General features: G+C 31.3%; 6 protein-coding genes, 1 long non-coding RNA gene and 1 pseudogene across 11 annotated transcripts; 5 read left to right on the plus strand and 3 right to left on the minus strand.

Annotated features, from left to right (window-relative positions):
- Positions 1-8855: 8855 nt before the first annotated feature.
- On the minus strand, positions 8856-9953 carry LOC117933112 (annotated as a pseudogene).
- Positions 9954-38440: 28487 nt separating this feature from the next.
- On the plus strand, positions 38441-39114 carry LOC117934027 (ethylene-responsive transcription factor 5-like). Its single transcript, XM_034855621.1, has one exon. The coding sequence runs from the start codon at positions 38480-38482 to the stop codon at positions 38990-38992; it is 513 nt and encodes a 170-aa protein (XP_034711512.1). The 5' UTR covers positions 38441-38479; the 3' UTR covers positions 38993-39114.
- Positions 39115-55801: 16687 nt separating this feature from the next.
- Positions 55802-80678, minus strand: LOC117933714 (kinetochore protein NDC80 homolog). Of its 3 annotated transcripts, none has more exons than XM_034855217.1 (12): positions 79539-80678; positions 78207-78453; positions 74672-74818; positions 73412-74438; positions 72229-72378; positions 72057-72098; positions 61287-61376; positions 61043-61105; positions 57709-57865; positions 56392-56448; positions 56246-56303; positions 55802-56087 (listed from the first exon to the last, which is right to left on the minus strand). In XM_034855217.1, the coding sequence occupies exons 1-4, from the start codon at positions 80627-80629 to the stop codon at positions 74208-74210; spliced, it is 1716 nt and encodes a 571-aa protein (XP_034711108.1). In that variant the 5' UTR covers positions 80630-80678; the 3' UTR covers positions 55802-56087; positions 56246-56303; positions 56392-56448; positions 57709-57865; positions 61043-61105; positions 61287-61376; positions 72057-72098; positions 72229-72378; positions 73412-74207. The 3 variants fall into 3 exon arrangements, with proteins under 3 accessions (XP_034711108.1, XP_034711107.1, XP_034711106.1); XM_034855216.1 differs by having other exon boundaries at positions 55802-56084; positions 56392-57395; XM_034855215.1 differs by having other exon boundaries at positions 56392-57395.
- On the plus strand, positions 66523-67878 carry LOC117933192. Its single transcript, XM_034854585.1, has 2 exons — positions 66523-66660; positions 66871-67878. Exons 1-2 carry the CDS (start codon positions 66523-66525, stop codon positions 67876-67878), a joined length of 1146 nt encoding a protein of 381 aa, XP_034710476.1.
- LOC117933716 lies at positions 68145-68696 on the plus strand. Its single transcript, XR_004654361.1, has 2 exons — positions 68145-68291; positions 68380-68696. It is a non-coding gene; the product is annotated as an uncharacterized LOC117933716 (long non-coding RNA).
- A 2575-nt stretch (positions 80679-83253) lies between the features above and the next one.
- LOC117933990 (separase-like) lies at positions 83254-85055 on the minus strand. Of its 3 annotated transcripts, XM_034855579.1 has the most exons (4): positions 84973-85055; positions 84616-84859; positions 83876-84284; positions 83254-83479 (listed from the first exon to the last, which is right to left on the minus strand). In XM_034855579.1, the coding sequence occupies exons 1-4, from the start codon at positions 85022-85024 to the stop codon at positions 83441-83443; spliced, it is 744 nt and encodes a 247-aa protein (XP_034711470.1). In that variant the 5' UTR covers positions 85025-85055; the 3' UTR covers positions 83254-83440. The 3 variants fall into 3 exon arrangements, with proteins under 3 accessions (XP_034711470.1, XP_034711468.1, XP_034711469.1); XM_034855577.1 differs by lacking the exon at positions 83254-83479 and having other exon boundaries at positions 83730-84284; XM_034855578.1 differs by lacking the exon at positions 83254-83479 and having other exon boundaries at positions 83730-84284; positions 84616-84856; positions 84973-85050.
- Positions 85056-99768: 14713 nt separating this feature from the next.
- Positions 99769-100781, plus strand: LOC117933145 (ethylene-responsive transcription factor 5-like). The gene has a single exon (XM_034854540.1). It carries the CDS (start codon positions 99860-99862, stop codon positions 100691-100693), a length of 834 nt encoding a protein of 277 aa, XP_034710431.1. The 5' UTR covers positions 99769-99859; the 3' UTR covers positions 100694-100781.
- A 16604-nt stretch (positions 100782-117385) lies between these two features.
- On the plus strand, positions 117386-118395 carry LOC117933113 (ethylene-responsive transcription factor 5-like). The gene has a single exon (XM_034854500.1). It carries the CDS (start codon positions 117477-117479, stop codon positions 118305-118307), a length of 831 nt encoding a protein of 276 aa, XP_034710391.1. The 5' UTR covers positions 117386-117476; the 3' UTR covers positions 118308-118395.
- The last annotated feature ends 25784 nt before the right edge of the window (positions 118396-144179 follow it).

Below are 144179 nucleotides of genomic sequence, written 5' to 3' on the forward strand. Positions count from 1 at the left end.
ATATGTGATCTTAGTGAGGTAAGATCTCTTGGTCATAACAGATATATTTTGACTTTTATATATAATTTTACAAGAAAGACTTGGATTTATTTGTTAAAAGAAAAATATGAGGCTTTTAACAAGTTTAAAGAATTCAAAGTTCTTGTTGAAAGACAAAGTAGTTGCAATATTAAGATATTAAGATCTGATAGAGGAGAGGAGTTCACTTCCAATGAATTTTATAATTATTACTAAGTCAGGGTATTTGACGACAATTGATAGCTAGTTATACCCCTCAACAAAATGGCATAGTTGAAAGGAAGAACAGAACCATTGTTGAAATGGCAAGAAGCATGTTGAAGGTCAAGTCTCTTCCAAAAACTTTTTGGGAAAAAGCTATTACACATGTAGTGTTCTTATTAAATAGGTGTCCTACTAAAGCAATCTTTAGAAGAACACCTAAGGAAGTTTGGAATGGTCATAAGCCAGAATTTTTTTTTTCGAATTTTTGGGTGTATTACATATTCTCATATACCAAAGGAGCATAAAAAAAAAAGTTTGATAATAAAAGTGAGAAGTGTATTTTCATTGGTTATAGTGATGTAACTAAAGTTTACAAATTGTATAATCCAAAAATAGGGAAGTTAATTGTGAGTAGAGATGTTCAATTCTTGGAAAATGAGAGTTAGACACGGACTTAAACACAAAGTGAGGAAAAAGGAGTTGTCATTAAAGAAGACCTTAAGAATTAGAAGTGTGAAACCAAGGTTTGGTTAATCTCGGTTTTGATGATAACAAAACAAGGTTTAGGACTAATGATTATATTTCAAGTGTGATTAGGCAAGACGATTTCCAAAGTGGCAATCACAAAGACAAATCAAGTCAAGGAGAAATCATGAAGAAGAAAACCACCTCAAAGAGAAGTGTTTTTCAAGACCCAAGCTTCATAAGATCTCTTTGTAAGATTGTTGGTGCACTAGGATTTTCATGCATTACATTCTTTACTTATGCACCAAAATCATCCAAGAGTTATTTTGTTTAAATATTTTAAAATTTGATGATTTCTTGTTTTCAACTAAAACCTTGTGTCAAATGTACCTTAGGCAAAAGGTTTCAAAATTGGCATATTAACTTACCTAAAAACCTTGCCTAAGTGCTAGAAGAGAAAATAATAGAAAATGATAGGTTTTTAGGGCCAAAACATTGAATCGATAGAGGCACTGGGCTAACTGGCTCAACCGGCCAGGGTACCAGTCGACCTGTTCCCTTTGCTCGGTCGAGGTCCGGTTGAGGAGTGTTAAAAATGCACTCTCTCTTCCAGTAGCTTTCCCTTCCCAATTGAGGTATCCTCCTTCCCAATCGACCTCCAGTTGAGGTCTGGTCGAGGTCCAACGGTTACCTACCAAGCATTAAATTCTAACGGCTAGTCAACCGATCGACCCCTAACTCAATCGGTCGAACCCCCAACAGCTAGTTTGATTTTTTTCCTCTATAAAAAGGCCCCAGATCTTCATTGGTTATGAACTCAACCTTCCCAAACCTTTCTTGAATATATTTGAGCCTTGGAAGAGTGTTTTTTAGTGCACCATTGTTCTAAAACTTGCATATCATTAGTGCACTATTCAATCTTAGTTTACTTGTATCATTTGAGCCTAAAGTTTTGTACTAAGAGTTTATGAAATTATTTGTATATCTTTGAGAGAAAGAATCTAAGTGTGAGGTATCACTTAGTGATTCTCAAGTATGGGATATCACTTGAGAGGTTGTTCAAGAGTGAGGTATCTCTTGAGGATTGTAAAGGGTGCTTGGAGCCAAAAGTCCAAGATGATGGATTGTAACCATAATCCAATTGTATTGCTTGAAGGCTTGGTTAGAAAGCCTTGAATTAGTGGAACCTCAAGCTTAGGATTGAAGCTAAAGGAGAGTGAATGTAGGTCGGGTTGCGCTAAACCACTATAAAATCTTGTGTTTGCATTATCTCTTCCCTACTCTTTTACTTTATATGCAATTGTCTTTATATTGTTTTATTATATGCTTGCATATATTTGTCTCTTAGGTTCACATAGTTTAAATTTTCAAAAAAAGACCATCACCCTATTCACCACCCTCCCCACCACCCCCCTCCTCCCTCTTTTTAGGGTGATTACCATAGGTTGGATTAGCCTAATTTTTCTAACAAGAAGGATTCTACAACAAATATTTCTACTTCAAATACTTCTCCTATTAGAAGTTCTCCTATGCAAACAGTAATAAGGTAGGAGTCTAAATCACAAGGTTGCCCAAAACGTTATCATATTATGCCTATACATCTAAAGGATTATGAAGTCATGAAAGATACTGAAATTACTAATGAAGGTTTAGTTAACTTTTGTCTATTTGCATATTGTGATCTTATTTTATATGAAGAAGCAGCAAGTGATGAGAAGTGGATTCAAGCAATGAATGAAGAATTCAATCCATAGAGAAGAACAATACATGAGAGCTAACTACTCTTCCACTTGGAAAGAAGTCTATAGGTGTTAAATGGGTTTATAAGACAAAATATAAACTTGATGGTAATGTTGATTGATTTAAGGCAAGATTGGTTGAAAATGCTATAAATAGAAGCTAGGTATTAATTATTTCGAAGTTTTTGCACCAATTGCTAGATTAGATATTGTTCGCATGATAATTGCACTTGTAGCTTAGAAAAGTTGGAAAATTCACCAAAAGGATGTTAGTCATCTTTTCTTAATGGTGTACTTAAAAAAAAAGGTTTTTGTTGAACAACCACCAAGGTATATTAAGAAAGGGCAAGAGAAACAGGTTTACAAACTCAATAAAGCCTTATATGGGTTAAAGTAGACACCACGTGATTGGTACACATGGATTGATACTTATTTATTATAACATAGATTTCAAAAGAGTCCTTTTGAGCACACACTTTACATCAAGTCAAATTCTAATGGTGATGTAATTATTGTATGCCTCTATGTGGATGATTTAATCTTTACAAGAAATTGTCGACAGATGTTTGAAGATTTTAGGGAGACAATGAAACAATAATTTGAAATGACATATTTGGGATTAATGTCCTATTTTCTTGGAATTGAAGTTCAACAAACAGATGATGGTATCTTTATCTCATAAAAGAAGTATGCTTTAAACATTCTAAAGCGATTCAAAATCGAACATCATCAACAATTTGTACTCCTATTGCAGAGCAACTGGAGATGAAAAAGGAAGGCACTAGAGAATTAGTAAGTCCCATATATTTCAAGGGCATAGTAGGAAGTCTTTGTTATTGAAATTCTACTGGACCAGATATTGTTTATGGAGTGAGAATTATTAGTCGGTTTATGGAAAAACCATATCAATCACACTTGCAAGTGGCAAAGCTAATTTTGAAGTATGCAAATGGTACTCGTGATCATGGAATCTTTTACTCCTACTCAAACAACTTCAGTTTAGTGGGCTACATAGATAGTGATTAGGGAGGTGATGTAGAGACTAGAAAGAGTATTGCTAGATATGTTTTTTTTATCTTGGAATAGAAGCATTCTCATGGTCATCAAAGAAGCAACAAGTTGTAACATTATCAACTATAGAAGCTCAAGATATGGCAATAACTTTTGCAGCATGTCAAGCAGTTTGGCTTCACATGATGCTTTGTGAATTGAAGTATGAACAAAAGGGTCCTACAAATATTTTGTGTGATAATAAGTCTACTATTGCATTGACAAAGAATCCGATGTTTCACGGTAGAAGCAAACACATAAGCATCAAATTTTATTATATTAGGGAACTTGCAAAAATCAAGAGATTGAACTTGAGTTTTGTAGATCAGAAGATCAAGTTACAAATATTTTTACCAAGCCACTAAAGACGGACGTGTTTGAGAAATTGAAGATGATGCTTGGGTGATTGACTTTACAATTCATATTAAAGGAGGCTATTGAAATTATAATCTGACTTAAAGTCAAATTAGAATAAGTTTAGGACTTTGATAAATATTAGGAATTGTTATTTATTTAGGCTTCCTATGTTAATTAGGACTTTTTGTCTAATAGGAATTGAAGTCCTATTACAAGTATGATTAATTTGTTGTAAATAGGCTTGCTATTATGTTAAATTTGATAATGCAATAAATTTATTATTTTAGCAAAAATATTATCAATGCCCAATTGTGTGGGTTCCAACAATGTTCATTGTATAAACGATATACACGTCCATGTTATTACAAATGCATAAACTCTTATACAGATCTATTAATAGAAGAACACAAAACCTTTTTGTATCTCACGTTCTTCCTCACATCTACATCATGGTGAAACCTCACTCTACCAAACAATGCTCACAAGTTCATCTCTCTCATAACTTTTTCCTCTCATGAACTCAAAATACTTATTAAGATATTCGTATTAACTTTCCTAAGGGTTGTCTCATAAGGGTTGTTTTAAAAAATAATTATATGAATATGGAAAATTTTTAAAAATAAAGCATTATATGTAAAAATTATTTTAAAATATATATATAAAAAATACAAATGTTTTAAATTTTCAAACATATTTTTATTTTATAAAACCTGGGAAGCAGCTTTTAAAAATTATTTTCAAAATCTTTTTTTTTTAATTATTTTTGAAAACACTATCCAATAAAAACTATTTTTTTATCCTAGGAAGTAACAAAATCCTAGCATACTCCCCAAACTTTTCAAAACATTAGAAACTTAGGAATGGAAAAGGAAGCAATGTAGGTTCCACGATAATGCAATGAAGTGAAAGAAATGACAGAGGACTATGGCCCTGCACAGCGCCCTTGCTTTATGTCTTCCAATGTGTGTAAAACATGTTCAAATAAGTGTTGGTGTGGTGGGTCTGGTCATATTTGTCTCTTAAAACATTGAATATGACAAATCCTACTTCATATTATATTCTCTTGTTTGGTCTTCAAAGGAAAAACTCATTATTTTTCTAATCAATCCTTTCCAACGTATTTTTGGTAGAAAAATATGTTTCTCACGTTTGTTTTTATTTGAAGTTCCAACTGATGTGAATTCGTTTAAAATTAGAAATCAATTTCCAAATTTTAGAACAAATTTAGAATTTTTTTTATTCAAATAAAATTTAAGGGGTTGTTTGGTAAAACTGAATACTTATTACTGAATGTCTTAAATTAACTTTTAAGTTAAATTATACTTGTATTGTTAAGTTAAAACTTATTATTTAATTTGTACTTTAAATATTAAGGTTGTTTAATAAAATTAACTTAAAATGTATTTTAAATCATCAAATTAATATATTTATCCGTATAAATTATAAGTATGGTAAACGAGGTTAAGTAACAATAGAGGTCGTGAAGTAGCAAAGAATATCATAAAAATAATTATGGCAAATGAGGATAAACAAGGAAAAGGAAAATATGGACTTAAAAATAAGTTAATTATTTTTATTTATTACTTGAAATTGTTTTTTATCTTAAGTCATACTATTAAATTATTTTATCAAACATATTTAATTTACTTAATAACTTAAAATAAGTTCTTAAGGATCTATTTGGTAATTGTTTTAAAAAACCATTCTAAAAATTAGTTTTTGAGAACAGTTTTTGAAAACTTTTCTTAATTTGATTTTTGTATAACAAAAGTCAGTTTGGAAACTAAAATGTTTTTAACCTATTTTTAATGTTTTTAAATATTTTTTTAAAATAATTTTTATATGTCGTATTTTATTTTTAACCATTCTACATGTTTGTATAATTACTTCTTAAAATAGTTCTCAAAAAACCAGTGAAAACAATAGAAAACAATTAAAAAATATTTTTTGAAAACATCCTATATTTCTATTTTTAAAAATAAAAAACAAAAAAAAAGTTTTTAGTTGTCAAACATATTTCCTATGCTTTTTGTTCTAGAGAATAAAAAATCATTCTAAAAAACAATTCCAAACAAGTCTAAGTCATTTTAAGTTACTAAGTTGATTTACCAATCATTCACATGTATTTTGTGCTTAATTTTGAGCTATCAAGTTCACCATATGGGAAAGCTCCTTGGCTTTCTTACCCTGGTCCCTTCTTTTATTTGGCTCCTTAGATGTGGATATGTTCTTCAAGTATATTTGCTTCCTCTTAGCTCCATATTATTCTTATAGTCTTTTTAGGAGTTTGGGAGAAGGTTTTTATAGCTACAAAAGTTTCAAAAAGTTGCATATCTTTATTGGTTAGGAAAATAATAAGCATATGGTAATTATGGATGTAAAATTATGCATCTTTATCCTCGGCTATTTGGAAAAATTTTATATTTCTTATTCATCTTCTCCTATATTCCTTTAACATGCTTAAATGGGCAATACTTATCAAATAGTTCATTTGATAAAGTGCTAAGATTGTATGAAAAACGTGCTTATTATCTTTTTCTCTTAGAGATACATCGTTATAACCATCTTCTTGTTTGGGTTCAATTAGAATATGTCCGAGATTCACACCATCTATGGTTGAAAAAAAAAAGAAGAAAAAAACAAAACCCCTTTCTTACTAGCTTTTAAGAAAAGGTCCCATTGAAGGGATTGATTTTGGAGGTGTTAGGTCTGATATGAGCTAGGGATGCCTCCATTTTGGAACTACTCTAACATTATTGGAAAACAATGAAAGTAGAGAGGGATGACCATGAGAATAAATAAGAGATTCTGAAAATAAAAGATAAATGACTTGTCGAACTTGTTACTATCCTTAAAATAGTTTCACCCTTCTATCTCATTGCAGTTGGATGGCAAAGAGTGCTTTACCTCCATGATTCAATAGCCAATACTACTTGCAAAAGTGCACTGACTTGCTTGCACCAATCATGAAAACAAAAAAGAAAAAAGAAAAAAAGGAAGCAATGAAGAAATTAAATGGTTTTTTTGGATTGGATTCTCTAAAATCCCATTGGTTGGTTCTAACCCTAAAAGCAAGCTCATAAGGATTCGTCAATGGATTTCAATATATGTAACATGAAGTTCTCCTCTCTTATTACATACCGTGGAATTATTATGAACACACATGCACTCGCCCAACAATTATAAATTTTAATACCAAAGTCTTTTTACTTAATATTCAATTTTATAAAAGATCATCTTAGTGAGCTCATAAAAATTATTTTTGTTACAATTTAAAACTCTAATATTTAATACTATAACATTTTATAAATATGCCACCTTTTAGCAATTCCTAAAAGTGATGACACTATGACACATTCCTACATAGCATTCATTTGATAAAAATTAGACTATTACAAGCACAATATTTTTTTTTATAAGTTACACAAATTATAATTTATCTCCTTTTACATAAAGTAATAAAATTGTATTATTTATTTAAAGGCATTTAAGTGACTATAGACAAAGTGACATAAAATATAAAATCTTTTAGGTTATGTTTAGTTTCCAAAAAATACTAAGAAAAAAAAAATGGAATGGAAAATGATTTTCGCATGTTTGGTTGTCTATGAAAATATTAAAAAAAATCATATATAATTAAAATTAGTTAAAAATTTATACATTCTTAAATTATTTAATATTTATACCAATGATTTAAAATAAGTAAAATAAGTTTAAAATAGTAAATAAAAATAATTTATTGATTTATAATCTATTTTTTATTTTCCTTTATATATATATATATATATATATATATATATATATATATATATTATATATATTGCATTTTATCTCAAATTTTTCAGAAACCAAATATAATCTTTAAAAAATGAGATTAATTTGGAAGCAAAAGTTTATATACTAGACTAGTGATGAGATGGTGAGAGCCAATTTTAGTGTTTTTCCTCCCTTGGTCTCTAGGCATCGGAAAAAGGTATGGAAAAGAAGAGGGAAAAAAAAAAAACCCTTTAATGTGTTGACTTTTTGAGAAGACCTTGTTGATGAATGTCACTAACCTTACTAGCCTAGATAATGGGCATGCATCAATTATCACAATCAACTTTAGAAATTTCTTTTGAGTGGAGGAGTAGAACAAAGAAATAGTAACTAAAATAGAATAATTTTGACCTTCCACAAGCCATTAAACTCAGCTCAAAATTATTCATCATTGTTTATATAAGGGTTTTTTTTTTTTTTTTTTTTTTTTTTAAGAGTGTTTTAGAGGGGTTGTGAACGAGGTTTAAGTCAAGAATGAGGTCATTAGTGTAACACAATCAAGTGGAGCTTTTTTACAAGGGGCATTTTGGAAAATTCTTGAAAATGAATCATTATAGTCATTATTTTTCCACATTTGTGATGATTTTTATGGCACTCAAACCAATATATTCCCCCCATTTGCGGATATATCACACACGTGTTATTATTTATTTTATTTTTACATGCGTACGTGTTTGTTGAATGGGAAAATGGATTGAACAAAAATTGCACTGAGCACAAAGATGGAAAAATGGTAAGGATAATTTTAAAAATATTCAACAAATGTGAATCCCGAATTGCTTTGTAATCAATTAAAATGTAGAGCACGAATAAAGCATACCAAAAAGTAGTCAATTGGAAATAATGTGATAGAATATGAGAAGATGGGGTGTATGACTTTAGAATATGACAAATACTTGGTATCTAGAGTTTTTTCCTCAAAAAATAACTTAACTCGGGCACGTAAGTGATGATGGTGAGATAACAATCGAACATCTGTATAGAATTTTTGAACGAGTTGTCACAATAATAGTAGTTTTCGTGATTCCATGAACACGACTCATAGAGATGTGATATGTGGACGATTTTGTAAATATATATGCACACGATTGATCCTTAAAGAAATGCATTTTTGAATGATTAAAAAAAATCATGGAAGTAATTATAAATAAGTTTATAAGTTATTTTCGTATTTTCATCCTCTTTTGTATGTTGGAAAAGCTTGAATAAAGTTAATACAAGATATTTCGGATTAAAAAAACAGATATGATCGAGATCTTGGTGATAAGTGTTTGGATAAGTAGCCATATTTTCCAATTTCGTCACTTTTCTATCATTTATTGGATCTGTCGAAGTGGAGTGTGGAAATGCTCCACTTCGGCCTACAGCAGAAATGGAATGATTTCATTTTCCATGAAATTTCCCCGTATCCAAACAGCCCCTTACAGTCTCTCACTTTGGGCAGGCTTCATTTTCCCTGATAGCTAGCGCTGTATTTGGTATTCACATAAAAGCCAAACGAAACCTCCCCACACAGCTCATCGTCACTTCACAATTACACGACCAATAATTGCTCGCCAACTGGCAACGCACCCATCTGATGCCCCACCTGAAACACATTGGATCTCCGCTCCACTTCAACCGCCAAACCATTCTTTAGCCGCTTCGGCGAGCCACTTTCTGACGACGGCTCCGGCTCTGGCGAGCGGCGCTTTGCCGTGATTCTCACCGGATCCGGCTCACCCGACCCGACCCTGTGCGGAAAATTGAGCAACGCTCGCGAGCCGCGCATCCGATAAGCTGCTCGGTCATAAGCCACCGCGGCTTCCTCAGCCGTCTCATAGGTCCCCAGCCACACTCTCGCGCCGTTCTTCGCCGGATCCCTAATCTCCGCGGCGAACTTCCCCCACGGCCGTTGTCGGACTCCTCTGTAATGCCTCCCTCTCGACGGCGCAGCCCTCACCTCGGGCATCGCCGGCGCCGCTACTTCTTCCTAGGCTCCTCCTTCACCTCCGGCGGGGGTGGCAGGCCGAACGGTGTCCATCCGACGCTCACGGCGTCTCGGAGGACACCGTACAGCACCATATCCTCCGAATCGTCAACCTTCAACGGCAAGTCTCCCCAGTTCTCCGTCAAGAACGGCATCAGACTGTTGAAGCTGGGGCTCCGGCCATACACCGGCTTTTCACCGGAGGTACTCGCCGGAAAACAGATAGAGGCCTCTGAATGTTCACGAATGGGAGGAAGACCAATCTCACCCATGGTGGTTTCTTTCATCTCAGGCTCTGGAGAAGAGAAGAGAATTGGAATTTGGAATGGAGGGGTGATGAGGATGTTTTTTTATAGCTGGACAGAGTGAAGAATTTCATGCAGCCGTGGTAAGATTTTTTTTCTCTTTCTTTTTCTTTTCTTTTTTCTTTTTTCTTTTTTCTTTTTTTAATATTTTATTAATTATTAATAATTCATTTTGAGTTGCTTTGAAATTTCTTCTAAGGGAGCAAGTGGGCAAATGGGAGCCGTCTTTTCCACACGTGATTAATATAGTGGGGCCACGCTGACGTCATGTAATGACGTCATCAGTGAGCCATGCCATTTGTGATATTATATATGAGGTAAAGGTCGACATGTCATGAGATGGCATGCCGGTAATTTAAGGAAAAAAAAATTCATATTTATTAGAATTTTTTATATTTAATTATCATTAGACATAAAAGAAAATGATAAATAATTGACAAATAAGTGGAAGCATGTAAAATTATTCATGTTTTTATATCTTCCTTCCTTTTCAGTGTCTTCTTTTTCTTTCTTTTCCTTTTTTTTTTTTATATGGTTATTACTCTTTTAAATTATAACCTTTTCTTGGCCATTTAATTTTAAGAGGTAAACTAAATATTAATTAATTGAATTTCAAAAATAAAATAATTAACTGTAACCATAATATTACTATAAAATTATTCTCCTTTTATATTTTCCTTCCTTTTTAATGTCTTCTTTTCTTTTCTTTTCCTTTTTATTTTTTTTGTGTGGTTATTGCTATTTCTTTATTTTAGGAAAAAGTAAGAGAGCAAAAATTTACAATATCATTTAAATTACATAAATTATTGCCTTTTATTTTTATATGTTTCTTGGCCATTTAATTTTTAGAGTTAAATTAAATATTATTTAATTGAATTACAAAATTTTACAATGATACTAATAATTAATTATCTTTTGCATATTGTGTAAGCATTTATCCTGTAGTTTCTAATTACAATTGCACCAAAAGAGAATGCAATTGAACTTATTGAAAGCAAAATTATAAAATTTATGTCATTTTATTAAGTCAATCAATATTTTTCTTTTTCAATTAATATATATACATATATATATATATAAGGGAAGAAAAATATAAATAAAAATTTATGTTAAATTCTTCTTTTTTTTCTACCACAATCCTCTAATTTTCTTACCCTAAAATGTATGAATTCTCAAAAATTTAATTATATTTCAATTCTCTTTTTATCTTTGTAACCAATTAAATAGAAAATTAAATTACATTTGTATTATTATAATTATTTTTCTTACCATTTCTCAAGGTTAGTATAAAATCTAAGGCTGCAGCTTGAACAGGTTGGTTGTGTTGATGAATAATTTTAGCCTAAGTCAAATTAAGAAGTAATCAACTCAAGTTCAACCAAATTCAATCCAACCTTATTTTTCTAAATTCAGGTTAAACTAGGATTGGTTAGGTTAAATTCAGGTTGATTAGGTTAAACTCAAGTTAGACTCGGATTGATTGGATTGCATGATTCAAAATCCATTAGTTTTTTAAAAACTTTTTTTTCTATATATTTATACCAAAATTTAAATAATAAATAACACAAAATTTAAAGATAATAATAAAAAGGTAAAAATAAGTTTATATATATATATATATATATATATATATATATATATATTAATGAAAAAAGTATAAGATATAATTATAATTTGATATTTTTTTTCTTTAAAATCTAAAAATAAAATTAATATTATCATATAAGATAATAAACATTATAAAAGTATTAAATCAAGTTTGGGTTAGGCTAAGATTGAACTCTGATTGAGAAAGCTTAATCCAAGCTCAACTCGAGTAATAAAAATGTTTGTCCAAGCCCACCCAAACATTATGTTGAGTTCAAGCTAGATAAGGTTAATCAATTCAAATTGCACCCCTAATAAAATCCCACAACAACTATTTTTTTTAATTAAATTTTCTCTTAAATAACCAAGTAATTACCAAAATAAAACTAAAGACTTAATATTGATTAAATTATTTTATCAAATATACTTAATATATTTAATAACTTAAACTAAATCATTAAAATCATATTAAAATGTTAAACTAATTTACAATCAATTTAAATTCAATATATAACATTTTCACTAAAATATTGCCTCATCACATGATGATCATCATAATAGACAACCCAATAAAAGGGACAATTGATTTTTGTTTTTCTATATGATTATTATTTTAGCCCACTAGCTCATATTCCTATCCATTATGGAGATGGTCCCCTTTTCCTAATAGGGACCATAAATAATGGAGACCTATATTGTGCTCTTTCATTGGATGTATGATATAAAACAATCTACAAGCCTAACAACTTTCTATCAACTTGCAAGCCTAAACTTTTATTTTATTCTTGTCTTTGTCCCAATTAATATTAAAAAGCATTTTTTTCTTTTTGTCTTTTAAAAAATAGTTTATTATATTATCTTTATAACATCCAGACATGTTACAGCTATTACAGTCATATTTTTCCTTTTATTTTGATTATATAAAACAAGGGTTAGCATGGTAAAGTTTTTAATATTTAAGTGTAATAGAACTTTAAAGATCATATCAAATTCTTAGTGTAAAACACTAAGTCTCACCCACCATCTCTAAGAAATAAATCTTGATAAATTCAAGTTCTTAGGGTAAAACACAAAATCTCACCCACCATCTCTAAGAAATAAATCTTGACAAATTCAAGATGAACACTTCATGCTATATATGTTGGAAGGTCAAGGGAAAATCTAGGGTTGAACCTAGGTTTATTATTATTATTATTATTATTATTATTAAATCTTGACAAATTCAAGATGAACCCTTCATGCAATATATATTGGAAGGTCAAGGGAAAACCTAGGGTTGAACCTAGCATTGGTTTATTATTCTTGTAGTTTTTTTTTTTGGAGGAAAACTTGATAGATGATTCTTATAAAAACAATTTCAGAAAAAACTTCAATTAAAAGCATTTCGACTAAAAGTACTATCAAATGCATTCTTATAGTATGTTTGATAGTGATTTTACAAAGTGTTTTTAATATTTTTAATATATAAAAAGATAAAGATTTTTAAATATTAAAAATATTAAAAATATTTTTTAAAATCACTGTCCAACACACTCTTAATTTAATTTAGACATTACTTAAAATGCTTCAATTTATAAGAACAACTTGTGGGGTTATTTAGAAGTTAAAAAAATGATCAAACTAAGCATGTTGTAATTTCAAAATAATTCTTAAAACTTGGTAAAAGTCTAGGACCCCCTTTTGATATGTATTAAAGACCTCTGAGAAAGACCTTTGGACTGCCAAAAGAGCATAAAAGTGTATGGTACGGTAGATTGGGTTGATCATGTAGTTGACCATGTGCCTTATTCTCACTTGAATATCATAAATCATAGAAAATGCTATTATATACCACATGGTCTACATGATGATACATGTAATCAATTATATAATCTATTGAATTGATAGTTTTGTCTCAAATGGGTGCTATATAATACTTTAAATGTTCACCCTCTATGTACTATTCTAAATGTTTACTTTTTAAAATACATTATTATTACATTTGATTTACAAGATTTGATTTAATAAGATAAGATAAGATAAGATAATATATATATATATATATATATATATATATATATATATATATATTAAATATTATCTAATTTTAAATAAAAAATACATATCGTTGTATATGATTTTCAATGAAATATAATTTTCATTGAGATGTGATATATTTTCACTAAATATAGGATAAGATTAGTAATAAGATAATTTATCATATCTCATTACCAACCAAATATAGGATATGATATACTATTTTCTCTTTGTATGTTTAGTTCTTGAAAAATATGAGAGAAAATGCAAAAGAAAGAAAAGTAGAGAGTACAAGTATAAGAAAAGAAAAAATTGAAGAATAAAAATATAAATTTAAAATCAATTAATTATTTTTATATTCTTCTATGTAAAATTAAATAATTTAAAAATATATAAATTTTTAACTAATTTTAATTATATATATTATTTATTTTTCATGTTAAAATCAAACATAAAAAAAAAATCTTAGAATATTTTTTCTTTCTTTAATACTTTCTTGAAACCAAACATTGCATAAATATCCTAATCAATAGTGATATCTACAATGGATAAACCAAATTTAAAATAAATATAATTAATGACTAGTTTAGCTTTAAAAATAATAAAAATTGGGCCTTTATTAAGCTCATTTGCATCTAACCTAATAATTACAAAATCATATTTACTCAATTGGCCAAGCTTTCTTTGAAGCTTTAGATGCAATTGGATCCTTACACTTTGCTAATCCAAATCCATTCATAAAACCTCCTATCTTCAACCTTGTACTGTTACGAGATTGTGTAAGTGGTAGTGAGAATAACAATTTAAAAAAATATTGTAAGAACCCATTACAACCTAAGAAGATTAAGAAGACTTTTAGACCTAATTTGTAGACTATCTGCATTCTCTCCTTCATTTTTTAGCCTATGTTCAGTTTTCAAAAAGTTTGAGAGAAAATACGAGGGACAAAAATTAGATATTGAAAAGTAGAATTTAAATGTAATGTGTAGACTATTTGCATTTTCTCCCTCATTTTTTTTACTTGATGTTTGGTTTTCGAAAAGTTCAAATGAAAATACGGGGAGAAAAAAATAGAAAGGAAAAATAAAAGAAAAGAAGTGAAGGAAAATTAAAAATCAAAAAATTAATTTTAATATAATATTTCAAACTTATTTTATTTATTTAACTCTATATAAAAATTAAATTATATATATATAAATTTTAATTATATTTGACTTTCTTCATATTTTTCTTTTTTAGTACTTTTCAAAAACTAAATATATTTTTAATATTTTATAGTGATTTTATTTCTTAATTTACCTCATATTACTTCCTTTGAATTGAGATTTAAAAAAAAAAGGCCAAAAAATTTACCAACACCAAATTCATAGTTCTTCTCTCTATGGTGGTTTTCCCTATCTCTACTTAAATTGACTTTATATCATAAAATTTTAAATACTAAAATAAGTTATAAAATGATTAAAAAAAAAGACGTTCCACATGGCATCACACGTGACATTTTTTGTGTAATATTTTTATTCCATGCCATGACAAATACAATAATTTGAACACATATTATTATTTTATTTATTTACAAACAAGATCAGAAAAATAAAATACATGCAGAAGAGAATATTCCATTCAACATATTATAAAATTCACATCATATGCTAACATACAATTAATTAATTAATTGTCTTTATTAGATATAAAAATAGGTTAAGTTAGAAATATGTCATAATCATTATTTTAATTTTTCATTGAAGAAATAAATAATTACTATTATTTGATATAAAAATTTATGCTCGATTCGAATTGATCAATAAAAATACAAAACAACCCTTCATGAATTAGATCGACATTTGTTTAAGAAGATATATGTCGATTAATAATCTAATCTTTCAATTGAAAAAAAAAAATCTAACTTATGGTGGTATTTGATTTTTTGACTTAATTATAAAAAGAACTTAAAACGTATTAAGTTATTTATTTTTTAATATTTTATTTCTATTAATAATTAAAATATAAAGAAAAACCAATATATTATTTTTAGCATTCAAAAAAAAAAAAAATTATTCAATAAAAAAATTTAAGAAATAAGTAATAAGTCAACAAAAAGTGAGAAAAAAAAAACAATTTGAAATCTAAAAACAAATTTAGTAAAAGGTTAAAAAAACAAACACCATAGAAAATGAAATTGGAAAATTGGAATATAATAGGATTGTCTATGTTACCATTTTTATTATTATTATTATTTTATTTTTATTTCATAAGACTAAGAATAAAAATATTGATTTAAGAAAATCTCATCAAGAGGAAATTAATTTTTCTTTCAATTATGATCCTTTTCATCTGAAAATAAAATATCCATAGATAATTCGACTTCATTTAAATATTTTTTTTTCTTCTTAAAAGAGGAAAAAAAAAAAAGACTTATGTTATTTGAATTTGAAAGAAATTTTTAAATGACAAAATGGATTATCCCAACAAAGTCTCCTTCTAAGTATAGGAAAAAAGTCCTTCCATGTATGGTAAAAAGAAGATATCCTACTCTCCTTTCAAGGCGACAATATATGACAAAATTCACAAATCTCCCATTTGGAAAGATGTCACGATATTTATTTCTTTTGTTTTTATTTTTTTATATTTAATTAATATAATATTGAATTTTTGAAATATTTTTGAAATATAAAATAATAATAATAATTTTTTAATATATACTTATTCAATTTATTACAAAATTGAACTTATTTCATATTAAAATTCAATTTTTAATGGTTAAAACACAAGAGTTTTCTTGGATCAATTAAAAAAAGAATAGATAAATTTATATATCTTTTGGATATTTAATTTATAAATAATTCTATAATTATTTTTTATAAAAATTTACTTATTTTAAAATTAATTTATATATATATATATATATATATATATATATATCTTGACCATGGAAATTAAAAAGAAAAAGGAAAAAGAAACAGGGATAGAGGCATAAAGGTGCATATATTAAAGAATTAAATAATCCTACAAGTTGAAGTCCTTTTCAAACATGATCATTTCATATTTGAAATTGAGAGAATGGAAAACGAACACGCTTTGGTTCTTTTTAGATAAAATTTAGAGTACACCGACCAGCAAAATTAGGACTGAGTGAAATTTTACTGTATGAGTATATGAAAAAGAATGAACTAAACAAAAAAAATAAAAATAAAATAAATTGAAATGAGTTCATTGAGGCAAACAATTTTTTATTATATTTCTATTAAGTGCATTTTTATACTAAATTATTAGAGTTGAGTTTGGGTGTCTAAGTTGACGAACCAGACCCGATACAATAAAATGAGAAATAGGAGAACAATTTCTAGGATCATTCTTAAAATTGCCTAGAAACTGTTACTATTGTTAGTAAACAAGAGGTTCCATGCCTCTAAATGTGGAAAAATGCTCTAATAGTTTGTCTAGCTCTCTAACTTGCTAGGCACGCCTGTTGAAACGGCTAGACGCAGTTGTGTGCTTGGGGTGAGGTTCCCCGTATGGTGGAAGGGGATGTCTCGTAGATTTCATTGTCAAACCATTGACAGATATAGGTAGTGTTTGTTTTTTTACTTAATTCTAAATAGAACTTAAATACTTAATAGTATTAAATATTAGACTATTTGTTTTTATAGTATTTTATTTTTATTAGTATTAAAAAATAAAGAAAATTAATATATTATTTTTTCTATTTAAAAAAAGTTACATATTTTTATTTTTATATTTAGTAAAAAGTTTATAATAAATCATGAAAAGGTAAAAAAATAAATAATCTAAATTCTAAAAATAAATTATTTTCAGTAAAGAGCAAAAAGAAAAACAAATACCATCATAATTTAATACTAAATAACAATGGTAGATTCTCTATTTAGACGGAGTTTTCAGAATATCAGAAGTTGGGATAGGGCTAACAACTATATAATCCTAAAAAAATATCTCTCTTTTACTTTCTTTTCAAAAAAAGTTTGAAAGAACTCACTTTTACAAGAAAATTATTTTTATTGAATTTCTTTTATTTGTTTTTTTATATGAAAAGAGGTTAAGATATTCGTACAGTGAAAAATAATGATTTTTATATTTGTAGTTCTATTCGCGATTTAAGGTATAAAAAAATTGTTCAATAAAATGTCCAATCAAGAATTTTTAGGTATTTCAAAAGTCACTCGAAAAGTATTATTTTACATCATAAATAAAAGAATATGGAAGTATGAATTCTGGAAACATGGATCACGCCCCATTAGAAACTAGAAAGGAGGGAGTTGGTGGCGCATTTTTTCCTCGAAGAGAGAATAAGTGACTGGTCAATTAGGCCATGTATAAGTACACGAAGAAAATAAGGAATAGGGATTCTGACTCTGACATATTTTCCATAGAAAGGTTTTGCAGAAGATGATTATTGTAGGGATAAATAAACTTTCCTCATTTTTAATGGTTGGTGCAGTGAGGAAAAAATGAAGACTTAAAGAATTTTTCCTCTGTTTGGAAGGTTGGTACAGTGAGAAAAAAAAGACTTGAAAAGGGCTTGATGAGGATTTTATACCATGGTGGAGGACATCACCCTGTTGAAAAAAGAAAGGAAAAGAAAATAAAATAAATGATTGGCCAAATCAAAAGGCCTTTTTGACCAATGAAAAATGAATCCATAAATTTCCAAGTCTTCTCAGAAAGGTTGTAAGGTCTTTATGGAATTATAAATTGCCCAAAAAGCTGTCTGAAAAAAAGAAAAAAAAAAAAGACTAGAGAAAAAGTAGTATGAACACCAATAGCTGTCATTGGTTCCAAAGCCAGAGGCATCAAATTTGCTTAAAAAAAACCAAAGTAAAATAAATAAATAAATAAGAGAAAAAAATTCATTATAATTCTTACAAGGTAGGATATTTATAGAGTATTCTTATCAACTATATAATTTTGGGATGATTGTATTTTTTATCTAGTTGGACCCTAAAATTAAGCTTTGATCTATATAAATTTACTATTTAAATCCAGACCTAAAAAAAAGTGTGGAAATTGAGAATAAAGATGTGAATTTTTTATCTTTCCAAAAATGACTTTTATTGACTATGAAAAAAATAGAAAAACATTAATTTAAATTTTATTCCTTTTGTAACCTTAATAAATTTTAATTTAATTTAATGATTTGGAAAAAAAATACACACTTTTACAAAAAAATAAAAATAAATTATTATTATTATTATTTAAAAATCAAACATATTAGAAAATATATATTTTTTAAATTATGTATATAAAAAATAACTAAAATATATTAAAATTATTTTTTTTAAATGATATATTTTCAGAATATATATTTTTTTAAAAAATAGTTTTCTAAAAATAATAAATTTTCATAATAATTATTAGAAAAATTAAAATAAAAAAGTTTGTCAAACATTGTGGTAGAAAATACTCAAAATAATTTTGAAAGGTATATTGATCTCTTCACATTTTATATCCTTCCCATCAATTATACAACTTTCATGAACTAAATCTTAATTTTTGGGTCCAGTTGAGTCCAAAACACAATTGTTCCAATAATTTTACGAGAAAATAACAATATATAAAATACTTTATACATTATTATTTCACCAAAAATATTGGAAACTCACGTAATATCAATAATTAAATTTTATGAAAGAGTATTGAAAACATTAGATGATTTTTTTTTTTCAAAAAAAAGGTTTGAAATTTAAACAAATATGTTTAAGACAGTTTTTGGATTTTTTTAAAAATCTAAAGCGGTTCGAGTATTGTCTTCTCCTATCTTGCCTCGGCAATAATAATAATAAAACAATAATAATAAATACTTTTCAATAAAACAAGTTATAAAAATATAATAATTTAATTATTTATTAAATATATTTATTTTAATATAATTAAAATAATTTAAAAAAAGTTAAAAAAAAAATCTCATATCTGCCCTACGCTATCCCACCTTGTTTAATTTTTTTTAATAGGACGAGTATAATAATTATTTTAAATAAACATGACAGAATTGGGATGGAGATGGCTCATCCGAACCCACCTTATTTCTATCTCTAATTAGATGAAGAAATACAAAAACAAAAAGTGGTTAAAATATTTTATAAATAATTATGTAATTTGTACCATAATCTTGAAACAAGAGCTTCAATTTAGGATTTAAGAAACTATTGAAGGTAAACAAGTAAAACGAGAACCCTCAACATTTATTTTGCCTACAAAGGAATAAACAATGTTATTATAATTGCAACCACAAATACTTGGATTGATATATATATATATATATCCTAGACAAGGTGGGATTGAACCAGGGTTGTTCAAACTTGAATTAAAAACGTGGGAATGATCTCTTATTTTTAAATATTAGACAAGGTGGGATTGGACCAGGGTTGTTCAAACTTGAGTTATTGTAGTTTAATTTGGGAAGCCATTAAAATTAGGAGGTACTGCAACATGAACAATGTGTGAGAAATTGAAAACAAAATATTTTGGTTGTATATTTATGAAAGCAATGCACATGCACACATGGGATAATGTTTTAGTTTTCTTGTTCTTTGTGATCATTCCAAAGGAATTATTTCTTTTACTTGTTTTGGGGTTGGTGTATTTTTCTTTATCAATGTTTGTGCTGCATATGGCTTCTTAGAAAAGAGGTTTATCATCTGCCACTGAGTTTGGTGTAACGAGTGATATATATGTTGGTCAAATCACGTTTTTGTTACTATTTTTTTTTTACAGGTGTTGATGATTGAATGCCAAATAAAATTTTCCATTTAATAAGTAGAAATTTCTCTTTCTCTTTATTGTTTTAATTTAATCACAACTTATCATGTAAGTAGGCAGTATAAGTGATGTTTAATTAAAATGGTGATACATATAGCAATATTCACAATCGAAATATTTAGTTAAAAGGGATGAAATAAACCTCAAATTGTGAATTTAACCCTTCTTATATTTTTTTTTTCTTGAAAAGTAACTCATTTTTATATATATATAAATGTCTTTTACCATTTCAAATATTTATAGTTATATTTTAAAAGAAAAGGTTATTTTTACAATAAAATAATGAGGATATTTTTATCTAAATGAAGTAAAAAAAAAAAAAAAAAAAGGGTAGAAGGTCAAATTCAAAATTTGGATTTTTAGAAACCCTTTTAATCAAATAACTCTTCACATTTTATACTATGAATAAAAAGGTTTTTATGGATAAATAGAAAATTAGAGTAAATTAAAAAGAAAACGGTGCAACCCTAATGCACCAAAAGTATATAAAAATGGAAGAAGATTATTAAAAAACAAAAAACCAAAAAATAAAAATAAAAAATAAAAAATAAAAAATAAAAAATTAGTGTTTATTGTTTAAACTTTAGCGAAACCTTCATTATTTTTTATTCTAGGAAAGTACTAAGGAGAGAAAAAAAAATTATTAAGAAAAATTCTCACATTTGATTTTACTATGATAAATATGAAAAAGAAAACAATATGATTTAAATTAGTTAGAAGTTTATGTATTTTTAAATTATTTAATATAAAACAAGAATTAAAATAAGTGAAGTGGGTTTAAAATAAGAATCAATAATAAATTATATAGGATAAATTTCACTCACCTCCATGAGGTTTGGATTAAATACACTTACTAATCATGAGTTTGAAATTTCATTAAATATTTTTTTTATTTTGAATTAAAAGGGAGATAAGCAAAAATAATAAATGAGAATGATAGGGGAAGCATTTGATAAAATTTAAACTAATGATTACTATATTTATTTAACCTAAATCTCACGGGAGGTAGGTGAATTAACCCTATAATTATTATCATGTTTATTTTTAATATTTGGCTGCTACAACAACAATGTTTAGGATATAATTAATTGTATCATCACTCATAAGTTTAGACATAAAAATATGGAAAATATGGACTATTAACACTTCTTAAAATGTGTCTATTTTTGTTAGGACAATTAATTTGTTTTAATCGTTCAGTCTACAACCACACTTCTTTTGCCAATTTGTTGGTAATCTCACTACTTTATTTCAATTACTGCACCTCATCCACTATGGTTGTTGCAATCCACTAGTTCACCAAAGTTGTAATTTACACCTTACTACAAGTATTTGTTGTTGTTAGGATAGAACCCTTAAAAACATAATATGATTAACAATAAATGGTTTTATTATTTATAACATGATTCTAGTTTGTCATTTTTCTATCCTATTCATGTGTTATCTTTTTTGAACAATTAAGCCTTGCATCACTTGCATCGTACATGACTTAGGTGTATTAGTAGTTGCATGGAAGATCCAAGTCATGGGTTCTTTACAAGTAAATAAGTTGTTTATAGTTGATTCATGTCTTAGGCAAGCATTTGAGGTTGTAGTGTGCTTCCTAATTGTAGGGATGACTTGTCTTGGTCATCGAGATGAGATTCCCATGGTGAATATACTAGTGTGTATGATTGCATATTAGACAAAACCAATGGTGAATCATAATATTGGCCACTAGGTACTCATAACTTTATCAAGTTATTATATTGTCTTAGCTCTTAATCTTAAGAGAATACTGAGCTAGTACTAAGGTCTTTAGTGGATTTGACCTATAGTGAGACCTTGAGGTGGTTATATATTCTCTATGGATTAAGTTAATATTGATTGAGATAGGTAGCAACAAGTATTCTCAAGATTTGCACCATAGTATCTCATAAATTTGAGACAATGTGTCTCATTGGGTGATCTTAAAGACATATGATCAAGAAAACTATGGTTTTAGTATTTCCTTCGATGAAATTTGACATATGCTTTTGGAAAGGTAGTGTATGTCATTTCATCACATAATAAAAGGATTTAAGACTTGAGATTTATAGAGGTAATCTTAAAAGGTTGACAACATTCACCTCATTAGATTTTAGACATCCATTTTTGGGAAGCTTACATACAATGATTGGTAGGTCATGGACTAGATGCTATAGTACCTCAAGTTAATTTCATAATATATTGGGGTGCAATTGAGTCTCTGTGGTTGATTAGAGCCAAAATATGTGCTCTAATGACACATATTCAATATGATTTGTGCATTAAAGGACACTCAAATCACCAAACTTGACCTAAATTGAAGCTAAGGCCTTAGCCATGAGTTTAACTTGTATTTTGGAGATTTATCTCAGGTTCAAGGGAAGAAAAGGGTGCAGTTGAATCACTTTAGATTTTGAAATATCAAGAAAGGGTTAAATGAGGAAACAAATGAGTCAAGACTCATGGACCATGAGAAAAGGTAAGAATTGATATCATGAGCTTGGAAGATAAGAAATGACCATTATGGAGTAAGAAAGAAGGCAAGAAAACATGGGAAATGAGGCATGAAACAAGATTTTGCATGAAAATCTAATGGCAACATATACTCTAACTATGAGGATAAATTTAGAGTACTTTCTAGAGTCCATTTTATACATACTATATACAATTTTGAAGTTCAGGAAGTTACAAGTCCAACACTTTAAACGGCGTACAAATCGAAGTTGAAATGAAGAAGTTATGACCATTTAAAGATAACTGTGCAAAGCTAAAAGACCATTTCAAAATGATTTCAAAATTCAACTTATGAATTTGAAATCCAATTTGAAATAACCCAATTTCGAATTCACACATTGCTACATTGATAGTTCGCCTCCTCTACTTTGGGAATTGCATCTTGGGCACTTCATCCACCTTAAGTGGGCCTCACACAATTAGAAATCACTATTTTATTATTATTTTAGTCATTTTAGGTAATTATTTGTAAAATAAGTGGCCAATAAGAACATGCCACATGTTAGGTTTTTTTGGTGGAAATTATAAAAACTCAATATTTAGGTTTTCTTGGGAGTTCTTGATTTATTTAGGAGTAGGGATCACTTAACGATTCTTGGGGGGAGAGAAGAAGGCCTTGAAGGTTTTTCTTGGTTTGTTTTCTTTCTTCTTTTTATTATTGTTTTTAATTTCTTTGAAATCAAGAATGATTCTTTCTTATTCTTTTAAGGCCTATGTATGTGAGGACATGCCCATAAGAGACTAAAAAGTCATCTTGGGTGAAACATGAAAACCTAGGGTTAAATCCAAAGGAAACAAGGGGTGAAATCGGATTAATAATGGAATGAATGAAAGGTTAGGGTGCTAGTATTGAGATCAAAATACCCTCTAAAGTTAGTTTGACTTAAGAGATGGTACAATCACATATTCCTTAATACTAGGGATTCTTGGTAATTCTTGACCTCTAGTTATCAAAGGTTTTGTCATTGTTATATTCCCTAAGGCAAATCTACACAGAGTGGTAAAAGCTTAAAAACCTTAAAAACCTTAAACCTTAAACCTAAACCTAGATTTCATGTCCATTCATCTATTAGGTAATTCAATGGAATAAAATATTAAAAATTAGGATACGAATCAACTCTGATGTGTGGAACTCAGGTTGATCTTGTTAGACCATACATTTTGATTACCTTAAGACTATTAAATTATATACCCTTGTTTCACCTAAAGGTTTATACTTGAAGTTGGATTGTGGACCCCCATTCTTGATTAATTGAAATTAAAAATCAATAATTACTCTGTAATTTAAATAGGTTTATTTAGGAAATTTTCATCCATATTTTATTCTAATTTATTTGAATTAGATATTTTTTACCTTTAGTAAATAATTAATCCTTTGAATTTATAAACAAATAAACATATTAGAGCTAATCTCATAGGACAACAATCCGAAATACTACAAAGTCATGGTAACTCTATCTCTAGTTTTTTTTTGCCAGAGTTATCGTTTATTTATGCTTTAGTATTTTATTTACAATAGAGATTTATGGTCAATAGTGGGATATTGAGTCAACTTTACAATTGAATTTTGAGGGGGTCAGTATTTTCATATGAGTCCTAGTGGTCCCTCTCAAGCTCATGTTTCTTGATGGTACATTATTTAAGGGATGGTTAGGCTTATAGTTCATGTGTTCATAAAAGCATTTGGTAAATATGAAAAGTTGCACAAGAGCTTATGAATGACCTTTTAGATTGAGCTAATTAATTAATTGGAGCCTAATAGATTTAATTAATTAATTAATTAGGACTTAGTAGGTTAGATTAGTGATCCAAGCTCAAGATGAGCTCAAGTCACTTAGATCAACAAGGAAGCCTATATAAACTCCCGTCAGGGGTTTAGGGCTTATACATTTTTAGTTATTCAGTCTTTTAGAAAGAAAATGTTGTGACTTGAATTTGATTAAGGGTTAAATAAAGTTTGCATAATTCCTTGATGAGGATTAATAACTTGGTTAGTAAAATGATTGTTGAATAAATTAAACGAGTTGGTTAGTTTGTTAAGCTAATCAAAAGATGATTAACAGTAAGTAGTTGTTCTCTGAAAATTTTCATGGTAGTGGTGACCTTATAGCTTAGTCAATAGCTTGTTTGAATGGGTGGTTCAAAATTCAGCAACTACTAACTAATGTTGTAGGTTTTGGAAGAAAACGTACAAGGAAGGCATATGGTGTATGTATGTTGATTGTTGTTATTAAGTTGTATTTGATGAATTGTTTATTTGAGATGCATTAAACATGTTAAATATGCATCTTATAACCATTGGACAAAATTGAATTCTTCCTTATTGAGTTGTGGCTCATCCCTTTTATAATGTGGTTTTCCATAAACTAAGCTATAAGGGAGCATGTTGAAGAAAGGAGTTGAGGTTATGCTTCAATTAAGGATGAGAGAGGTTGTGTTATTGATGTATAGTAGTTTGATGATGGAAGAGTTTGTAATAACAATAAGTAGGAAATATTAGCGTTTGCATTTGCAATATGTAAAGAACACTTCAATGAATGTACAATGTTTAATGGAATGAATAAAATTACAAGTTTAAGTATTTTTGGTATTAAGATGTTTTGACCACTTTTGGGTATGTTCATTAGTTAAATTTATGGATGTAATTCACTTGTGATACAATAAGAAGGCATTTAATGGTGTTAAGGGTTCTTTACTAGAGTAAAAACTAAGTTTCATAATTGAAAAGCATTAAGTTGAAAACAAGGGGAAAATAGCTAGTTTAGGTAAGCTTGGGCATGGATGCGCAATCTAAAGGAGTGCAAAGGTTTTTTACTTTAGAGGTTGAAAAAATGTTTTCTTTAAGTCGAAGTACGTTAGAGAGATGCACAACATTACTTGGAGGTGTGTTGTGATTAAAGTGTACATTTTGAGGTTTATTTAGAGGTCTGCTATTGACTTTGAGTACACAAAAGAGGTGTGCAATTTGATTTTAAGGTGCAATATGTTGAGAGGTGCACTATTTAAGTTAAGTTGAAGGTGTGCTATTTAAGTTACAAGTGCACATGAGAGGTGCACTATTTAATTTAAAGAGATGCGCTATCTTAATTTGGAAAGATGCACTATTGCACTTTGAGTACATTGTTGGAGATGGTGCATAATTTGGAGTTTTAGTATTATATTGTCATTTATATTTCCATTTACTCAAACTTTAATTACAATGTAAATAATGAAATGCCCCTCGTTTGAATCCAATAAAAATACTTTTAGTATTTGATTCTACGTAAATCAAAATCTTAATTTCTAATTTTAGTTATAAATTGATAGATTTCATTGAATTTCTTTTAAAAAAGTTTGCCTAGCTAAAATTTCCAAGGATAAAAAAATATAGAAAAAATATTTTGAGTAACAACATGAAAATTTGTTTCCTAGCTACATTTTATGTTAAATTTTCATACTTTTAAAAGCAATTTGTTTTTTCATACTTCGTGAAATTTCTAAACAGTTAACACAACATATAGAGTATATCAAAAAAATTCTTAATCCATTGCACCATATTATCTAAACTTTTAAAAGTTTGGAAATTATAAAATAAAATGTTATGTTGTTATTATTTAGAAATATTATTTAATAGTGATGAAATGATTATTATTTGTATATCAAAATTAGAATCTCTCAATATGATAAAAAAATGATTAACACACTATATTACAAATATTCTATTATTATCCTTTAATTCACATTTCAAATTCTAGAATTATGAGTTAACTTTTTTATATTATAATTAAGCCATAGTTTTAGAATTTGAGTTTGAAAAGAGGAACCTTAACCTCCATCCCCATAGAGAAGAGTTCATCATCCTCATATGTGACGATGCAGAAAAAAGAGCAATTAGGTGAAAGATCTCTTACCTTTCTTGATTTGCATCATCTTTTCATCAATATGGAAACATTTGGGTTGTAGATATTACTTATATTCTCATATATCTATGTTTTAAATACTTATATGCTTTTGTTACTTATATATAGAGAAGCCTAGGATGGTTTTTGCATGCATCCTAATGTTGTAGGGCTTGGGATGGTTTACTTAACCATTCCTATAGCTACAACCCATTATTGTTGCTTCTTCCCTTAACATCTTTTAGAGGAACATTCTAAAATCTATAGCCCTCGGTGATTGGCTACAATCCTATTCCATTCTATTTTGAGTTGTATTATACTTTGTATAACAAATGAATATATCTTAGATGGATTTTTTGGTTGTTGAATCCTAGAGGTTGGACGTTGGTTCGTTATTGTATTGAGATTGATCTTTAAGGAAAACATATATATTTTAAGGATAGTGTTTTGTCATATCTCAACCATTCTAATATGATAAGTGCCTAAACACAATTCTATTTTCTTCCTGTTTTTGGTTTTGAACTTAGATTAGTTTCTATGATTTTACCTACCTACTATAATTTTTGTTTTCCAACACCAAGTTGTTATTTTTCGCATTCCCTTCATTTACATTTGCTTTATTTGATCATTCCCTTAGTATAATTTTCATCAATATATAATTTTTAAATTTTCATTTATTACCTTTATAATTTTAAAATAAAAATAAATTTAATAGCACTTATAACTTGTTTATATGTACTAAAAATATGAGTAGTTTAATGTTGGGATAAGTAGGCTTAACCCTTGAGATATGGCCTAATTATACATAGACTTCAAAAGTTTTGAAATTCATTGGCTAGTGCTCTTCTAGATTTGTTCAATGCATGAAAGTTCTTTTTCTACTTGATGGATAATAATTTTATCCCTAACATTTTTATAATTCTTGTACAAAAATAAAAATTAAAAAATTGGTTAGAGAATATGAATGTTGTTTACTTGAGATTGTAAATTTAATTTTTTTTTTTATTGAAAATGACTTTAAAATGTTTTCCTTTTGAAAAATTAGAAACTAATAATTTATTTATTTGTTTTTTATGTTTCATTTTCTTTTTATTAGTAAGAAAGTTTATAACATAACAGGTAAATAAATAATTTTAAAATTATTTTATTATTACACTTTAATTAAAGAATTAAATATTGAGTTGTTAGATTTGAAACAAATAATAATTTTATATAAATTAAATAAACATTAAAAGAAAAAATTGTTTCATTTAATTTGAAAATTTTGGTTAAAAAATTAATTGGAAAGAGTTAGTTTTTATATTGTTAATTAAAAAAGGAATGAAGGTTTTATTTATTTATTTTTATTTTTAATGTAGGAATACAAAATCAAAATTTAGGATAAAAATAATTTTTATAATAAATTAAATAAGGATTAAAAGAGAAAAAAATTTCACTTGATTTTGCTTCTTTTTTTTTTGGTTAAAATTATTAAAAATGGTTGATTTTAATATTATTATTATTATTAATTGTTACACAATAACGAGAATAGACAATCAAAATAGAAAAATAAGAACACACAAATTTATCAATTAATGAATATTTATTAATTTAGAGAGAGCATTATATTTTTATTATATAGAATTTATATATGTGTAATTCATAAATCCAAAGTCAATGGATGTTGTCTAAAGTTAATATATAGAAGCTTAAGAGACTCTAAAAGAGAAGAATGGTTATTAATGGTAGAAGATAGAAAACTCGTAAAAGGAAAAAAAAAATGTGACACCAACACTTAATGTCTTAAAAAATAAAGATATTTCAAGTATCCCGATGGTTTCAAGAAAGATTTGAATTGAGAACTTTCACATAGTAGATTTTAAATAAGTAGTGAAAATAATTTTATAATTAAGAAAAACAATATGTAGGAAATAGAAAGTAAAAATAATAGCAAATAGGTTTACAATCAATGATTTCAATAAAATTTATCTTCTATTGAATTTCTTTGATATTATTTATTTTTTATATAGAAAATTAGGAATTTTAACCTACACAAGTTTTAAATACTTCTTACCATACTATATTTTCTTTGTATTCTTCATGTTAAATTAAATAAAAAAATATTAATAAAATTTTTTTTCCTTCATAAGAAGGATTTCTCTACATAAAAAAGACAAATTATGAAGAATCAAACAAGTAATTATAGAACAAAAACAATTATAAAAACCTAACTCTAATAAATAAATAAATAAACCATTCTCTTAATAAAAATAGATTCCAAATCCTAAGAAAACCAAACTAAAATATTAATAAAATGATTCTAATAAATTAAGGAAACATAATCTTGATTAAATTAGGACTCCTATATTGCTTCTCTTAAACCAAGATCTTCAATTTCATCATACATATTATCTACTTCAACATGAGCCATGTCTCCACCTTGATCGACTTCGTAAAAATGTCTCAATTTGATTTTCAAAAGAACAAAATTCAAGTATAATTTATTTATCTTTCAATAACTCATGAATAGTGAAATTTGATGTCAATGTGTTTACTTCTACAAAAGTTGGATTCTTAGTCAATTTGTTGGTTTATTGACAAAGCAATCACACTTGGTGTTTCTTTACATCACTTATTATTTCTTGGATGATCAAGAAATGTCACCTATTGTTTCTCCACACCACTAGTAGCTGCAATATACTTAACTTTTGCTATTGACAAAGCAATCACTCATTGTTTCTTAAAAGACCAAGAAAACTCATAACCAAGATTACATGCATAATTCAAAGTACTTTTTGCTTCTCTATGTCACCTACTTAATCTCTAACAAGCTCAATTTTATTAGCATATGCATAAAAATACAATCAATTGACATACCTTTTAGGTATCATAGGATATACTTTTGTAGACCCACATTTTCACATGCATTCTCACTTAACGACGAGACTCTTTTTTATTGTAAAAAACTAAATTTGAAAAGTTAGGAGCACTACTTATTTTTGTTTAATTTTAGAAGAAAAAAAAAATAAATAAACCCTAAAGAGACTCATTTTTTTTTTAAAGAAAAGCATGTCTGCGAGAAATCAAGTTTAAGTTCACGGGTTGAGTTATTTATTAGAAAGGTACCATGAGGTAGTACCATTCTAGGTGATAAAGAGGTTCTATTAAATAAGTGGAGGAAACTATGACAATTAACTAATAGATCAGAAATACTAAGACACAACAAGAAAAGAAATATACTACAAAGCATAATGATAAAGGATAAGAAAATGATGATTAATATACAGGCTATATTTATTGAAAAATCATAAGATCAAAACCAAACAAATAAAGATCACTCAAAAGCACAACATGCTTAGAAAAAGAATCAAACAATCAAAGGGAGAAGGAATGTACCTTAATAATGCTCAAAATATTAAATAAGAAAGAATGAGTTAATTTACAAATAAAAGAAGAGATCTGTCATCAAATCAAGGATCACCCAGCATAGACAAAATATCTATGATTCAAAATAAAGATCAAAAGTAGTTAAGCTAGCATCAAATGGGATTTATTCAACAAAATATGCAAAGGGTGCAAAAGAGGACAACATATATGCATTTACAAAATAAATTCATTTCAAAGAGTTAAAGGGTGGTCATGCTTTAGGTGAGAGATTATTTATCATGCACAATATGTATATTACACAACAAAGAGCCAAGAAAAGTCTAAATGAGAGTGACTGAACAAAACATGCAAAAGGGTACAAAATAGGTTAACATGTAAGTGTGTGAAAGATGAATTTATTTTACAAGGTTAGAAGTGAGATAAAAATCAAGAAAAAAAATCTCTAACATATACAAGATATCTAAAATGCTTTTCAAGAATTCAAAGAAGCCCAACTAAACATCAAATGGTACAAGTTTAAATAAACGTTCCATAACTTAAAAACAAAACAAAATAAAAGCACACAAAAGATTGATTTATTCCATAGACATAACAAAGGACTTTTCAACAAGGCCAAAACTCCATAAGATAATTGAGATGTCTAGATTAAAGTTAAAACCTAAAAAATAATTAAAAACAAAAGAATTGGGACTGATTTATAAAAGCATTTTATTGCTAAAAAAATAGAGCCTCAAGCAAGCACTTGTGAAAACCATATTATTTAACAATCTTGGAAATGAGTTTTTCAACAAGGCAAAAAAATTTCGACAAATTCAAGTTGTTTAAAATACATTTCAATTTTCAAAAATATTTTAAAACATGTTAAATAATCTAGATTTATAAAAACATTTTGGGACTCACAAATAGGGCAACAAGTAGTCAACACTTGGCAATTAAGATATGTGGTATTTGACACTAGCCCAAAATATTTTGCATAGACAATCCAACATTCCAACCCTCCAATGAGCATGGCAAGAGGCTTATGAGGGCTAGGAATAATCTGATTCATTTCAAATTGTAAGGATAATCTATATTTCTAAATAAATAAAAATAAAATCAAATGTAAAAAGAAATGAGTGATGTTGGCTAAGGATATGGGAAATAGTTCAACTAAAAGGCTCCCATACATTCTCAACCCTTAAATAAACATGGAATTAATTTTACAAGAGGCATGAAATGCTTAAATACACCTAGATTTGGAAAAGTGTCTAAAAGGCACATAAAAGCATTCATAGAAAAACATTGTCTCATATGGATTCAAGCTATGTGGTAATCATTAATCACCATAAATTAGTCATGGATTTGGCCACTAATGATCATGAAAAGATATTTACAAGGGTTAAAAAATGACACAAAAATCAATTTCAAAAAACTTTGAAAAATCACAAAAGATTGAGAACAATTAGTTATATTTTCAAGCAAGATGGTAAGACTAAAGTTCTTGGCTAGGGACCTAACCTATGGCCACCATAGTGAGCTTGAAATTCAATAAAAAAATGTTGAAAACAAAAGTTAACTATTAGTTTTGAAAAGAAAGAAAGAAAGAAATTTTAGAAGAGGGCTTTAATTATAGACACTCATTATCGAGGAATCGTCATTGAGTGGTGCTTTGGAGGGTTAAAAGTTTGATTCTCAATTTTAAAGCGAATGACTCCATATAGTTTGTCTACTTAGAGATATATTGTCATTGCTTATTATGCAATTCATAACTTTACAAGTATGCATGACCACAAAGATCCAATATTTGAAGAGTATATAATTGATGTTCCTCATTTACCATCTAGTAGCACATGAGTTAAGGAAAATGTATTTGAGAATGTTGTGGAGATAAGTATCACTCAAACTCAATTGCATTATATGGCTTGTGTTTGTGATGAGTCAAGAGATATGGATGTTAATTGAACAACAATAGACAATTTGTTGAACTTTGTATTCTTAACTTTTATTGCATTTAGAATTATCATTTATAGATAATTTAGAGTTAACTTGTGAAAGGACTTTCCATTTTTATTTTTTATTTTTATTTATTTTATTTTTAGGTTTTGTTATAGGTCTCATTTGGATGCACTTTATCTATTTTTATATTTTAAAAACAAAAAATAGTAATAAATTATGTAAAATATAGGAACTCTTATAAAAGAAAAGTATGACCTTACTTTATGTTTTTAAGGTTATTAATTTCCGATGAATTATAAGATTACAAGTAAAAGTTGTAAGTCACTAATAAATTGTGAAGCAACAATGGTGGTAAATTTATAGATAAATTGTAATATTACTATAGGCATAAAGTCACCAATAAACTTAATTTAAAAATTACCAAAGTGGATAAAATATTATAATTTATTATTATGTATATAAGTAGATGAATGCACATAATAATTTAATAAATAAATAGAGGAGTGTTGGAAGATAATGCGCTTATCTTTTCCTTTATCTCTCTCAAAATTCTAAATATCTTACATAAAGCTAGAAGGACATGCATGTGAGCTTGTCGAAGGTTTTGCAATTGTGAAACCAAAGTGAAGGAAAAATAATATTTTACTTTTTGTTTATGAATTCATACTTCCACATGATACGAGTCAAGGTTTTCTATCAATCGTTTTAGAGCCTTCACATGTGATGCATGAATTTGATCTTTTATATTACTATGTTCATATATCCTATGAGATAAGTTTATTTTTAAACATATAATAGTATTATATATTTTATTTAAAAATGAGGTGTTAGATATAGGGAAATCTTTAGAAGGATCGTTCTAAAAGCTTTCCATTACTAATAAATAATGATAATAACTTTTTAAAATGAAATTACTTTACATTGCCATTGTTACAATTTACATGTTTTGTATAAGCAAAAGCAAGGTAATACTTTTCTTTATGAATTCACATGTATAAATATATCAATAGTTGAATTCCTTTTTATTATCAAGGATTTATTAATTTATTTATTTTTTTCTAACAAATGTACCACAAGTAGGCTTTGAAAATTCCAAAAAGGGTCATCCCATTCGACCATGACAAATCTTGTATCTTCAGTCATAAAATTTGAAACAAGAAAACTATAACAAATTTTCATCCCATTGTGTATGATCTTGGCTTTATGGGCTAGTTCCTTAACCACAATTCCACACCTACACCCCATTATATATATATATATATATATATATATATATATATATATATATTAATTATTATTATTATTATTATTATTACTTTCAAAGACCCAACAACACCATTACTCCAAGCCACCAACTACACCCATTATTATTATTATAATAATAACATTTTTTTTCTTCTTTCCTGGACTTCCACACGCATCCTTGTTTTTTTTTTTTTTTTTAAACCTTCTATTACACAACACACATCTACATTATTATTATTTTCTCTTCACTGTTCCAAAAAATACACTACTCTTATTTTATTTATTTATTATCATTTTTTTCTAGATCTATTCATTTGAGTAATTAAAATCTGTCGATCTCCATTAATAAATCAAACTATGTTCATAAATTTTTAATCTTTTTTGACCTATAAATTAATTAAATGAACTTTAATCAAAATTGAGATATTCCAAAGAATATCTAAAGTGTTCAAAACTAATTAACGAATATAAACTATTAATTTAAGGATTAAAAATCTTACCTCAAAAATTGATCTTCAAACCCTAAACTTCCAAATCTTCAGCCCCATGCTCTTTGATCTTTTTTATCTCTATGTAAAAGGGTTTTCTAAATAGAGAAAGTAGGAAAAATCTAATTTATATATAGAGGTTTTAAATACAAAAAGACCTTTTTGCCCTTTTTAAATTACTTTAATTAATTAATAATTTCTAAATTATGATTTTACCCTTAAATTGGGTTTGGGGCATTACATCATCCTCTCCTTAACAGAAGTTTAGTCCTCTAAACTTGACATACATGAATAAATGAAAATGTTTTTCTCTTATCTCTTCATCTACTTTCTAAGTGATCTCTTGAATACTAAGATTGCTTCACTAGACCTTTATCAACCAGACAATAATAGAACATAGTATTTTTTCCATCTCGCACCACATAGGCATAAAACCCTTAACAACCTTTCCTAAGCAAGGAACTAGCCCATAAAGCCAAGATCATACACAATGGTCTAACCACATGCTTTCCCTTAAAACTAAACTTATATTGGTCAGGAATATGGAAATCGCCCTTTTACCAAAATAATTAATAGAGAAATAGAAGGAAACTAACCAATCCATCTCCAAAATCACATCAAAATCCTAAAGGTCAAGAAGTACTAAGTCAACTAACATCTCCATATAACTAGTCATCATAAGACAACCTCCAAACATTATATTATCCACAATAGAATGTCCCATAGGAATAACAACAATCAAATCAAAGCTTAGGCTACCAACAAGCATACCCAACAAACCAACAAAAGATATTGAAACAAAGAGTGTGTTGAGTTTAGGTCAATCAAGGCTCTAGCAGTAAAGTGTAAATTTGAATAGTACTTGTTGCCACATCAGAAGTGGCTTGAGCATCTTGATGAGTCATAGCAAACATCCGCCCTTGGACTTTAAGTTTCTGTTTATCCTCCTTATTCTCCTCCTTAGGCTTCCCAATTATAAACTTCTTATTATCTGGACAATCCCGAATCATATGTCCATGTTTTCCACAACCAAAGCAAGCTTTAGACTCTTTATAGCAAGGTTTACCCCAATGTTTCTTACCACAAATAGAACAAGTCACATCTAAATTTTGCACTACTTCCCTTTTAATCTGACTCTCAATTGAAACGAACATTTTTGGTTCTTGGTTATCATGGGCACCATCACTCCTACTCCTCTTTCTTTATTGTTCTCTGTATTGTTGAAGCTCCTTATTATCCTTTTCCTCTATAAAGGCTCTATTTACAACCTCTGAATAGACACTAAGCTTCAAAATAGATATTTTGTTCTTTAGATAGGGCTTCAATCCATCCTGAAACTTTAATGCCTTTTTCTCCTCTATAGCAATCAATTGTAGAGTAAAACGTGACAACTCTGTAAATTTAGCCTCATATTGGGCCATCATCATATCCCCTTGTTCCAAACAAACAAACTCTCCTACTTTTTGTCATCTAACACTGTCGAGGAAGTACTTTTTGTAAAATGCCTCTTTGAATTGTCTCCAAACTATAGGTTCTGATCCTTTAAAAGCCTTTTGGTCATACACGACCAATGATCTGCTTCTTTATCTAACATAATTGCTGCATAAGAGGTTTTTTAGTTTATCATAGCAATTTATAACATCAAATAATTTCTCTATCTTAAGAATCCAAGCTTCTGTCTCCTTTGGGTTTGAAGTACCAGAAAAGTAAGGAAGACCTATCTTCTTAAAGTCATCAAATGAGCTACCCTTAAAAGATGAGGGTTGTCCAAGAGCTTGAGTCTCAATAGCTCTAGCCTGACGCTCAACCAAACCAACTAAAGTCTCAAGATACCTATAAAGTCTTTCTACATTCATGGGAGGGAAACCCTCAAGTGGAGGAAGTACATCATTATTAGCCTGACTGTTTTGGGAAGATGTTGGTCTTCTTAGTGGCATGTTGTCCTATGAAGCATTAAGTATAACTAAATTAGTCACTAGAAAACCAATTAGACAAATTAGATTCATAAGAAAGAATAGGAATTTATAGAAGATGATACTAAAACTTAAACTAATGTGTCACTCATCTATCCCTAAAGTAAACTAAAACAAGTTCTAACAAGATCATAACTTAGTGCTCTGATACCACTCTGTCACACCCAAAACCCACTCCAAGGGCATGACGATCATTTCACACCTCAAGCCCAAAGGCTCAAAGTGGAAACGACATAAACATTCGTATTGTAACTGGAAATTTACCAATTAACAAATTTCTATTCAGAGTAGTATGAAAAAATTCTAAAATCTCCAAGTATCAACTTAAAAAAAAAAAAAAAAAAAAAAAAAAAAAAAAAAACTAATACATCAACCAAAGTGTTATTGTCCAAATAACTCCAAACTCAAAATAATTCAAACGATAATTAAGTTTTAACATCTAAACAATGTCCAAAATAAAGAGAGTTTATACAAATGTCCTAATAAAGCTAAATTTCCTTCCTAACGGTCATTTCTCGCCTAACCTGAGGTTACCTGAAAGATTATCAACAAAGATGGATGAACTCAAAGCTCATCAAGGAACATTAATACAATTTCATGGATCAAACATTTTCAATCATGCTTGCAAATAGGAGATATAACATATACTTATTTTATAAAAACTTTTGAGTTCAAAATACTAATACATTCAAACTTTTCAACAAAACTTTCTCATATCCATTTTAAAATAATTTCTCAAAAAAACCAAATTGAATACATTCAAAATATTTTTACTCTGGTTATCATATGACAGATGGTACCCAATTAGGTGGGACTTCACAATTGAGTAACTAGTTTCAAATTTGTTCCATTTAAGGTGAACAAAACCAAATGTCAACAATTATAACCCGTTGACTAGGGTCATAAGGTCAACTATTATAACTCGTTAACTAAGGCCATATAATATCAACTATTATAACCCGTTGATTAAGGCTGAATATATCAACAATTATAACCCGTTGACAAGGGTCATAGAAATATCAACAATTATATCTCGTTAACTCGGGTCATAGGAACCAGAGTCAAACACTTTATTTCATTAATTCAAACTTGCAAAACAAAATATCATATCTCCAAAATTTTCATTTTTCATAAACAAAGAAAATTCACAAATATACTTTCCATACAAAACACATATTTGATCCATGAGTAAAGATAAAAATAATAATATTTTTACACATTTCAAAATACAATATAAAAAAATGTTTTCTTTTATAAAAATCAGCATTAATTTCCCTTACCTTGAAGAAGTGCTCAAAAACTTGAAGTATTTAGCTTGACGAATTTACTCATCATCTAACATAATATCATACACAATTATCTAAAGGTAAAAATTTGATAATCCTAAAAATATTTTATTTAGTATTAGAGATCCTAATTAATTTCTCATAATAATATTATTACTACCCAATATTATTTTCAACTTACTAAATAATAATAAATTAATTATTGAGTTTCCAAATTATTGTAAAATTCATTTTTTTCCTAATCTTACCCTTCCTATTTGTTTCTTTATATACTTAAATTAAATTAAAACCTATACAAGAAACTATTATTATTATTATTATTATTGTTCCCGTAATTCAATTGTCACTTAACCACAATTCCACCCCCACACCCCATTATATATATATATATATATATATATATATATATATATATATATTTACTCCAAGCCACCAACTATACCTATTATTATAATAATAATAATAACGTATTTTTTCTTCTTCTTTTGTTTCTTCCTTCCTGGACGTTCACACGCATCATTGCTTTTTTTTCTTTTCTTTTAAACCCTTTGCTACACAACACACATCTGCATTATTATTATTTTCTTTTCACCATTCCCGAAAATCACGTTACTCTTATTTTATTTATTTATTATCATTCTTTTTCTAGATCTATTCATTTGAGTAATCAAAATCTGTTGATCTCCATTAATAAATCCAACTATATTCATAAAATTTTAATCTTTTTTACCTATAATTAATTAAACGAACTCTGATTAAAATTGAGATATTCTGAAGAATATTTAAAGTGTTCAAAACTTATTAAGGAATATAAAATATTAATTTAAGGATTAAAAATTTTACTTGAAAAATTGATCTTCAAACCCTAAATCTCTAAATCTTCAATCCTATACTCTTTGATCTTTTTGATCTCTATGTAAAAGAGTTTTCTAAATAGAAAAGGTAGAAAAAATCTAATTTATGTTTAAAGGTTTTAAATACGAAAATACTTTTTTACTCTTATTAAATTGCTATAATTAATTAATAATTTTTAAATTATGATTTTACTCCTAGGGTTCGGGGCATTACACAATAATTAAAATGTTATAAAGTTGGATTAATAAATTAAAATGGCTATTCACCACAACTGGGCATGCTAGCTAGTGTCGGTGGTCGAGGGGAAACTAAGCAGATAAGATGGATAGGAGAGAACCTAGTTGAGAAAGCTGTCCCGTCCAAGTGGATAAACCAGATTCATCCATAAGCAAGTTGGCTTGCTGATTTTATCATTGAAAAGTCTTAGACACAACAAAGTCAAAAATGTAGGACCTCAGAGTCTCCTTATTAATATTTTCTCAGATACATCACCAGCCAGCCAGCTTAGATTCTGCAAAGAAAAAATGGGTACTGTAAATTAAGATACTAATTGTTATCACCTAGGTTCAATGAATCAAGGGTGAGAATGATTTGTCATGATAATTTAAACCCCAAAGATATTGCCTTTTTCTATTCATGTTGGTCCTTTGTATTCCATGGGAAGGCGTATGTACATGTGGGAAGAACCGAAGACCATGGGGGAAATTCGCGGCGGAGATCCGAGACCCGAATCGGAGGGGATCGAGGGTATGGCTGGGGACATTCGAAACCGGCATTGAAGCCGCTAGAGCCTATGATCGAGCTGCTTTCAAGATGCGTGGTTCCAAAGCAATTCTCAATTTCCCTCTTGAAGCCGATAATTGGTCTGGTTCTGACCCACCAGCGATATCTGGCCGGAAAAGGGAGAGAGACAGTAAGACTGAAGAGAGACAACAAGTGGAGATTAAGGTTTTAAAGAAAGAGGAGCACTTGCCGGAATCTGACTGCAAAGTGGCGGTAGCCTGTAATGTTTTGGGGGTTAGTCCGTTGACTCCATCAAATTGGAGGGCCGTCTGGGAGGAGAGAGACATGGAGGGCATATTCCATCTCCCACCGTTAGCGCCGTTATCACCCCATCCTTGGATAGCATATACTCAACTTATGGTTTGAACCAAATGGTTTACCTTACCAAAGACAATGAAATGTTGCTAGAATTCTTATATATTCCATGAACAATATTGAATTTGTTTAAACCTTTTATGGATGATAAATCTCACACTCTTCCTTTTAAACTTCCCCCAAATCAATTGTCACAAAAATACTTAATTGAGGGTTTAATTAATACTAGCTAATGTACATATACTAGCTAATGGATATGTTCAGTCAGTAATGTTATATATATATATATATATATATACTAATTTAAAATTTAATTTTTTATGATGGATCTAATTAGTAAATTATCATTCTAATTTTTATCAAATTAATAATGAAATAAAGAGGTAATTAACTACTCACATAAAATGATTAAACACCATAGAGTAGAGAGATTCCCTCATTCCCTTTCATAAATAGGGTGTTATGTTGCATCCTTCATAATTTTGGAAGCTTGAATCTCCATAATTTTTGTATCAAAATTTGGAAGAGAGGACTGAATCCAATAGTTGAACATTGCCATAAAGGCACCTTACTTTAATATAATAAGAAGGTATTGAGAAAAATAAGAGAATAATACAACTATATTTTCATTATGGTACACATAAATAAGATTGATAAAAAAATGTTTAATAAAATTAATAAAGATAAATAACAACCTAAAATAAAGACAATTAAATGTGGTTATAATTGATTAAGACTATGAAATGAGTGTTTCACCATCCACCAGTTCAACTCACTTCTATGAACATATGCAATCATATGTCCAAATACACATATTTCCTAAATAGCTTAATTTAGCTTTTAACTCATTTAAATTTTTCTTTGAATATAACCCAAAATTGGTCCTAGGTTATATTTAAATTTTTAAATCCTTTGGGTTAGTGATTTTAAGCCTTTTTTTTTTTTTTTTTTTTAGCCCATTTCTCAAGTTGAATCCAGGCTGCCAACCCCACTCCCCATTTCCCCTGCCTTTCCTCTTATTTTCATTTTCTCATTTTCTTTTATTTTCTTTTTTCTCTTTTTTCCCTATCCCCACGACAACCCTATCTCTCTCTCTCTCTCTCTCTCTCTCTCTCTCTCTCTCTCTCTCTCTCTCTCTCTCTCTCTCTCTCCCTATCTCTATTTTTCTCTCTCTCTTTCTTTTTCTTCCCCTCCCCTAATTTCAATTCAAATTTTCTCACCCATAAAGCCACATCCATGGTTGTTGTTGTGAGGCTCTTTACCATTCTCTACTTCGCCATCGTTGTTTCATTGGTCATTTCTCATAGTTGCAACCCATGACACACGTCCTTCCACCTTGATTTATAGAACCATGCATCACCATTTGTTGGGCTAAGTTTGTCTAGCCCATGAGCCCATGTACATATTAGGTTATTTTATATTTTGGTATTCTCTAAGCCCAAATGTAAATAGAATTTAGGGTTTTGGTATATTGAGAGAGAGAGAAAAAAAAGTGATTGAGAAAAGAAAAGAAAATTAGGATTGTTTTATGAGCACTGTTCGAGGGCTTAAGGGTGAAATTACAAGTTACTTTATAAACCTTTTGGGGAATCCCTATGATATGTTTTCTCCTCGATTTTTTTTTTTTTTTTTTTTTGTTTATTGTTTTTTGGGGTGATGGATTCCCACCTCAAGCATTGATATATATTTATATAAGTTTTCAATGTGAAGAAACCTATGAGGACTTAATTAATGTATCCCAGTTTTATTAAAGTAGAAGAAATTTTCTCTATGATTTTTTACCTTAATTTGGAAGGTTTTTCCATATTATATTTGGTGTCCCCTTTTTTGGTTGAATGTTCTTGGATTATTATTGTATTCTTGTTAGGTTGTTATTACTGTGGAAGAATCTTTTAACTTTGGTAGGTATATAGTCTAAATCTTTTCCGTTTAACTTCGCAACAAGTGGTATTAGAGCCTAGTTGTGAGAACTTTTATTATTGAAAAGAATGGAAATAGAAGGGAACTCAACCTCCATGGTAAAACTTAATAATTCAAATTGAGTTATGTGGAAGTCCATAATAGAAGGTTTTCTCACCATCAAAGATTTGTCAGATACTCTTAAGGGTGAAGAAGCCAGACCCAAAGATATTTCTGATTTGGAATGAAATAAGATGAACAAAAAGGCAATTGCCTTCATTAGGCAATGGATTGATACGTCCTCATACTATCATATGGAAAATGAAACAAATGCTTATAATCTCTAGAAGAAATTGGAATTAGTGTTTAAACAAAAAATTCTTGGGAATAAAATTTTATTATTAAAGAAGTTAGAGAACAATTAAGGGAAAAAACACTAATGACAGATCACTTGAATGCTTTTCAGAGTATTGTAAGTCAATTGGTTGTTATGAAAATGGTTATGGATGATACGATGCAAGCATCCTTGTTGCTATGTTCATTGTCAAACAGTTGGGAAACTTTTGTTGTGACTATTAATAATTTTATTCTAAATGGTGAATTATCCATGGAGCTTATGAAGGGAAATTTGTTCAATGAAGAGATGAGAAGCAAGACTTATGATACAGAAAAAGTATAGACCCTCATCACAGAAAGTAGAGAAAGAAACAGGAATAGAAAACAGAAAGGCCATGACAAGTTCGAGAAGTCCTAGTCCAAAGATAAAATCAAATGATTCTATTATGGAAAATAGAGGCATATGAAAAGAAATTGTAGATTTGGAAAAGGGAATAGAATAGGCAAAACCAAGTGAAAAACCAAAAGTTCGATAGGGAACTCCTAAAGAGGGGGTGAATGGGTGATTTTAAAATTTAAAATAAAGATTTATATGTATTATCCTTAATTTTTGTCATGAGAGATACTAGAGATACCCTATATGACCAAATGGGTCATACTTGAAATCTTTTACATATAAAAATACGATTTTATCTTTTAAGGATAACCTGCAAGATGTTGGGGATAACAATGATAATAAACCAATCAAAGATATAGTAATGAAATTAACAGATATGCAATAGGCACAACATTTTTACGTGGAAAATCCTCATACTAATTGTGGAGATAAAAAATCACAAGGTCTAAGACCTACTAATCTAAATCCACTATACAAAATCAAGTTACACATATTTACTTGATCACTTTACCCTAAAGACTTACTTCCAATACTTACAATTTAATTCACGTCTGTGGCATAACAACTTTCAATTGCTCTAGTGGATCACTTCAACCTCACCGAAGGAATGAAAGTCTTCAACCCAAGATTCAAATATCAACTCCTTGAATGAGAAGACGAGAATGGTGTGCCACTTTAGGCTTTCTCTCTAGGATCTCGAAAATAATCTCACTCCAATCTCTATGCGATTGCTAACCCTCAAGGGATTATAATGAGGTATTTATAGGAGTAAGTTCCAATGAGGTTTGGTTTTAAAAGACTTCCAAATCAAATTTGCATGAAAGAATCTTGATTGGAAACTCATGACCGCTCAAGCCCACTTTGGTGGCTTAAGCTCTTTTGGCTCTAAAGCGGTGTGGCGTGTTTGAGCGTTGCTCCCTACTTGATTGTCTTATGTTTTTCAATAACTTTATAAAAATTGATTTGAAATTCAAAACAATTATCAATCCTCTTTATACTTCAATGGAGCCTAAATTGCCACAAGTCAAATCCTTTTAAATGTATATATGACTTCCCAGTTGGATGAACAACAACTCTTGATCTTTAATAGAAAGTAAGTCACTATTTAAAAAGACTTCTATGATCAAATATTAAAAGGAACAAAATTGTCTACAATTAAATAAAACTCTAAAGTCTTAACATCGGGAACAAGAATATGACAAGCATATCACAACCTCTATATCCAACAATGATGAAGTTTTAGTGCTCTCAGATGAGTATTTGCATGCATGTAGATGAGTAATGAGTTAAATGGATTGTAGACACTATAGCCTCCTACCAACCTACTTCTCACTTGAAGTTGTTTTCTTATTATAATGTTGGAGACTTTGACACAATCAAGATGGGAAACTCTAGTCACTCCAAGATTGTAGGGATGGGTGATGCTTGCTTTGAAACTAATATGGGGTGTAAGTTGACATTGAAACATGTAAGGCATGCTCTAGATTTACACCTTAATTTGATGTTAGGTTTTGCCTTAGACAAGCAAGATAATGAAAACCACTTTGACAAAAGAAAATGAAAGCTCACTAAGGGCTTATTGGTTATTGCAAAATGAGAAGCATGTTGCACTTTGTATAAGACCCAAGGAAAAGTTTGCAATGATGAGTTATATGCTGTAAAGGGTGCTCTCCTGGAGTTGTGGCATAAAAGGTTAGAGCATATGAGTGAGAAAGGATTCCAAGTTTTGGTAAGGAAGTTCTTAATTCCCTTGACAAAAAATGAATCCCACTTAAGGGTCTTTGGGTGTAAAAATGAATTCCAAGTTTTGTTTTAGAAAATGTATGGACAGGAAAAGATGTTTCTTATTCCCACTTAAGGGTCTTTGGGCATAAAACATTTTTGCATGTTCTTAGAGAACAAAAATCCAAACTTGATGATAAGAAAATTCAACATGCCTTTATTGGGTATGGTAATGAAGAGTTTGGATTCAAATTGTAGAATCCAACTAAGAGGAAATTGGTAAGAAGTAGAGATATGGTCTTCTAAGAGGATCAAACCTTGTGAGATTTTGACAAAGCTAATTAGTCCAAAGGTACAAGTGATGACTTCATTGAGTTAGTACCTATTCCTCCATCATTACATCGACATAGAAATGAAGAAAATGAAATTGATGAGCTACCAAGAGATGATAGTGCAAATGATATACTCGCACAAGAAGCAATTGAGCATGAGAAGTAGAGGGAGTAGTCAATTCATTAGGAGGATTTGTTAACCCAGGCTAGGAGGTCTACTAAAGAGCATCATCCTTTCACTAGATATCCCTCATTTGAGTACATGTTCGAAATTGATGAGGAGAAGTCACAAAATTTTCAGGAAGCCAGGTCTCATGAGGATAGTAGCAATTGGTTGAAAGCTATGCAAGATGAGATAGATTCCTTATAGAAAAATGAAACCTATGAGTTGGTACAACTTCCTAAAGGAATAAAATCGTTGAAAAACAAATGGATATTCAAGTGGTTGAGGGATATAGTTGAAGAAAATGCAGCCAAGTTGAAGAAGATTCACACAAATAAGAATGCCTCAAACAGGTTGATAAAAGTTGTTCCCAAGCAGAAGCTTTAGTTGTGTATTAGCACAATAGGTTTGAACTCCATGTGATGGGGTTATAGATTAGCATTCCTCCCACATATGTTGGAAATGGAGATTGTTGGGCTAAGTTTGTCTAGCCCATAAGACCATGTATTAGGCTATTTTATATTTAGGTATTCTCTAAGCCCAAATATAAATAGCATTTAGGCTTTTGGTATATTGAGAGAAAAAAAGGTGATTGAGAAAAGAAAATGAATTTAGGGTTGCTTTCTATGCACTATTTTAGGGCCCAAGGGTGAAGTTATATGTTCCTTTATCAACCTTTTGGAGAATCCCTATGGTATGTTTTCTCCTTGATTTTTATTTATTTATTTATTTTTGTTTATTTTTTTCTAGAGTAATGGATTCCCATCTCAAGCATTGATATATATTTATATAATTTTTCTACAATATAAAAGGTAAAGCAGGAGGAAATGTGGGAAGTGGTCTGCTATGAAAAGAGCAAAGGGGGACCAAACATCAGAAGGCTTTCAGCTCTAAATAAGTTTTCCTCATAAAGTAGCTTTGGGAAACCGAGAATGGCTAGTAGGCATGATGGTCAATAGGGGGGAGTCATAATGGGGATGTATGATGAGATTGCTGAAGATTGGTATTTGAGGGTGGTAAGGAGACTCATGTTTCTAAACTCTAGAAAGCCATTAGTAGAGTGGGGAAACTTTCATGTAAGAACCATCATTTTTTTCAATCACGGCCTTTGGACCAAATTCTGGTCAGATGTATGGGGTGGCAAGGCACCTATTATAGTTCATTTTATGGTCCTCAAAGTAGGTAGCTCATAAGAAACTTGGTGATGGACTACTGCAATCTTGAGGATGGGACGCAGGGTGGTTGGAGTCTTAGGTTTAGGTGGAGAATGAGAAATATAGCTACTATTCTACATAAATTTCCTACCACAATTGAACTTATTCGATCACAGGCTAGATTTCCTAGTCATATGTACAACGATTGGCGATGCTCTTATACTAATAAGACCAGTAGTTGTAGTGCCATCCTCTGTCATGACTGCAACAAATGTGGGATTAGGACCACACTAAGCATAATCTCTCACATTCATTCCCTCTGCAGTTGCTCTTGGCAACATGATTTCCCATTTTCTTCCATTGGGCTCTAAGATAATCCAATCACACATCTCTCAAGAGCGCAGATCACATGGACAAGCCAAGTACTATTTTTTAACAACCTGATTGTCATCGAGGGAGTACCTCATGCCTTCTCATCTTGAATATACACATTACTAGACTTTGCAAGACACCTTTTCCACTTACTTTCTAATGAAAATTGCATACCTGACTACTGAAGACCAAGAAAGCTAGAGCTCACATTAGAATCATTTAATACAGGAAAAGGTTTCAAACTCAAAGACAAGGCACTCTGAAAATTATTATCAACCTAACTAAATTCTCACTTTGTACTATCTATGAAGTGTGAAGGTTGTGTTAGGATGGAGCTCTTAAAAGCATGAGATGATGTGATAGATTTGGAATTCCTTATTTATTTAATGGTATTCCAATTTCACTTTTATCTACCCTTATTTCATGCATTACACTTTATGAGTATTCTTGTTTACATCTTTTGCAATGTATGTGACTTGAGTGCATTTATGAGTTATAAGGAAGATCCAAGTCATGGGTTCCTTGTAAATAGATGACTTGTTTCAAAGTCGGTTCGTGGGTTTAGACAACTTATTAGAGGCTATAGTGCACCACCACCTTCTAATTGGAGGAATAACTGATCTTAAATATCGAGATGAGTTTTCCATGGTGTGTATGGTTACACATTAGACAGGACTTATGGTGAGTCATGACTTAAGGCTATCAAGCATTCGTGACCTTACCAAGCTACTTCATTGTGTTGTCTCTCAACCTTGAGAGAATATTGAAGCTTGTGCCAAAGTTAGCAATGGTTTTGACCTATGGGTGAGATCGTAAGTTGATCATATATTCCTTATGGATTGGGTCACTATTGATGGAAATTGGTAGCAATAGATATTCTTATTAGAAGCACCATGATATCTCATATGATTGAGACAATGTCCCATTGGGTGGTTCTAAGGAGGTGTGTTAATGGAAACTATGGTTATAGTAGTTCCTTAAGTGGAACTTGACATTGGCTCTTTGAGAGCTAAGACATGTTAGTTAAACACATAATAGAAGGATTTGTAACTCAATGATAATAGAGGTAGTCTTAAAAGATTGACAAATTTTACCTTGTTAGACTACAGACATTAGTTCATAAGGAGATTAAACACAATGGATAGCAAGTCACGGACCCGAGTATACAGTGTATCGTTGCTATTTACATAAAATACTAGAGTTATGGTCCCCGGTTTGAGCTCATATACCTTGTTGGCATAGGTTATGAGAGTGAGATTGGTTTTAGGTTCGCTTTTATGCATAAGGGCATTTTGGTAATAACATAAGGTTACACATGGGTAAGTGAACAAAGTCTTTGGATTAAGCTAATTGATTAATTAGTACATCCTATTAGGTTAATTAATCAATTAGGATCCAATTGGAGATTTGTTAGGCCCCCTCGTATGTGAGGGAGTGGGCCCCATATTCTTGGGGCCCAAGTCAGTTACAATAAAATAAATAAATAAACAAAAACAAAAATATATTAAAAAAAAAAAAAGGAAAAAACAGAGAAAAGAGAAAAGAGAAAGAAAAAAACACATCTCACTACCCAGATTTCATCAAAGAGCCGATCCCGCTTCATCTGTGGTTCGATCGAGTTGAAACTTGAGTAGCTACAATCTGAAAGGCGGAGATCAGATTTTGAGCTCGAGAACTGGTGTTACTGCCCGTGAACAGTAACAACGTGTTTTTGGGTATTCTTTTTCCAATTTTCCTTATTTTTTTACCAAGAGAGATTATATAATCCAAGGCTATATATGCTCTTGATGTATTTGGTAGCCTCTAAAGATTATTCTAGAGAAGACAGGTGTAACCCATTATTATTGATAGTAGAGTTTGAACTGGACTAGGTCTCGTGGTTTTTCCTTCTCATTAAGGGGTTTTCCACGTAAAAATTTTGGTGTTTGATTTATTTTTCCATTGCATGAGTTTATTTATTTATTACTACTAGTTGTTATTACCTATTTAATTTTACACAAAGAAATGGTAGAAAAATCCTGGTGTTTGTTGGAATATTGTGAATTCACCCTAACAATTATGATAAATGAAGATGAATAGGGAACTCAAAATATCCATTCCTGGAAAATTGATTTGAAGGGTCCTCTCTGCTTCTCTTCTCTTGATGCTATTCTTCTCCTCTACTCAAAACCAAAAACCACCAGAAGAAAAATCTTTTACTCTCTCCAACGTCTCCTCTCTTACTCTCACCCAGAAGAAAGAAGAATAATGTCTTCCTGAGACTGTAGCTTGTCTTTCTTTTCTAAGACTCCCCACTAGAATAGATGGTGCCCCCTTTGCAATGTCTTACTCTACAGCCTACTCACCACCACAATGTCTTGCCCACAATTTTTCTCACTTGCTACTTTTCCCAAAAACTCCCTCAAACCCCTGCTCTCTGCCTCATTCTCGCTATAAAAACCAATTCTCTGCCCCTTGTTCCTTAGCTATAGAGAGCATCTCCACTACCTTTAAAAGGTGCCCAACAAGTCCCCTCTAAGAAAACTTGAGCCAAAAGAGTGAAAAAAAAATCTTCAATAAAGGCGAAAAAAGGCCTTTAAAAGAGACAAAGGAAGGCTAGAATGAGTACACATGTCCTCATCCCAACCCAGCTACTCAAAGGCTCTAAAATTCCAAAAGCAAACTAATCCTAATGGGCGTCCGATAATCATGCTAGGACCTGAAATAACCCTTCAAGTGGTCTCCAAAATATAGCTCAAAAATCAATGATGTGAAACATGGACTAGGATGATGAAAAATTGAGCAAAAGTGGATCCAAATACGTGTTAAAAAAAAAGTGGGGTGAGAGAAAAAATAATAATAATAAAATATATGTGTGTTAGGGCCAAAATAGAGGGTCTATAGTGTTTTTGCTAAATAATAAAAACTATTTGAACATATGATTTACAAACAAATTTGTTTTTAAAAAATTTGTACCACTATTTGATTATCGTGCCCTATAAACAAAGCAAAATAGAAAACCATTTTTTTTACTAGAAATTCAAATTAAGGAAGACTTTGTATTAAATTTATTAATAAGTTTAATAATTTTTTTAAAGAAAATTTGAAACTCAAAAAATATATATAAGGACTATAAAAAATAATGGAAATAATTAATATTTTGAATTCTTTAATAAATATTTTAATTTTTAATAATAATTTGAAATTCAAAAACCTAATTTATTAATTATAAATTAAATAAAAAATTTAAGAATACCATGTCTGAGTATTAAATGTATGTATGTAATGAAAATTTTGACTCATTTATACTTAAAAAATTAAACTTTATTTAATTTTATATTCATTTAAAATAAATTAGTATTAACAATTATTAATTTTGAATTATTATTATTATTATTATTATTATTTATTAACAAAATAAATCAATTATGTTATCATATTTTTATAATATTTATATAAATATATGTCACGCCCCAAAACCCACTCCATAGGCATGATGGTCATTTCACACCTCAAGCCCAAAGGCTCAAAGTGGAAATGACACAAACATTCGTATTGTAACTGAAAATTTACCAATTACCAAATTCATGTTCAGAGTAGTAGGACAAAATTCTAAAATCTCCAAGTATCAACTTTAAAAAAAAAAAACTAACACATCAACCAGAGTGTTATTGTCCAAATAACTCCAAATTCAAATAATTTAAACAGGAATTAAATTTTAACATCTAAACAATGTCCAAAATAAAGTTTGAACCAAAATCTTAACAAAGAAAAATTCTCAAGCCTAGCCATCATTCCTCGCCCGAACTGAAAGTACCTGAAAAATTATCAACAAAGGGGCATGAGCTTAAAGCTCAATAAGGAACATCAATGCAGTTTCATGGATCAAACATTTTCAATCGTGTTTGCAAATAGGAGATATAACATATACTTATTTTCATAAAAACTTTTGAGTTCAAAATACTAATACATTCAAACTTTCTTATATCCATTTCAAAACAATTTCTCATCAAAACCAAATCAAATACATTCAAAATATATTTACTCTGGTTATCCAATAACAAATGATGCCCAATTAGGTGAGACTTCACAAATGAGTGGTTAGTTTCAAATTTGTTCCATTTAAGGTGAATAAATCCAAATGTCAACAATTATAACCAGTTGACTAGGGCCATAAGGTCAACAATTATAACTCATTGACTAGGGTCATATAATATCAACTATTATAACCCATTGATTAGGGCCGAGTATGTCAACAATTATAACCTGTTGACTAGGGTCATATAATCCAGAGTCAAACACATTATTTCATAAATTCAAACTTGCAAAACAAAATATCATATCTCTAAAAAATTTCACTTTTCATAAATAAACAAAGAAAATTCTCAAAAAAAATACTTTCCATACAAAACACATATTTGATCCATGCGAGAAGATAAAAAATAATATTTTTACACATTTCAAAATACAACATAAAAAGAAAATTATTTACTTTTATAAAAATCTGCATTAATTTCCTTTACCTTGAAAAAGCACTCAAAATCTTGAAGTATTTAACTTTAAAGAATTTCCTCCTCAGCTAACATAATATCATACACAATATTGATTATTGATTATTTATCCAAACATATAAATTTGAAAATCCTAAAAATATTTTTTTAGTATTAAGGATCCTAATTAATTTCTCATGCTAATATTATTACTACCCAATATTATTTTTCAACTTACTAAAAAATAATAATTTAATTTAGTGAGTTTCCAAATTATTATAAAATTCATTTTCTTTCCTAATCTTATCCTCACTATTTATTTCTTTGTATACTTAACTTAAATTAAAACCTATATAAGAAACTCTTATTATTATTAATATTTCCTTTGTTAGCTTAAAACTAAATATTATAATTTTTATTAATTTTCAAATTCAATATATAACCAACCCATTACCCTCATATCTTCATTATATGCACAAAGTCCTAAGAATAAAACAGTAAGTCCCATGTTTCTTCTCATTATTTATTATTATAAAATATATTTACATACAATCTTTTCCAATGTCTAAGTCAACATGTTGGCAACACACGTGTACTCCATTTTTTTTTTCAAATCTAAAGTCTACACAAACGATTTATTTATTTATTTATTTTATAAATCTAAAATTTCTTTTCTTCCATTGATATTTTTTTCTATTTAATAGAAAATTTCTAAATTTTCCTATTTTCATCACAAATTAATTCACATTCATAAATTTTCAGTCTTTTGATCTAAAAATTAATTTAACAAACCCTAATCTAGATTGAGATCTTCCAAAGAATATCTAAAGTTTTTAAAACTAATTAACGAATATAAAATATTAATTTAAGGATTAAAATCTTACCTGAAAAATTGATCTTCAAATCCTAAACCTCCAAATCTTCAACCCTATACTCTTTGATCTTTCTGATCTCTGTGTAAAAGGGTTTTCTGAATAGAGAAGATAAAAAAAATATAATTTATATCTAAGGATTTTAAATATGAAAAAACCTTTTTACCCTTATTAAATTACTTTAACTAATTATTAATTTCTAAATTTTGATTTTACCCCTAAATTGGGTTTGGGGCATTACAATATAATTTATGATTTTATTATAATATTACTATTAATATTTTATTTAAAATATTTATTTTTAATAAGGCACAAATTAAATTTAGTTTATATTATATAACTTGAATTTACAATTCGTTTCTTATAAAATCAAAATAAAATATTTTTAAAAACAACTTATCAATAAAAGGTTTAGATTTTTAACTTTTTGAAAAATATCTTTAAAAATAAATTGGATTATAGAATTAAAATACCCCATACTAAGGATAAATTGAAATATCATTTATAAGTAAAATTTCATTTTCTTTGAAATTATTTTTTATATCATTATCATCAACACTTGAGTTATCTAAATATGAAAATGAATGTGAAAAGGAATAAGATATCTATTCTCTCACTTCATTCCCACATATCAAACATAACCTCAAGATATGACTATTTAGTTTTGTTTACATCATTTTCTTTAAAAGAGAAAATAAAAATAAATAAATAAAAAATATTAAAAAAAAAATGGATCCTAGTTTGTAAGTACTTGAAATAAAGATGGATTTTAGTCTCAAATTAATTTAAAATATATATTTTAATAATGTGATTTTAAACATCTTTTAAGTGTGTGATAATAAAGCGTTTAATGGAACTAGCGCTATTGAATGGTAGTTATTTCATATAAAATAATACAAAACACATTTTTTTATTTTTTTATTTTTTAATTTCTTGTGTTTTTCTTCTTTCTTTTTTTGTCACCAACAAATATTTAAGAAAAAAAATTCTTTTTCTTTTGACCTTTTCTACCCACACAACATTTCCTTGGATAAATATTAATAAAAATATTGTTTTATATTGAAGATATTAAGATAATAGAAAATAATATTTAAAAATTATAGATGTAAATTGTTCTATTGTGCATTGCAATATTATATTTTTATTTTCTTGGGGTGAAATAGGAAGTTTCTTTTTTTTTTTTTTTTTTTGACAATAATTTTCATTTTTCTCTAAACAATTATGTCCAATATAAAATTATTTTACGAAAAAAAGACAATAAGGAATAACAAGAGTGAAGAAAATAAAAGAACCAAAAAAAAATAAACACCACGATTTGTGAGGTTCTGTTTAAAGTCTACATCAATAGGCAAGTATACATATATAAACTCCTTTATTCAAAATCTCTTCTTTCGATTTATATTCCTAATTACATAGAAAAGATTTCGTATAGGATATTAATTGTCTAATTGTGAAAGATACGTATTCCTATACGAAATTAATTACATAATTATTAAAGATACTTATTCCCAAAAAAAACCTTACAATAGGGTACTTCCTTTATAAAATATACATTTTTTAAGGGCAACACATATGGGAAAATAGTTAGAAGCTTATAATATTTTATTTTCTTATGATGAGACCATGCTGCCATTCAAGGTCAAAGAATAAAGTTGTTTTCAATTTTGTTCATAATATTTTGTACTTTCTTGCTATCCACCGTTATTTTAATTTATTTGATAGATGATAGTAAGAGTGTATTTGATAGTAATTTTAGGAAGTGTTTTTAGTTTTTTTTATACTTGAAAAATAATTTTTTTTAAGTATTAAAAAAACTATAAACACTTTCTAAAATCACTGTCAAACGTATTCTAAGTAGAATTCAAAATGATATTTAAAAAAAATTTAATTATTGAATAGATTATGTTATTACTTTAAAATTTTGTGTGTATATATATATATTACAATTGACAACAAATTGTGTAACAATTTTGAATCTTCTGAACCAATATTAGAAATCAGAAGACAAATACTAAAACATTAAAAAAAAAAAAAAAAAAAAAAGCCAGAAAAAAGAAAAAATGAAACATGGACAAACGTAATGGTAAATAGAACATCAATGCAACACATTGTAATAATCTTAGGTTTTTTAATCTTTATTTCTTATCATCAATATATTACATTTTTAAGAAAAAATATTTGAAGTATAACAAATTTAGAACTTACAATGTTGATAAATATAATACAAATTTAATTTATAAAAATCTTTTTTTTTTTTACCTTTTTCTATATCATATTGCATTTTGGTGGTCCAAATATAAACTATAATATTGTTTTGTATCAAAGAGATAAAAATAAGAGAAAAATCAAATTATTGTTTTGTACCAAAGAAATTAAAATAAAGAAAATTATTATTATTATTATTTAAAAGGAGATTACGAAGTAGAATACTTATAAATACGATTGAAAGATGAGTCATAGTAATCTTCAAAACTAAACTTTCTAATATCTTTAAGAAAATTTGACCAACAGATGATTTATTTTAAATTACAAATAATTTTCTTTTTTATGAAAGGAAACTAGGAAGTAGAATACATACAAAAATACAATTGAAAAATGAGTCACAATAATCCTCAAAACTAGTCTTTCTAATATCTTTCAAAAATTCAACCATCAAATGATTGATTCTAAATTGCAAATACCTTTTTTAGTTATGCTTATTATCAACTTTTTTTTTTATCGGTTCATATTTTTTTCACCCATCCTCTAACATTAGAATTTCTTCAATGGATGGAAGTAAGTATATATAATTTACATAAATATATTTAAAAAATTAATATTCGATGTATTATGTTATTACTTCAAGAATTTTTATTAAAAATAATTTAATTATTCCTAAAAATGTTTACCAATAAAATTATTTAAGAATATTTTTATAGTATAAACACCTGCGACAACATGACATTCATAAAGTTCCTAAATTTGTTCAAGAAAAAAAATTAACTTTACTAATTTTGAAGTTGGGAATTTATCTCCAATTGGATATCATCGAGTTTCCAAAAGCCATTTCAGTTACTTTCTTTATAATAAATAAAAATACCAATTGTACCCCTCCTTTACGTAAATTTTTAATTGTAAGGATTATGATCAGTTGGGTTGACGATGAGTTACCCATATCAATCCTATCACATTTATACAAAGTAATTTTCATGACCATCATACTCATCATATTTTCTTTATTTAAAAATAATAATAATTTTAGAATTTTTAAATTACATTAAAAATAAATATATTTTATAAATAAGTAAAATATTATAGTTTTTATAACTTATTTTATTTAAAAAATAATTTTTAAATATTTTATATGTGTTAAAAATGGTAATAGAAAAAAAATCAATAAAATTATTTTTTAAAATTAATTTTATATATAATCGAGGTTGGATGGTATCGAACAAGATAATATCTAAACCCGCCAAGAGCCCGTATCTTCAATATCACTTCCCTCTTTTTGATTCGACTTTGAAAGGTGGTTAAGGACAAGTGCAACCCATTGTAGGGAATATACTCCATCAAAAACATGTTTTTTCCTATTAAGAGTTAAGACTTAGGACAAACACAAGATTATGAAAACAACGTCCAATATTATTTTACAGATATTGAATTAAATTTTATTTTTTTAATTTTAAAAGAGTGTTAAATTAGAAGGTATATTGGTAACGGTCTAAAATACTTTACTAAATTTTAAATTTCCTGAATGGATTAGTGTAGTTTGTGATTGGATTAATGGCATCTTGTGAATTAATGCAACAGTGATGGCATATATAATAGATGTATATTCATTTAGCAAGGTGTATAGAGATCCGTAAAAATGCAGTGTTAATTTGTTGGAAATTTGGTTGCTTGCGTGTGATGTCTAATATTATTGAATTTGGTTTATCTAAGTATTGATTTTCACATAAATTCATATGAGTAAGGAACAATGTTTTGAGTTAGGATGTGGGTTGGTTATGTTTCGCAATAGTTTTGCAAAACTAAATTTTAGAAAATAAGAGCACAAAATTTATTTTATTATTCAACAAATCGATAATCATCTAAAATAAATTGTTGATTTTGTTTTCCTTCCATTTTTCCTTGACTTTTTTTCGTGGTTAACCAAACAAAAGAAAATGATTTTTTTTTCCTTGAATTTTCCATGAATAACCAAACAAGTGAAAAAATTTATATTCCTTTCCTTAACTTTTTCTTTCCTTCCATTTTTCCTCCCAATTTTCTTTCTCTCGCATTTTCCAAAAACCAAACATAGCCAATATGAATTATTCAAATTAGTACATGATCTCAATGATCCATTTTCATTTTCTCACCTCCCAAAACCTTATTGTGCAAATGCCCATTCAACCTTCAAATCCACCAGCTATTTGCAGGCTCCATTGACAACCCTAGGCTCATCTTTATACCATTCTCAACCCAAACCACACTGTTACCATAGGGCAAGCTGCTAATACTAAATATTTAAGATAAGTATACATACCATTGCCCTGAAGCCATGTTTGGTATATGGAAATGAGGAATGAAAATAAAAACTTTATTTTCATTCCTATATCTTCTTGAATAGAAATAGATTTGGTGATTCCAATTTTTATGTTTGGATGCATATAAGAATGTAATGTTGGAATGATTATTTGTTTCCATTGAAGTTTATACATACCGGCTCCAATTCGGGATATGGATGTTGCCGAGGCTCCATATATCAGCTGCAAACCCATGACCTACAGTGGCACAAATTATTTGTAAAATCAACACTTATAAGAAACTGTAAAGGTTGGAGCATCCTGTGCCACATAATATAATGACAAATGTCCTTGGTAAAAAACTTTCAAATATGGTTAACACAAATACTTATAACATGTTTTGGACATGATTTAGAACAGGGATTTAAGAGTTCTACTCCCAACTGGTGCAGGATTTATAAATAAACACAGTTGTAAGACTAGGGTGTTTGAGCATGATTTGAAACTAAAAACTGATTCAAATCCACAGATCTGGGCGGTTGCAAAACCACAATTCATTCTCAGGGGAAAAGAGTCTGAAATTTATTTCAGAAGGGCAATATCGAGCTAAAATTTAAATTGCTGGTGACCATATTTTGTTGATGCTTGATGCTTAAATTCTCAGATTTGAATGGAAAATCCTCATCAATTGAGCATTCAGTGGTTCCATGCATCTATTAGTGTCAGTATATTGGCAGTTGTACAGAAAGATACTGATGACTGATGCTAAATCAAAATGCATTGGTAATAAGACATGGCATCGACTAAATGCCTTGTAGGATAAAATCTTAGAAAGAGCAACAGTTTGGAAAACAACAACTTATCAATTTGTTAGTTGGCATAGCTCCAGTCCAATAGCCGGGCAATTCAATCATGTGATTTCCTTTTCTGACGCAACCACCTGCTGAAAGACAAGGGTTTCAGAGCCTACATTTAAAGCATGCTTCTTCATGGTATAAGAAGATTCTACTGAGTACAGTTCCATAAAATATAGTTCTCAATTCAAAACCAAACATGATTTGTTAGTTTAAGAAATGAAGGAATGAAAGAGAGGAAGCATACCTCAGGGGCCACCCAGAATGCAGTCCCTTTAAAAGATTTTGTCTTTCAATTTGCAAAGCTGAAAAGATATACAACCAGAAATATAATATTTAGAAGTCTAGCATTTTGAAACAATAGAGAGATAACTCTAGTAAAAAGAAACTAACCTTTGCCAATCCAAAATCCACAAGTTTCACGGTTCCATTTACATCCACCAGATATCCCTCGAAGATGATACAGAACCAATTAGTCTTACAACAGAAACAATTTATGTGTAAGTAAATGTACAACATTGTGGCTTCAACTGTCATTCCAAATGTCTAATTTCCTGAAGTAACCTCAATTGATTCCCAATGTCCACCCATCTCTTCTTAACAATGCAATTATTGGCCTTTGTTGCGCATGACCAAATGAATAAGCCTAATTTCCCTTATGACCTACTGGTGGTACTTCTGAGTCCCATGATCACATCCCTCCATGGTTCTAGCCTTGCTAGTTATTCCATTAACCATCTCAATCACATGAGAGAGAGAGAGAGTTTGTAGCATTGTAAATGGCTTTTGCATTAGGATTCTTTCAATTTTCAGGTTTCCATTCTGTAATCATGACCCAAAAACTCTCCTGAAGAGACACTCAAATCAAGTGAATCACAGAGAGAGAGTTTGAATCATTATGTATTTTTTCTTATATGTTGCTTTTAAAGAAAATTTTGACTTACAAATTAAAAAAAAAAAAAAGAGGATATTATAGCAAGATCAAGCACTGAGGCGGAATATACAAAGTGATATATAATACAGCTAATTGCATGAAGTCAAATGGAAATGGAGTTCTTTATAGTTGATGCAGAAATGAGGTTGTTATTTGGTAACTGGACCACACCTCATATTATAATTGACATGGAGTTTTATGAAAGGATTAAACTATTAAGATACACAATAATCTCAAAACAAACAACGTAAACCCCACATGTGAAGACACAATATAAGGTACACAGAAAATTGGGGATATCTATATCTACACCAAGGCTTTGGGTAGGCTCATCTTAGTTATCAGATAATGACCATGTTTAACATCCATGATCCTAACTCTTCTTTTTGTTTTTGGTTTTTCCATTTTCTTTTCCTGGAAGAGGGCAGGTGGGAGTGTTGAACTTTTCACTTCACCAAGCAGTCTGTAATCACAGAATTCAGTAAGTGGGCTAACTGGTGCAATCCAAATAATATTGAATGTTTCAAGAAGATAAAAACTAAAATAAATTAATAAAATAAAAACTGAAGAACTTTCTCAACAGAGTGAACCAATTTTCCCTGAGTAAGAAGGCCATTTAGTTTATGCATATGCAATTCTCTTGGTAGCAAAGGCAGATAATTGAAATAATCAGCACATGTTTCAAGCAGTAATGGCATGTCGATAGTGCAAGGTAGAAACAAATAAAGCACAAGCAACATAACCAAAAAATGTAGTAGTAAGATCATTTGAATCACCTGTGAACTACATTATGCTCATGTAGATATTTCAAACCTTTCACAATCTGCCTGGTGTATTTAGAGGCTTGGGAGTCTACAGTTTATGCTCTTGATAGAGATTTAAAAGTGAACCTTCAGTTGCAAGCTCAAGAAAGATATAAAGTTTGGTCTTGTCCTGGAATGGCAAGACATTTTGTGAGTAAGCAAGAAAAAAAATGACATGAACTCCAATCCTCTTGATGCAGTACCAGAACCAGATCATAAAGGAACAGACAACAACAAAAACATGAAAAATACTAATTCACCCCAAAGAACAGAAAAATGTAACTACTGAGTATTTAGACTGTCAATTAGACAGCCTGCAAGGGAAATAAAAGATGCATATGATGCATGAATGTTTAGAAACATGCATTCAGAAGCAGACCTACAAGACAAGAACATAGCTTGAAACAACAATAAGGCCAAATACCATGATAAAATAGCTGATACGATAAGTAGATGAGAGATTAAAAAATGGTTCTTTAGAGGAAAAAGTGAACTTGAAAAATAACAGATGGAAAGCTCAAGAGACCCCCTCATGAATTTTAGTCCAAGGTTTAGTTCTCATCAAGCAGCTAAAACAGAACATGTCACTTTAAGAGTCATCCAGTCAGGGCAATCCTTCTATAGCCTCTGAAATAAAATTTTGTGATTAACATCCAAAAATATGATTGAAAATAATAACAACTCTAAAAGCAAAACCTTGGTTACTCAACATAGACTCAGAATCCCTATTAACTCTCTAACAGAGGCATGTACTCAGTCAACCTCATGAAGAGTGCAACAGTGCTGCTGTGGCCTCAGATTTAGGCCTTGTTTGAGGATATTATTTTGCCTTTAACTTTGGTGAGGAACTGAAGCTAAAGCTAAAACCATTATTTTAAAGGGGCAATCTTGGCATTGGTGCGATTTCACTAAACATAAAACAATTTCCCACATAAACTGACAAACAGCTTGCCCATATGTATGTGTTGAACTCCTTTTAAGGTTAGAAGTACTTCAGTGAAGCCAAAAACACATATTGAAGAACTTATTAGACCTAAAAGGATCTTTTTGCTTCCAAAAAGTCAATCTAAACAGAGCTTTAGTACCATTTATTTTTAGTTATGAAGAAATTAAGAAAATATACAAAGAATTTGTAAAAAGGAACAAGCAAAAGAAATCCATCAAAAAAATAGCACAGGCTTATAAAAATACAAATACAGAAGTCCGCACACCAGAAAGCCTTTGGCTCCCCAACCTTAAGGAAATTAACCACCAAAACACAGGGCATGATATCCCCAGTTAAACCAAGCAAGAACAGGATCCATTTTTGGCCAACCAATAGCCTTTCTAATTCAAGGATCTAGACTTCCAGGAAAAAGAGAACACAACTATCAAATTGCATGATCCTCAGCACCCAATGATTGTATCTCGCACAACACTCTCCGACTACTAGCCACCCAAGATAAAACTATTAGTTAATCCACCTCCAACAGTACAGCAAGAAATTTTTGCTTCAATAGTCAGCCCAAAACCAGCTTTCTTTGAGAACCTTGAATAAACTTGTCTGTGATCCCATATTAGATTGCCAAGAGCCATCCAATCCCAATTTCCAAGGAACATCACCAAAATTAAGCTTCAAAACACCAACTGTCAAAGCAGCTCACTACTATTCCAATTGGGAACGTAACTGATGTTGAAGGGAATTCTGATAAATTCTTGGTAACTAATATTCATAGTAATTCTCCTGAAATTCAGTAGACTAACTCTTCCTATCTTCAAATACCTAGGCATTCCTTTCTAGCTTCTTCTACCTGCCATAATTTATCCACCCAGTGAAACAATTTTGAGTAGCAATTACCCTCCCTGACCCATTCCAACCTAGACTCTTCCCTCCCATAATTCCTTCAACCTTATTTTCCTTTTCATTCTAAGATATCAAAATTCTTCCGTCATATGACCATTCCTCCAATTGTGATTATCACAGTGTTCCTCTCGCCAGCAATATCAAAAGTTTCTTCCTTGAATACTTCAAAGAAAGCTTTGATTGACTTAAGGCTACACAATAAATCTGTCATTCCCATACTGAGACCTGAATCTCATGCAACATCCATAATAATCTCACCAAATTTTGGGTGCAGCAGCCACATATTTTCAATGGAAAAGAGGGTGAGAATCATTTAATTAGGTTAACCTCCATATCATGGAGCCATAATCAAATGCTAGCCTTGGTAAGATTCTTTAATGATGTTGCACTCTGTTGAGATCAAGAACCTACCAAACTTCTTCAAACTGGGGTTTCTTGCTTGTTTACTGGGAATTCTAGACAAAATAGCTTTTCCCTAAAAGACCCAATAACATTGAACTCTCCTCAGTGCACCAAGTCAAAAGCTACCCTGAACAGTTACTCAGCTTCTCCCTAAGCTGCAATTGATTTGGTCCATAACCTCAAAACACCTATGGATCTTCCAGATAATTTTCAATCGAATTTTAATTGAACTTAAGACAGATACCACCAAAGGTTCATGCCTTCTAAAGATTTTGAATCCCATAACATTAAGATCCTTTCTAAGATCTCTTGAACATTGGGCCTTCACTAGAGTAGCCATTATACTAATAAGGACAAAGTCTTTCATGGCTATTCTATGAGGGAAAGACCTAGCTAATGTTACTGCATGGGGATTCCCTAGTGAGAACACCAAATTATCAGTCCCAAGTTTTAGCTGACACTCTAGATTTACTGCAGAGGAGGGACATACACCCACATTGATGCCATAATTCATGTCTTCTTCCTAAAGCCAGGAGCATTCTGAGGAATATTAGGACTAGTAATCTACCACTTGAGCACAGATGTAGTTAAGAGAATGAGGTAACTCTTCAAAGCTACAAATTTTCCCGTCCTTTTCACCGGTGTTAACAGCCATCAACTCTGGGCTTTATCAACTGCCACCACCAATGTTTCTTCCCTATAAATTAGCCCCAACCCAGCACTAGCAGCGAGTTAAGTACTCTGAGGTACGAAGATGCCAGAGGACTCATGCAACAACTCTACAAGACCCAGATAAAGTTCCTAAATTTGTGTCTTGCTTGCAGCATTATGTAGGTTTTTTATTTTATTTTATTTTATATATATATATATATATATAGATAAATTCTCCCAAAGATTCAGGTATGAAATTGACAGGATTTCATGAATAAACACAAAATAAAAGGGAAAAAAAAAATCTAAGATTGCCACAGTTGACAAAATGCAAAATTGCAAATGGTAGCCCTAATTCCAAGAATGGTACATAACATGAAGCCAATCCAACAAGAAAGAATTGAAAAATACCTTGAATGAGCCGTAATACTGAACTACGTGCTTATGTTGGAACTGACTCAAAAGAGAGATCTCCTGAACCATTATAAAAGAAATTAGGAAAGAACTCTCTAGTATGCAGCCTGGATCAATATGAAATTGCTTTTGACTGCATAATCTGAGTATGCAATTACTTAGAGGTTAATCAAGATGTATGGAAAATAGATTTAAGGAAGAATTGAACTAATACACAATCAGCACATTTCATCCTTCTAACCTGTTGAAGTTGATCAATGCTTTGCTGCCCGGCCTGGCCCGTCCTTGATCAGTCAACAAAACCTCCTTCACAGCAAAAAAGCGTCCATCACTGCAAGAAAAAGACAAAAAAAAAGTTATTTGATGAAAAGGGTCCCATCTTTTAAATCTAACCCATCACTTTTTTTTTCCCCAAAGAAATTTGAGGTTGAGAAGTTTGATGGAAGAAACGATTATAGTTTGTGGCATGTCAAGGTGCGCGTCTTATTGGTTCAACAGGGGTTGTCCAAAGCATTGAAGGGTAGAGAGGCTCTACTAACAACAATGTCTAATGAAGAGAAGGATGAACTTATGGAGAAAGCACATAGTGTTATTCTATTGTGCTTGGGTAATGAGGTGCTTCGTGAGGTTGCAAAAAAAGATACGACTGCCAAGTTATGGTTGAGGTTGGAAAGTTTGTACATGATGAAGTCTCTTACAAATCGCTTGTATTTAAAGAAGCGATTGTATACTCTCCAGATGAAAGAAGGTACGTCCATTAAAGACACCTTGATGAATTTAATAAAACTATCATGGAATTGAGGAATATTGACGTTAGAATTGATGATAAAGACCAAGCCATAATTTTGATGTGTTCCCTACCAAAATCTTATGAGCACTTTGTAGATACTATGATGAATGGTAGAGATAATCTCTCCATAGAGGATGTTAGAGTAGCCTTGAACTCTAGGGAGTTGAAGAAGAGGGTGTCTGAAAGTAGAGAAGATGACTCGGGTGAAGGTTTGGTGGCTAGAGGGAGAACATGAAAGAAAAATAATGGTAGAAAAGGTCAATCTAGTTCAAAGTTCAAGGGAAAGAACAAATGTTTCAAGTGCAAGAAAGAAGGGCACTATGTGAAAAATTGTCCAGATTGTAAATAAAAAGAAAATGAGAAAAAAACTAATTTTGGTAATGCAGCAGTTGTAGAAGAAAATTCAGATACTGCAGATGTTCTTTCAGTCACTGTTACAAACTCAAGTGATGAGTGGATTCTTGATTCAGGGTGCTCCTATCATATGTCTCCCAATAGGGATTGGTTCAGTACCTACCAACCCATAAATGGGGTGGGAAGGTTCTCATGGGAAACAATGTGGCCTGTAAGGTTGTTGGGATAGGCACAATTCGAATTAAGATGCATGATGACATTATAAGGACATTAACTAATCTAAGGCATGTTCCAAAATTGAAGAAAAATTTGATTTCTTTAGGGACACTTGACTCAAACAAATGCACATATAAAGCTGGAGGTGGAGTTTTGAGGATTTCAAAGGGTGCTCTTGTTGTGATGAAAGGAAAGAAAATTAATGGTCTCTATACATTACAGGGTAGCACAATTACAGGTGCAGTTGTAGTTTCAACCTCAGAATCAATTATAAAGACTACTAGATTGTGGCATATGCGGCTTGGCCATATGAGTGAGAAAGGGTTAACAATTTTGTGCAAACGATGTTTGCTTGATGGACAAAAAACGGGAGAATTGGATTTTTGTGAGCATTGTGTATTCGGGAAACAATGCAAGGTGAAATTTAGTACAGGTGTTCATAGAACTAAAGGTACTTTGGATTATATCCCTTTGGATCTTTGGGGCCCTTCTCAAGTTGTATCACATGGTGGTGGAAGACATATGTTGACCTTTATTGATGATTACGCTAGAAAGGTTTGGGTATATATCTTAAAACATAAGAATGATGACTTTGGGAAGTTCAAGCAATGAAAAGACATGATCGAGAAACAGACTAGAAAACAGATCAAGCACTTGAGAACCGACAATGGCATGGAATTTTGTGGGAAAAAGTTCAATGAGTTTTGCAAGAATGAAGGTATTTTGAGACAACGCACAATTAGGCATACTCCACAACAAAATGGTGTTTCAGAACGAATGAATAGAACTCTTTTAGAGAAAACACGATGCATGCTTTCAAATGTAAGGTTGTCAAAGGAATTTTGGGTTGAAGCGGTAAATTTAGCTTGTTATCTTGTGAATAAATATTCTTCAATTCCTATTAATTATAGGACTCTTGAAGAGGTATGGTCTGGTTAACCTTCTAATTATGCTAATTTAAGAATTTTTTTGTTGTCCTGCTTATGCTCAAACGAGTGAAGGTAATTTGGAACCAAGGGCAAGGAAGTGCATATTCTTAGGATATGCCGATGGAGTGAAATGGTACAGGTTATGGTGCCCAGATTCAAAATTTTCAAAATTTTCTTATTATTAGGGATGTAACTTTTAATGAGTTTGCAATGTTAAGTCCTAGGAAGGAGCAACTTCATACAGAAAACAGCCCCCGTATGAGAGAAAAGGTGGAGTTTGTGACTAAAGCTTTAGAAACTATAGAAAAAGCAATTTCAATAAAGCCAAAGGAGGAAGAAGTGCAACTTTTGATGATAAAGAAAGTGCACCACAAAAGCAACAATATTGTTTGGTTAGAGATAGAATAAGGAGGCAGATTAAACCATCACAAAGGTATGCTTATGCAGATTTGGTTGCTTATGCACTTAGTGTGGCAAAAAGCATTGAAAATGAGGAACCTCAAACTTATCATGAAGCCATCACTAGTAGAGAGTCTACATAGTGGATTGTTGAATGAATGAGGAGATTGAATCTCTTCAAAAGAACCACACTTAGAAACTAGTTGAGAAACCTAAAAATCAAAAGATGGTTGGTTGCAAATGACTCTTCAAAAGAAATGAAGGAATTCCAGGAGTGGAGGATGCTAGGTTCAAAACACGCTTGGTGGCAAAGGGTTACACACAAAAGGAGGGTGTGGACTTCAATGAAGTGTTTTCTCCGGTTGTGAAACATAGCTCAATCAGGGTGTTACTTGCTATGGTTGCTTTATTTGATTTAGAGTTAAAGCAACGTGATGTCAAGACTACTTTTCTACATGGTGAGTTGGAAGAACAAATTTATATGCATCAACCCAAGGGATTCATTATTTCAGGAAAGGAATACCATGTTTGTTTATTGAAGAAATCTCTTTATGGTTTGAAGCAATCTCCTAGGCAATGATATAAAAGCTTTGATACTTTTATGATTGGTAATGGCTACCATAGAGTATGATAATTGTGTTTGTCATAAGGAATTGTTTGATAGTTATTTCATTTATTTATTATTATATATTGATGGCATGTTAATTGTCTGCAAGAATATGTCTGAGATCAACATGTTGAAAACTCAACTTCAAGGAGAGTTTGAAATGAAAGACCTTGGAGCTGTGAAGAAAATATTGGGTATGGAGATTAATAGAGACCGAAAAGTATGGAAATTGTACTTATCATGGAAAAAGTACATTGAGAAAGTGTTAGAACGCTTTGGAATGCAAGGGTCAAAACTAGTGAGTACTTCGTTAGCAGCTCACTTCAAACTTTCTAGTGCTTTATCACCATAGACCGAAGAAGAGAGGGAGTACATGTCACATGTTCCTTATGCTAGTATAGTTGGGAGTATTATGTATGTCATGGTTTGCACTAGGCTAGAAATTTCACATGCAGTTAGTGTGGTGAGTAGATATATGGATCAAAGTTTTCAAAGGCGTATCTCAGGCGCGCCTTAGGGCGAGGCGAGGCAAAAACGCCCTGACGCGTAAATAATAAAACGCAATGCGAGAAAGGCGTACGCCTTTTCCACTGAGACGTGTCTGAGGCATGCTTTGATCGTGCCTTTTACGCTCCGAGAAGAAGGCGCACCCGTTGTAAAAGCTGATGTGGCCATGAAGAAATTAAAAAAAAAAACCCTAACTGATCCCTAAAGCAAAACCCGAGTCCCGATTGAAGGCAAACAGAAATTGGGAGAAAAACTCCAAAAGGAAACCCTACCTGAAGCGGCGACGGAGTGCTCAACCTCAGGCGGCGACCAATCCAGAGCATCTTCTCCGGCGACGACCAATCGCAGAGCATCTTCTCCGGCGGCAATCCTTCTCGTTCATCTCCAGGTATGTCGCGATCTCCCTTTCTTCATGTCTCCGATGCTTCCCCCTCTCGGCTTCATCTTGTTCTCCATCTGCCATGGTTTTCTTCATCTTCCATGGCAGTCGACAAATTGACGCAGAAAGGTTGGCTCTCTCTTGGCAGTCGGGGTCCCCTTCTCGTTCTCGTTCATCAAAATTTTTTTTTAATCAAATGTCATCCAATATATATCTATTTAAATCATTTGACCCCAATTTTGACCAGCTCTCTACGCAGAGAGGTTGGCTCTCTCTTGGCAGTCGGGGTCTCCTTCTCGTTCTCGTTCATCAATTTTTTTTTTTTAATCAAATGCCATCCAATATATATGCATATATATAATATATATATCTATTTAAATCATATGACCCCAATTTTGACCAGCTCTCTCTCTGAGACTCTCAACCAGCAGCCGTTTCTCTTTCACCATTTATATTTTGTAAATATTCCAACTTAAAATTATTTTTATATTTCTGGTCTAATTTTATTTTTCACCCAAACCATTTTTATTTTCTAAATATTTCAGTAAATTGGCTGCTTTAAATTATTTTTTTATTTTTGGTTTAATTTTTTTTTTCACCCAAATTTTCTTTATTTCATTATTAAATTCTAATTGAAATTTATGTGTATAATTTTTAAATTCTTCTAAAACAAATATTGATTTTTTTAAATTAAAACCAATTAAATTTTGAATTTCATTTTTAAATTCCTTTCAATTATGTCTTGTTATTATTTTTTAGCCAATTATATTATTATATAGAAATTTGAATATTATTATTGGTGTTTTTTTTAGAATGAGTTCCTTCGATTCGAAAAATTCAAGAAAAGATTTTGTGTGGAAGTATGTTATTAAAGTTGCCGGGGAGCAATATTTAAGACGTAAATTTTACAATCAAAAATGCACGGGAGGGGTGAATAGACTCAAGCATCACTTAGCCGGAACTCATCATGGTATGAAACCATGCAACAAGGTTAGTGAAGATGCTAGATTGGAATGCAAAGAGGCATTGGCCAATTTTAAGGATCAAAAAACAAAAAGAAATGAATTGCTCCAAGAAATTGGTATGGGTCTAACTTCAATGCATGAGAGTGCCTTGTCTAAAACAATAGGGACATTAGGGAGTGGGAGTGGAAGTAGGAGTGTAAGTGGGAGTGGGGAACCTATTCCTAGGGGACCCATGGATAAATTTACCACTTCACAACCTAGACAAACTACTTTGAATTCAAAGTGGAAGCAAGAAGAAAGGAAGGAAGTGTGTAGAAAAATTGGTAGGTTCATGTATTCAAAAGGTCTCCCATTCAACACTGTGAATGATCCTTATTGGTTTCCTATGATAGATGTTGTTGCAAATTTTGGTCCCAAGTTTAAGCCTCCATCTATGCATGAATTGAGGACATGGATTCTTAAAGAAGAGGTGAATGACCTAAGTATCATTATGGAAGATCACAAAAAAACTTGGAAACAATATGGATGTTCAATTATGCCAGATGGTTGGACAGATGAAAAGAGTAGGTGTCTTATCAATTTTTTGGTGAATAGTCTTGCTGGCACTTGGTTTATGAAATCAATTGATGCTTCTGATACAATAAAAAATGGGGAATTGATGTTCAAATATCTTGATGAGGTGGTTGAAGAAATTGGAGAGGAGAATGTTGTGCAATTCATCACTGATAATGCCTCTAATTATGTGAATGCTGGAATGAGGCTTATGGAAAAAAGGAGAAAATTGTGGTGGACTCCTTGTGCTGCTCATTGTATTGATTTGATGTTGGAGGATATTGGAAAGCTAAATGTTCATGCTACTACACTATCTCGAGCTAGGCAAGTAGTGAAGTTCATATATGGGCATACTTGGGTTCTTAGCTTGATGAGAACATTTACAAAAAATCATGAACTTCTTCGTCCAGCAATTACACGATTTGCTACTGCATTTCTTACTCTCCAAAGTCTTTATAAGAAAAATCAAGCTCTTATAGCAATGTTCTCATCAGAAAAATGGTGTTCAAGCACATGGGTTAAAAAGGTAGAAGGTGTGAAAACTCGAAGTACAGTGTTGTTTGATCCAAATTTTTGGCCTCATGTTGCTTTTTGCATTAAGACCACTGTTCCATTAGTTAGTGTCTTGAGAGAGGTTGATTCAGAGGAAAGACCAGCCATGGGTTATATTTATGAGTTGATGGATTCTGTTAAGGAGAAGATTGCATTTAATTGTCGGGGTGTGGAGAGAAAATATGGCCCAATTTGGAGAAAAATTGATGCAAGATGGACTCCGCAACTTCATCGACCTTTACATGCAGCGGGTTATTATCTTAATCCTCAATTGCGGTTCTCTAATGCTGATGAGGTGAGGAAGGGATTATTTGAATGCATGGATAGGATATTGGATTATCAAGAACGTTTAAGAGCTGACATTCAGTTGAACTCATATGACCAAGCAATGGGTGAATTTGGGAGTCGTATTGCAATTGATTCTCGAACATTAAGAAGTCCTACAAGTTGGTGGATGCGTTTTAGGGGTTCAACACCGGAGTTGCAAAAGTTTGCTATTCGAGTCCTTAGCCTTACTTGTAGTGCTTTGGGATGTGAAAGAAATTGGAGCACATTTGAGTCGATAATACTTCTACTTTTGTAAATTTTTATACATATATTTCTATGTCAATGTTAGAGAACCTTATTTCATTTTAACACATAAATTTGAAATTTTTATTATTTGTAGATCCATACAAAAAAAAAGAAATAGACTTGAACATCAAAGGTTGAATGCTCTAGTGTATGTAAGATACAACACTAGATTGAGAGAGCGAAGTCTACAAAGGAAACAAAATGTTGATCCGATTTTGGTAGAGGAGATTGATTCGAATGATGAATGGATTGCGGAGAAAGAAGATCCTTTCCTCCCCCTTGATCTTTGTTGGCTTCAAGATAATGAGTTATTCAGTGTTGATGCCATTAGAGCTGTGTCATCCAACTCCCAAGAGACTGAAACATCATCGGATCACATGGTTTCTTCACATTCCTACAAAAGGAAACATAATGAAGTACCAAGTACGTACTCAAAAACTGAAGTCATAAATTTGATTAAATTTAATAAAAAAACTTATAATATTTACACTTAATTAATTCTTTATGCTAGGTACAAGTGGAGGCAAAGGCAAAGAGAAGGAGTTGAATTTGACACCAATTGATGAAGATGAAGATTTACATGAAATGGGGATACATGATAGTGGACATTTTCCTACTATTGATACATTGGATGAGGATGATGATGACCTTGAGGATGAGGATTTAAGTTGAAACAATTGACTCTAGTTGTTATTTTATGACTTAGTTATGGATTTTTTGTAAAAGTTTAGAACTATTATTATGGTTGACTCTATTTTCTATTTCATGACTTAGTTATGGTTTTTTGTTAAAGTTTGAAACTATTAGTATAGTTGAATCTAGAATCTATTTTATGACTTTGTTATGGTTTTTTTGTGAAAGTAGGGTACTAGTATGATTTTTTTTTTTTTTTTTATGATTCTAATGAATTGCTTTCATGTTTCTATTTATGCTATTTTATTTTATATATTTAAAAATATTAATTAATTATATAATGTGAGGCTCAAAAAGCTTACGCCTCAACGCCTCGAGGCTTACGCCTCGCCTCACGAACACAAAAACACCTCGCCTTACGCTTTTGCCTTTAAAAACTTTGATATGGATCACCCTGAAAAGATTCATTGGCAAGCAGTGAAATGGATACTTCGATACTTGAGAGGAACATCACATGTTGGCTTAGTATATGATAAAAATTTTGACATCTCTAGGGAAATTGTTGGTTATGTTGATTTTGATTATGCTAGAGACTTGGATAGAAGAAGATCTTTAACAAGGTATGTAATTACTTTATGTGGTAATGTTATTAGTTGGAAAGCAACTTTGCAATCAACAATTGCTTTGTCAACTATTGAAGCAAAATGTATGACAACCACAGAAGCAGTGAAAGAAGTTATATGGCTTAAGGGTTTTATTAGCCGATTAGGCTTATAACAGGAGTTGACCGTTGTGTATTGTGATAGCCAAAGTGCCATACATTTGACTAAAAATCAGATGTTCCATGAGGGGACCAAATACATTAATGTCATAATACATTTTATTAGGGATGTGATTGCATAGGGTGCTATTGTACTAAAAAAAAATCCCTACAACAATCCCGCAGATATGATGACTAAGTTTGTTCCTATGATTAAGTTCAAGCATTGCTTGGACTTAATTGGTGTTAGTAGTATCTAAAGGCCCTTATGGGGTATGAGAGTGAAATAACAAAGAAGACTTTTGAGTTTGTTTGAATCTTAGGAATTTGAGTCAAGGTGGAGATTGTTGGAAAGTGTCTCAAATTGTATTTTGAGTCAATTTGGAAAGTTATTGATAGTTTCCTAATAGAAGATATTCTTGGAAGTGGGTTTCCTATTATTATAGGAAATATCTTATTATGAGATCTTCTTTTTTAGGAAAATGTATCTTTGACAATTATACACTTTGTTACCTATAGAGAAACTTCCTTTGTGATTAGGAAAAAATATATGAAGAGATTTTGACCAAAATAGCAAGTCTTTTTTAGGGTATAAATTAGGGCTTTGGGATTTAAGAGGTTCGAGAGTTGTAATCTTGTTTAACAATAATGAAAGTTCTTCTTTTTCTTCGCTCGTGGATGTAGGCTTAAGGTTGAACCATGTAAATCGTTGTGTTTTGATTTTCGTTTTTTCTTATTCTTTTCTCCCTATTATTATTCTTTGTCATGATCGGTCACAACATATGTACGTACATGAACAAAATGGGATCAAAATAATATTACTATAAACAATATTTTTGCTTTCTAAATGACCTTTGACTTAATAAGAAATAATAAAGATCTCAAACCTCAAAATGAAAGAATACGACGCATAAATGATTGCTAAAATGGAAAGAACCAATGCAAGTAGGATTAAATTCATTGAGTCCAAATGCTTAAAGATGTAAAACCCATTGGGTATAAATGGGTATTTGTACGAAAGCACAATGAGAAAAATAAGATTGTAAGATATATAGTGTGATTAGTAGTACAATGTTTCTTGTAGAGATCTAGTATTAACTACGAGGAAATACACTCTCCCGTCATGGACCCAATCACATTTTACTTTCTAATTAATTTAATAGTCTTAGAAGGACTATATATTCATCTCATGGGTGTTGTTACGACATATTTATATGGATTCATATATAATGATATATATACATGAAAATCTTTGAAGGACTCAAATTGTTTGAAACAAATATTACAAAGTCTCCTTCATTCAAAGTTACAACAATCATTGTATGGCTTGAAGAAACTAAGACGCATGTGGCACAATCACCTTAGGAAATACCTATTAAAAAAAGATATGTGAATAACCTTACATGTTTATGTGTTTTTATTAAGAAATTAAAAAATGATTTATAATTATTATAGTGCATGTTAATAACTTAAATCTTGTTAGGATTATTGAAAAACTCAAAAGAACAATAAATCATTTGAAAAAGGAATTTGAGTGGTTGGCTTCTAAGTCACCTTCTCAGTCAAGTATATCACATTTGAACACTCATCCCAAATGCATCTCACTTAAAAACCCGTGTGAGTTATTTAGTAGGACTAGGACAATTTTGGAAGCTAAGGAGAAACCAATTTCGATAATAGAAAAAAAAAATCAAAATGTACCTTATTATAAGATTTGTTGAAAGGGGAGTTCTATAAATAAATGACATGGTCATATTAGTTCTAAAATCCTTGAGAAAAACAAATTGGACAATGGATTATGCATCGCACACTAGGTTAAGGAAGTGCAATATTAGGTTTTGCATTCATATATATATATATATATATATATATATAGAAGATTTAAATAGAATTTCTCATTGTCATGTTATTTTTGTAATATATAATAGGAACGAAGAATTCAATATTATGTTCTCTAGTCAAACAGTAAACAAGCTTTTATGAAAACTTATGGACCAATGATCCGCCCAATTAATAGTTAAGAAGTGTGGTTCAAAATTGGAATAACACCATTGCCAGTTCTAGTTTACAAAAATCAACCTAGAAAACTTAAGAGAGTGAGGAGAAGAAAACTAGACAAGATAATGCAACCAAGTCATTCATATAAATTAAAAGGGTTTCATATAGTTATCGGGTATACAAAATGTGACCAAAAAGGCCACAACTTGAGATCATGTTCTAGAATAAGACAACAATAAGAAAGAGAAAATAACTCACATAGCATGGGATGCCCACCAAACTCATAATAATAAGACAACCATGTAATTATACACTTCTTCGCTTTCTTTTTTTATTTTGTTTGCGCTTCTCCATTAGGAGTTTTATACAATGTTTAATATTCTTAAACTTTGCCTTATAATTAGCATGGAAGCCAAACTGATATTTTTTTTCTTTGCCCTTTATTAAAGATTTGTTTTTTCTTTGTTTGAAGAATTTTTTCAATCATTTAATTTTTAAAACATATGTTCTTTTTGTAGGGAACCCATACTCCTTTCCTAGGCCATGGATCATTAGGGTGCATGCAATCTATCCTAGGCTCCTCTAGATCTATCTCAGTGGAAATATACGATATCAAAAGCCAAAATGGATAGTAGATTAAGAGTTTCCATAAAGCGTAAAGAGTTCAAAGCTTAGACGTGTGTGATTGTGAGAGGGATAAATTCAAAACACTGGATTAAAGCAGGAAGCTGATGGTGTTGAAGAAAGATCATAAAAACACAATAATGAAGCCGAATAAGACTAATGCAGAATCCTACCACTTGGGGTGGGTGTGAGTGCAAAGACTTGCATATGGTCCCCTACACATACACATATTACCATAGTTAGCTGGAGAACAAAACCTCTGTTTCGGTAATGCAGCAGTGTTTACATCTTCATGAAACAGCCATGAATAAGAAGCTACCCAGTTTTCATCACCCTAACACAAACCTCAACTCATGATGCTGCCAGTTCTGCCTTTTTGTCCTCCAAAAGCTTTAGCTCCTTTCACCAACCTTCCAGTTTCATCATCTTGTCCAATTGCTCTGGGTTCATTTCTTGTTGTGATGCTTTCTGCTGTTGGGCTTCTGTGAGCTGAATCTGCAGTTGTAAATACGCACCATAGCATGATTACTGACATTTAACTGAAACTAGATAGATAAAAAAATAAAAACATTCACTTTTCTTATTCCTTCTCGAATTACATTCTTAATTTCTTTAAAGAGGAAAGTCATGGATTAAGATGTAAACCTATTGCCTTACAGGAGTAGAAAGTAGTTGATCTAAGAATGACAATGAAATTGAGCATGTCGTCAACTGCTCCACCCATAATTACTCAAAAGGCCCAATTCTCTCACTCATGAAAACTAGGTAACCGTAGTAATTCTCTCCCAATGAAAGCTGGGCGACCAGATATATTCTCTCTATCCCTCTCTCTCAAACTAGCAATTACTATTGTGCCATTCAGCACAACAGCCAAGAGCCACATAAGAGATCCTTATCCAACAGATCTGAACCTTGAGTGAGTGAGTGAATCCCTCTCACTCTCAAACACCTAAGCAGAAGAGTCAAGACCTGCATAAGAGACAGTTTATACTGCAGGTCCATATTACAGTGGTCGTGATCAACTAAGGCTTCTTCCCACAGGTTTCGTTTGGAATTTGCATGCATCCCCATGTAGCATTTTTCATATTCACATCAGTCCTGAACAAGATCATTTCAACTCTAGAAAAAAATAAATCCGCTCCCTGAAATAACAAATAGAATCCCAGAAATTGAAATATTTAAAATCTCAGTAGCATTTTCTCACAAAAAATATTCCACTAGAGTATGTTCATTAGAAACTGCAGTGAACAATATTGACATCAAACCAAAAATTATATTTTCTTTTAAATAATAAGAACAGACGAAAGGGCTCAGTTAGAACTGAATAATAGAAAGGATTTAGTAATGGACCTTAAGCGATTGGGTTATAAAACTTTGTTGAGTTAAACATTTTCAATAATGATTGAAAAAAAAAAAGAACAGAGCTATATGTTCCTTAGAGAACAAGATCAGTTTGTTGAAGATAATATGATGTTTAAAAATCAGTGATTACCATTCCTAGGGAACACAGGAGCATAAGAATTCATACCTTCTTTTTTAATGCTCGGATTCTTTTATCAATATCAGGAGCAGCTCACCCTGGATTTAGACACTCTATTGTCTCTGAAGGAGGAGTAACTGTTAGCTCATTCATCTGAGATGCCACTGACTCGACAAATTCTGATCCATGATTCACATCTTCAGCAGAAAGCACTCCATCTACCATTTGCTCCAAGTTCTTACCCTTATCAAGTGCAGTCTGCCACAAGTAATTTATTAAATTTACCTCCAATCAGAGAAAAGGAAAGAGAAATAGGCAAGCAAGCAGCAGCTTACTGTCAACTTCACAAACTTTATGAAATTTATTAGCCTGTTATTGATAATATAGGTGAAAACTAGAAATATGAAAAAGAGTACTCTATTCCCAGTAATTGTGAGGCCTGTAGCAAACAATATCCATCTCCCTACATGATTTATAAACTTCATAAACCTTTGATGAGCTGACATGTCAGCCATTTGATAAAATAAGTTCTACATCTTATGGAAGTTTTCCTTCAATGTATCAAAAATGATGTAGTGCACCAGAAACTGGGGACTGTTGGTATGACAATGATTTCCATCCAAGAAAATCAGATAACTTTGTTTACCATACAATTTCCATTCAACCTTCAGATCCATCCCATGCTCCATTGTCAACCCTAGGCTCATCTTTATGTTACCATAGGGCAAGTTGATAATACCAAATATTTAAGATAAGTATACATACAATACAAATCAGTCCATTACCCTAAAAGCAAAGGAAAAAGAAAAAGAACTTGTGTCACAGAAAGGAATAATCTATTGGGTCAGTGGTTTGTATCCAAAGTGATACCAAACTGTGCTAACAAGGAGCCTTTGTAAGAATCTGATACAGCTCCTGCTGTTTCTGAAAGGTTGCACTTCATCTCTGAAATTTTTGATGCCATGTGCTCTTTGTATTTTGAAACTGAATCAACCAAAGCACAGAGTTCCCAAGCACATATCTGAATTTCTTCCTCATTTTGCTTGATTGCTTCCTGCAACTTCAATTTGGACGTCTTCATGACAACATTAAAGTCTAGTCAGAATCCCTTGAATTATAAAGCCAGGTAGGAATTTTTCAATGTTATTCACATTAATCAAGAACAATTATAAAGCCAGGTAGGAATTTTTAGCTCTGAAAGGGAAACCAACCTATGTTAGAATAAGTTTCTTTCAGGTTTACGAGATCCACCCTGGCAATATTGATATCCTTAACATACTAGTTAAGAGAAGAAAAACAAAATTATACCTCCAGAACATCTGCCACTTCTCTTTCCACAATATCTACATTATGCGTTTCTATCTCAACATCCTCCACTAACTTCTTAGCTTCCATTGCACATCTGGAGGTGTAGTTTTGCGATTCCTTCTTCAAAAAAATTAATTGAGCTTCCACCTGACAAATTGATCATTCATCCATGGTTAACCTCATACAACAATAGCCCAAAAAGTATTCATTCTGATTCCTTGTCAAAAATCAAACAGAAGATAAATATCCATGAACGAAAAACAATTAGATTAAACAATGTGTAACCCAATAATTTATGTTGCAAAATCAAGTTAAACATCAGATCCATCAGAAACAAAGAGTGATTCTGTGATGGATGATACTATTCAATAGCTTATTAATAAAATCACATTATTAGGAAGACACTACTCAATAGCTCTTGACACTAATAATGGAGTTCTTTAATAAAGGAATAACCTTACATGGCATAGTTATGCAAGCATTGTTTAAGCTAATGTCAAATATAGTCAAAGCCTTAACAATAATTTCCAATCAACAAGTTGGAAAATTACTTGCTAAAAAATATACTTGGAAAAAGAATCAAATATAGTCAATCTTTTGTAGGGACTAATTATCATCCAAAAATAATTTTTCTTAAGTGTTTTATAGGCCATCAAAGCTACTCTGAAAATTTGGGGCCTGACAACCTATGTGCAATAACAATTGACGTCTCCAGCAGATTTTCCTTTCTTTTATCCAAAACAAATCATTCATTGATATGAATTTTATTACAAACCAAGGATGAGAAACCCTTTCAAAATATAAAGGATGATTAAAAATTGAGGAAAAACCTAACAAGAGTAGCAAGATAGCTATACTAATCAAGGATGATACAAGAACTTGTACAAAATATAGCGACAATGTACACTTGAAGGGGGCAAAACATACCTTACAAAAGAGTCCATTTGCATGGCTCCACATTTAGCCAATCAATCTGCAACCTGATTTGCTAAATGAGGGGACCAATAGAAGGAACAACCCAAGCTACTAGCTAGATCCAGGGTTTTAGGGAGCCACATGTCATACATCCCAAGAGATGTGATGGGGGAAAGCCTTTCAAAGTATATTCAAAAAGGAAAGGAAGGCACAAATAAACTTTAAGTGGGATTAGTATTAGTTGGAATAAAAATAGAATTAGTATTTATTGGAATCAAATTAGGAATAGCTAAATAATTTATTGGAGAAATAGAGTCATAATAGGTTATATTAGAATCCTAGTAGGGCTTTGGATTTTTTAGAGAAGCATGTAAATAAAGCTAATTGATGTAAATCAAAGTAATGGGTTGATAATTAATAATATTACGTTTTCTTGCATACTTTGCAATTTTCAATGGTAAGACTCTTGATTTTCTTCTAAGTGAGACTCTTAGAAGGCCTTAGTGAGACTCAAAAGTTTCTATCTCTTCTTCTCTGTATCTTCTTTCTTAATGTTTTTTTATTTTATTTTTCTTTACCATAAACTTTATCCCTTGTTCCTCTCCTTAAACCCTAAAAAATAAAAACCGTAACCCACTTATTTGATTGTAGGCAACCATCATAGGGTTGTCCTACATCAATATGTCCAACAGTTTAATCATCCCTTTTAATCCAATTTGAAAATATCGCCTATTCTCAACTGAATTATACTAAAGCATATTCGGGTCACTTTTCTACAGCACATGTTTGATTTCCAAAAGTGGACACAATTCTAGAATTATGCATTTGGAGTATATGTGCATCTAGGGCATCCTGAAGATATGTGCTTTCTGAAAATGAACACGTATTCCTATTTCTTATTCTTTCTTCTTCTCCCTCTTCCCTATATTTGTTATTCATCATATCTTCACATCACCTCAGTACCATATCAAAACCATACAACAAGCTGGCCCTTGATCAACATCCATCCGACCCTTATCAATGGACTTCAGAAACAATGGCATGCACCCCAGATAGATACTATTGGACATTTAACTTCCAAGTCCCCTGGACCAATCTGACATAACTATGGTAGCACACTTTTTGGGTCACACTTTGTATTAGTTCAAAGGAACATTACAACCTGAGCTGTCCATTGATGCCAAAAAACTGTAATGTGGGTAATACATGCTCTGCTCATATACAATAATTGTTTTTAGCAATGGATACAAAATGGATGTCTATCTAGGGCATCCAAAAGCTAAGATTTCATCTACAACCAAAAGAGTACAACCCCTAAAGCTGAATGGATACAAAATGTCCATGATTTTCCCTTAATAATAACCCCCAACCCACAACCGGCTCAGATTTCCCAAAAAGCAACCTTCCCAGGAAGTGTTTCTAGGAGGAATAACAAACTTATATCTCAACTTATCCCCTTCATCACCCATTCACCCATTAGGCGGTAGACCAGGCAGCTCTTGCTATCAAATTTTGAGTGACAACTGCTTGTGTAACTGACACATCATTTGCCCTTTGTACCATATTTTAGATCGACCATCAGGTGGTACTATGCTCCTTTCCAATTATTTTCTCTCCCATATTTCATTTGAGTCATTCTTGAATTTAGCAGTATTCTATCCCCATGGAATTTCTAGGAACATTTTTCTGTCAAAATTTGAATACATCTAAATTATCACCTTTTTGAATTCTAATTGTAGTCCAATCAATTTAACCACAGTAATTGATTTTCCAAGAAATTTTCTTATTGTGCATTCAACTACTAACAATTCAAGAAAACTTTTTTTTTTTTTTGGAGTGGTAAATCACAATTCAAAAAAAACAAATTAAACGAAGGGGAAAGCAAGATTCCAAACAATTTTGTCTTTTAGATTGCAAAGAAAATACCACAGAAGCTTACGGTAACAACTTTAGTTTTCCTAGAGTAGCATCCATGCAATATAATGACCATGCAATTGTATATGTTACTGCTGGTACTTTAGAAATGGTATTGCTAACAAGTTAGACCACTAGGTAAAGAATACCTGCTTTGATTTGTTATATAGATAGATGGATAGATAGATACAGAGAGAGAGACAGAGAGAGAGAGAGTTTGGCCTTTTCTAAGAGCAGCAAAAAGAGGTTGAGTTAATTTGTACTTCGGTTAATTGCATATTCAATAGGGGACCATTGGCTCCAACCATGTGCACGCTCCCTCCATCTGTATCCCTATGTATGTGTGTCTGAGAATTTTATGGGTCAGTCATTCTTTCCAAAATTTTATGTTATGCAGAGTTCTTCTTTCTTGTAACAGGATCAATCTTGTTATTTGTACCAAAGATATTCAGGAATGTCTTTGAGAATTTTATGAGTAGAGGATTCATCATCCTCTCCAAAATTTTTGTCTCCTAGAGTTAATCTGGATCTAACATCACCAATACTTTTACCCTTCTTTAAAATTTTTAGGAAAACAAAGTGAAAATCCGGCTGCTCCTGTTGACACCCTAAAAGCATATAAAAAAAGGCATGGTTTTCTATTCTTCATGAGAGGTATATAAACGCATAGCTGCTGAACAAGAAAAATGAGTTCTAATTCACTTACTTCATCACTGCTGGATTGAAGTGCAGCAAGACGATTTCTTTTTGCTTCAATTTTAGCAGCATTTTCAACTGATTGTTGCTGAAGAGAAATCAACTCTTCCAACTTTGACATAGAGCTTTTATTTATGTCATCAGCAAAGGAGTCAAGTGCAGGCTTAAGCTTTGCTTTGTAATCAATTCCCAAAACCTCAGCAGGCGAAGACCCTTTGGCATTCAACACATACTGCAAACCATTTCCTAACTTTAACCTGGAAACCATCCAAGAGAAAATACTTCAATCACACAATAGATTGTAGTTTAATAGGTTGAAAGAGTTGCATGAGGCGGCATGCTAATTTGTCAATTCAAAGATGCTCCTGAAAATTAAGTATTTAGTGTTGCCTCTTCATGACTATTAGTTTACTTCAAAAAGTTAAAGAGAACATGGTCCAAAGGGAAACAATAGGCTCCTAAGGCAGGGCTCAGGAAGCAAAGGGTTGGGTGGGTATGGGAAGGTTCCAAGTTGAAATTCATATACCGAGAGAGAGAGGGGAGGCTACCTCTGCCTTGACAAAGCTGTAATGCACCCCAAATATAAATGCAGGTAAGGCAAATTACAACTCAGAAACTACCCATTGTTAGTTTTGAATCACAAACCAAGTAAACAAATGAAGTTTGAGTTGGCTACTTGGAAATAATGCATGTGACTCAAGAAGACATAAGGTATTGAATGGTTCAGCAACTATATTCACCTGGTCTGAATTTTTGTCTACTGAAATTTTATTTTTTTGTTAGGTAAATTTTTTTGTCCCTATTGGGATTTGAACCTGAACCTCCACAAACCCTCCCAACCCTTTACCTCTTGAGCCAGGCCTCAAGGGCGTGTTCACTGGAATAATTTAAGCAGAGAACAGCAGCTGGATCCTTCTTAGGAATCACCGACTAGTCATGCTATAACTACAGAGCCAGATCCTATGTTCTCACTGAAGTTATACTAAAATGTTGTATATGTTAATGTGTTTGCTAAGAACAGGAAAATATTTCATATCACCCATAAATGACAGACAAGTCAAAACGAAAAAAAAAAAAAAAATCTTGTAATCTAATTCGTGGAGGTAGATAGCCTAATGTTGATAAGAATCACAGTAGACTTCAATGGAATAGAGAAAATCAATTCCAAGCGACACCAAACCTAAGAAAGAACACGATTCTACCATGTTCATTAATTATCAGAAAGCACACTGAAGATTGCTAGAAAGACTTTAGAGTATGCAACTTAAGAAATTAAGAAAATCCTAGTGGAGTGGATTATAGAGGTATGAAAGCCAAACAAAGAGGATAAGGAAAAGAAAACCTCCTGAGAGCTTGGTTGCATTCAATTGAAAGAGCTTCAAGCTCCTTAAACTTGTGCCCAATTGTCGTGTCAAGATCCCAAGACTTCTCCTCCCAACCATTCCTTGCAACCTCAGCCTCCGTGATATCTCTCTCAACTGCCTGCAACTCCCTCTTCATCCTCTCTGCATCTCTTGCATTAAACGTCTGCAACTCAACCCTCTTCTTCAGCTCTTCATTCTCCTCGCAAATTCTATTATTCTCCTCAACCTTCACCCCCAACTCCTTCTCCTTCTCCTCCAAAATCTTCTCCACTGATGCAATCCTTCCTGAAAATTCTGCAATTATTGCATGAAATTTCTTCACATCCTCCTCCAACACCCCCCTCTCCTTCTCCACAACCTCCTTAGCCGAAGGCCCCAACCTCAATTCCTCCAACCTCCCTTCCCTCTCTGCCACCTCCTTCTCCAATGCCTTCACACCTTCCGCCACTGCATCCCTCTCCCTTTCCAACTTCCCCATAAACTCCCTATCCACCGCCTCCATCCCATCATCATCCCCACGAATATAATGCAAGTAACTATCCAATGCATACACAAAAGTATTGTCAAAACACTGCAAATTCGACACAAGATGGTCATTATACAATGCGATCTGGACCAACCAATGCATTACGCCTAAAAGGGAAGGCCAAGCATGTGGGGTTCCGGGGGCTTTGAGAGCGGACTTGTTGAGCTTGATCGGGCAATTGAGGTGCTTGAGGAGGATAGGAAGATCGTCTTCAAGTTTGGTTGTGGGGAAATCGAGTTGGGAGATGAGGAATTTTAGGGTTTCGGAGATGTCTTTGGCGGAGGGGAGAGGGGGTTTGAGGGAGAGAGGAGAGGAATGGGACGCGAGAAAGGAGTTGATGGTGCGGATGGCGGAGAGTTGGTAGGACCGGTCGGTGAGGGCATCGCCGGCGGAGGAGCGGCTGATTCCAAGGGAGGAAGGGCGGCTGCCGGCAAAACTAGCGTCAGAGTCGCGGCTGAATTGGCGGTGGTGGTCGACGGAGGGAGGTGGTGGTGGCGGTGGGCGGATAGAGTCCTTCGGACGGCGGAGGCCGGTGGCTTTCATCTCCGGCTGCGTCTCTCTCTCTTCTGTTCCCGCCTATGTTGCTTATGACTTTGAATCCAATTAATTAAACTTTACTAAGAAATACAAAATACAAAATCCACTTACAAGCTATAACAATAAAAATTAGGATCCAAAGGAAGTTTATGACTTTGAACGTTGCTTAAAAGATGAACTATACCAACGAGCAAAAGGGAACCACATTTTCTAATTAATTTTTAATATAAAAATTTAATTAATTTTTATTAAATAGTTTACCGTATTATCTCATTAATCAATTATTTTTTACTATCTTCCTTATCTAAATAATCACTAAGCCTATGTTTGATTCCCGATAAATGCTAAGGAAATAAAAAAAAGTACTAATATGTTTGATTCCGGTAAACTATCAAGGAAATAAAAAAATTGTTAAGAAAAATAATTTTTTCATATTTGATTTTACTATAAAAAAATATCAAAAAAAAAAAAATTAAATATAATTAAAGTTAGTTAGAAATTTATGAAATTTAAAATTATTTAATCTTAATACAATAGAAAAAAAAAATAAGTTATACAAGTTTAAATAAACATATAAAAATAATAAATTATTTTTTAATCTATTTTTTGTTTTATTTTTTCACATTTTCTTTTCTTTCACTTTTTCTCTCTATTTTCTTTCCTTCATATTTTCCCTCAAAATTTCTAAAAACCAAACATAGTATAAGAAAAATAATTTTTTCATGTTTGGTTTCACTATAAAAAAAAGTATAAAAGAAAATCAAATATAATTAAAATTAGTTAAAATTATGCACATTTTAAAATTATTTAATCTTAATACAATAGAGGAAATTAAGTGAAGTAAATTTTAAAATATATATAAAAATAATTTATTGACTTTGAAAGTAATTTTAATTTAATATGTTAACTTTCTTTTGTTTAAACTTATTTAGTCATTCTAATTAAATAACTAAAAATAATAATAATAATAATAATAATAATAATAATGATATGTAAATAAAAAGTGTGTCAATTGTTGCCTCATCTATAATTCTAAACTTCTTGTTAAATCTTTAAGCAATTCCCTAATTAAATCCTAAATTTCCAAATCAAACCTTGGGAAAATTTTTTTGAAACCCAATTTTTAAATCCTATATTTAAAAATAATAATAATAATAATAATAATAAAATCTTTGTACACTTCCTAAATTACGTTTATAACCATATCTTACTTTATCTTATCTCATTATTTTATAATCATATCTTACCTTATCTTATCACATCATTTTCTTCAAATTTATATATACAAAAACTAAACAATTTTTAATTAAATAGAATATTTAAGAAAATATTAACTAATCTTATATTATCACTAATACATTTAATAAAAAATAATAATGTTGTAAATGACCACATTGATGGTTAGTTATAAACTCCATTTACTCATCTTTAAGATGAGTAATAAGAGTTCATATGGTGAAACCTATAAAAGGCTTCTTAAACCCCATGTAAGAAACATCCCGAGCAAAAAAAAGATATTCTCTTCTTCTCATTCTCTCTCTCTTTCTTTCATTCTCTCAACACTTCTCTTCTTTGATTTTTTTCTCCCCTCTATATATATATATATATTATTAAAGTAATACATAATCATCTCTACTTTTATTTAAGTCACATTTATTCTCATTTTACAATAAATAAGAAATTATTAGTTAAGATTAATATATTTTGAGGTTATATTAATTATAATTAATTAATTATGTATATAAAATCATAATTAGGATAAAGGGCATTTAATGTTTTTGACTAATTTAATTAGTAACAATTTGAAGATAATTAGGAGTAGACTGTTTTATAGAAAGTTCAATTAAAATTAACAAAAAAGTGCACTAAGTTATAAAAATAAAAATAAAAATAAATAATTAAAAGATGAGGTGTGGCAACTTCTTCCTTCTTCCTTTGCTTTTTTCTTCTATTTTTGCCAACTTACTTGACTTACCTTTTCACCTTTGTTTCTTTATCAACATACTTAAAAAGTGAGTCATTGGTTTTGTCTTCCTCATTTCTCAAAATTCTTATGGTGATCTCTTCGAATGCTTCTAATGTCATCAAAATCAACCCAATTAATCTTTGGAAATTTGGATCTTATTCTACAAATGGTGTTTGAGGAGGAATTTGAAAAAAATGAAGGATTAATGTTTTGAAATTATGGTTAGAGATTGATTCAATGACTTCAACATATTGAGATTGAGAAAGAAAAAGTTAAAATTCTTAAAAAGGTTAAAAGAAAATTATATTTGAATCCATTAAATTTCCGTTCACATTTCTTATATTTTTGCGTTCCACTTTAAAGTATTAACCTTATAATTTCTAATATACCTAAAACACCCTTCTCATTATTCCCTTCCACACTCGTCTATTTCTTTTTCCATCAACCTTTTTTTTTTTTTCTTAATAACAAACCTCATAAGAAAATATTTTTAGGGCTTATTCTTTCTGTAAATTTTGACAAAAAAAAAAAACTTGTAAAAATAGTTGAAAAACATTTATGAAGAATTTAGAAATGATTTAGAAGTGAGAAATCATTCTATTCTAAAATCCCATCAAATTCTTTTAAATGGGAAGTAGCAAGGCATTTACCTCTATGTTCTGATCTCTAAACCATTTTTCAAATGCAGCTTGTGAGCTGCTGAGATCACCACTAGGATTCAACAAATAAAATGCATCCAAGGGATCAATCAACGGAAAGGCAGCAGCATTCATTCCAGCCTGCTCTTGATGGTGGCGGCTTCTGTCAAGTATGGCAGAGATGCTGCCTATTGAAGGCATGCGATAAACCTCCTATGTTCGTAGCACTGGTATGTTCTCCCATGGAAGCATTTACACAATCAATTAGCTTGTGTGAATGAAAATATTAAAATGGCCCAATCATCTCCTTCCTAAGGATGCCTGGAGAAGAACCCCCCATTAGGGTGGTAAAAACATTTTCATGTAGAGGTCTCTGGAGATTGTTCTAGTGATGAAACATTAACTGGTTTCATCCACATCAAAGAAAGGTTATGACTAAAGCCCATAGGTGACTATCAGTTCTTATATTTGCAATAGCAAAATTTCAAAAGCATTGATATTCTTTTAAGATAATACCTCATAATTCACATTCCACTACACCTTGATATCACTAAATTAAATTCAATCTATTAGTTATAGAAGAAACATTGAACTCATAAGTTGACAATCTTGAAAAGTACAATGAGGGATGGAAAGAAAAAGACACACCTGCACCTCACAATCTAGCACCAGAATTATAGGTTCCCTATTTACACTTTCTTCCTCTTCAAGCTCTTCTGCTGCTCCAGATATGAGCTGGTTGGCCAATGCAGATTTCTTTTCAACTCTATCACAAGGGTTAGAGAATACCTCACACCTTGTTTTTTCATCATAAAATCCCACTTTACCAATATAGCAGCCTTTGTTTAAATATAGCTGCAAAAAACATTGTTCTCTTCCATGGGAATATCTGGCACTCCCAAGAATAATTTTAAGAAAGCTCTCATTTACATCCATTTTACATTTAGATTTCAGATTATGCACCAGCTTCTTATGTATCAAATCCAGGCGTTCACAGTCCAAACATTCCCCCAAAAGCAAGTATCTCCAGGGACCCAACCATAAATCTTCCAAGTCCCTAGCATATAAAAGGCATGGCATGTTGATAATCTATTAAAAAATGAATTTCCAGAAGATAAAATAAATATGGAAAGTGGTGCATAATGCTATAATGTTTATGGACTTTCAGCAACCATTAACATAGCAACAGTTGAAATTCTTGATCTTTAACTACCATGTCAAAATCCAAAACAATTAGAGATGAGAGATCAGTGATGCAAATTCTATAAATGAATTTTGATGGACGGGAATTGGGTACTTGGCCCCTATTCCCAAATGCAAACTAAAGAACCTTTGTAACTCCATTCATGGATATACAAACATAGGGTAAAAAGGGAGTGAAAACCTACCTCAGCAATTTGCCAAGACGGTGATCAAGCTTCTTTCTTTGTGTCCACCATTGCAATCTGTTCTCCTTTGTATTGTCTAGAGGAAATGTTGAAGATGATAAATAATTCTCCTCCAGTATCGTTTTAAATGCAGGAGCTACATCATCAACCACAGTGGAGTCCCAAGGACAGTGCCATTGTTTGTCCAAATCTTTGTGCTCATAGTGTATTCCAGACTCAGAGCTTGCATCATCATCTGAAACTTCTGGACAAAATTTTGCAATTTATTTAGTATCCATAGGTTATACATAAGGAGGTAATGTGGATCCTAACAGTTGCATGTGTTCAATTTCCCATATTCACTTAAAAGTAAAGTACCTTCTAAAACTGAATCCACAGGCAGAAGTATAACAACAGGTTGACTCTTCATATTCAAGCGTGACAATAGTACCCATGCATTGACTGAGGAAAGATAATTCAGCAATTCTCTTAATAGACTAGCCAAAGCACCTCCAAGCAAACTAATACAGATCACTGTAGTGCAAGGAAGGTCCTCAAAAAATTTCATAACAAACTCCTCAAGGCCTTGAAGTGATTCAGGGGCAAGCCTGCAGCAGGAAGGAAAATAAAGAAGCTAGACTAGGTTAGATTTATGTTCATGTTTCAAACCACAGTACATTTCATTTTTTCAAGAAGAGGGAGCTGACACCTGAGTAAGTTATATGTTTCTACTCTGATGCAATTTGGGCCAGTTGAATGTGAACCCTGAACATATAATTATAGATAAAGAGATATTTAGTTTTGTAGTATTCTTGCCAAGAAATGTGTCCATGTGATGTCAATACATGTCTGTGTCTATTCCCACAAAACAAGAATATGAGAATGTCAAAATATGATGCATACATTTAAAGGCTGAGGGTTAAATCATCTTACTAATAGAAAATTATGCAGTCCTGTAACATCTGCAAATAAGCAATGAATATCTGAATTGTATTTTGAACAAAAAGAAAGAACCAGAAAGGGGGTGATATTTAATCTCATTTCTAGGTGCAAAAGCCTTTCTGGGGCATGAATTGCGCACCTTATACAGGACCTTAATGCATGAGAAGCATCTAAAGTACACATCTGATTAGGCAACACAAACATTTGGAAGCTAGAGCCCACCCAAAACATAACTACAATAAACATATAATGAAGGAAAGGTTTTAAAATGATGGACAAGACCAAGTATTAAAAGAAAAAAAAAAGATCGAAAACAAGGAAAATACAAAATTCACCCATGTACTTTCATTTGTCTCAATTGAGCCCCAACACTTTTTTGCAGCAATATCTATCCTAAACAATCCCAAATGTCAAGCGAGTCATTATTATTATTATTAAAAAAAAGAACGAAAACAAGGAAAATACAAAATTCACCCATGTACTTTCATTTAGCCCCTACACTTTTTCGTAGCAATATCAATCCTAAACTATCCCAAATGTCAAGTGAGTCATTATTATTCTTATTATTATTATTATTATTATTAGTGAGTCATTATTACTATTACTACTACTATTATTATTATTATTATTATTATTATTATTATTATTTTATTATAACCGAGGAACCTTCCATGGCCAAGCCCTTAGGACTCCCCATGAAGACCCAAACCTCGGGGCGTTGACCAGCCCGCAACAACCAACACCGGGTAAATTTAGGGTATTGTCAATGATAGGATTCGAACCCAGGACCATATGCCACTTACTGGGACCACACTTCCTAGGGGTCACCCTGACTAAAGATTTTTTTATTTTTTATTTTCAAAAAATTGATGGAGAAATCCATGTGATAAGCAATTACAAATTGACCTGAGTTTTTATATGATGTTTAGATATAACCAATTTGTTCACATGCTTGCTACAAGGGTAAGGGTTTGTCCATCCATTTTGATAGAAAAATTTAATAGAAGGGCCTATTTGACATTTAAGCATCGTTTAGGATTGACATTGTATCTATCTATCTATCTATCTATATATATTAGGGTTCAACTGAGACACAAGTGAAAGCATATGGCTAATTTTTGTAATCTAACCCAAAAGAAAAAGGCAAAGATTCCCTGAATTTGTATTAACACATTGATGAATTACTTGTGAGATCTACTCTTACAAGTACAGCTAAGGAGTAAGCCAAAAGATTAGTGTGCATGCTTACCTCAACATTCAGAAGATTTTGGGCTTTAAGTTTTCCAGCCAAATTTGAAAAGAACTGGTGGTTAAGATGAGTACCAAGGGAAGCATGATGAAAATATGAAGCCCAGTGACACTCTGAAAGTGCTTTGCAAGAAGATGAAGGTAGAGAAAAAGACTCACTTGAGGCAGAAAGCACATAAATAGCAGCAAGCAACATAGAAACCTGTTGTGCCAAAATTTCAATTTTGCTTCAAAATCAAATAAAGAAAAAACAATAACAATAACAGTAATAATAATATAGGTGGATTTTATTTCTTTGTAGTTATTTCATTCTTTTTATTGGTTTGGTCATAGTTGTACAAACTATTTTATTTATTTATTGTATACATGTAAATATACAGTTTCTATACTTTGGTGTCAATTCTTGTATCCTATATAGCTTTGTACATTTTCTGAGAATGAATGATTCATTATTCCATACTTAGAATCTCTCACCACAGCTTCGAGCATTTGTCACCTTGTTATCTTCACAAATAGTTCCAGAAACTGTCCAAGAAGCAATAAAGATGGAGACTTAGAGAAAAGTCATGAATGGGAAATGAAGACACTTGAGAAGAATAAGACCTAGGAATCATGAAGCTATCAGAAGGAAAGAAAACAGTAAGTTGCATGTGAATTTTCACTATCAAGTACAAACCTGATGGTTCTTTATACAAGGCACGTCTTGTAGAAAAAGGGTTAGTCAGACATATGGCATAGACTACCAAGAGACCTTTGCTCCAGTGGGCAAAATGAATTTGATCCGCATTCTTCTCTCACTTACACGAAATTTTGACAGGCCATTACACCAATGTGATGTATGAAATGCATTATTACATGGAGATCTTGAAGAAGAAGTGCACATAGATATTCCTCTTAGGTATGGAAATGGGCTTTCCTACATTCAAGGTGTACAGATTGAACAAGTCTCTATATGGGTTCAAGCAATTGCCTCGAGTTGGATTTTGAAGGTTCACACAGTCAATGATTAAGATAGGATATAGTGAAAATCAAGGTGATGACATTGTTCATCAAACACTCTTCCGAAGGGGAGGTAAAGACAGTAAATGTGTATGTGGATTAATTGTCATCAATAGAAATAACCTAGAAGACATAATGGAGTTGAAATCATATATGGCTAGTGTCAGCCCCTTAACCTCTTGACTTAACCATGGAGGAAAATGCCTCATGGGTAGGCCTTGCACCTATGAGAGCCTAGGCTGAAAGCAAGGAAAGCTTGGAGGTTTGGTGGTTCAAACTCCAAGGGCTAAGTGAGGAGGCTGTGGGCGAGCCAGACACGCATTGCGCGCACACCGAGGGCAAGCCAGACGCGCACCGTGCGCATACCGCGGGCAAGCCAAACGCACACCGCAAGCGGGCCAGACGCGTACCGCACGCGCACTACGGGTGAGCTAGACATGCACTACGTGGCCGCTAGATGGGCATCGTGCGTGCACCTGACTTAAGTGGTGTAGATGAAGGCTGAGGGACTTTTGGAATTTTAATTTATAATTATTTATTATTCCATTATGTCTCCTCAGACATATTGATGTCTCCTCTAAAAATAATGAAAATGGCTCGTATTGCTCTTTAAGGGAGAAAGAGGGAGGGGGGGTAGGTGACTCAAAGGAGGGAGCACCAAGGGAAGCCTTGACCACACCAAGGGGGCACCATGGCACGGCCTTGGGAGTGCCTAGGACACACGGACGCAACTTGAGCACGCACACATGGGCTCCACGACATGTGTGGTGTGCATCCTGTGGCCGCAATGGCACGGGGCCTGTGCGGCCTACCATCTCCCTGCACAGGCACGAGGACGCCTAAGCCTTATGCGGTGAGCCAACTAATGAAGCCATGGGCATAATGTCATGGTTTGATGGGGCACCAAACAATAGCTAACTCGCACCATGATGCCTACGCACAGAAGGATTAACCATGGGCACAATGCCATGGCTCATTGCTATGAAATTGGACCTGACAAGGGAGACAAGCAACAAGGCCAAGCCATGGGCACCTAAACATGGCACGGACTCGCACATCAGTGTGGGGAAGGCACACTGATGCACCAGTCACTTGGTCAGCTGGTTGGTGCACATTGCTTGGCTTAGAGGGCCTTGATCAAAGACATGCTGATGGGCAACCGATCATAAGAGGCACCTTACAGGGAATGAGACAGCTTGTTAAGGGGACTCTCCAACAGCTTGGTGAGCAAGGCTTGAGGAGATGCCGGTGCAGCTAGCTAGTGGCAGCTAGCTCAGACAACAAGTGATCAAGTCAAGCAGCCATTTGACTTGTAGTTGGCTGAGGGCTGATGGCTGGTGCAAGTGGGTGGTCCATGTGCAGGCCACTATCTGGGTGATGGGTGGTTATGTAAGACAGTTATGGGCGGTTCTGGCCAGTTGCATAACCACCAAGTTGGCTCCAACATTTGAATTTGGAAATTCAAATATGTAACTGCAGCTTGAATCTTTTAAAAGGGTTCCTGCAGCCTTGAAACAAAGAGAGAGAGAGAGATTGTGATAGGGGTTCTTCTCTTAATGCTTGGGGTGTGAGCATTGTACTCTGACTCAGGGGAAAACGATTTTGTCTTATAGAGTGAAATAATACAAGTTGGGAAAGGGTTCTCGTAACCTAGTGTGTGTCCTTGTTGCTTTGTTCTTATTGTGCTTTTACTTTGTTTTTGCTCGGTTTCTATAAAAATTGGGGAGGAAGGTTGGCTAAGGAAGGGTCCTTAGCACTGCGCACTCGTGAAAAATTCAGTGTGATCTTCAGGGGTGTGATAGCTAGAGAGTTTGAAATTGAAGACTCGAGAAAGTTGAGATATTTCTTGGAATCAAAGTGGCTAAGTTGGAACAGGGAGTGTTCATTTCACAATAAAAGTATATTCAAGACTTTTGAAAGAAATAGGGATGTTGAGTTATAAACCCATGGTAGCTCCTATAGAACCTAATCACAATTCGGGAAATCTTGAAGAAAAGCAACCTGTTAATTGAGGCAGTTGCCAAAGATTGGTTTGGTAAACTTATCCAATTATCCCACACACACCTTGACATTGCCTATGTTGTTAGTGTGGTAAGCAAACTCATGCATGCTCCACTTAAACAACATCTTGATGTTGTGTATAGGATTCTAAGGTATTTGAAGAAAGCATCCAAAAAAGGAATTTTGTTCAAGAAAGGAAGTAAGCTAAAACTAGAAGCTTATACCGACTCAGATTGGGTAGGTGCCATCGCAGATAGAAGATTGACCGTAGAATATTGTACCTTCCTAAGACCCACTCGTAACCATGTAAATATTGTCTACTTTGCACCAAAGGGTCCTCGCGGCTTTAAAAATGGTCTACCTAGTTAAGAGGAATTCATATATATATATATATATATATCATTAGATATTTTTCCTCTATTTGATAAAGGATATCACAATCACACCCACCCCCATGCAAACACAATGTTCTCGTTGTGTCTCATATAAATGTGGGGTTAAATAGACAAATACCTCTTACATGATCAAACAAACTCTCACACCAGGGTTGGGGATCAACTCTAGTACCATTTGTAATGATATGTTCCCAATCCTATAGATATTGTCAAATCTGGGCCTAAGGGGCTTATATGACTTTCATGCACATCTGCAACATTAAGAGAAGTCCATACATGTGAATTGCTAGAAAAATTTTTCTCTATCTGATGTGGGATATCACTCCCCCCTTCCTGTCTCCCAAGATAGTAGGGTTAAACAAACATAGACCCCTTGGGGCCCAAAGCTGTCAATATCTACACAATTGAGAGCGGGTTATTACAAATGCATATCCCACATCGAATAGGAAAAAAAATTTCTAACGCTTTATATGTATGGACTCTTCTTAACTATGTAGAGGCATTTTAAAGTCGTGAGGACCCCTTAGGACCTTGTCATCACAAATGGTATCAAAGCCAATTTTTGACCCTAGTGGGAATTTGTTTGGCCCTGGAAAAGGTGTCTATTGGTTTGGCCTTATAATCTTGTGGGATAAAACAATGACATTGTGTATGCATAGGAGGAAATTATGATATCTCACATTGGATAGGTGAAATTTTTTGACACTATATATGTATGGCTCCTCTTAACCATGTAAACATGTTTTAAAGCCACGAGAACTCATTTGCCTCAAAGCGAACAACATCTACATGGTTGGGAGTAGATCGTTACAAAATCTAGTTACGTGGAGAAGTAAGAAGCAAGTCGTAGTAGCTCGCTCAAGTGAATAAGCAAAGTTCAAAGCTATGTCTCATGGAATTTGTGAACTATTGTGGATTAAAATCATTTTAACAGTTCTTAGAATTGAAGTTAGGAAGCCTATGCAATTGTACTCCAATAATAAAGTCGCCATAAACAGTGCATACAATCTTATCCACCATGATCGAACAAAACATGTGGAAGTTGGTAGACAATTTATGAAGGAGAAGTTGGACAGTGAATTAGTCTGTACTACCTACATGCCTACAACACAACAACTTGATATCCTTATAGAAGGCCTACCAAATGTAGTGTTTCAACAAATCAATGACAAGTTGAGAATGCAAAACGTCTTTCATCAATGTGAGGGGGATTGCTAGGGGACTTGATTTTATTTCTTTGTAGTTTCTTTCTTTCCTTCTTTTGGTTTGGTCAAGCTGTACAATTTTTTTTTTCCTTTATTCTATACCTGTAAATAGGTAATTTCTATATTTAGGCTAGTCAACTCTTATATCCTACATAGCTCTGTACATTTTCTAAGAATGAATGATTATTATTCCATTCTAAAAATCGACAAACAACAATAATAATAAGTAAAGGAAGAAAATGTTGGAGCAGAGAAAAACCATAAAATCAGAATCTGAAGCTACTTCCACTTGTGATGCTTGAACCGTCATGTATAAAATAGATAGAATTTGAAGGACTTCACAATAATCCAAATTGATTTCCATATTTCTCCACATATGCACAACCCTAAAACCGAATCTGACCCAAACCTAACTTTAAAACTCAAAAAGGTTCACCTTACAAGCACATAACAACCATATCTAATTTAAGGCAAATTACAATAAGGTAAAAATCTAACCCTGTCATACTAAGGTCTTGGCTCAAAGGCTTGGGATGTAAAGAACTCAATTGCCATGTCCTGGCTCAACCGTTCATTGGAGCCCAATGTCAGTCTAGGTGGTATATTATTTTCTACTGCTAAAGAGAAATGGGAAGCAGTGGCACTTACCTACTTTGATCAGCATAATAGTTCTCATTTTATATGATCTGAGGAACAAAGTGTGTGAAACTAAACAACAATGAAGAACCGTGACAGCCTATTACAATGCTCTTGATTGACCCTGCCAAGGGTTAAATATCTATTAGGACTCTGACTGGAAATGTCTAGAAGATAGTGTGAAGTTCAAATGAATACTTGAAAAGGAGAGGGTATTTGATTTTTTGGTAGGTCTGAATCCAGAACTTGATCAAGTCTTAATTTGAATTCTTAGGAAAAAAATTATTGTCATCTGCCAGAGAAGTATATAATGAGGTGAGAAGGGGACTGAGTAGAATGTCAGTCATGATAGGCAACCCCAACACTGAATATTCAGCATTAGTCAGCATCAAACCACCCTAATAAGTGGATAAAGGAGTAGTGCAAAAAAGAGCAATGACGAAGATAAGTTATGGTGTGATGAGTACCACAAGTCTATTCATATAAAAGATGTGTTAAAAGTTACATGAAAAACCTTAAGGGTGGGGCAAAGGAAACAAATTTCTGAGTAATAATGAATGAAGCCTGCAAGTTAAGACTAAACTAGAACAACCTTTTTCACTAAGGAACAATTCAAGCACCTGTATAGGTTTATGAGTCAAACATGGATAACTTCCAATCCTACCTCTTCCTGCAATTTGACATAGACAATTAGTTTCCTTACTCCTCTTTATACTTAAAATTTAAAATCACACCCCTGGATCATTGATTTAGGGGTCACATGACTGGGTCATCCAACTTTTTCTCTTCCTATGTTCCATGTTCTAGTCATTAAAATCTTCTATTAAAGGTGGGGCGTGTGCATGATATAGAGGATTTGGCTTTGGAGTTAGGTTGTAAAGTGGCTGGTCTCCCTTTTTGTTATTTGGGTCTGCCTTTGGGGGCCCCATTCAAATCAGAGGTGGTTTGGGATGGTATTGAAGAGCGGTTTCAAAAAAGGCTTGCAATGTGGAAGAGACAGTATATTTCAAAAGGAGAAAGACTCACTCTAATCTGAAGCACTCTCTCTAGCATGCCTATTTACTTCGTGTCTCTTTTTTATTTGCCTAGAAAGTAAGGTTGAGATTGGAGAAGATTCAGAGGGATTTTCTGTGAGGTGGGGGAGCTCTTGTGAAGAGGTCACACCTTGTTAAGTGGAACCTAGTTTGCTTGAAAAAAAAAAGGTGGTTTAGGTGTGAGAAATTTAGTTTTGATGAATAAACCTCTTTTAAGTAAGTGGAATTGGCGCTTTTCCATTGAAGGAGAGGCTTTTTGGAAGCAAGTCATCAATCATAAATATGGTAAAGAGAGGGGGGATGGTGCACTCGGGCCGTAAGTGAGAGTTATGGTGTCGGGCTTTGGAAAGCAATTAGAAAGGAGTGGTTGTGTTTGAATAGTAGATTAGCCTTTCAAGTGGGGTGTGGACGAATAGTGAGATTCTAGAAAGACAAGTGGTGTGGAGATGAGCCTCTTTGTGAGTCATTCCTTTCTTTATTTGCCATCTCCTTGGAGAAAGATGCTTGGGTATCGGATGTTTGGAGCCCAGACGGTGTTGGGGATGGTTGGACCCCTATTTTCTCAAGGGCGTTTAATGATTGGGAGATTGAGATGGTGGAGCATTTTATGCTAAAGATCCAAGTCTTTAGGGTGTAAAGGGACGACGAGGATAAAGTGGTGTGGACAGCTTCTAAGAGTGGAGCTTTCTTAGTCAAGTCGCTTTATTCTATGTTAAAGCCAAGATGTTCTCTTTTGTTTCCTTATGGTAGTATTTGGAGGGCGAATGTGCCGTCTAAGGTAGCATTCTTTGCTTGGGAGGCTTCTTGGGGTAAAATCTTAACTTTGGAGCAAGTCCAGAGGAGGGGGTACTCTTTGGAAAATAGGTGTTTTCTATGCCTTTCTGAAGTAGAGATGGTGGATCACCTTTTACTTCATTGTGTAAAGATGCGGGCCTTGTGAAGTCTTATCTTCTCTTTTTTTGGTGTGGATTGGGTTCTCTCAGGTTTAGTGAAGGATACTCTCCTTGGGTGGCATGGAGCGTTTGTGGGGAAAACCCATAAAAGACTTGGCAAATGGCCCCCTTATGTAATTTTTGGTCAATCTGGAAGGAAAGAAATTTGTTAACTTTTGGGAATGAAGATCTTTCGCTTCAAAGATTGAAATATTCTTTTGTATGTAATCTTCGGTCTTGGGTGAGGGCGTTTATAGTTTTGAGCCCTTATTCTCTTGTTAGCTTTTTAGATTGACTAGGCTCTAAGTAAGAGAAGGTAAAGTGTTTTTGTTTCTTTCCTCCCCCTTTGATTTCGAGCCTTTGGGCTGCTCTTGTATACTCCTTGTATACTTAGAGGGCACTGGTTTGGTGCTTCATATTTCTGTTTAATATAATTGCCTTTATTTATCAAAAAAAATATATTTCAAAGTATCTTACTTTAAATTCTATTTTACAAGTCCCAAATTTGTCTTTTAATCCAGTTTTTATTAGCAAACTTACATGTGACCTACATTGTGTTGCTAAATTTTTTCCAACTCATTTCAAGAATTGTGTACTAGGAAGATGATTGATGGTGCTAAAGAGGTGGATGGTTAGTTTATTTGGGAGAAGTCTAAAGCTCTAGCAGTCATTTCTCAAGTTCCCAAATATGAAACATTTCGAATTTGTCTTTTGAAAAAGAAATAGACTTGCTCACTTTAGGTTAGGATGTTAGGTCATCCTAGTTTTACCTATCTAAAGATTTTATTTCCTTTATTATTCAAAAAAGAAAAAATAAATAAAAATCCTTTTGATTTTCAGTATGAAACTTGTGAACTTGGCAAACACCACCAAAAATCAAGACTGTAAAGGTCATCCAAAATTTCCATAAAATGGTTCAAACACAATTTCAAGCCAAAGTGGGCATCCCAAAAACCAACAATGGAAAGGAATACTCCTCAAAGATATTGTAGCCCTACCTTAAGGAAAATGGAATTATCCATTAATCACCATGTATTGACACACCTCCAACACAATGGGATAACCAAAAGAAAAAACCACCATTTACAAGTTGTGAGAGCCTTGACATTTCAAATGGGGGTAGCAAAACAATATTGAGGTGATGATGTTTTGATAGCCTTATACATAATCAACATAATGACATTTCAAATGGGGGTAGCAAACACTTTAACTTGCCTTCTCTTTGTCTCTATAGCCATCACCAACCCAAGTATAAGGGCCTAGAATTCTGCCATATTGTTTGAACAATTTTCAATAAGGGTGAAGGAGCATGGGAGAATATCTCCCTTGGAGAATGAATAATACTCTAGCGTTTTCCCATTCATGATGAGATGCTTCATCAAAGAATATTCGCCATGGAGATAAATTTTCAACTAAAAGTACTTCCTAATCGAAAAAATCTTTAGTTAGTTCCTAATTTATTAGGATAGGATGATTAGCTAGGAAATTAGCTAATGCTTGGCCTTTTATGGATCTTTGAGTGATGTAAATAATTGCAAACTCTTGTAATAAAAACAATCATTTTGCTAGGCATCTTGATAGGATTGGTCTTGTCATGATGTACTTGATAGGGCCTACTTCTGAAATCAAATCCATCGAATAGGCATGGATATAATGTCTTAACTTCTTTATTGAGAAGAATAGTGCTTGGCATAGTTTCACTATTGGTGAATAATTTAATTTGACACTTATTAATGTTTGACTTAAATAATACAAGACATTTTCTTTTCCTTCATCATTTTTTTGGACGAGTAATGATCCTATAGATTGTTATTGTGTTGTAATGTAAGGATGAGTGGTTGACTTGGCACAAGAGCTCTTAACACAGGAGATTTTGTTAGATATTTTTTAATGCTTTTGAAAGCATTTCTATTGGCTTCATCCCATTCAAAGGAATACCTTACTTCATGAGTCCGTTGAATGGTTGGCATTATCATGCTAAATAAGATATGAATCGACAAATCTAAGCCAAACGTCCTTGTGAGCTTTTCAATTCATATATGTTTTGAGGCTCTAACATCTTTTCGATTACCTCAATTTTGGATTGATCAATCTTAATGCCATGATGTTGAACGACGAATCCAAGAAACTTTCTTGAGGTAACTCCAAAAGCACACTTTAGTGGATTCATCTTGAGTTAATATTGCCATAACCATTTAGAGACTTTCTGTAGGTCTTGAAAATGGTTATTTATTTTCTTTGATTTTAGATTTAGATCATTGACATAACATTCAACATTTTTTTGAAGCATGTCATCGAAAATCTTTTGAATAGCTATTTGGTAGGTAGTACCGATATTCTTCAACCCAAAATACATGACTTTATAGTAATAAATCCCTTTTGGAGTGCGAAAGGCTATGAGTTCTTCATCTCTTGGAGACATTCGAATTTGATTATTCTTGATGAGCCATCCATGAAGGATAATGCTTCATGTCCAATAATGGCATCAACCATGAGTTCGGTCAAGGGTAATGGGAAGCCATCTTTTAGACAAACATTGTTGAGATCATGAAAATTGATACATACTCGAATTTGTTTGTTTTTCTTGTTAACAAGAACAATATTGGAGATCCAAGTTGAATATTTCACTTCTTGTATGAAGCTAGCTTAAAAAAATTTGTTGACTTCAATTTCAATTTGAGGAATTAGTTTTGGACAAAAATGGCGTTACACCTGTTTTACAAGTTGAGCATCATATTTTCTAACTAAGTGATGATTTGCTACCTTCAAATCTAATTTGAGCATCTCTTTATAACTCCATGCAAAAACATCTCTATATTCTATCAAGAGGTCAGTATACGATCTTTCTTCTTTAGGAGTCAGAAGAGTACTTATGAAAATTGGGTGAGCATCACAATAGTTCCTCGATTAACGTCTTTAAATTTGTTGATGGTGCGTTATGTCCCTTCCTCTAATGAAAAACCAACATCCTTTGTATTATCTTTAATTAGAGGTTCTTGATTTCTTGCTTCTTGAATTTCTATATGATTCATAAAGATAATATTTTCACCTTCCTCAGCATCCTTATGTATTAGAGCTTAAGGCTTCTATGGTTAGTTAAGGCCACATTGTGCCTTTTAACTCTAAACATTTCTCTAGAGGTTACACTCAAGATAGTATATATGCTGCTTCATATGAGATGGAACCTCACTTTTATGTTCATCAAAATCTTTTAGATTGAGATGTTAAATTTTTTTTTTTTGGTCAACCTTGTTCTTACTCAATTTAGGCCCCAACATAGAATGAATAGAGAGCTTGGTGAGTTTTTGGTAGAGGGAATTGTTGCCCAAGCTTGTCGAAGACTGATACTCGAATTGAAGACTCACTAATTTGATCAAAGATAGATTGTCTAGTGCTCAAAGTTAGATTGCACTCTTTATTATCTACTTTAGCTTTGACATGATGAGTGCTTTCTATTTTTATTAATATGTGTGAAGAAGTAGGAATAAATCCTAGGATGGATCTTGAATTTTTTATCTCGTACCCTTTCTCTATTAGCATTTTTTTGGGTTTTGGTAATTCCTTGTGGTTTTTCCTCAGCCACTAAGATTGGATATTTTCCTAATATGACCAAGTTTTGTTGGTCAAAACATGCAATGGCTAGTAGTTTATAGGCATTAGGATCAAATCCCTCTGGATTAGTACGTTTTGTAGGAAAATTTTCATGCTTTACTTTGTGACTTTGTGATGGTTTAATAAACCCTTTTAGTGGAGGTTTTAAGGGCTTTAAAGCAACCAACTTTGTGAGTGGAAGGGTTGGACCGTTTAAATCCTTTATTAGGGTCATGTCACATTCTCCAAAAGGGGATTGCCCTTCTTTTGTTTTGGACTTGGGTATGTACCAAAGTATCGAGGTAGATCTTGGAGATATTTTCAATTTTCTTGTTAGGTGAACTTGACATCCTCCTATTATCTTCTTTATTATTTTTTTGTTGTGGTATCACTAGCTGACCCTTATGTGGTGCTTTACTTTTAATAAAGAGATTCTTCTTTATTGTTGGAATAGACTTAGGTTGCACTTCTTTTGGGATGCTTGACTCAAAGTACAATTTAGCATCAATAGAGTATGACCCATTTTATTGAAAGGCTTGCAATCAACAATAATCTTCTTTTGAACTCCATCTTGGTAGTATTTAAAGCATTAATAGAAAGTGAAAGGAACAAATCCATACTCATGGAGCCAAGGTCGCCCTAAAAGCATATTATAGGATGTTTTAGCTTCAATGACATAGAATAAAGCACTTATAGGCATGTCTTATATCATGAAACTAAGTCTAATCACATTGATAGTTTTCTACCCTCCTTGATTGAAGCCTTGAAACATTAACCAGTTATAGACAAGTTCATGCATGGTAGAATATTGACAACGGATCCACCATCTAGCAAGATCCTATTCAATCTGTATTCATGAACATAATCGATAACAAATACAAGATGATTTTGAGGCTTGGAGCCCAAGAGCAAATCTCCATCAATGAATATGATTGCTAGTATGTAAGTTGTACATACTTGAGTTTCTTTAACAATTGTTCATCTTATTAACATTTCCTCTTCATCATTAGAGGATTCCCTGCCATTGTATACTTCATAACATACTTTCACCCTATTAGCACATTTTGGAACGTTTTTGGCATAAACTCCCATAAGGTGACAAAACTCCTTAGCTTTTGTTCAACTTGGTCATTTGGATCCATTGTAATTTTCTTCACTTTCTTAGGATTTGATTTTTTTTTCCTTGACTTTTCACCATCTTGGACTTATGCTTGATTTTTCTTGGTTGTGTTGAAGGTGGCTTAGGTGGATTTGATTTCTTGTTTATCTAGTGAGTTACAAGAGTTCATACTTCTTCTTGATATATAAATGATTTCAACTCTTGATAAATAGTTCTTTCTTATAAACCTATCATAATAGGTTCTTGTATGCTGTGAGGAACTTGAAAAGACACTGATCATATGAAGTTCAGTACTTCAATAGGGTCAGATGACCCAAATTGAATTGTATTAGCAAACTTGATTTCTTTGCCACAAAGTTGAGAAGTTCTTGATATGAAGTGAGAAGTTGTTACATCTTCTAGGTCAATCTTTCCTTGTTGAGTCAATTTTACATAGTATTTTATCTTTCAAAACAAAACATTGTTCAATAAGGTGACTAACAAGTCGATGATATTTGTAATATTTTTTTTTTTGTCATCTATTTGCCTAACCTCCTTAGGACATTTTATTTTTGGAAGTTTAATTAACTTAAGGAGCTCTTCGAGCATTCTAGGGGTATCAAAGTCAAGGAATGGATATTTCTTGTCCTGCATTTCTTTTTAAGTAAACTTTCTCTTACCTTTATCTTTTTAAGTACTAGTGCAATCATCCTCCCTTTTATTTGTTTCGTTCGGGGGTCTGATTGGATTTGTATTTGTTGTCATAGCTTCCTTATTATTAGTTTTAAGAGAGACCCAAGTTGAGAAAGCTGTCCGGTCCAAGTGGATAAACCAGCTTCATCCGGAGTCAGATCTTATCATTGAAAAGTCTTGGACACAAAATAAGTCAAAAGATAGGACCTCAGAGTCTCTTTATTAAACCATAAGTCCCGAAGAACCCAAGAAACCACTGTCGGACTAATAATATAAACCATAAGTTTGAATATATAAATCCCACTTGAGATGTTGACGTACAGATACCACAAAGAAATTTCATCCCCCAACTAGGAACCTCATCTGAAACCTCCTCTTTCTATCTATCATGTTATATATAGCTCCACCACAATCTCCTTTCCACTCTCACTCTCTCTACTTGTTTGCAGTGCCAATACTACACTACCTCCCAGTGCTCATCTCCATTGATATGGCAGAAGAAGCTTCATCGCTTCACTTCATTCACCAACAACTTCTCTTCGACTTTGAAGCTTTCGAAAGCTTCGTCTCTCATGTAAATGATCCATCCCAAACTTCAACCTCTGATTCAAGTCCTTCCACCTCAGATATTAATCCGCTCTCTAATTACTTCAATCCCCATGAAGATGAAAACAACCCCTCTCTCCTCCACTGTTCTACCTCTGCTCCGTCTGGCTTTTTCCAGTTTCAAACCAAATCCCCCAAAACTTCCACATTAAGTCATCGGCGACCTCCACTCAGCATCTCAGTCCCTCAGCCAGCCATTTCTCAGTCGCCGGCGGAGTCCGATTCAGGCGATATCAGGCATTACAGAGGCGTGCGGAGACGGCCATGGGGGAAATTTGCGGCGGAGATTCGAGACCCGAATCGGAGAGGATCGAGGGTATGGCTGGGGACATTCGAGACTGCCATTGAAGCCGCCAGAGCTTATGATCGAGCTGCTTTCGAGATGCGTGGCTCCCAAGCTATTCTCAATTTCCCCCTTGAAGCTGATAATTGGTCGGGTTCTGATCCACCAGCAATATCCGGCCGGAAAAGGGAGAGAGACAGTGAGACTGAAGAGAGACAACAAGTGGAGATTAAGGTTTTAAAGCAAGAGGAGCACTTGCCCGAATCCGACAGCAAGCTGGCGGCAGCCAGTCATGTTTTAGGAGTTAGTCCATTAACTCCGTCAAACTTTAGGGCCGGTTGGGAGGAGAGAGAGATGGAGGGAATATTCCATCTGCCACCGTTAACGCCGTTATCACCCCATCCTTGGATAGCATATTCTCAGCTTATAGTTTGAATCAAAGAGTCTACCTTACCAAAGACATTGAAATATTGCTAGAATTCTTACATATTCTATGAACATTATTGAATTTGTTTATATCTCACACTGTTCCTTTTTGCCGTCCTCCAAATCAATCATTACAAAAATACTTCGGCCAGGGCTTAAAATACTAGCTGATGCACATAGTTGACAACTTTATAACATGATATAAGTTTTTTTTTTTTTATAAAAAAATATCAAATTAATTAAATAATAATAAAATAAACATTTTTTTTTAATGGGGTTGATAGAGTAATTTTTAGCTGGTCCATTAGCATGCATGCAAGTGGAGTATGAAATGGCATAGGTATCTTAGTAGTGAACTTGGTATTATTATTATTTTTTAAAAAATGAAAATTATTTAAAAAGGAGAATATTCACCCCCATAAGATGGCACGTGTAAATCTCTAAAACCCATCTTAGATGTCAAATTATGAAACCTATATGCTGGTAAAAAATGTCCACCAATTTTTGTTGCAAAGGAACAAAATCACTATGAACTACAACCCTTTTTTATTTTCTCACTAGTCGAGTGACAATCAATTTTAATATGCTTTATCCGCTGGTTGATAGAAGATTGGACCGATAGGAATTTGTAAAGTAGCTTGATTTTGATAGTAAAGGTATGTTGGTTAGAAGTGATCAAGCTTAGGTCTTTAAGAAAGTAACATAGACACTTAGTCAAATCTAAATCACATTAACCATGTAATTGAGTCGGTAATAGAATAATGTCTTGCATGGGTCTCACTTTGGATAACACAACATTCACATAATATAATTAAAGTGAGGCTATCTTGGCTTGTCAAGGAATCGCTATAGTGTTTGGACATATATAATAGGTGATATAAGGCTTAGTGACAGAGAGATAGACTCGTAACCAATCAGGCACCTATATTGTGAAGGATCCAAAAGAAGTTACACAGTTGTTTTGCTTAACTTTTGCGTTTTGTTTCATAGGTTTTTTGAGACAGATTTGTTCCAAGAAGTCCAAATTTGTTAAGGTCATGTTTAGTTCCCGAATGGTTTGAGGGAAAATGCAAGAGAAAGAAAATAGAGAAGAAAAGAAAATATAAAGAAACAAAAGAATATATTCAAAATCAATAAATTATTTTTACTTATTTAACATTTCTATCTCAACATTAAATAATTTAAAAATATACAACTTTCTTACTAATTTTAATTATATTTGATTTTCTTAATTACTATTTTCTATAGTAAAACCAAATATGAAAAAATTATTTTCCTTATCATGTATTTCCCTCAGTATTTTCTAGGAACCAAACAAAGTCTAAGTATTTCGAGGACATATTTGGGTTGACTTCAAGTAAATCTCATCCTTGGAAAAGTGCAACTTCAATGCCCAATAAATATTATGATGACTAAGATCTTGAGTTTAAATTTGATGTGGAGATAGTCTTTTGTGGTCTTAATTGGTTTAGGATGATCTCTTGTAATAATTATGTCATCAACATAATTGCTTAGTAAACAAAGAGTAATATGTCTTTCACGGCTTGTATCTTACATGCAACAACTCATAAGGTAACTTAGCAAACCATTGGTGAAATGTCTATTTTAGACCACTAGGAGACTTTTGAAGTCTACAAAATGTATTCTTAATTTCTAACTACATGAACCCAAGTGGGAGTTGCATATAAACCTCCTCATCTAATTCCTATGTAGTTAGGTTGTGATGGGGTTGTTGTTTGGACTCCCTACAATGAAGAAAGGTGTAGGGAAACCCAAATCTCTCCATTCTCTATCCTAAACTCAGGTTAGGTGCATGAAAACTCCTATGCAACAAAAGCAAAAAATATATTTTAACATTAAAGGACCTAGAAAAAAAAGCTTTTAGAAAAATTTTCCTTTGATTTGGATGTTCCCAAATTAAACCTATTTGAAGAAAATCAAATGCGAAGTTTTCAGAAGTCTCGTAAACCCACAATCTTTTGACCAATGACTCAACATTGAACCTTGGCACTCTAAACGGTTGAGTGTTTGAGAGGATGGAGGCTAAAGCTTTCTCTAGTCTCTAATGGTGGAAGATGACTGATTGGAAACCCTAACCCCTTAGGGAGTATTTATTGGATTCCCCATTAGGTTTAAGTGATTTGAGTCCACATAGGCTTTTACTTAATTTAGCCCAAAAAGGGTCATAATTGATTAATTAACCTAATAGGCTTATCCAATTAATCAATTAGCTCAATCCAAAAATATCATTTCACTAACCCCTGTGCAACCTTATGTAATTACTAAAAGGCCTTTATACATATAAGTGAACCTAGAGTTGATCAAATTCTTATAAACCATGTCATTAAGGTATATGAACTTAAATGGGGACCACTAGGACCCACAAGATAGTACTTACTCCCTCATAATCCAATTTTGAAGTTGAATCAACATCCCACTATAGAGAATCAATTGCACTCCAATATCCTATGTAAATAATTACGAGATGAAGCTTTGGTTCGTGACTTACTATCCAATGCATGCAAACTCCCCATGAGCTGGTGTCCATAATTTAAAAAGGTAGTGTTATCACTTGTCAAGATTACCTTTCCAATCCTTAAGTTATAGATCCCACCTATTATGTGGTCAATTGACCTACTCTAGCTTCGACAAGCATATGTCAAATTTCCACTAAAGAAAATGCTATGGTCATAGTCTTCTAGATCATATGTCCTTTGGATCACCTATGGGGATATACTATCTCACTCCCATATATATCATTATGCCTCTATTGAGAATATTTGTTGATACCAACTTCCATTAACAGTGACCAAATCCATAAGGATGTATGACCACATTAGGGTCTCACTTATAAGTCAAAGCCTCTTATTAATTTTAGAACATACTCAATACACTCTCAAGGTTGAGAGTTCATGTAATATAGTAGATTGGTAAATCATGACAATTGGTAGTCTTACATCATGATTTACTATATGTCTTGTCTACTGTGTAACCATATACATTGGTTCACTAACCATGGGAAAACTCGTCCTGATGGTCAAGACAAGTCATCCCTCTAATTAGGAGGTAGTACACTATAGTTTCTACTAAATTGTCCAAATTCATGAACTGATTGTAAATTACTTATCATCTTGTAAGGAATTCATGACTTGTATTCTCTATGCAACTCCTGATATACCCAAATCATGAACAATGCAAGTGATATGAGTGTGTATGCTAAACTAACAAATTAATGAAAATGATATAATATAGGGAAGTCAATAAACATAGATAAATAAATTTATAAATGAATTTCAATTTGTTAAATCATGTCATATTTTCTAGGGCTCAATCCTAACAAAAAGGTCATTCTTATTATGGAAGAAGTTATTAAAATGGAATAGAAGAACCACAACATTCACTAAACCATCTTGGTGTCGTATTTATGATATGCTAGCTCTATGTGGAAATGAAGAAGAAATACATTGATCTCTGATTAAGTAATAAGTTTAATCAATGAAGGCAAAAACGAAAGGAGTTCAAGAGGTTATTAAATTAGTATAGGGTATAATTTAATAATTGGAAAAGCTACTATAATTGAAGAAGTATGAGATAATCTATGTAAGGTAAAACATTATTTTTATTAAGGAAATATTTAGTCTTATATGCTAGTATAATACATTTATAGTAGGTTGTAACTAATATGCATTTGATATAGGTCCATAAATTTGTTGAGAGGTTAAAAAAGAAAGGATATCATTATATGAGAAATTTTGTACCATTTATGGGTACACTACTACAACAAGGCTAATGCTTATATTTTTTAAGGAAGTCCCTCAACTATTATTGTTCAAAACATGTCTGATTAAGAATTCTAGCTAAATCATGAGGCACCATTAGGTGATCATGGTGATAGGGTAGGTGTTACTCATGCTTTGAAGCATCAAAGTCAATCCACGAATATGGGCCCACATCTTTCAGATGTGTCCCCACTTAACAACGAAACTCTTTTTTTTTTTTTTAGTGAAAATTTGATTTTTAAAAAAAGTTGGACTCATCACTTATTTTTGTTTATTTTTAAAAAAGAAAGAAAAATAAAAAATAAAACCCTAAGTGACTTTTTTTTAAGGATAAACATGCCCATGAAAACTGAGTCCAAGTCTAGAGTTAGGTTACTTATTGGGATGGTACCATATGATAACAATTCTCTAAGCCCCAAAGAGGTCTCTACTAAATAAGTGGAGAAACAATTAACTATTAGACCAATGGATACCAAGAGACAATAATAAGAATACAACTAGACAATATATCGTAATGATAAACAAAAGCATAGCAAGCATATCAAAGGGAACATGCAAACAAAGAAGGGAAGGAACATACCTTAATAATGCTTGAAATAGGGCAACACGCTTATATAAGGAAAATAAAGTGTTAGTTTACAAGCAAAATAAGGGATATAATATGAAAGCTAGAGTCATCCAATATATACAAGGTGTACACAATCAAAATCAAGCATCAAAGATAGCTAAACTAGCATCAAAGTGGATCAAAATATACTAAACATGCATAAGGATTAGAACAGGACAACAAGCAGGTATTTACATAATAGATCCAAAGAAAATAACTAAAGAGGAGATATGATATAAAGGAACACTTTTCTAATATGTATAAGATGTTTATAATTTAAATCAAAAGTCAAAGAAAGTTAAAGCATGCTAAGAGAGACTAAATTATCAAGTTTATATAAGAGATATAGAAGTTGGACGACAACTAGATAGTTATAAAATAATTAAAGATGAGATAAAATAAAAACAAAAATTCTAAAACATACTCAAAGTGTCTAGCTAGAACACATCCCAAAACCCTAAGGAACTCAAATGTGCATAAATGAATCCAAATATAACCAAACATCATAGTACATAGGTATAAGGTAGAACAATAAGTGATGCAAAGATTGAATTATTTGACAAGCATAGAGGTGAGATAAAAAAATAATAAATTTCTACAACATATTTAAAGTGTCTATAACATATTAAAAATTTCTTTGAGGCCCAAACATGCACCAATTATCCCATAATTCAAAGAAAAATTTCATAACTCTAATTTTTTTTTAGAATATGTGACTAATCCAGATAATAAGTTTCCTTTATCTTCACATGGTATGTTTATAAAAAATTAAAGTATAACTTACAAAATAATTTGCATATGAAGAACTAAAATGAATATATTTTAGACAAGAAAATATTATCTTATTAATTTAGGATATACCAATATGCCGAGTTTCCTTTCTCCATATCGTGATGAAAGATATCATTTACATGATTACAAGGGAAGAGGGTGTCATTCTCAAAGTTTAGAAAATGGCTTTAATTATAGAAAATCATCATTGAGGAATGTCATCAGCAATACTTTGAAGTGTTAAATGCTCAAGTCCTAAAGACTTTGCAGATGTAAAAATCATGACGTCAAATACCATAGAACTATAATCCATTAAATATGAAGAAGAGGTACACAAATTTATCTGGTTGTTGCTATTCCTAGAGATTTACACCCTAAAACCTATATCTAATCTCATATTCGCAACGTAGCACCATGTGTGCTCTTTAATGAATCCTTAGTGCCTTAAGGGGATGCAAATCTCTCTCATGAACTTAAGAATAAAAATCATAAACTTTTTCATAGTTTTAAGTTAAACATAAAAAATAATGGCTTAAAAGTTTAGGCACATTGGTTCTTAAGAGAACTTTTCCAATAAACATATATAAGAGAAAATTTAGTGAAATCAATTTAGAAATCATATTTTATCACAAAAAATAATTTAGAAACTTAAGAATTTTAGAAAAAATTTGAAAATTTTCATATTTTAAATTCAAAAATATTTGAAAAGATTTTTTGTTTAAAATTCTTAATTTAAATTGTTTTCCAAATTTCTTAAAAGATTTTTTTTTTTTAATTCTCAATTTAAAATTTTTCCTTAATAAATTTTATTCCTAATTTCCATAAATCCACTCTATGCCTATCAGAATCCTAAATCAGGATGATTGACACAAAATTGCCAACTTATAATCTAAACAGCCTAATGCATTAACAATCTTCCCCTTTGGCAATTTTTTGATAATATAATAATGATTTGATAAACTCCCCAATACTCTAAAATGTAGTTTACAAATCGCTCAATATCACTTTTCCTAACCAAACATCCTATAATATGATTTTCAATATTTGCAACTTGTTCAAAATTCTTGAAATCTAGAACCTTTGATCTACATACACTTAATCAATAAAACTTGTGAAAAGCAATGTGTGAGAAAAAAAGGATAAACCAAATTAGTCTAATCACAATCTATTAATCTAAAAACAAACAATAACATATTATGAAAAATATCAATCCCCAAATTGTCAATCATATACCAAAACAATAATATGAATTTCTCCTCCCTTTTGTCACAAAAATGACAAAGATAAAGAAATAAGACAATTAAAACCAATATATCCAAAAAAGAGTTTTTTTTTTTTTTTAAAAAAAAAAACAAACAAAGGATGTTAATTCACATCCTTATAATTTTCAAAATAACATTAGGACTTAATATATTAAAATAATAATAAATAATGTAAATAATATATTAAAAAACTGATGTAAATTTTTCATAAAAATAATCAAAAGAATCAGGTTAATTCCAATTTAGACTCTAAAATTTATCAAGAATAAAGAAGACCTAACAAGAATAAAATCATCCAAAGAATATAATCTCAAGATCATCAAGTTATTGTTTTATTAAAGTTACATAGTTTAAAAATCCAATTGCATTATTAGATCATGCTTAATTGTTAATCAATTCAAAATGCATTTAATTTGAAAATAGTCCATTGGATTTCTGTTTACTATGATAAAGTGTTGATTTTTAAAGCACAACTTTACTCTTCTTCAATTGATGGGTTTTTTTTTTTAATCAATTTTTTATCTTTTTCATTTTACTTTTTTTTTTTTCATAGTGGAGACATTTTACCATAAATGGAGAAATCATATTTTCATGCATAGGTAGTGTTTTTTTCACTAGAGGGTTTTCCCAATTTTGAAAGTGATGAATTTCATATTGTTTAAATATATATAATTTAGATTTTACCAAGGTAGACCTTTTGACTTTAGGAAACATTTTTGAATCATATCAAAAATGATATTTCAAATCAATTTAAAATTAATAGGTATAATGCTCATGGATTCCCTGAATTTGAATCTTTACACAAGAATCAAACTTAAGAAGATTTTATCAAATAGTCATAGCATATTCTCTATTTACTTTATTATTAGATTCTAAAAGGAAATTAAAATGATCCTAAGGATCACAAATAGAAAAATAAACACTTTAAAGGGTAACAAAATTGAAAGATCACTCAAACTATGTAAGAAAATAATAATAAATTAAGTAACCACAAAATTCATCTAACCACAAGTATGAAAAGTAAAAGACCAAGGATCTTAAAAAAGATGACTCCCCCTAAAGCAATGATCCTAAGTCTTAAACTCATAAATACAAATATAATCCCCCTAACCAGGAGGAATATTTTAGCACACTAATAACGAAGTCTTAAGAAGAAAATATATATAAATTAAAAAATTCTAAGGACTCCTAAAATTGACATAGCACTAGGGATAAGGATGAAACACTAATGAAAGACTCTATGCTATAAAACAGAAAGTTCTATTGAGAAGGGAAAGTTCCTAAAGATTTTCCTAGAAGGTAAAATCCTAAGAAAATCTTTATTTTTAAGTTCAACAAGGACATCTTTCCTAATCCAAATTTGTCTAGTCTTAGGGACTCTGAAAGTCAAATTTGAATTATTAACATGGAAATTATGAATATTCATCCTAAGCTTAACTTGGGTAAGAGCTTTTGAAACCAATTAAATATTTTTTTTTCCTATTAAAATAGATTTTATCTTTTAATATCTTAGACTCAACTACAAGCTTGTTAATTTGCCTATAAATTCTTCAAACTTCTTAATATGACACCTATCACTAGTGTGACTGCTTCTATGACAACATGAACATTTGTACATAATCTTAATAGGTGTTTGGACATGATTAATGCCATATTTTTAATAAAAATATGGTCAATTATTGCATCTTAAGCTTGAGTATATCATTAAGAGCACCCTTCAACTAAGAAATTGTATGTCACCTTGTGTATACTTGGTTTTCTCATGTTTTCTTTAAATTTTTTTATGTTTACCACCATATTTCAAGAATGAAGGGTGAATTGAACAAAAAAATTGAAATTGCAAGGAGTTCTTAGGTGTTATCCTTGTTTAACCAATAAATTTTTTTAAAGTGATTGAAGGGGTTAGACTTGTCCAATCAAGCTGAAACTAATTTTCTTAGATTCCTCTCTTTCCAAAATTAAATCTTATCAGTTTTAGAATTTTTAGAGGTTATTTGCCTAATTAATAGATTAGAGAAATGTGAGTGAACTCAAGAGAGTGTCACCAAGGGCACCACTCCTTAGTTGTCATCGCCTTATTTTAAGGAGCACATGATAGCCCATGAGTGAGCTTTTATGATGTTTAAACACAAGGAAATGGGTTAATTACAATGGCTTACTCATTCCAAACCATCATTTGACCTTTTTCACATGAAAGGTCACTTATCTCATGTGAGGAGAAGTTAGAGCTTGCTTGGGAATGATATAAAGGGGGAATGGGTAGCCATTGAAGGTTTTTTTATTTTTATTTATTTTTTACGGGTGGGGAGTGAGGGGGAAAGGGAGAGTCGTGGACGTGCTTGCTCGATTCTTGGAGTTTATCTTGCGAAAGAGGAAATCTTGGATTTATTTTTTATTTTTTATTTTTGTGTTTTATGTTTTCTTTACATTATTGTTTTGGTTAAGGTTATTTTCCTGTTTTGAATTTGGTTCCTTTGAAAGTGTATTGGATCTTTTCACTATTATTGAGTTCATGTAATTTTAGTTTTAAGTTCTAAAATTCTTATGTTTAGTTTTCTGATCTCTATTTTATTCTTTCAATTTAACTTTCCTTCAATTTCCAATGAGTAGTCACCTAGGTTGAGGAAAGAGAGCCTTAGGTAATCCCCTTCCACCATTAGAATGACTTCACTCATGAGGTTTTTATAGTATTTATCACATGTTATTTGGATCCCTATTATCTAAATCAAGGCAAAATTTCTGTTACTTAACATTTGAAGATTAGGGGTTCCTTTAGGGTATTCCAGTGCTTAAGGGTGATACCCTTTTGACTTGAAATGACCATTAGTGATCCCTTAATACTACAATTTAACAAATAGAATCACATAGAACCTAAGTGAAATAACCAAACATTTACATATTTGGAAATCAAAGTTTAAAGGTTCCTTTAAGGTATTCCAAATGCTTAATGGTGAAGACATTTTGGCTTGGAATGATAACTATTGAGACCTTAATATTGAGATTTTGGAAAATAGATGATGTTTTATGAAAAATGAATATGTAGATGTAGATCTAGCAAACAGATTGAGATTTTCAATTTAATGTGAATGATTATATTGGACAGCTTCCGACCAAGGGAACCTTAGGGTATCTTGGTTGAAATAATAATAGTAAAGGTCATTCCGTGGTGACAAAGGGGAGCCCATAGGATATACCATCTTCTCAACTATTTATTGCAAGTAGTTAAGAAACTAATTCTTGTTATTCACAAAACCACTTTCCAACCATTTTCTTGCTCAAAGCAAGATTTTAAGAAAACATTTTATGATTGAAGCCAAACTATGTGCTCTAATGGAACATGTTTGATATGATTTATGCACCATAAGACACTCAAATCATCTAAATTGACCCAAATTGATGCTAAGGCCCTAACCATGAGTTTAAATTTTATTTTGGAGATTTATATCAAGTTTAAGGGAATAAAAGGGTGCAAGTTGAATCATTTTAGATTTTGAAAAATCAAGAAAGAGTTAAATGAGGAAATGAGCGAGTCAAGACTTATGGACTATGAGGAAAGACAAGAAAAGGATATCATAAGTTTGAGAGATGAGTAATGACCATTATGAAGTAAGAAAGAAGGCACACAAACATGGGAAATGAGGCATGAAGCAAGATTTATCAAGTTTGCATGGAAATTTAGAACTCAAAATCTAGTGGCAACATGTACTCTGAATTTGAGGTGACATTTTTCCGAAGTCCATTTTAGGTAAGCTATATTACATTTTTTAGGAAATCCGGAATCCAATGCTTCAAACGATGCATAAATCGAAGCATAAATCGAAGCTGAATTGAGGAAGTTGTGCATGTTTAAAGCAAACTGGTCAAAGAATAAAGTTGAGTTCAAAATTAACAACTTGAATTCAAAATGGTTTTTGTTCATTTAAAACTCAAAGGAATGCAAGGAAACGCTAAGTTTGAATCCTACTACATATTTCAAGCATGCGTGTTGAATCCGAAAACATGGAGTTTTTGCATGGGTAGTGGGTGAATTCGAAATTCACTATGAATTTCGAACTCACCTTCTTGATTTCAAATTGGTCCTATTTTCTCCCACTTTTGATTTTGAAATTGATTTGGAACTCACCCAAATTTCAAACTCAACCATTGGTGATTAAGTTTAAGCCTCGAGACACGTCGAAACGAGTTCCAAATGCCTTTACCCAATTCGAAATGCCTTATACTCATTTAAAACTCGTAATTTTTTTAAGCTTTTTAGGTTGTTCATGACTTTTCCTTGTAATAAGTGACCAATGAGAGTGTGCCACATGTTAGTTCATTGAAGATACTATATAAACTCTCTTAGTTCTAGGGTTTACGCATCTTAGATCTTCTGCGGGTAGGAGTTTGACATTTTACGGGGAAAAAGACGAGAACTTTGACTTGTTTTCTTTTCTTCTTTATTGAATATATTATTTTTAGCTTCTTTTGAATCAAATTATGGATTTTCACAAGCCAAAAGGATTTTTTTTTTTTTTAAAAAAAAATCCATGAAAACAAGATGAAAGATAGGAATATAAGAAAATTTTGGTTTGTAAATATCTTCATACTTTGATAACAATTGAAAGTTTATAGATCTTGCTTATGGAATACCCAGAAAGTGGTGAATAGATGTTTGATATTTTTTAACCCAAAATGAATTATTTTTAACTTTATCTTTTGATATAAGGAAATGGAAATAATAAATAATGCACAAGAAACAAAACCACCAACAAAGCCTATCATCTCAAAGATTTTGCAAATGTAAAAACCATAGAGTTAGAGACCATAGAGCTATAATCCACTAAATATAAAGAAAAAAATACACAAATTTACTTGACAGTTGCTACTCTCTAAGACTTACACCCAATAACCTATACCTAATCTCACTTTCATGACATATCACCAGGCTTGTTCCTTAGTGGACCCTTCATGCCTTAAGGGGATGTGAATCTCTCTCACGAGCCTAAAAATAAAAATCATAAACTTTTTGAAAGTTTTAGATTAAGCACAAAGAATACTAACTTAAAGTCTAGGCACATTCATTATTAAGAGAACATTCAATATGCATATAAAGAGAAAATCTAGTAGACTTAGAATCAATTTAGAAATCGTATTTTACCACAAAAACCATTTAGAAACTTAAGAATTTTAGAAAATTTTGAAAAGATTTCATATTTTAACTTCAAAAAGATTTGGAAAGATTTTTCTTTTAAAATTCTTAATTTACCAAATTTCTTAATTTTTTTTTTAAATTCTCAATCTAAATTTATTTTTAAATTAATTTTATTTCTAATTTTCATAATTTCACTATGTCTTTTAATGTCATTATTCTCATTTAACTCAACCATAGTTACCTATTGAATCCCAAATTGATTCTATAGCAACTTTAAATCTTCAAAAAAGCATAAATCATACGAAAGTACATAAAGTCCTAAACCAATGGATGAAACAAAATTATCAAATTAATATAAATAGCCTAATGCACTAAAATATACATAAATATATTGTTATTGTTTATTGTGCAATTCACAACTTTATAAGGATGAATGATCATAGAGACCTATAATTAAAGAGTATATGATGGGTTATCCTCATTTATCATCCAATAGCACACAAGTGGAGGAAAATGTAATCCTTAGCTGCATTCTATGGCTCACTTTTATGATGAGATTACTTAAGAAATATGCATGTTAATTGAACAATAATTGACTCCTTTTGAACTTTGTTTGCATTTTCAAATATTATTTATAGCTAATTTAAAGTTAATTGGTAAAATAACTTTTAATTTCCTTTTTATTTGTGTTATTTAATTATTTATTTTAGTTTTTATTATTTGTATCATTATGATATACTTTATCTATTTTTATTTTTTTTAAAATAAAATAATAATAATAAATTTTATATAAAATATAAGAACTCTCGTAAAAAAATAAAATAAAATAGGACTTTCCATTATATTCATTAAAATTGCTTTAATTTTTTTTTTAAATTTGATATTGTAAAATTTTTTAATATCTCTAATTTGGTATAATAAAAAATTTCATATATCAAGTTTAATTTTTTTTAAAAAAGAAATTAGTAACTTTTCAACATAAATCTAAGAATTCTTGTGAATGCTTTCTGACCTTGGATTAATCTTTTGTACAATATAGACATCTTAAATGACTTGTATGATTTTTAGTATGAATTTAGAATACATCTGCATGTTTTTGTTATTTTTTTAAGTTCGGTATATTCATGTCATTGTTTTCTACCTTGTTCTAGACCTTCTAAAACTTTTAGGTGGTTTTGTTTAAATTTTGTTATTTGAATGATTGCTTGGCTTTGTGGATGATAGACTAGACATGTATTAGATGTTCTGTAGAATTTTTTACAATTTAATTCACATTATAGATTTTTTTTTAGCATTTGTTTTGTGAAAGCTTCTATTCTAACATGTTGGAAATTCTGTATTGTGTTTAACTTATATTTTAACCTAGTATTGTTTGACATATCTTGACTTCGTTTTGGATTTTATTCTCTAATTTAGACATAATGAGGATGTTGTTTGATTTTTTCCATGACAAAATAGTGTCTTTAGATATTTGTTTAGGATTTTTCAAGTGGATACAATTGTTCTTCCCCTTACTGCATATTTTTTTTTTTCATTTGTTACTAATTTTGATACTCGTAGCTATCCTAAGTATTAGTTTAAATTTAACAATGAGCTTGTATGTATGTCCTAGATGATAGATGATATTCCTTTGGATTTTAGCCCTTTGTTCAGTTATGCATATGTCATATATATCAGTTTTTTGCATTATAGTTATTTGTTATCATGAATTGTTTTAACCCTATTTCATTACATGAAAGCATGTTGTAAGTTGTGCATGCTATCTAGGTATTTCATTACATGAAAGCATGTTGTAAGTTGATCTTTCTTGGTTGTGTTGAAGGTGGCTTAGGTGGATTTGATTTCTTGTTTCTCTAGTGAGTTACAAGAGTTCATGTTTTTTCTTCATATATAAATGATTTCAACTCTTGATAAATAGTTATTTCTTATAAACCTATCACAATAGGTTCTTGTATGCTGTGAGGAACTTGAAAAGGCACTGATCATATGAAGTTCAGTACTTCAATAGGGTTAGATGACCCAAATTGAATTGTATTAGTAAGTTGATTTCTTTGTCATAAAGTTGGAAAGTTCATGATATGAAGTGAGAAGTTGTTAAAATCTTCAAGGTCAATTTTTCCTTGTTGGGTCAATTTGCATTATTTTATCTTTCCAAACAAAACATTGTTCAATAAGGTGACTAACAAGTCGATGATATTTGTAATATTTTTTTATCATCTATCTTACTAACCTCCTTAGGACATTTTATTTTTGGAAGTTTTATTAACTTAAAGAGGTCTTTGAGCATTCTAGGGGCATCGAAGTCAAGGAATGGATATTTCTTGTCCTACATTTCTTTTTAAGTAAACTTTCTTTTACCTTTATCTTTCTAAGTACTACTGTAATCATCCTTCATTTTATTTGTTTTGTTCAAGAGTCTGGTTGGAGTTGTATTTGTTGTCATAGCTTCCTTATTACTACTTTTAAGAGAAGCCTTGCCCCATTTGTGATTGTCGAGCTTCTCCTTGTTTCTTCTTAGGTTTTGGGTAGGTAGATCCATGCTTCCATTAGCAACAATGCTAAGCTCCATGTCATGTACTCTTGTCGACAATTCTTCAAAGGTTCTTAGTCTTATCCCTTGAAGAATATAATGCATACCCCAAATGCATTCCTTGTGTACACATCTTAATATCTAAAGCTTCAATTAACTTATCCCTACAATCAAGACTTAGATTTCTCCATGTATTGATATAATCAATAACAAGTCCATCCTTCCATTAGCAAGTATTTGTGAGTTTTATCATGCTTACAATGCGCCATGTACTATAAAAATGATTGAGGAACTCTCGCTGAAGTTGTTCCCAACTATCTATGAAGCTGGGCTCAAGATCAATGTATTAATCAAATGCATTTCCCTTTAATGAGAGAGCAAGTTACTTGACTAAGAGATCTCCTTTAGTGCTTATATTACTACAGATTTCCATAAAATGAGCAATATGTTGTCTTGGGTTCTCCTTGTCATTGAATTGTATGAATTTTTGTGGTTGAAAGCCTATAGGCATTCTTAATTGCTCTATCCTTTGAGAATAAGGCTTAACATAAGTATGGGAAGACAAAACACTACTTTCATCCTTGTTCTTAAGAGTTTCAAGGATAAATTCTTTTACTTTGTAGAAACTTGAAAATTCATAAGGAGTTCTTGTGCTTTAGAACTCTCAGTACCATGATAAGGATTTTCTTCAATGAAAATCTTGTGGATGGATCAACAACCATTTGGCTTGATTCTTACATACTTTTAATTTTGCCCATAAGGAGACCGATTTGGGCATTATTTTTGTTCATGATTTTTGTAAGGACTTCATTTTGTTTGACCATTTGAGCAATTTGTTCTTTTAGTTGAATTGAGTTTGTCATCATGACTAGCATGATGCTATTAGAAGAAGTAATATGATCAATTGTTGTTGGTTGTATTGCTTTTAAGGTCTCGCATGAAGATGTTGGCTTAGATCCACTACTGGACTTAATGTCTTTTTTAGCAGAAGAAGTCTTTAGAGTTTCCTTTTGAGACATTCCACTTCTTCAACCATGTTGTTTTCCTTTACTCGCAAGATTTCTAAGGAGATTCCTAGGTTTTTGGGAGAAGTTGCTTTAGAACCATAGTTGTTTTAGGAAATGAAGCAACTTTCAATTTGTTTCAAGTCATGGGACCAACACTTTAGTTCCAATTACTTTGATTGGATCAAAATAAATAGATTTGATTCCTTGATGACTAGATTTATTTTTTTGAGACTTCATATGATATAGTGTAGATTTCTTGTAATTAAGGAAGAGATAAGAGACTGAGTTTTCTCACTGGTGCCAGAGATATGTACACACAAATTTCCTCAAATGAAGAAATTATGGATAAAATTTGTAAATTTGATAATTTGAGATAATAATCCCCGATATGCCCTTTGGTTCTCCTTACAAAGATAAAAGCACAAATTTTAAGCAATTTAATGCTTAATTTTGGATTAAAAGGGGTTTCTTTAACAAACAATAGATTATGAAGTATTCTGAGAAAAAAAAAAAAATTCAAGTCTTCTTTTCTTCAAGAAATCTTTAAATCATTTTCAGTTTTTCAAAAAATCTTTAGATCTTCTTTGATTCTTCAAGAAATCTTAAATTCTTCTTTGTTTCTCTAAGAAATCTTGGAATCTTCTTGAATCTTTAAGAAATTTCTTCCAAAAACTCTCCAATTTTTCTTTCCTTTTTCAAAATGTCTTTTAGAATGAGAGGAACCCTCTTTTTATAGGGTTAAGGGTTGAGAATTTTATTTTGATATGATTTCTAAATTTTTTAGAGATAATTATCTTATTTATTATGAGAGTTATTGTTCATTTTAATTATGATAATTAACTAATTATGAAAATTATAATATTTATTTTTATTTTTATTTATTTTATGTGACATGTCAATATATTATTAGCAAATTATTAACACATGGCAATAACTTAGTGAAAAAATTTATTTCTACACACGTATAAATATCAACACAGATAAATTCTTTTTTTTATTATCAAGGATTTATTTCAAAATTTTCCAACAAATGTATCATAAATATGATCTCAAAATTTGAAGTGGGGACAAATCATTGGACCTCGAAAATCTTCTTTTAGCCATAAAATTTGAAACAAGAAAGGCACAACAAATTATCCTTTTTTTCTTTAGTGTTAAAATATAATAAAGTTTACCAATATCTACTATTTAAAATTTTAAAATGTTATAAAGTTGAATTAAATAAATAAAAAATAGTTATTCATTGGGCGGTAGCAACTGGGCATGCCAGCTGGTGGGCATGTGGTTGAGGGGGCAACTATGCGGATGGAACCCATAGGAGTGACCCAAGTTGAGAAAGCTGTCCGGTCCAAGTGGATACACCTGCTTCATCCAGAGTCAGATCTTATCATTGAAAAGTCTTGGACCTCAGAGTCTCTTTATTAAACCATAAGTCCCTCTATACATGTGGGAAGAACCCAAGAAACCACAGTCGGACTAATAATATAAACCATAAGTTTGAATATATTAAATCCCACTTGCGATGTTGACGTACAGATGCCACAAAGAAGTTTCATCCCCCAACTAGGAACCTCATCTGAAACCTCCTCTTTCTATATATCATGTTATATATAGCTCCACCACACTCTCTCCTTTCCACTCTCACTCTCTCTACTTGTTTGCAGTGCCAATACTACACTACCTCCCAGTGCTCATCTCCATTGATATGGCAGAAGAAGCTTCATCGCTTCACTTCATTCACCAACAACTTCTCTTCGACTTTGAAGCTTTCGAAAGCTTCGTCTCTCATGTAAATGATCCATCCCAAACTTCAACCTCTGATTCAAGTCCTTCCACCTCAGATATTATTCCGCTCTCTAATTACTCGAATCTCCATGAACATGAAAACAACCCTTTTCTCCTCGACTGCTCTACTTCGGCTCCATCAGGGTTTTTCCAGTTTGAAACCAAATCCCCCAAAACTTCCACATTAAGTCATCGGCGACCTCCACTCAGCATCTCAGTCCCTCAGCCAGCCGTTTCTCAGTCGCCGGCGGAGTCCGATTCAGGCGATATCAGGCATTACAGAGGCGTGCGGAGACGGCCATGGGGGAAATTTGCGGCGGAGATTCGAGACCCGAATCGGAGAGGATCGAGGGTATGGCTGGGGACATTCGAGACTGCCATTGAAGCCGCCAGAGCTTATGATCGAGCTGCTTTCGAGATGCGTGGCTCCAAAGCTATTCTCAATTTCCCCCTTGAAGCTGATAATTGGTCGGGTTCTGAACCACCAGCAATATCCGGCCGGAAAAGGGAGAGAGACAGTGAGACTGAAGAGAGACAACAAGTGGAGATTAAGGTTTTAAAGCAAGAGCACTTGCCCGAATCCGACAGCACGCTGGCGGCAGCCAGTCATGTTTTAGGAGTTAGTCCATTAACTCCGTCAAACTTTAGGGCCGGTTGGGAGGAGAGAGAGATGGAGGGAATATTCCATCTGCCACCGTTAACGCCGTTATCACCCCATCCTTGGATAGCATATTCTCAGCTTATAGTTTGAATCAAAGAGTCTACCTTACCAAAGACATTGAAATATTACTAGAATTCTTACATTTTCTATGAACATTATTGAATTTGTTTATATCTCACACTGTTCCTTTTTGCCGTCCTCCAAATCAATCATTACAAAAATACTTCGGCCAGGGCTTAAAATACTAGCTGATGCACATAGTTGACAACTTTATAACATGATATAAGTCTTTTTTTTTTATATAAAAAAAATATCAAATTAATTAAATAATAATAAAATAAACAATTTTTTTTTTTTTTTTTTTTTTTGTAATGGGGTTGATAGAGTAATTTTTAGCTGGTCCATTAGCATGCATGCAAGTGGAGTATGAAATGGCATAGGTATCTTAGTAGTGAACTTGGTATTATTATTATTTTTTAAAAATGAAAATTATTTAAAAAGGAGAATATTCACCCCCATAAGATGGCACGTGTAAATCTCTAAAACCCATCTTAGATGTCAAATTATGAAACCTATATGCTGGTAAAAAATGTCCACCAATTTTTGTTGCAAAGGAACAAAATCACTATGAACTACAACCCTTTTTTATTTTCTCACGAGTCGAGTGACAATCAATTTTAATATGCTTTATCCGCTGGTTGATAGAAGATTGGACCGATAGGAATTTGTAAAGTAGCTTGATTTTGATAGTAAAGGTATGTTGGTTAGAAGTGATCAAGCTTAGGTCTTTAAGAAAGTAACATAGACACTTAGTCAAATCTAAATCACATTAACCATGTAATTGAGTCGGTAATAGAATAATGTCTTGCATGGGTCTCACTTTGGATAACACAACATTCACATAATATAATTAAAGTGAGGCTATCTTGGCTTGTCAAGGAATCGCTATAGTGTTTGGACATATATAATAGGTGATATAAGGCTTAGTGACAGAGAGATAGACTCGTAACCAATCAGGCACCTATATTGTGAAGGATCCAAAAGAAGTTACACAATTGTTTTGCTTAACTTTTGCGTTTTGTTTCATAGGTTTTTTGAGACAGATTTGTTCCAAGAAGTCCAAATTTGTTAAGGTCATGTTTAGTTCCCGAATGGTTTGAGGGAAAATGCAAGAGAAAGAAAATAGAGAAGAAAAGAAAATATAAAGAAACAAAAGAATATATTCAAAATCAATAAATTATTTTTACTTATTTAACATTTCTATCTCAACATTAAATAATTTAAAAATATACAACTTTCTTACTAATTTTAATTATATTTGATTTTCTTAATTACTATTTTCTATAGTAAAACCAAATATGAAAAAAATTATTTTCCTTATCACTTATTTCCCTTAGTATTTTCTAGGAACCAAACAAAGTCTAAGTATTTCGAGGACATATTTGGGTTGATTTCAAGTAAATCTCATCCTTGGAAAAGTGCAACTTCAATGCCCAATAAATATTATGATGACTAAGATCTTGAGTTTAAATTTGATGTGGAGATAGTCTTTTGTGGTCTTAATTGGTTTAGGATGATCTCTTGTAATAATTATGTCATCAACATAATTGCTTAGTAAACAAAGAGTAATATGTCTTTCACGGCTTGTATATTACATGCAACAACTCATAAGGTAACTTAGCAAACCATTGGTGAAATGTCTATTTTAGACCACTAGGAGACTTTTGAAGTCTACAAAATGTATTCTTAATTTCTAACTACATGAACCCAAGTGGGAGTTGCATATAGACCTCCTCATCTAATTCCTATGGAGTTAGGTTGTGATGGAGTTGTTGTTTGGACTCCCTACAATGAAGAAAGGTGTAGGGAAACCCAAATCTCTCCATTCTCTATCCTAAACTCAGGTTAGGTGCATGAAAACTCCTATGCAACAAGAGCAAAAAATATATTTTAAAATTAAAGGACCTAGAAAAAAAAAGCTTTTAGAAAACTTTTCCTTTGATTTGGATGTTCCCAAATTAAACCTATTTGAAGAAAATCAAATGCGAAGTTGTCGGAAGTCTCGTAAACCCACAATCTTTTGCCCAATGAGTCAACCTTGAACCTTGGCACTCTAAATGGTTGAGTGTTTGAGAGGATGGAGGCTAAAGCTTTCTCTAGTCTCTAATGGTGGAAGATGACTGATTGGAAACCCTAACCCCTTAGGGAGTATTTATTGGATTCCCCATTAGGTTTAAGTGACTTGAGTCCACATAGACTTTTACTTAATTTAGCCCAAAAAGGGTCCTAATTGATTAATTAACCTAATAGGCTTATCCAATTAATCAATTAGCTCAATCCAAAAATATCATTTCACTAACCCCTGTACAACCTTATGTAATTACTAAAAGGCCTTTATACACATAAGTGAACCTAGAGTTGATCAAATTCTTATAAACCATGTCATTAAGGTATATGAACTTAAATGGGGATCACTAGGACCCACAGGATAGTATTGACTCCCTCATAATCCAATTTTGAAGTTGAATTAACATCCCACTATAGAGAATCAATTACACTCCAATATCCTATGTAAATAATTATGAGATGAAGCTTTGGTTCGTGACTTACTATCCAATGCATGCAAACTCCCCATGAACTGGTGTCCATAATTTAAAAAGGTAGTGTTATCACTTATCAAGATTACTTTTCCAATCCTTAAGTTATAGATCCTACCTATTATGTGGTCAATTGGCCTACTCTAGCTTCAACAAGCATATGTCAAATTTCCACTAAAGAAAATGCTATGGTCATAGTCTTCTAGATCATATGTCCTTTGGATCACCTATGGGGATATACTATCTCACTCCCATATATATCATTATGCCTCTATTGAGAATATTTGTTGCTACCAACTTCCATTAATAGTGACCAAATCCATAAGGATGTATGACCACATTAGGGTCTCACTTATAAGTCAAAGCCTCTTATTAATTTTAGAACATACTCAATACACTCTCAAGGTTGAGAGTTCATGTAATATAGTAGATTGGTAAATCATGACAATTGGTAGCCTTACATCATGATTTACTATATGTCTTGTCTACTGTGTAACCATATACATTGGTTCACTAACCATGGGAAAACTCATCCTGACAGTCAAGACAAGTCATCCTTCTAATTAGGAGGTAGTATACTATAGTTTCTACTAAATTGTCCAAATTCATGAACCGATTGTAAATTACTTATCATTTTGTAAGGAACTCATGACTTGTATTCTCTGTGCAACTCCTGATATACCCAAGTCATGAACAATCAAGTGATATGAGTGTGTATGCTAAACTAACAAATTAATGAAAATGATATAATATAGGGAAATAAAGAAACATAGATAAATAAATTTATAAATGAATTTCAATCTGTTAAATCATGTCATATTTTCTAGGGCTCAATTCTAACAAAAAGTTCATCCTTATTATGGAAGAAGTTATTAAAATGGAATAGAAGAACCACAACATTCACTAAACCATCTTGGTGTCGTATTTGTGATATGCTAGCTCTATGTGGAAATGAAGAAGAAATACATTGATTTTCGATTAAGCAATAAGTTTAATCAATGAAGGCAAAAGCAAAGGGAGTTCAAGAGGTTATTAAATTAGTATAGGGTATAATTTAATAATTGGAAAAGCTACTATAATTGAAGAAGTATGAGATAATCTATGTAAGGTAAAACATTATTTTTATTAAGTAAATATTTAGTCTTATATGCTAGTATAATACATTTATAGTAGGTTGTAACTAATATGCATTTTATATAGGTCCACAAATTTGTTGAAAGGTTAAAAAAGAAAGGATATCATTATATGAGAAATTTTGTACCATTTATGGGTACACTACTACAACAGGGCTAATGCTTATCCTTCTGAAGGAAGTCCCTCAGCTATTATTGTTCAAAACATGTCTGATTAAGAATTCTAGCTAAATCATGAGGCACCATTAGGTGATCATGATGATAGGGTACATGTTACTCATGCTTTGAAGCATCAAAGTCAATCCACGCATATGGGCCCACATCTTTCAGATGTGTCCCCACTTAACAACGAGACCTTTTTTTTTTTTTTTTTAGTGAAAAATTGATTTTTTAAAAAGGTTGGACTCACCACTTATTTTTGTTTATTTTTAAAAAAGGAAGCAAAATAAGAAATGAAACCCTAAGTGACTTTTTTTTAAGGATAAACATGTCCATGAAAATTGAGTCCAAGTCTACAGTTAGGTTACTTATTGGGATGGTACCATATGATAACACTCCTCTAAGCCCTAAAGAGGTCTCTACTAAATAAGTGGAGAAACAATTAACTAATAGACCAATGGATACCAAGAGACAATAATAAGAATACAACTAGACAATATATGGTAATGAAAAACAAAAGCATAGCAAGCATATCAAAGGGAACAAGCAAACAAAGAAGGGAAGGAACATACCTTAATAATGCTCGAAATAGGGCAACACGCTTATATAAGGAAAAGAAAGTGTTAGTTTACAAGCAAAATAAGAGATATAATATGAAAGCTAGAGTCATCCAATATATACAAGGTGTACACAATCAAAATCAAGCATCAAAGTAGCTAAACTGGCATCAAAGTGGATCAAAATATACTAAACATGCAGAGGGATTAGAACAGGACAACAAGCAGGTATTTAGATAATAAATCCAAATAAAATAACTAAAGAGGAGATATGATATAAAGGAAGGCTTTTCTAATATGTATAAGATGTTTATAATTTAAATCAAAAGTCAAAGAAAGTTAAACCATGCTAAGAGGGACTAAATTATCAAGTTTATATAAGAGATATAGAAGTTGGACAACAAGTAGATAGTTATAAAATAATTAGAGATGAGATAAAATAAAATAAAAACAAAAATTCTAAAACATACTCAAAGTGTCTAGCTAGAACACATTCCAAAACCCTAAGGAACTCAAATGTGCATAAATTAATCCAAATATGACCAAACATCATATTACATAGGTATAAGGTAGAACAATAAGTGATGCAAAGATTGAATTATTTGACAAACATAGAGGTGAGATAAAAAAATAATAAATTTCTACAACATATTTAAAGTGTCTATAACATATTAAAAATTTCTATGAGGCCCAAACATGCACCAATTATCCCATAATTCAAAGAAAAATTTCATAACTCTAATTTTTTTTTAGAATATGTGACTAATCCAAATAATAAGTTTCCTTTATCTTCACATGGTATGTTTATAAAAAATTAAAGTATAACTTACAAAATAATTTGCATATGAAGAACTAAAATGAATATATTTTAGACAAGAAAATATTATCTTATTAATTTAGGATATACCAATATGCCGAGTTTCCTTTCTCCATATCGTGATGAAAGATATCATTTACATGATTACAAGGGAAGAGGGTGTCATTCTCAAAGTTTAGAAAAGGGCTTTAATTATAGAAAATCATCATTGAGGAATGTCATCAGCAATACTTTGAAGTGTTAAATGCTCAAGTTCTAAAGACTTTGCAGATGTAAAAATCATGACGTCAAATACCGTAGAACTATAATCCGTTAAATATGAAGAAGAGGTACACAAATTTATCTAGTTGTTGCTATTCTTAGAGATTTACACCCTAAAACCTATATCTAATCTCACATCCGCAACGTAGCACCATGTGTGCTCCTTAATGAATCCTTAGTGCCTTGAGGGGATGCAAATCTCTCTCATGCACTTAAGAATAAAAATCATAAACTTTTTGCATAGTTTTAGGTTAAACATAAAAAATATTGACTTAAAAGTTTAGGCGCATTGGTTCTTAAGAGAACTTTTCCAATAAACATATATAAGAGAAAATTTAGTGAAATCAATTTAGAAATCATATTTTATCACAAAAAATAATTTAGAAACTTAAGAATTTTAGAAAAAATTTGAAAAATTACATATTTTAAATTCAAAAATATTTGAAAATATTTTTTTGTGTAAAATTCTTAATTTAAATTGTTTTCCAAATTTCTTAAAAGATTTTTCTTTTTTTTTTTTTAATTCTCAATTTAAAATTTTTCCTTAATAAATTTTATTCCTAATTTCCATAAATCCACTCTATGCCTATCAGAGTCATTATTCTCACTTAATTCAACCATGCATACCTATTGAATCTTTGGTTGGTTTCACAACAACTTTGAATCTACAAAGAAGTGTAAACATAGGAAAGTATGTAGAGTCCTAAACCAGGATGATTGACACAAAATTGCCAACTTATAATCTAAATAGCCTAATGCATTAACAATCTTCCCCTTTGGCAATTTTTTGATAATATAATAATGATTTGATAAACTCCCCAATACTCTAAAATGTAGTTTACAAATCGCTCAATATCACTTTTCCTAACCAAACATCCTATAATCTGATTTTCAATATTTGCAACTTGTTCAAAATTCTTCAAATCTAGAACCTTTGATTTACATACAATTAATCAATAAAACTTGTGAAAAACAATGTGTGAGAAAAAAAGGATAAACCAAATTAGTCTAATCACAATCTATTAATCTAAAAACAAACAATAACATATTATGAAAAATATCAATCCCCAAATTGTCAATCATATACCAAAACAATAATATGAATTTCTCCTCCTTTTGTCACAAAAATGACAAAGATAAAGAAATAAGACAATTAAAACCAATATATCCAAAAAAGAGTTTTTTTTTTTTTTTTTTTTTTTTTTATTTAAAAAAAAACAAAGGATGTTAATTCACATCCTTATAATTTTCAAAATAAAATTAGGACTTCATATATTAAAATAATCATAAATAATGTAAATAATATATTAAAAAACTTATGTAAATTTTTCATAAAAATGATCAAAAGAATCATGTTAATTCCAATTTAGACTCTAAAATTTATCAAGAATAAATAAGACATAACAAGAATAAAATCATCCAAAGAATATGATCTCAAGATCATCAAGTTATTGTTCTATTAATGTTACATATTTTAAAAATCCAATTGCATTATTAGATCATGCTTAATTGTTAATCAATTCAAAATGCATTTAATTTGAAAATAGTCCATTGGATTTCTGTTTAATATGATAAAGTGTTGATTTTTAAAGCACAACATTACTCTCCTTCAATAGATGGGTTTTTTTTTTAATCAATTTTTTTATCTTTTTCATTTTACTTTTTTTTTTTTTTCATAGTGGAGACATTTTACCATAAATAGAGAAATCATATTTTCATGCATAGGTAGTGTTTTTTTCACTAGAGGGTTTTCCCAATTTTGCAAGTGATGAATTTCACATTGTTTAAATATATATAATTTAGATTTTACCAAGGTAGACCTTTTGACTTTAGGAAACATTTTTGAATTATATCAAAAATGATATTTCAAATCAATTTAAAATTAATAGGTATAATGCTCATGGATTCCCTGAATTTGAATCTTTACACAAGAATCAAACTTAAGAAGATTTTATCAAATAGTCATATCATATTCTCTATTTACTTTATTATTAGATTCTAAAAGGAAATTAAAATGATCCTAAGGATCACAAATAGAAAAATAAACACTTTAAAGGGTAACAAAATTGAAAGATCACTCAAACTATGTAAGAAAATAATAATAAATTAAGTAACCACAAAATTCATCTAACTACAAGTATGAAAAGTAAAAGACCAAGGATCTTAAAAAAAACGACTCCCCCTAAAGCAATGATCCTAAGTCTTAAACTCATAAATACAAATATAATCCCCCTAACCAGGAGGAATATTTTAGCACACGAATAATGAAGTCTTAAGAAGAAAATATATATAAATTAAAAAATTCTAAGGACTACTAAAATTGACATAGCACTAGGGATAAGGATGAAACACTAATGAGAGACTCTATGCTATAAAACAAAAAGTTCTATTGAGAAGGGAAAGTTCCTAAAGATTTTCCTAGAAGGTAAAATCCTAAGAAAATCTTTATTTTTAAGTTCAACAAGGACATCTTTCCTAATACAAATTTGTTTAGACTTAGGGACTCTGAAAGTCAAATTTGAATTATTAACATGGAAATTATGAATATTCATCCTAAGCTTAACTTGGGTAAGAGCTTTTGAAACCAATTAAATATTTTTTCTTTTCCTATTAAAATAGATTTTAGCTTTTAATATCTTAGACTCAACTACAAGCTTGTTAATTTGCCTATAAATTCTTCAAACTTCTTAATATGACACCTACCACTAGTGTGACCGCTTCTATGACAACATGAACATTTATACATAATCTTAATAGGTGTTTGGACATGATTAATGCCATATTTTTAATAAAAATAGGGTCAAATATTGCATCTTAAGCTTGAGTCTATCATTAAGAGCACCCTTCGACTAAGAAATTGTATGTCACCTTGTGTATACTTGGTTTTCTCATGTTTTCTTTAATTTTTTTATGTTTACCACCATATTTCAAGAAACAAGATTACCTTGAGATCCTTTCGGGACATTCTATGTGCAAGGATGAAGGATGAATTGAACAAAAAAAATGAAATTGCAAGGAGTTCTTAGGTGTTATCCTTGTTTAACCAATAAAATGTTTTAAAGTGATTGAAGGGGTTAGACTTGTCCAATCAAGCTGAAACTAATTTTCTTAGATTCCTCTCTTTCCAAAATTAAATCTGATCAGTTTTAGAATTTTTAGAGGTTATTTTGCTAATAAATAAATTAGAGAAATGTGAGTGATGCTCCAACTCAAGAGAGTGTCACCAAGGGCACCACTCCTTAGTTGTCATCGCCTTATTTTAAGGAGCACATGATAGCCCATGAGTGAGCTTTTATGATGTTTAAACACAAGGAAATGGGTTAATTACAATGGCTTACTAATTCCAAACCATCATTTGCTTTTTCACATGAAAGGTCACTTATCTCATGTGAGGGGGAAAGTGAGAGTCGTGGACGTGCTTGCTCGATTCTTGGAGTTTATCTTGGGAAAGAGGAAATCTTGGATTTTATTTTTATTTTTTTTATTTTTTATTTTTGTGTTTTATGTTTTCTTTACATTATTGTTTTTGTTAAGGTTATTTTCTTGTTTTGAATTTGGTTCCTTTGAAAGTGTATTGGATCTTTCACTATTATTGAGTTCATGTAATTTTAGTTTTAAGTTCTAAAATTCTTATGTTTAGTTTTCTGATCAATATTTTATTCTTTCAATTTAACTTTCCTTCAATTTCCAATGAGTAGTGACCTAGGTTGAGGAAAGAGAGCCCTAGGGAATCCCCTTCCACCATTAGAATGACTTCACTCATGAGGTTTTTATAGTATTTATCACTTGTTATTTGGATCCTAAAATCAAGGTAAAATTTCTTTGTTACTTAACATTTGAAGATTAGGGGTTCCTTTAGGGTATTCCAGTGCTTAAGGGTGATACCCTTTTGACTTGAAATGATCATTAGTGATCCCTTAATACTACAATTTAACAAAAAGAATCACATAGAACCTAAGTGAAATAACCAAACATTTACATATTTGGAAATTAGAGTTTAAAGGTTCCTTTAAGGTATTCCAAATGCTTAATGGTGAAGACATTTTGGCTTGGAATGATAACTATTGAGACCTTAATATTGAGATTTTGGAAAATAGATGACGTTTTATGAAAAATGAATATATAGATGGAGATCTAGCAAATAGATTGAGATTTTCAATTTATTGTGAATGATTATATTGGATAGTTTCCGACCAAGGGAACCTTAGGGTATCTTGGTTGAAATAATAATAGTAAAGGTCATTCCGTGGTGACAAAGGGGAGCCCATAGGATATGCCATCTCCTCAACTATTTATTGCAAGTAGTTAAGAAACTAATTCTTGTTATTCATAAAACCACTTTCCAACCATTTTCTTGCTCAAAACAAGATTTTAAGAAAGCATTTTATGATTGAAGCCAAACTATGTGCTCTAATGGAACATGTTTGATATGATTTATGCACCATAAGACACTCAAATCATATAAATTGACCCAAATTGATGCTAAGGTCCTAGCTATGAGTTTAATTTTATTTTGGAGATTTATATCAAGTTTAAGGGAAGAAAATGGTGCAAGTTGAATCATTTTAGATTTTGAAAAATCAAGAAAAAGTTAAATGAGGAAATGAGCGAGTCAAGACTTATGGACTATGAGAAAAGTCAAGACAAGGATATCATAAGTTTGAGAGATGAGTAATGACCATTATGAAGTAAGAAAGAAGGCACACAAACATGGGAAATGAGGCATGAAGCAAGATTCATCAAGTTTGCATGGAAATTTAGAACTCAAAATCTAGTGGCAACATGTACTCTGAATTTGAGGTGACATTTTTCTGAAGTCAATTTTAGGCAAGCTATATTACATTTTTCAGGAAATCAGAAATCCAATGCTTGAAACGATGCATAAATCGAAGCTGAATTGAGGAAGTTGTGCATGTTTAAAGCAAACTGGTCAAAGAATAAAGTTGAGTTCAAAATTAACAACTTGAATTCAAAATGGTTTTTGTTCATTTAAAACTCAAAGGAATGCAAGGAAATGCTAAGTTTGAATCCTACTACATATTTCAAGCACGCGTCTCAAATCTAAAAACATGGAGTTTTTGCATGGGCAGTGGGTGAATTCGAAATTCACTATGAATTTCGAACTCACCTTGTTGATTTCAAATTGGTCCTATTTTATCCCACTTATGATTTTGAAATCGATTTGGAACTCACCCAAATTTCAAACTCAACCATTGGTGATTAAGTTTAAGCCTCGAGACACGTTGAAACGAGTTCCAAATGCCTTCACCCAATTCGAAATGCCTTATACTCATATAGAACTCGTAATTTTTGAAGCTTTTTAGGTTGTTCATGACTTTTCCTTGTAATAAGTGACCAATGAGAGTGTGCCACATGTTAGTTCATTGAAGATACTATATAAACTCTCTTAGTTCTAGGGTTTAGGCATCTTAGATCTTCCGCGGGTAGGAGTTTGACATTTTACGGGGAAGAAGACGAGAACTTTGACTTGTTTTCTTTTCTTCTTTATTGAATATATTGTTTTTAGCTTCTTTTGATTCAAATTATGGATTTTTACCCTATTATGGATTGTGAATGTGACATCACCTCCATGAGAGCCTAAAAGGCTAAATTGGGGCTTGGAGCATGAAAACCTAAGGACTAGAAACTCATAGGAACAATAGGTAAATTGTTATAATAATGAGATTAATTATTGGTTGGGTTACAATTTATCAATTTTTTTTATCCTATCCTTGTGAGTTAGTTTAGGGAATGATACGGTAGGTTATAACCAAATACTAGTGATTCTTGGTAACTCTTGATCATTAGTTATCCTAATCTTCTTAATTGTTATTTGTCGCAAAACAAATGTACAACGAGTAGGAAGGGTTAAAAAGTCAAACCTTAAACCAATAATCAATCTTATTCATTTGATGGTTTTAAGAATTTGTTTTAAAAAAGAAAAATTAGGTTTCAAATACAATTTTGAGTTATAGAGCTCAAGTTGATCATGAGCGGCCAAGGATCCCAAAACCTTAAGATCACTTTACTTAAGAAACCCTTATTCTCTCTATTCTATAACTTAAGTTAGATTGTGGAAAGCCCAAGACTTGAATCAATTGAATTAAAAATCAATATTTATTTTGTTATTAATTTAGTTCTTCTACTTAGTTTCACTTCATTCACATATTAGCTTTCACTTTAGGATTTAAATAAAAGTGATTCATTTATCCTAATATTGACAAATTTCATAAGTCAATCCTTAAAGGCAATACCCGAGGTACTACAAAAGTCATAGTGGTTGTTTTTTTGGTTTTTCTTGGTTAGAGTTGCTACATAAAAAGTATTTAGGACAACAGAGAAGATCATTAATTCTCCTTCACTAAATTTTCATCCTCTTAACTTTTCCACTTCACCTACATTCGAAGATCACCTTTTTGAGGTTCGACACCCAACTCATCATTTTTTTTTTAAAAAAAAGTTACAATTACACCCTACACTTAGGGAATTGCCATTTTATTTATACATAGTTTAGTGTGGTTACGACACTAAGACTTACCTTTTTGGCCTTAGCAAAATCAGTTTTTCCACTACTAGGAGCAATAGACTCATCAAGATATCCTATGCCTCTCTTGTCTCCCATAGACTTCTCCTTACTAATGATTTCATTCAAAATCTTAGTTCTAGTGTGGAAGATCTCAATTGTAGAGGGAACCTCTTTTCTTTGTTCTTCAATTTCTTAAGATAGAACATTATTTCTCTCAAGTTGAAATCAATGTTCTTTCTCTAAAAATCAAAATTTTTCAAGAGAATTTATTTTCTCTTTTTTTAACACATCATGCTTAGTTTTTAGTGATTTATATGCAGTTGTTATCTTGATGTATTTATTCAATAACAATTGATATTTTTTACATCAATTCAATAATGGAGGCATTTTCATCAAATCACTATCACTATCATTGAAGTAATCATTATCATTATCATAAACAACTAAAGCAATGAAACCATGATAATCATTTTGATTATTCATATTCTCACCCAAATTCAGATTGACTCTTACTTGACTCAAAATCACTCCAAGTCGTTTCCTTGACTTCTTTATTTTTCTTGGGACTAACTTTTTCCCTACATGATAATCCTTTCTTGAAGTTATTTACTTCAAGCGTTAATGGCTCTTTACTTTTATAACACTCATAATTTTCTTTTTCCAAAAAGACAACTTTATTGAAAAGTGACAATCATTCTTCATTCAAATTAGCAATTATTTCTTGTTGTCTTTTTTATTCAAGGTACAAAGATTCACAAAAAGCTTCTTGAGTCTTTTTATTCAGTAGTTGATTTTTTTTATGCAATTGTTCTCAATCATGAAAAAACTTTTTCACAAGCCAAAAGGATTTTTTTTAAAAAAAAAAAAAAAATCCATGAAAACAAGATGAAAGATAGGAATATAAGAAAATTTTGATTTGTAAATTTCTTCATACTTTGATAACAATTGAAAGTTTATAGATCTTGCTTATGGAATACCCAGAAAGTGGTGAATAGATGTTTGATATTTTTTAACCCAAAATTAATTATTTTTAACTTTATCTTTTGATATAAGGAAATGGAAATAATAAATAATGCACAAGAAACAAAACCACCAACAAAGCTTATCATCTCAAAGATTTTGCAAATGTAAAAACCATAGAGTTAGAGACCATAGAGCTATAATCCACTAAATATAAAGAAAAAAATACACAAATTTACCTGACAGTTGCTACTCTCTAAGACTTACACCCAATAACCTATACCTAATCTCACTTTCATGACGTATCACCATGCTTGTTCCTTAGTGGACCTTACTGCCTTAAGGGGATGTGAATCTCTCTCACGAGCCTAAAAATAAAAATCATAAACTTTTTGAAAGTTTTAGATTAAGCACAAAGAATACTAACTTAAAGTCTAGACACATTCATTATTAAGAGAACATTCCCAATATGCATATAAAGAGAAAATCTAGTAGACTTAGAATCAATTTAGAAATCGTATTTTAACACAAAAACCATTTAGAAACTTAAGAATTTTAGAAAATTTTGAAAAGATTTCATATTTTAACTTCAAAAAGATTTGGAAAGATTTTTCTTTTAAAATTCTTAATTTACCAAATTTCTTAATTTTTTTTTAATTCTCAATCTAAATTTATTTTTAAATTAATTTTATTTCTAATTTTCATAATTTCACTCTGTCTTTTAAAGTCTTTATTCTCATTTAACTCAACCATACTTACCTATTGAATCCCAAATTGATTCTATAGCAACTTTAAATCTTCAAAAAAGCACAAATCATACGAAAGTACATAAAGTCCTAAACCAATGGATGAAACAAAATTATCAAATTAATATAAATAGCCTAATGCACTAAAATATACATAAATATATTGTTATTGTTTATTGTACTGCAATTCACAACTTTATAAGGATGCAAGATCATAGAGACCTATAATTAAAGAGTATATAATGGGTTATCCTCGTTTATCATCCAATAGCACACAAGTGGAGGAAAATGTAATCCTTAGCTGCATTCTATGGCTCACTTTTATGATGAGATTACTTAAGAAATATGCATGTTAATTGAACAATAATTGATTCCTTTTGAACTTTGTTTGCATTTTCAGTTATTATTTATAGCTAATTTAGAGTTAATTGGTAAAATAACTTTTCATTTCCTTTTTATTTGTGTTATTTAATTATTTATTTTAGTTTTTATTATTTGTATCATTATGATATATTTATCTATTTTTATTTTTTAAAAATAAAAAATAAAAATAAATTTTATATAAAATATAAGAACTCTCGTAAAAATATAAATAAAATAGGACTTTCCATTATATTCACTAAAATTAATTTAATTTTTTTTTTAAAATTTGATATTGTAAAATTTTTTAATATCTCTAATTTGGTATAATAAAAAATTTTCATATCTCAAGTTTTAATTTTTTTTTTTAAAAAAAATCAGTAACTTTTCAACATAAATCTAAGAATTCTTGTGAATGCTTTCTGACCTTGGATTAATCTTTTGTATAATATAGACATCTTAAATGACTTGTATGATTTTTAGTATGAATTTAGAAGACATCTGCATGTTTTTGTTTTTTTTTTTAAATTCAGTATATTCATGTCATTGTTTTCTACCTTGTTTTAGACCTTCTAAAACTTTTAGGTGGTTTTGTTTAAATTTTGTTATTTGAATGATTGATTGGCCATGTGGATGATAGACTAGACATGTATTAGGTGTTGTCTAGAATTTTTTACAATTTAATTCACATTATAGATTTTTTTTTTTAGCATTTGTTTTGTGAAAGCTTCTATTCTAACATGTTGGAAATTCTGTATTGTGTTTAACTTATATTTTAACCTAGTATTGTTTGACATATCTTGACTTGGTTTTGGATTTTATTCTCTAATTTAGACATAATGAGGATGTTGTTTGACTTTTTCCATGACAAAATAGTGTCTTTAGATATTTGAGGATTTTTCAAGTGGATGCAATTGTTCTTCTCCTTACTGCATATTTTTTTTTTTCATTTGTTACTAATTTTGATACTCGTAGCTATCCTAAGTATTAGTTTAAATTTAACAATGAGCTTGTATGTATGTCCTAGATGATAGATGATATTCCTTTGGATTTTGGCCATTTGTTCAGTTATGCATATGTTATATATATATTAGTTTTTTGCATTATAGTTATTTGTTATCATGAATTGTTTTAACCCTATTTCATTACATGAAAGCATGTTGTAAGTTGATCTTTCTTAGTTGTGTTGAAGGTGGCTTAGGTGGATTTGATTTCTTGTTTCTCTAGTGAGTTACAAGAGTTCATGTTTTTTCTTCATATATAAATGATTTCAACTCTTGATAAATAGTTATTTCTTATAAACCTATCACAATCGGTTCTTGTATGCTATGAGGAACTTGAAAAGGCACTGATCATATGAAGTTCAGTACTTCAATAGGGTGAGATGACCCAAATTGAATTGTATTAGTAAGTTAATTTCTTTGTCACAAAGTTGGAAAGTTCTTGATATGAAGTGAGAAGTTGTTAAAATCTTCATGGTCAATTTTTCCTTGTCGGGTCAATTTTGATTATTTTATCTTTCCAAACTAAACATTGTTCAATACGGTGACTAACAAGTCGATGATATTTATAATATTTTTTTTATCATCTATTTCACTAACCTCCTTAGGACATTTTATTTTTGGAAGTTTTATTAACTTAAAGAGGTCTTTGAGCATTCTAGGGGCATCAAAGTCAAGGAATGGATATTTCTTGTCCTGCATTTCTTTTTAAGTAAACTTTCTTTTACCTTTATCTTTCTAAGTACTACTGTAATCATCCTTCATTTTATTTGTTTTGTTCAAGAGTCTGATTGGAGTTGTATTTGTTGTCATAGCTTCCTTATTACTACTTTTAAGAGAAGCCTTGCCCCCTTTGTGATTGTCAAGCTTCTCCTTGTTTCTTCTTAGGTTTTGGGTAGGTGGATCCATGCTTCCATTAGCAACAATGCTAAGCTCCATGTCATGTACTCTTGTTGACAATTCTTCAAAGGTTCTTAGTCTTATCCCTTGAAGAATATAGTGCATACCCCAAATGCATTCCTTGTGTACACATCTTAATATCTAAAGCTTCAATTAACTTATCCTTACAATCAAGACTTAGGTTTCTCCATGTATTGATATAATCAATAACAAGTCCATCCTTCCATTAGCAAGTATTTGTGAGTTTTATCATGCTTACAATGCGCCACATACTATAAAAATGATTGAGAAACTCTCGCTAAAGTTGTTCCCAACTATCTATGAAGCTGGGTTCGAGATCGATGTCTTAATCAAATGCATTTCCCTTTAATGAGAGAGCAAGTTGCTTGACTAAGAGATCTCCTTTAGTGCCTATATTACTACAGATTTCCATAAAATGAGCAATATGTTGTCTTGGATTCTCCTTGTCATTGAATTGTATGAATTTTTGTGGTTGAAAGCCTATAGGCATTGTCAATTGCTCTATCCTTTGAGAATAAGGCTTAACATCAGTATGGGAAGACAAAACAGTACCTTCATCCTTGTTCTTAAGAGTTTCAAGGATAAATTCTTTTACTTTGGAGAAACTTGAAGATTCATAAGGAGTTCTTGTGCTTTAGAACTCTCAGTACCATGATAAGGATTTTCTTCAATGAAAATCTTGTGGATGGATCAACAACCATTTGGCTTGGTTCTTACATACTTTTAATTTTGCCCATAAGGAGACCGATTTGGGCATTATTTTTGTTCATGGTTTTTGTAAGGACTTCATTTTGTTTGACCTTTTGAGCAATTTGTTCTTTTAGTTGAATTGAGTTTGTCATCATGACTAGCATGATGGTATTAGAAGAAGTAACATGATCAATTGTTGTTGGTTGTATTGCTTTTAAGGTCTCGCATGAAGATGTTGGCTTAGATCCACTACTGGAATGTCTTTTTTAGCAGAAGAAGTCTTTAGAGTTTCCTTTTGAGACATTCCACTTCTTCAACTATGTTGTTTTCCTTTACTTGCAAGATTTCTAAGGAGATTCCTAGGTTTTTGGGAGAAGTTGCTACAGAACCATAGTTGTTTTAGGAAATGAAGCAACTTTCAATTTGTTTCAAGTCATGAGACCAACACTTTAGTTCCAACTACTTTGATTGGATCAAAAAATAGATTTGATTCCTTGATGACTAGATTTATTTTTTTGAGACTTCATATGATGTAGTGTAGATTTGTTGTAATTAAGGAAGAGATAAGAGACAGAGTTTTCTCACTGGTGCCAGAGATATGTACACACAAATTTCCTCAAATGAAGAAATTATGGATAAAATTTGTAAATTTGATAATTTGAGATAATAATCCCTTATATGCCCTTTGGTTCTCCTTACAAAGATAAAAACACAATTTTTAAGCAATTTAATGCTTAATTTTGGATCAAAAGGGGTTTCTTTAACAAACAATAGATTATGAAGTATTCTGAGAAAAAAAAAATATTCAAGTCTTCTTTTCTTCAAGAAATCTTTAAATCATTTTCAATTCTTCAAAAAATCTTTTGATTTTCTTTGATTCTTCAAGAAATCTTAAATTCTTCTTTGTTTCTCTAAGAAATCTTCGAATCTTCTTGAATCTTTAAGAAATTTCTTCCAAAAACTCTCCAATTTTTCTTTACTTTTTCAAAATGTCTTTTAGAATGAGAGGAACCCTCTCTTTTTTATAGGGTTGAGGGTTGAGAATTTTATTTTGATATGATTTCTAAATTTTTTAGAGATAATTATCTTATTTATCATGATAATTGTCATTCATTTTAATTATGATAATTAACTAATTATGAAAATTATAATATTTATTTTTTATTTTTCTTTATAATTTTTTATTTATTTTATGTGACATGTCAATATATTATTAGCAAATTATTAACACATGGCAATAACTTAGTGAAAAAATTTATTTCTACACACGTATAAATATCAACATAGATAAATTCTTTTTTATTATCAAGGATTTATTTCAAAATTTTCCAACAAATTTATCATAAATATGATCTCAAAATTTGAAGTGGGGACAAATCATTGGACCTCGAAAATCTTCTTTTAGCCATAAAATTTGAAACAAGAAAGGCACAACAAATTATCCTTTTTCTTAAAATATAATAAAGTTTACCAATATCTACTATTTAAAATTTTAAAATGTTATAAAGTTGAATTAAATAAATAAAAAATAGTTATTCATTGGGCGGTAGCAACTGGGCATGCCAGCTGGTGGGCATGTGGTTGAGGGGGCAACTATGCGGATGGAACCCATAGGAGAGACCCAAGTTGAGAAAGCTGTCCTGTCCAAGTGGATAAACCAGCTTCATCCAGAGTCAATCATTGAAAAGTCTTGGACACAAAATAAGTCAAAATATAGGAACTCAGAGTCTCTTTATTAAACCATAAGTCCCTCTATACATGTGGGAAGAACCCAAGAACTACCCAAGAAACCACTGTCGGACTAATAATATTAACCATAAGTTTGAGGAAAATTCTACAGTACCACTTCGGTACCTACCCAAAAAACAATTTTGACCATTGGATGAAAATGGTTCAATCTGAACCGTCCAATTGGTTTATGTATTTTAAAAAAATTAAAAAATATATAAAAAAATAACAGCAAGCTGCCGGTCACCTGATTTCCCGCTTCTATCTTGCTTAATCTTGTCTAAAGACAAAAATTTATCTGATGGATATTACACTTGACGCCTATTTTCGGAGAGGTGAGCTATTAGTTTGATGGGCATTACAACTTTCCCGGATTTTAGAGAGTTAAGCTTCAGAAATTTGAGGGTGTGGAGATGGAATTTTCGGGTGAAATGAATATTTACAGAGAGAGTGAGCTGAGTGGGGATTTTGAAGGAGAAATCAGCAAGAAAAGAATCAGGCGGGCTTTGGCGGATCCGAAACCAATCTCCCCTGCAGGCAACTCTACCTACTCTCCCAGAACAGGTACTTCACTCATCTTATGTTATATGGTAGTGATTGAAATGTCAAAAATTTCCGGCAATATTTCTAAGAAAGACTATATTTTTATCGAGTTTTTGGAAAATTTCCTAATATTTCCTACCAGTCCAGGCCACGCACAAACATGATATTTTGACCGATTCAAAAATATTAGTAAAATTTTGGTATTTTTACCCAATTTTTTTTTTTTTGGAAATTTCCCTATATTTCCTACCGGTCCAGGCCACGCACAAGGATACAAAATCTGTCCAATTTTTTTTAAAAAAACAAAAGATACTATTTGGTAATCTGGTCATGATTTACAGGCAAAGGTTGTGTTTTTCAACCTGGCTAAAAATCGTGGATTTAGGGTTCATGAAATTTAAATCGAATGGTGGCACAAAAGCAAAAAGACCCCTCAAACAGATCCAAAAATGGGGGATGGATTTTGTTGAGAATCAAATGGGTATTGAAAAAAAAAATGATGACATGATTAGATTAGTACCTGCGAGGATTGAGAGTGGCCGGAGCTGGAGCCTTTTTAGGGATTCTTGGTATAGAGGCTTTTTAGGGATTCTCGGTCTGGAGGGAGAAAAGGCCTTCTTGACGCCCCAACCCCGAGTGTGAGAGGCAGTTAAAATAGGGCATTTTAGGAATTTCTCTTTGTATATAAATAATTAATAATTATCCATTTATATTTTGATTAAATCATTACCATTTTCTTGACGCCCCAACCCCGAGTGTGAGAGGCAGTTAAAATAGGGCATTTTAGGAATTTCTCTTTGTATATAAATAATTAATAATTATCCATTTATATTTTGATTAAATCATTACCATTAGTAATTATCCATTTATATTTTGTTTAAATCATTACCATTAGTAATTATCCATTTATATTTTGATTAAATCTTTACCCTTAAACTTTCGAATTTTATTACTGATATTTTATGAATTAAAATTAATTTGATAAGATAAATTATTAATAATTTTAATTATTTAAATACATTAATGTTAATAGAAAAAATTGTTATCACATATTTTTAATAAAATTTTAGAAATTAAATATCAAATAAAATATTTTATATAAATTAATTTTATTTTTCATTTAAAATATAATAAAATTCTAGACTTTTGAGTGTTAGAATTAATAATACAACATGGATTTGAACCTAAATATCAAATAAAATATTTTATATAAATTGAACTTTCGAATTTTATTACCGATATTTTATGAATTAAAATTAATTTGATAAGATAAATTATTAATAATTTTAATTATTTAAATACATTAATGTTAATGTTAATAGAACAAATTGTTATCACATATTTTTATTAAAATTTTAGAAATTAAATATCAAATAAAATATTTTATATAAATTAATTTTATTTTTCATTTAAAATATAATAAAATTCTAGACTTTTGAGTGTTATAAATAATAATACAACATGGATTTGAACCTAAATCTCAAATAAAATATTTTATATAAATTGAACTTTCGAATTTTATTACCGATATTTTATGAATTAAATTAATTTGATAAGATAAATTATTAATAATTTAATTATTTAAATACATTAATGTTAATAGAAAAAATTGTTATCACATATTTTTAATAAAATTTTAGAAATTAAATATCAAATAAAATATTTTATATAAATTAATTTTATTTTTCATTTAAAATGTAATAAAATTCTAGACTTTTGAACCTTTTAGTGTTAGAAATAATAATGCAACATGGATTTGAACCTAAATCTCAAATAAAATATTTTATATAAATTAATTTTATTTTTCATTTAAAATGTAATAAAATTTTAGACTTTTGAACCTTTTAGTGTTAGAAATAATAATGCAATATGGATTCGAACCTAAATCTCAAATAAAGTACCTTGATATGATATAAAATACCATTTATTAGTGTTATATTGTTTATTTGAAATTATGAATGTTGACTTGTGTATAAAATAATAATAAAAATTTGAGGGACAATAAAAGACATTTTGTTTTTATAATTGTGTGTTTCTAATTAAAATTTCATTTGTTCAAATATTTAATTAAAGTATGAGTATATGTTACTCATTAAAATTAAATTAAATTCTTTTGGTCAGGTGCAAAATGGTACGATTGAGGAGAACTAGGAAAGTACTAAGGGGTAGTGGACCTTGGTCGTGTTTGGATACAATCTTGAACTACAAGAGGGACCCTAGCCATTCTACAAATGAACATGTGGCTAATATGTTCAAACGTTTCGAAGAGGAATATATCTTAGAGTCAAACCGTAAAATGCATATTCTACAAATGTCATTAACAGAACCTGAGAAAAAAGTTCTTGAAAATATATGGGAATCCATTTAAGAAGGGCCTCATGGTTTCACAAATAGGTCTTTTGATGACCTAGTAGCTATTTTCAAGGAACACTGGGAAACATGCTTCGTGAAGAATGCCATCAAACGAACAATAGTGCTTTCTATTTCTCCTAACTTGCGAAATGCAAGATTTTCAAATTCTAGTAGGCATAAAAATCTTAGAGGGTTATGGTTATTGAAAACAACTTCTAGAGTTATAGAAGACACTGTGTATAATCCTAACATTGTTTCTTTTAGTTTCAAGGGAGAAGATTAGTTTTCCTTCTATTTATTACATTTTTTTTTTTATGTTTTGTACATAACATGTAAATAATTTGATATACCAGACATGACATGTATATTTATCTTGTTGATGTGGCATCTCTCACAAAAAAATTCTTTAGCTCGCATAACGTTGTTAAGTTGTATGCAAGATGATCTTATGATTGAGTATGAGGTATATCAAACTTCTCATGAAATGTGGGAAGCGTTAAAAGAAAAGTATGGTGGACTTTCAGCTACGAAGCTTAGAGGACTTGTAATGAAATTTGGAAATTACAAAATGCGACTAAACCATACAATGAAACAAGATCCTAAGGAGATGAAAAGAATGATAAAAGAGCTTAAAACATTTGGACATTATTATATTTAAAAAAATTATAAATTAATTGATATAATTTTAAAAAATGCCTTTTTGCTATGCTATGTAAAAAAGATAAGATAAAATAAAAAAAAAAGATTTAAAGTAAATAAATTATTTTTATTTGATAATTTAAATTTATTTTAATTAGTTTAACTCATCGATCTAATGATTAAATAATGATTAATATTTTTAGAAAAAAACTCCATTTTGTTACAAATATTTTCAAACTCAAAACTTAATTCTTATCGGTATGCTCACTATGTTGCAGACTACACAATTGCTTAATATAAGAGGAGTTTATCTTATTTTGAGCAGTCTTACTGCATCTTGACTTAGAAAGCCAAATATGTAAGATTTTATATTTGTCACTTAATTATTTGAATATAGTACATAGTTTTAATTAGTTGTAAATTACATTCATAATGTTGTGTTTTAAACAGGAGCAAACAATCATTTGAGGAGAATGATCCCCCTTCAAACCCAAAACTTCCTATGGGTTCATGGCTTTATTATTTGTAAGAATATATATATATATATATATATATATATATATATATATACATACATATATAGTTAATTCATTTTGGATATTTATTCATATGTTGAAAATATAATCATTTTTATGTGATGTTTTTTGCAGTCAAGAACATGTACTCGCAAGAAAAAAAGATAACAAGGAATTGATAATAAATAATGATGTAAGAAAAGAAATGAATATTTGCATAATATGTTTTTTAGTCAACTTTTATACTCTATATGATAACTAACTAATTTAATATTACAGTTGCGAAAAGAGATTGGGAAAAAGTGGCAATCCCTTTCAAATGGAGAAAAAAAAGAGTTCTTAGAGAAGTCTAAAAAATGCCCTCATGAATATATAAAACAAAAGGGTCGAAACTCAAAAAATGCATCAAAGGTAAGAAATTCGAAATTTATGTTTTTAAATTATGATAATATTTCTTTCAATTTAAAATATATATGCTTATGTATATTTATGACTTCCAGTCATATCTTCATACGCGTTGTTCGCCTGATCGGGTGTATAAACTACTTCAACACTTGCAACCTAATCAAAAGGCCGTCATACAAGAAATAGGGTTTGGAGGTATTTTAGGATTGCGATGTACTAAACTTGATCATAGTTTATGTCATTGGTTGGTAGAGAATTTTGACACTCTTTCATGCACATTAAGTGTGCATAACACTTCCATTAAATTATCCCAATGGATGTTGAGTTAATTTTGGGCTTGAAGGCTAAGGGAGTGGAGATAGATATAGAGAGATGCACAAGTAAACGGAATGATTTATACAACATGTATTGTGATGGGAAGGGAAAATTGCCATTGTTGATGTTAGAAAACCAAATACGGCAAGAAAAGAAATGTGGGGATGAATTTAAAATTCGTTTTGTATTATTTGTTTTGGGTGCCTTGTTATCTCCAACGATGAAAGTCAGTGTCAAGCCTTCCTTCCTCCATCTCCTTCAAGACACCGCATCAATAAAGAAGATAAATTGGGCTCAAATAGTATTCTTCTTCCTTGTACGAGACATAAACGACTTTAAATCCAAGAAACGAAGCAGTGGGATTTCTGGATGTTTATTTTTTCTAATGGTAATACACTTTTAACAAAGTTGATATATTATGATATTTTTAACAATAATATATTTGTGATATATTCAACTCTATAATTATTTGGAATTTATTTCTTGCAGATTTTCTACCTAGACCACATTTCCACAAAGAAGGGTATGAACTTACGTTTTAATGCATATAGCCCTCGTATAAATGAATGGGGAGATGATGAGGTTTCTAGGATGAAACGTAAAATCAAAACACTTGGAGGTTATGATGATCCAAAGGTAAGATACATTTACTAACTGAAAAACTTATTTGTTTATGTGATGTTGCAATTATAATAATGTTTATGGATAAATTATAGGTCACGATATGGATTATAAAAATTGGGCAAAGTGTGGATATAGAGCAAAATAGTGGTGCGGAAAATGAAAATGATAAAAAATGAAGGTGGTTGAGAAAGATGAGAGAACAAGTGATCATAAAGATAATGATATGAGAAATGTAGAAGATGGTGATAAACAAGATGCAAAAGTTCATGAACAACAAGAAGAAGGGCATAAGGTACTTTTCATACTATATTTATATACATTAGTTTATTCATCTCAAACTTTTTTTTTCATGATATTGGAAATTTTATTTGTTCTAGGTTGAAGAAAAAGTTTGATGGGTATGGAGGAAGCTTTTGAGAAGTTGAAAAAATTTGTGCTACAAACAAATGTTTCTAATATGGATGAAAGTTGTAAAGAATCAACTTGAAAAATATATGGAATTGAAACGTTTGATTTTTCCTATAAGCAATGTTGTCGTAGAAGAGAGATTGAGTGAGAATGACTCATGTGGTGACATGGAGTTACATGTTTCTCCCATTGTCAACAATCAATGTCACGATGAAAAGGTATTTGCATATTATGAAGACCTAGTTTTTTACAAAGTTCTATATATGTATATATACTAATGTTCAAATACATGATAGGTTAATGTTGATGTTCCATATGTTGAAAAACAAGAAGAACAACTAAGTTCATTGTGGTGCTCCCACGTCAATTGAAGAAAACACGATCCACAATGGAACGCAAGCCTAGTAAATTCAAGGTGTCACCCTACATTCATCAATCCAATAAATGCCAAAGCCTAAGAGATTCCAAGCATAGTTGTTGGATCACAAAAGGTATTAAGTAATATGTTACTTCATTGATGTAGTATTTTTTTAAATACTTAATAATATAGTGAACGATAACTAATGTTTGTTAGAGATGTTTTCAATATAGATAATCCCCATGTCCATTTTGCCGAACGTGGAGGATTCACATTCCTTGAGTACACTTGAGTCTCTAGTTGTTGCTTATGTGTTTGATGTTTCATTGGACAAAAGGTGTGTAAACCAATTATTTTGACTATACTTTATGTATGTCATGTTTTAAAAGTTATACTTATTAAATATCTTATATTTGCAGTGAACTTCTTGTTAATTTTCAATATGAGCATGCAAGTCGAGCAGACTTCTTGACTTTAGGGCCTAGACAAGAATTACTCGATGTGGTGAGTAATACAAGGATAAACCCAATTCTTATTAATTCTATTACATAATTAACATGTTAACTTTTTGTGTTCATTTTTAGATCATAATGTTTTTGCATGCAAGCTTAATAGTTTTGAGAACAAATTCAAAGGAATACGGCCTACCAGATGCTACTTACCACCACATTTGCTGTATGTTCATCCATGATATTTCTTATTAAAGAAAAAAAATAAACCTAATAAATATTGTGATATATATATGTGTTTTTTTTTTTTTTTGCATAGCAAATAATCTTACATGGTGGTAGAAAATTGGCAACTGCTACCAAGATGTTCACACATATTATCAAACACATGGATGAAATGAATGATTGCAATAAGGTACATATTTGAAGTTGGATTCATATCATAGTTGTAAATAATTATCAATGCTAAAATGTGTGTTTGTTTAGATATACATCCCGATGCACGATACATGTTCGGATCATTGTATTTGTGTGTTATAAATCTTCATCAACATAATATTCATATATTGGATTCATACCATCAATAAAAAGGGATGACATGCGAACTTCATCTGTGAGAACTGTGGTATGTCTTATATTTAATGAATTTATTACTTTTTAATGTTAGTTGTTAAATAGCATGTTTTATTTTGCTAAAAGATATAACGATATGAATATTAGGTTGAAGAGTGTGCACATTTTTTAATCTCAATGGGCATCTAAAGAATTATCAAGTGTTCCCATTGAAAGACCTACATGGGTAGATGTGCAAGCCAATGGTAAGCAAGCATAATTGTTTTTCAAATATAATGTGTTCAAGATAATATTCTATGTACTAACTAGATAAATGTTTACTCAT

Source organism: Vitis riparia, chromosome 16 (genome assembly GCF_004353265.1).
Source record: "Vitis riparia cultivar Riparia Gloire de Montpellier isolate 1030 chromosome 16, EGFV_Vit.rip_1.0, whole genome shotgun sequence".
Lineage (NCBI taxonomy): Eukaryota > Viridiplantae > Streptophyta > Magnoliopsida > Vitales > Vitaceae > Vitis > Vitis riparia.

Bases quoted from the DNA above. Each gene is read 5' to 3' on its own strand.
- LOC117933990 (XM_034855577.1), bottom strand. From the start codon at position 85,024: ATGAAGAGTCAACCTGTTGTTATACTTCTGCCTGTGGATTCAGTTTTA. The intron at 84,860-84,972 runs GTACTTTACTTT...AATTTTGTCCAG, and splicing joins TGTGGATTCAGTTTTAGAAG to AAGTTTCAGATGATGATGCA. The intron at 84,285-84,615 runs GTAGGTTTTCAC...TTTATATGCTAG, and splicing joins CGTCTTGGCAAATTGCTGAG to GGACTTGGAAGATTTATGGT.
- LOC117934027 (XM_034855621.1), top strand. From the start codon at position 38,480: ATGTTGGTCCTTTGTATTCCATGGGAAGGCGTATGTACATGTGGGAAG.
- LOC117933113 (XM_034854500.1), top strand. From the start codon at position 117,477: ATGGCAGAAGAAGCTTCATCGCTTCACTTCATTCACCAACAACTTCTC.
- LOC117933714 (XM_034855217.1), bottom strand. From the start codon at position 80,629: ATGAAAGCCACCGGCCTCCGCCGTCCGAAGGACTCTATCCGCCCACCG. The intron at 78,454-79,538 runs GTTTTCTTTTCC...GATGGTTTCCAG, and splicing joins TGCAACCAAGCTCTCAGGAG to GTTAAAGTTAGGAAATGGTT. The intron at 74,819-78,206 runs GTAAGTGAATTA...TCAATTTGTCAG, and splicing joins TTCAATCCAGCAGTGATGAA to GTGGAAGCTCAATTAATTTT.
- LOC117933192 (XM_034854585.1), top strand. From the start codon at position 66,523: ATGTATTCAAAAGGTCTCCCATTCAACACTGTGAATGATCCTTATTGG. The intron at 66,661-66,870 runs GTGAATGACCTA...TATCTTGATGAG, and splicing joins CATGGATTCTTAAAGAAGAG to GTGGTTGAAGAAATTGGAGA.
- LOC117933145 (XM_034854540.1), top strand. From the start codon at position 99,860: ATGGCAGAAGAAGCTTCATCGCTTCACTTCATTCACCAACAACTTCTC.